Here is a 144,179-nt window from a genome sequence, read left to right as displayed (position 1 = left end):
ATCCTGTCTCGATTAACTACAGGTTCATTCACAATATTTTACATCCCTACTTCCAGAGCTTCACGTTTCAGCCACTCCTTATGTGTCCAGTGTTTTTCCTGAGCTCGGCTGTCCCACAAACATAGAAAGCAAGGATACTTCGTGAAACCCCTCTGTTGTGCTAGTAGGAAATTTACCATTTTCAGATCCACACAAATGATCCAGTTATGCTCCTCATACTTCAGAAAGTCAAGGACAATTTTTATGTCATTATAATCTTCTTGCAGATGAGTTGAATACCCAATTGGAATCGCTGCATAAACATTACCATTGTGTAAGAGAACACATTTTAGACTCCGTTTAGAGCTGTCAAGAAATAGCCCCCATTCTGTTGGACTGTAAGTGGTAACACTTAGCTGGCTGAGAAGACTACTAATATCATGACAGTAAACAGAGTGTTTGTCTTCAGAAAAAAAGTCCACAAAAATTTGTTCACACTTCCTGAAATAGGATACTTTAGCTGGCCGGTGAGGTACATTCTTTTCTTGAAGCCTGGAGGCTAATAACTCAGCTGCTTTCTTTGATAGGCCCAAATCTCTTACTAAGTCATTCAATTTGGGTTGGCAAACTGCTGAAGGGTTAATGACTGCTTGGCATCAGAAGAAGACCCTTCAGATTCTACAATCATTTTCTCATGCATCTTATCAAAATACACTTGATCACCATGTTCACTTTCTTCATCCTTAGAAGAAATAACACCACTAAATAGTGGAACCGGGAGTGTCTCAGAGTGTGGGATAGGTTGTATTGCTGAAGGAATATTAGGATATGTGATCATATGCCGTTTTTTCTTGCTGATGTCCTTTGTATGGATCAGACAGAAATAACAGTCACTGCTGTGCTCCTTAGGTTCACACCAAACCATGGGAATACCAAAAGGCATTCCTATGCGTTTTCCTTTTGTCCAGTCATGAAGCATTTCCTCACAATTATGAAACACAACATGAGGAGCCCAATTCTTGTCTTGATCGCCAAGGGGAACTTGAAAATAGGCAATATATGCTCGTGTCACAAATGATGAAATATTTTGCGCCATTGTGAAGTGTGTAACAGCCACATATATAACAGAAGGTGCCAGGACTATTCTTACATTTATGCCTACTCAAAGAAGCCATGATTCAATCTTAAAACAAAATAACAGGGTGTTTTTATCAGATAATAATTTTTTACATTTAAAAACAACTACAATTAAAAAAATTAACAACTACAATTATGTAAAAGTGATGTTTGTAAAACATTAATTGCCTTGTGGTTATGTTCAATCCAAGAGTCGTTGCCCTTTAACTCCAATTTGAAAACCAATGCATGCCATTAATTGTAACAAAAAGAAATTAAAATTGCATAAAAACTAGAGCATGCACCAAAAAACAGAATTCAGATTTTGAATCAGCAATGCATAAAAATATATAAAAAGTTCTAAAACCTCATGCAACAGAAAATGAAAAAAAAAAAGTTCCCCAGTGTTATTAACCGTCTCTGTATCTCAATTGATAACATTGGAGGAATCACTAGTAACCCACCTCTTGGTGCTGTGGAGTGGGTAAAAGGAGTTGTGGTAGATAACATGCCAAAACTGTGCCTAATGTTAGCTCTTATTGCTATTAACATCCATTAAAGTTTCAACTCTTAAGCTTCTGTATTGGGAATGAAGACAATGACAATAGCTGACCGTAACTGCAGATATTGCTTAGATAGATGAAATTGCTAATTGTCTAGACTGAAAGCCAGTATAAATTTAAAAGTGATCTTGATAAACCAAGCGTGTGGTTGAAAGAAATATTTGCTGAGAAACAAGAATTCAATAAGTTGGTTTAAAATAATAACAGTAGGCCCTGGCCGCTTGGCTCAGTGGTAGAGTGTCGGCCTGGCGTGCAGGAGTCCCGGGTTCGATTTCCGGCCAGGGCACATAGGAGAGGCGCCCATTTGCTTCTCCACCCCTCCCCCTCTCCTTCCTCTCTGTCTCTCTCTTCCCCTCCCGCAGCGAGGCTCCATTGGAGCAAAGATGGCCCGGGCGCTGGGGACGGCTCTGTGGCCTCTGCCTCAGGCGCTAGAATGGCTCTGGATGCAACAGAGCGACGCCCCAGAGGGGCAGAGCATTGCCCCCTGGTGGGCATGCTGGGTGGATCCCGGTTGGGCGCATGCGGGAGTCTGTCTGACTGCCTCCCCACTTCCAGCTTCGGAAAAAAAAAAAAAATAATAACAGTAACTACAATCCATAGGTAAACACAGACCGACTTTTGGCTTATATTCCAAACGTGGGGACTCAGAGTTCCATCCGCTGGGTGATAAGGCAGGCTTTACCACTCAGGAACAAGACCATCTCAGGCAAGTTCCCAAACCTCCCCAAGCCTGTGTCCTTCACTGTGAAATGTGGATAATGATAGACTACCACTTTGGGTGGCTGGGACCCGTTAACACAGGGCAACAAAGTTAGATGCCGCTATTACTGTTGCTGTCACGGAGATGATTACAAGGTACAAGTTTAGTGGCAAAATGACCTGGGTGGAGTGGACTTCGTTTACTGAATGCCAGTTCCTTAGAAATGTAGTGGTTCCGTGGGGAAAAGCCGGCACAACAACAAGATGCCAGAGGGAAGACAAAAATGTTTAGGAAATCTCTCCCCTTCGTGTAGGCTTTTTTTGTGGTTCCCCTTAGTCCAAACTTTGCCAGAAAACATTTTTTGGCTTGTTTATTTCTTCTGTAAAAAAAAAAAAAATGATGTGAAGAAACCAAAGGCACAAAAAGATATTGTCAAGGATGACAATTAGTTTTATGAGAAAAGATTAAGCATGCGAGATTGTTTGGTCCAAAGCAAAGCCGGCTGAGGGAGGTTTAATGACAATCTTTAGATAAATGAAAGGTTTTCACGTGGGGAATGCAGGCCATCAGTTTTGTGGAGGCACAAATTAGTGGACATGGACTGAAATTAAAGAGGAGGGATTTCACATCCATAACAAGTTCTCAAACGTCACAGCAACCCAACCGTTGCAGGGAGCTGCCAGGGGAGAATGGGAGTGGGCAACAAGAGGTCTGGAGAAAAGCTATACCAGGAGCATGTCCTTAAGAAGCTCTTTCTAGAACTCTATCCCAGGTCAGTAGGTCTGTTTTTTTTTTTTTTTTTTTTTTTTTGGATCACACTCCAGGCAAAGAATGTAAAAGATAGAGCAAGAAGTCATGCCATTTACTTATTTTTGGCTCAAACAAACTGCTATTTTCTCAATGATGTCTAGGATGTCTGTCAAAGTCTTCTGTTCCTGAAGCCACTTTTTTCTTCTGGTTTCTGTTCTCTAGCTCTGTGATAAGGTGGGACTTCCTGTGAAAGCTGCCCCAAGGATACTTGGATCTAACAGGTTTCTCTTCTCTTTACCTCTGTCTGCTCTCCTAGGACTTAAGCTCACTCATACACTCAAAGTGGCTCTTCTCCTTCCTCCATCCTCTAAATTCTCTTAAGTTGCACGCATTTGTTTCTATTATTTCTACTTTTAAGACTGGGGATCAGATGATGCCTTGATAGCATCTGTGATCACCCACTGTCACATGTCTCTCCACTTTGTAGAGGCATTCTTTTCCAAGAAGTGTTGCCAAGGTGTATTTTTTATCTGTGCAAATGTCACATTCAGTCTTTTCATAAAAATAAAATTCATTCTACATTATACTTTTAAGAACAGAATATTTGGTAAGGTATGGTTTTCACAAGGGTTTGGCAAACCACTGCCCCTGGGTCAAATCCAGTCCTCGTCTGGTTTTTATCCCTCCTGTGAGCTAAGAATGAGTGGCTGTTGCATTTCTTAAATGTTTGAAAAGAAGCAACAGTTACTGTTGGCACCTTCAGTTCTCTTGCTCCTTAAATCCATGAAATCACAAGGCAAAAGCAAGAGAAAAAGCATATTGAGAGGTTCCAGGCCTCTCAGGGGAAACGCCTCATTTCTGACAGGAAATTGATAGGTCCAGAAGTGGAAATTCACATGCAGGAGCATTAAGCCATGCTCACAATATGTTCAGTAAGTTTCACAATACTCTTTATTGAATTTAATAAAGTACTTTCCCAGGGCATACAGTCTATGTGTGTGTGTGTGTGTGTGTGTGTGTGTGTGTGTGTGTGTGTGTATGTGTGTGTGTCCATTATTTAATATAGAATTTGTAAATGTTTGATTTTTATAATATGGCTTAGGGAACTATACAATGGAATAAGAGCCAACATATGAAGAGATGTTATAGTCTCTTCCTCGTGCTATACATTAGTACATCACACGACAATCTATTTCCAGACAATAGTTCTATTGAGTTCAACAAGCATTTCTTGAGCACTCTTTGGGTGCCAGGCACTGCCCTAGGTGCTGAGGAAGTCTGGTCCCTGGTCTTAGGAGCTTGCAGTCGAATGAACTCATGGAAAATTGTATCCTCTAAAACAGTGGTTCTCAAATTTTTTGAAGTCAGGGCACATTTAAAATCCTACAAATAACTGTAGGAGTACTATATACAAATTTCTGAGAAATATGTTATAATAATTAAGTCAAATATTAAAGAAAAAAGTCCAAGCCTGCTTTTATGGTAATTAAACAAAATAAATATGACAAAATTAAATTTATTCTGACATTAAAAAACATTTTTATGTTACATTTTTTGAGTTATGCTTTTTAGAATTAAAAAAAGGGGTTAAAAATAAAACAACAACAAAAAAGTTATAAATATTTTTAAACATATAGATACATTCTTAGTAAGATTTAGTAAATTCAGGAGGTCCCAGCATGAATGTGTTAAGTTTTTTCATTCTTGTGTTTATGAAAAACATGAGTCTGATGTGTCCTAGTGATTTCTTCAATGTTTGGGCATATATTTGAAAGGCAAACTCTCATTTCCTCATAAATACATAGAAGAATTCCTCTCTTTTTACTCTTAATTGTGTTGAGGGTAGAAAATCCTAATTCACATAAATAGAATGTTGAAAATTGTAGTAAATAAAATGTTCAAAACTTTTTTAGATATTGCCACAAATTCTTCTTTTATAGAAATCCAAAAGGCTTCAAAAGACAATTCCTTATGTTTAATCATCAATCCAAAACCCTCACCATACATATCATCTTAACTTTACACCAAACAAAGGATAGAAGAAACTTGCCTCCAGTCTTTCCGGGGAACAGGGAGGGTAGTGTAAACAATCCAGCACCACAGCTTAACAGCTTTTTGCAACCTAATCAGGTAAGTGAGGTGGGAGGTTGGGCAGACTCAGCTTACAGCCAATTACCCACACCTCTGTCCCCCCAAAATCTAAACTCCAAAAACCCTGTTGGTTTTTTGGTCCCCAACAGGCACATATTTCTCTGGATTACCATAGGGTACACCTGGAAATCTAGGGTGCACACTTTGAGAACCACTGCTCTAAAACCTTGTTTTCTGCTCTATAGACTATAAGCGTATGACCCAGCAATTTCACTCCTAAGAGTATACTCTGGAGAATTGAGAACAGGTACTCAAACAAATATCTGTGCACAAGTGTTCATTACAGTATTATTCAAAATACCAAAAAGTGGCTCATCAACGATAGCCATAAGGCCCATGACTTCCAATAAACCAAATGTGGCATTTATACACTATACACTGTTCTTCAATCACAGAAAGGAATGAAGTTCTGATAGAAACTATAATATGGGTGAACCTTCAAAAATATTAGGCTAAAATAAAAATGACATAAAAGTTTGCAAATTACATGAAATATCTGAACAGAGGTGTATCATAGAGCTAGAAAGCAGATCGGTGGTTGTCAGGGGCCTGGGGAGGAGAATGGAGGGTGACCGCTTAAAGGGGTTAGTTTTCTTTGGGGCTGATGAAAATCTTTTGGAGCTAGATAAAGGTTATGTTTGTACAATATTGTGAATATGCTAAATGTCACCAAATTGGTTAATTTTATATTTTATGTCTTCTCCCTGAATTTCTTCTTTTGGCTTCTAGAACATTAACTCTCTTCAGTTTCCTCCCTACTCAGCCCCCATTGCTAGTTTCATCTTTTTCTCTTACCTGTTAGATTGGAGGCACTCAGAGCTGCAACTTTGAGCCTCTTTTTTTTCTCTACTTGTTTCACTCTCCCGGTGACGTCACCGAGGCCCATGACTTTCAGTACTGTTTATCAACTAATGATTCCCAAATTCAAACCTTCTGCCTGGACTGCTCTCCTCTACTCCACAACCACATATTCAAGGGCCTACTTGACATCTCCATGTGAACACCTAATGGATATCTCAAACGTAAGGTATTTAAACTTGAATTTGCAGAATTCTTTAGAAGCTGCTTTACCCATGGTCCTTCCCATCTCAGTTGGTGACAGTGTCAACCTTCCACACACTCGAGCTAAAGACCTTAGAGTCATCCTGTAGTCCTCTTTCTCACTCTGCCTCACAATGTGTCAGGAAGGCCTTTGTTATGTCCAGCTGAAGAAGGGACACAATTTTCTGCACACAGAGGCTCTGCCTACCTGGTTGCACTGGGTGGGATCCATTACAGGTTTGTCTTTGCAGAAGCCATGAATGATGGTTAGCAGCAGGACTACTTCTACTTAGGCAGAGAAGTTAAAGCAATAATGGGTTTCTTAACTTGCTTAAAGTCAAGTGAAAGCTAATGGTTCTAACCATAGCTTCTAAGCATTCTAAGCCCTGCTTCTTCTTGTGTTCAAACAAGCAATTTGATACTGTGGTAGAGTATAAAAGTGGCCACCGGTTCTGACCCTCCCTGTATTTGTGACTTGCTTTGATCAATGGTATACAGCAGAATCATCTCTCTTTCTATCCCCCTTCCTCTCTCTCTTTACAAGCCTGGGCTTTCAGACAACCAAGGCGCCCCAGTTGATAACCAGCCAACTGCCTGACATGTAAATGAGGCCAACAGGAATGAGCCAGCCTCCAGAGCACTCACCAACTGACTTAAGAACCAGCAGCTGGTCACAGACAAATGGGTGACTATAGCTGAGAACACAGAAGACTCATGGGACTGAGCCCAACCCAAGTCACTGACCCACACAATTATGAGCTAAATAAAGAATTGGGATTGGATGACACTATGTTTTGAGAAAATATGCTATGCAGAAAATAACAGATAACCATCTTTAATTTGTTTCTCTTTAATTTGCCTAATTAGATTAAAATTTCTTTCAGTGCAATGATGTGCATGTAAACTATCTTGTTTTATAATTTGAACTTCAAGTCTCTTAACTTTGTAACTACTGTAACTCACAAACCACACAGACGAGAGCACGTTTTGTTGTTTTACTGCATCTCTCTTAGGAACCATGTCGAGTTACAAAAAGGATTATATTTTCAAGATCCCAAAACAAAGGAACCACAAAGGTGAACCCTTGAAATTTTCAAACCCTTGAATCAGCACAGTGACAGTTAGTTTCTAGAAGTCGTTTAATCTGTAGACTCCAAATGCAGAAAAAACTCAAAGTCACCAGGAAGAAAAAATACATTTTAGCCTATGGGTCTCTCTTTCTACCTGTCTCCAAACATGTTACCTTAGAAATGGCTAAGTAGTTTAAAATTAAAGGTAATTCTCTTTCATTAATCTCAAAAAATAAATCATTCTGAACATTTTAAGTATTCGGTTGGACAATAATAAAAAGCAGTCTTTTAGGGTGTTGTTCCTTATGTCAGGATATGAAGATTAGAATTGTCTTTCTACTGGGTAGCAGTAATGATGAACATGCATGCTTCATTTATTTTATGAAATTTATAATAAATGAATAAATTGGGAAATCAGAAGTGCATTTCCCAAATGACATGGGCAAAAGCCATTATGAATGCCAGAAAATATTTTGGGGAACAGAATACTTTTAGGAAAAAACACCCCAAACAAAAAACAGCTGTTTTTAAACCTTAGACGTGCAGAAAACCAAATTCCACCCTAACCATTGTTTCAGAAAATGCAAGAACTCCCAAGGGGTTCTTTGCATTGTAAATGCTTTTGTCTCTGTTATGAAATCATAGAATCTACTTAGAAAGTCTGCTTTTAATTTTCATCAAACCTGGAGGCAAAATGAAAAATATGTCACCCTTTTCTTTTGAACTTTAAAACAACTTAAGTTAGCCAGTGTAGAAAATGTTTCCACATAGGCAGTATTCATATTCTTATCATAAAACAACATGAAATAAAATATATTTTGAAATGCCAACCAAAAAACATTTTCAGAAGAAACATATAAGATACTCATACTAATCTATTTTATTGTGATGTGTATATATACGTGTGTGTGTATTGCCTTTTAATAAATATCCTAGAGGCTTCCATTGAAAAACCATGTTTCATGCTGCCATGTACCAAGGAACAAAGTAAAATCCTACAATGAATTAGGAACAGAGTCAATGAAACCTTTAAGCATAAACTGTCAGATTAGCAAACTAATTTATGAGGTGTTTGTTTTTCTTTATTTTTGTTCTTTAGGTAAATGTTCTTCTAATCCTTAATTTGGAGTTGGCTTATTCTTTTGAATGTATGGGTTATAACTAAGGACTTATTACAAAACCTGACGCCCAGGGAATTCTATGGCATTATAAGCACCTTGTGGGAGTAAGATTACTTTGACAAACAGTAATGGAAATTGTGGGTATTACACATATGAGTGGAAATAAAATGAAAACTATTTTCAGTCTTTATGTATTTATGTCCTTTTGGCTAATGGCTGCTCGCCAAGAGCCTATGGCCAGGGTATGTAAGATACTACTTATTCAATGTAATGAGTACCCACTGTGGCCCTAAATTTTCATTTCTCACAGCTCAGACGAGTTAAAATAAGCCAATGGCGGAATACTTGCCACAGAGTCTGTGTCATGACTTAATGATCATGCAGCACACTTTTGCCAATGTTCACGTCCCCCAAATTCATCACTTGGAATGATGCCTTTTCCCTCTTTGGGAAACAGCCACTTGAGCACAGTGTCCAAGGCATCCCTGTACTATATGACCAGTGCATGTTCAAGTCTGTGTAGGAACCTGCTATGGCTGATGGGATATTTTATTTAAAGGCTTTGAAAAACAAATAAGGCTGCTGTTATAATTACTCATTTGGGGAGAGTTTTCACAGAGTTTCCTATGGGCTCCTGGAATCCCCCTCAGCTACTGAAGGATTTCCGTTTTGTTGGGCAAACAGAACACAGGATCCCCTAGTCCAACATTCCTTTTTGATCTGTCTGCATGTTCCCCTATTTAAATGTATTCTTAGTAGCTAGCTACCACTCATATAAACATCTATGAAATTCATTACAGGAAGCCCAAGAACAAAGTATGTTGATTTCAGGAAATATTTATTTCTTGTATACCAGTGGCATGAAAGTCTTTGTCCTGGGTCCTGAATGTTAAGTATAGGCCTTGCATTGTGTACATGGAGTTCCCTTTGAATCAATATATGCTGGTGTGTACACACAGAGGTCGGTGCCCAAGTACCTAAGCGGAAGCCGTGCTGGCCTGCGAGTCACAAAATCTCCACACTGAGTCAAGAAGTCCCTACTTGGGGGTGCAACTTACAATTTAGGGACACACTAGCTGCAAATGTGTTCTGACTCATTATTCTAGACCTGACAACATGAAATGAAATGCACAGGAGTGTGGGGGACTGCTGTGGAATCGATCTTGGGGCTCAGCCCGTCAAGCCATCCCCGTTTACAGTGAGACACTTTCTAAAGCTAAGCAGAGGTGTAGGGGTTATCTCTGAGCGGGTTGAGACAGAGTTATTACCTACATTAACCTTTTGCTTTTTTCTAGATATTTCAATCATCATAGCAGACAGAAGTTATCTAGGGAAATAAGGGAGGTTTCTGATTTAACATTGATTTCTGAGTCGAGCATTCTTCCTTCAAAACTGTGGGTAGGTCACAGATTTCTTAAGCTTCAGTTTTTATCTGGAGGGAAAGCAGGGATTTACATTTCATTTCAACTTATCAGTATTATACAACAGGGCTAGTGTAAGTCCACCACAACCTAGTCTAAGTTATGGACACTGGACTAAAGACTAGCCCATACACATACACTGACAGTGGAGATAGGGTCATAGGGATGGGAGTAGCAGATTTCAGCCCTTCTCTTTCTTCATGGTGGGTGTGTGGGGGGGTCAACACACTTGTTTCTCAATTCCAAGCAGCCCCGAAGATGATGACCTTCACCAATATCCTGGCTTTTTCAGACCTGTCTTAGTTTTAGTCCTAAAAGACATGCATCCTAGGAACTATCCCACAGACCTGCAAAAATCTAGATGGTTATCCTACTCTTAGCTCTAAGAGAGATATCAAGCACAAAATATTTCTGCTGTCAAAGAATTTTAGAAACTTCTCCTGAGAAAATAGGTGAGGATTCAATTCCAAGTTCATATGACTCAGCATAAGCTCTTTCCCCTCCTCCACTCAACACCTGGCAAATGGCATTATATTTCTATAAACCAATGCTGCACTGTCAGATCCGATTTTATAAAGTTTTGTTTTTCAGGAGCCGTGTCACTGGTGGCTCCTCAGAACTCTGTGATGGAAATTAAATGAAAGATGTTTATTAGGGAGTGTTTTTGAGGGAGAGGAAGGAAGCAAGATTAAGGGAGGGAAGTCTATCTGTGACGCAGTCCTGATATAAGGCCTTGGCTGACTTCACTGGGAGCTCTGAAATTGACCTCACAAGGCTCTTCAGAATTGACTGATACTGGAACAAGGGGGCTTGGCCTTTATATACACCCCCTCCTCTCGTTAGATTAAGCACTGGGTTCAGCGGACAGGGAAGGAGATGTGACTTTGAGTGGAGAAAAGTCCTTGGAGCCATGGCAGTTTCCATGGGGGGCAACACACTGAGGGTTTGGGGCCCGCAGCATTGTCAGCGCTGGGGGATAGTCTTCATTCCTGAGGGCACGCTGAGCCATGTGACGCAGGCCAGCTTTCCAGGAGTCATGCTTCCTGCTGGGCAGGAGATTATTAGATTAGCTGTTCTGCACTAACATCTGTAATGCATCAAAGAACACAGACTGAACCCAATTCAGAAGTTGCTATGTAGCAGATTCCTTTTTGGAATGAACCCCGAACAGATAATAATAATAATTCTTCTAATGTCAGTCTTCTAGATGCTAATTCTGTTTACTTTGATAGTGGCTGGTGGTAAAGACAGAAGACTGGATTAAAAAAACAAACAAACAGACAATGGTTCCAGAGTACAGGCATAGTTATTTTTAATTGATTGGTTTATTATTTTGCATATTTCCACATAATCATGTTTTTCACACCAATTTTTTAAAAAGTTTAAGTATTGCATGATATGAGTACAAATTGCTGCCCATGCCATCGAGGGAATCCTTGGCACCCTGGACCTCCGGGGCAGCCCTGAATGGTGGCTAGTGGTCTCGTGAGCCCAGTGGCCTGTTTCCATTTCCCCAGTTCCCCCACACAGAGGTTTATGACTATGGGCCTCATGTTCCTGGGATTATGCCTCAGAAGGGGGTTGAAGAATGTCACTCTAAGGCACTGATCAAAATGTACAACCTCTATTACTTCCCTAACTCATACCTTCTGTATTTCATTCACTTTGATTTATCCCCTTTTTGTTGACCTCCATCCTAAACCATCTGGAACCTCCAGTAATGACTCTGTATCTTCAGTCCATTGTGGACAAATCTGCTGTCCTTCCATAGGGGCATTGTGCTTCTTCAGTTAGGCTTTCTGCGGTAGTGGGGGCTGCTCTTTTTCTTACAGTCTGTGTAGCTTTAGTCTGGGAGAGGGAGTCAACATTGCCTTCAATCCCCTCTCTTGGACCTAGATATTACCCTACTTCCTTTGGTTAAAAATCCTCTTTGTTTGGGGTCATGTTGTCCACCTAATCTACCTTATACCCTTGGAGATCACTGTCAGTTAGCAGCCTCCTGATCTCTCTCCCATGTCATGAAAAGTATACTTTGTTCATGGTCTCCTCTATGTCACCATCTAAAACATCTCAGGTCAATTTGACATCTATGTAAATAACCCCAAACATGGTGGCCTCTGAGGCTCCTTGGTTTCAGAAGCAACAGCATTCAGCTCCTCTGCATTTGGACAGACCTCTCGCAGTAGTACATCTTCACCCTTATGTATTGTCAAACAGTGTCACCTTTGGAAACTTCAACAGCAATCGCCTACACTGTTGGTTTGAGTCTCACAAGCAGCAGACCCTGAAGAGAGAATCCAGTACCAGTTGTTTATTGGGAGCTAATTGCAGCAGGAGAGGGGGTGGAGACGAGGCAGAGAAGGAAAGAGACCATCTTTCAGAGTGCTCACCCTGGGGAGCTGGGTAGTTATCCACCGATTTCCATCAATCATTGGCTAAGGGCTGCTTCTGATGGACATTAACTGTTCAGTATTTCTGGCCTGAAAAGGCACTGAGCCAAAAGTAAGTAACAGTCTGGCTAGACTAAGGGCATAAAAATACGAATGGCCACAGAGACATGGGGGCCTTCAGCAGCTTTCTTAACCCTGCATTTCCCCTTAATATGTCTTTCGTCTTTATTGAGGTCCCTAAGCCCTTGACTTATTTATTTTCTGCTAAATGATCAGGCTCCTGGGAACCTAAATTCCTTCCATATGGAACTTGGGTTCCACAGTCAATTTGAACTTCATTCTCTCAACCCTCTCAACTTCATTGTCTCTTTGTTGTTGGTTTTTATCCCTACTCTTTTCTTTTTAACCGCAATTTGGTATTTCCTAACTAAGTTCAGACTTTGATAGCTAGAAAGAATTGCCCACCCAGGCAAACTGGTGCCACTACAAATTACTGGAAGACTGTCTTCCCAGCTCATTATACTTTTTCACTTGTTCTAGGTCAGTTCTCTCTTTAATAACTCTCAGCTGCTTGTCTAAACTGTTCTCCTCTCTCCTCAAGGCACCTTCTCAGTTTTTACCCCTTTTATTCTCAGCCGATAACTCAAGACAAATTTCTTGGTAGATTTTCTATGCTCACTGTCTTCATTGTCTTTTTCCACTCATTCCTCAACCTGCCCCAGTATGACTTCTGGCTTTATTACCCTATGAAAACACGTTTTCCTTCATGTCAACTCAATGGACATTTCTACTCTTGTCTTTCTTCTCAGAAACATTTTTGGATATTTCTTCTTCTGGAACTTTTTCATTTCTTATTTTCTGGGTCATAAAGCACTCCCCCCCCCTTACATTTCTTGCCATTTCTTCTTTCTCTTTATAGTCTCACTATCTTCTATCTAGCTGAATGTTTGAGCTCCTCAAGAGTCTATATTCTTTCTTTTTTTTGTATTTTTCTGAAGTTGGAAACGGGGAGGCAGTCAGACATACTCCTGCATGCACCCGACCGGGATCCACAAGGCACGCCCACCAGGGGGCAATGCTCTGCTCATCTGGGGTGTCGCTCTGTTGCAATCAGAGCCATTCTAGTGTCTGAGGCAGAGGCCACAGAGCCATCCTCAGCACCTAGGCCAACTTTGCTACAGTGGAGCCTTGGCTGCTGGAGGGGAAGAAAGAGACAGAGAGGAAGGAGAGGGGGAGGAGTGGAGAAGCAGATGGGTGCTTCTCCTATGTGCCCTGGCCGGGAATCAAACCTGGGACTCCTGCATGCCAGGCTGACGCTCTACCACTGAGCCAACCGGCCAGGGCCAAGAGTCTATATTCTTTCCATAAACAATCTTACTCTGGTGGTGCCTACTCTTTGTATCTACAGTTTAGACTTCTCCTTTAAGATCCAGGCTCATATGTCCAGAAATCTACTTGATACTTACTCTTAATGTCTCAAAGACACATTAAGATCAATATATTTAGAGGAAAACTCATGATCCCTCCCCAAACCCAGCCCATTTCCAGTGTATTTCATTTTAACATTCCACTCAAATGTGTGCAGACTGGGAGCCAACCTCAGTACTCTTTTCACATTATCTTATTGAATTTCACTTTATAAATATCTTTTGAAATTATCTTCTCTCTTGATTTTCACCACCACCACCTTTTTAAAGCTATAGTCATTTCTTTCCAGGACTACAGAAATGGGTAAATCTTGTCTTCTCCTGACTTCTCTAATCCCTTCCCTGATCTGCAGCTGAAATCAACTTTATGAACTACAAATGTGATAATATGACCTCTACCCTCAGTCTTTCTTGAAATTCCTCAATGGCTTTCTAGTACTTAATAGATTTAATGGATTGAAATGAGCCTTCTTAACATGTCCAGCAAGGTCCTACCTGGTCTGGTCCTACTTGTGTCTCCAACTTCACCTTTTGTACCCTCCACCTCACTCTTCCTGCTCCCTCTACACTGACTATCTTTTCATTCTGGCTTTGGCTTTTACACATGCTGATCCTCCTCCTGTCTCTTCCTCAGTTGACTCCAACTTGTAGATTGGAGTCATATTTCTCATCAAGTGACATGTCCTACTTGTGTTACCTCAGCAAGGAAGGCTTCAGTGATACATTAGTAGGTAAGTTCCTCTCACTGTAAACTCTTGTTGTACCATATGAATCTTCATAGCATCCACCATAGTTGCAATTTTGCACTGTTTATATGATTTTTTGATAAATGCCTATCACCCCACCAGATTTTAAGCTCCAACAGGACAAGAATAATATCTATTGTGATGCCAGGGTTGGTAGGTGCTCAGAAAACGGTTATTGAAAAGATGACAATTATTGAATGACTACTTTCCTATATCCTAGAGAATATAGAGTTCTTAGATGTGAAAGCCCTCAATTTCCCACCTACACCTTCATGAACCTGGAGTCCCACAAAGGCCTCTGTTCTATATGACCCCTCAGCTGTGCTCTTAATCAATGCCCTTCCTGATCCAGTTCCAGCCATTCCATCTTTCTCATGTTTCAATCTCTCTTTCACCTTATTTCTTTCTTGCATGCATTATTATTTTCAAATCCCATTAAAAAAATATCCTCCTCAACCTTAAATTTTGTCTGTTTTCCTTTACACAATCTCCCAGATAAAACTCTGTACTAACAATCTCTACTGCTTACTTTCACATGCTGTCATCTCTGTCATGACTTTAAAATGAAACTCAAATCTTTCTCTTGAACTTCAGGCTCAAATTACCAAATGGTGGTTCAATGTATTTACCCACATGTCTCAAGGGCTCATCTACTTGAACCTATCTCAACCCTTTCAAGCCTGCTCTTCCTTTTTTCCTTTAGCACTGGTCAAAAGTACTATCCTTTGCTCAGTTACCAAAGCTAGGGTTTTTATTGTTTTGGTTTGTTTTTTTGTTTGTTTTTTGTTTTGTTTTTTTTTGTGACAGAGACAGAGAGAGATAGAGGAATAGACAGACTGGAAGGGAGATGAGAAGCATCAATTCTTTGTTTCAGCACCTTAGTTGTTCATTGATTGCTTTCTCATATGTGCCTTGACCGGGGGCTACAGCAGACCTAGTGACCCCTTGCTCAAGCCAGCAACCTTGGGTTTTTAAGCTGGAGAGCCTTGCTCAAACCAGATGAGCCCAAACTGGGGACCTCGGGGTCTCAAACCTGGGTCTTCTGGGTCCCAGTCCAACACTCAATCTATTGCACCACTGCCTGGTCAGGCTCAAAGCTAGGGTTTTGATAGGTATCATAGTCTTCTTCAACTTACTCTTGGTCCCAACTTGTTAATATGTCTTAACTAATGTGTTTCTTAAGCGCTTCTGGAATCTCTGCATTAATCAGTATTGATACTCATCTTTAGTTCTCAGATTATTATGAGAGGCTCCAAGTGGTCTCCTAGGTTAGTCGGCCACACCCTAGTCTGGTGTTTTTCACAGCTCTAGTGCTCTCCCTAAAGCACGAATCTGACCATGTGTAACCCATTCCCCTAACCCTAAAATACCCCCTAACCCACACAGAATCCTGATACTCTCCATGTGTTGGCATAGCATGCAAATTCCCACATGATTGTATTTTCAGCTTTACCTCCAGGTGTTCCTTCTACGATACCCTCTGCTCTAGATATTTCCCAGTCCTTGCTAATCTTGTAATGCCAGAATGTAGCACTGTTTTATGCATTTGTGCCTTTTCACATACTGCTTCTTCTCCCTACAACAACTTCCCTGGACTTTTGGAAGAATGGAGAACCCCTACTTCTGCCTAAAGGCCCAGGGCGATGACTACTTGTTTTGTAGAGCTTTCCCCGACCTTCCCAGAGAGGCCGAATGCTGTATCTCCTGGTTTGGTTAGAACATGTGTCCGCAGAGCTGCTGCCCAGGGCTGTTCAGGTTGTGGGCTGCACAGCTCTGGGCCCTTGGTCACAAACTGGTGCACAATTAGCACAGTCATACATCATGGCTCTGCTTCTGAGCTGTTTTTCCATTCTTTGTTCTTAAGGATCATAGGGATGAAGAAGAAGGGATAAAAAGAAGATTAAGAATGTGGTGTGTGGAATATACGTGGGCTGGGTGGCTAGGTTAACTCCAGGGGAATGATGAGCAGGACATGGGTACATGCTGAGTCCAGATGCTTATCCATGTGGCCCAGGAGATTAAGGGATAAGATTTGATGCTCTTCGATGTACCATGCTTATGTGGCAAATTGTGTAAGAGGTGTGGCAAGATGAGGCTGGCTTGGGGTGGTGATGTTCGTGCACAATATCAGAACAGGAAGAGCTAGAAGAACATAAACAGCCTATTTTAAAATGATCAAAACACAACTGGCCATTGATAAAGAAGTGGGGATTCCCCATATTTTCTTGGACTTAATGACTGGTATTAATAGTAGAGATCTCTCAAATAACTACCCCCGCCCCACAGGGCCTGCGTACTCTGACATGCAAAGATGTAATGTTTTTCAACTGCCAGTTCAGGACTGATGTGGGTTCCATAGAAATTTCATGCTGGTTTGCAAAAGAGATAACCACCTTGATGTTGTCTGAAAGTTCTAGAATCTTCCAAGGACCGGCAGTCAAAACACACCAGACTGGGGCAAGAACTGCAGGAGCTTGGGTAGCTCATTTGTTGATGTGTTTGCCCTTCTCTGCCCCCAATAGACTGAGATCTTCATTAGGCCAGACATTGAATCATTTTATTTTAAATCAGCTGTAATTTAGGTAGTACTTAAACCACATGTGGTATGTCCCACACTCATTCTAGCCAGAGGGAGAAAAGAAAACGGGGGTTTATGGACTTTGACAATAACAATAACAATAATAATAGTTAATACTAATATAGTGTTTACTATGTGCCTAGCACATTTAAAAAAAAAAGACTTTATTCATTTTAGAGAGAGAAGAGAGAGAGAGAGAGAGAGAGAGAGAGAAGGGGAGGAGAAGCAGGAAACATCAATTCCTATATGAACTGCCTTGACCAGGCAAGCCCAGGGTTTGGAAGCAGCGACCTCAGCATTCCAGGTCCATGCTTTATCCACTGCGCCACCACAGATCAGGCTGTGCCCAGCACTTTTCTAAGTGCTTTATATATGTTAACTCATTATATCCTTGTATTTAGCTATTATAATAACTTTCATTTTACAGATGAAGAAACAGAAGCTAAAAGACATTAAGTAACTTGGCCAAGCTCACATAGCTAATAAGTAGGGGAGGGTCTGTTATACCGCACCTATTGCAATGGCAGTTTTAATCCGAAGAGAGGCTGAGGATTTTAAATGAGGCTTCTGTGCAGTGTCATGCTGTGAGTTCCCTCGAATCTCAGTGGTTTTGTGTTATTTATTTTCTCTTTTGTTTTCACTCTTGGAAACCCCAATTTGTGAACAGAGACAACTATTTTTGGGCCTCATGCACATTCTCTTTTCCCTGCATCATCCTGGGGGGGGGGGTGTCAGTGAGCAGAGAGGTTGAAACTTTGGTTCTGGAGAGAGATTCCACCATTTCTCTGGGCTGCCTACCTACCCCTCGGGCGGGGAGAAATTAGGGAGGCTTTCTCCCAATGTTTCTCCCACTCATCTTTTTGGTTTTGATACTGCTCCTGGGGATATGAGATTTGGAGCTAACGTCCCATCTTTGCAAACACACAGGTTTCTTTGGGTAACACTTTTCAATGATTTAATGTGGGTTTCTGCTCCACATTTTTCTAAAGAGAGGTGTGATAATTTATTTTTCTCTAGCTATGCTTTTCTTCACTGGCTTGTAAATTGAGCAATTTTATAATTTGGGTCCACTTTGTCATCTGATTCCAGAGGTCAAACGATTTTGTTTCTTCCATAAGTATTCATAATTTAATTTTCTTTTCTTTTCTTTTTTTTTACTTAGCTATATTTCTCTAACTTGTAGAAAGAATAAAACTGCAGACTTACGAGGTATGTGAAAGGCAAAAATTCACACCTGGCTTGCATTTGACGAGGATTCCATATGCTTCATTATGTTCTTGAGATTCCCAATAGGCTTTTAAACATATATAAGTGAACATTTTTTGTGTAGATCATATTAATAAATAAGAGCTTTCCCTTTTTTATTCTTGCTTTAAGGGAGAAAGCAGACATTGTGTTTCATGCACACTATATCAACAACTGTGGCCAGATTCCAATTCATTTTTTGATTTAGATCTTAAACAATATTTAGTTTAAAAATTTTCTTCTCCCTCCCTGCTACCCCCAACCCCAAGTGTTTTCTAATTATGTCATTGGCTGGCTCAAGAATCTGCCCGTGCTGGCCTGGGCTGTTTCTCTTATAGGAGTTGTCCTCTTGAAGGCATTCAGAGTTCTTCGCTTTCCTTTTTCCTAAAAATAGAATGGCGTGTGCTTACAGTAATTTAGCTGACACGTATATGTTAAGGACAAAATTTCCATGGATTTCTGCCTTAATTCGCTCTAAATTACATTTGGTTTAGTTTTTAAATGGCACTGAAATAATGCATGGTAGTAAAACTTCAGTTTTAAAATTGGGATTTGGTACATTTCCAGTAGTGGTAATAGAACCCCCTTTTCTAAGATTTTATTAAAGAATTGAATAAAATTTTTTCCTTAGGATTAAGTCAAGTCCTATTTGGAAGTAAGACTATGGATTAGGTATGGCTGGATTTCAAATACTGTATAAGCTATTTCAGTCAATTGGTTCTATAAATCACTTGGATTTGTAAGGCCCTCTGTCTTAATTTTTTTGTTTGGAAAATATGGTCTCTGCATTCGTTTTCTAGAGCTGCCAAAAGAAATGCCAGAGGCTGGGTGGCTTGAACAACAGAAATTGATTTCCTCACCGTTCCGGAGGCTGGAACCCCAAGACCAAGCCGTTGGCAGGTTTGCTTTCTCCTGTAGTCTCTGTCCTTGGCTTGTAGACGCCACCTTCTCACTGTGTCTCCACCTGGTCTTCCCTCTGTGTATGCACAAGTCTGTGTCTTAGTTTCCTTTTCTTATAAGAACACCAGTCAGATCGGATTAGGGCTTAATCATACAACCTTATTTTACCTTAACTACTTCTTTAAAGACCCAATCTCCAAAATAGTCATATTTTGAAGTATGTGGGGTTAGGACTTCAATATATGAATTGGAGGGGAGGGCATAATTCAGCCCATAACAGTTCCCACAGGGCTGGTCACCTTCTGGCTTCTGGTAGATATTTGGGACCTGAACTTCTTCAGAACATTCATTACTACACCAAAGAATGATGGTGACTCCAAGGGGCTGACACACTGCTCAACACCACCAAAGAATACAGCATGTTTTAATCCTCCTAAATTATAGTAATAGAAATACAATGATATAATATATTATTATCATATAATAAATAGAAAAACCCAAAGAACCTTTAGATAAAAAATAGCTTAGGCTAGCCATCACAGACTCTCAAGTCACCAACTATCGTAAATGACATCTCAGTACTTACTTATTAGTTAAAGTTTACAAAGCAATTCACTAATCTTTCATCACCTACTATTTAATCAGGTATGGTGCTATGCTAGGAGAAAAATGAGTACCTTATTCTCCTGTCCTGGAAGAGTTCCTAGTTTAGGATCTCAGGTACAACGGGATCACATATTTGAGTAAATCAGGCATCAGCTGGGTTACTCACCTCGCCCTTCTTAACTCTAGATCTGATCTGCTTCAAGCCCCTGTCTGCCAGAGCTATTCAATGCTGTTGCCAAAACTCCTGTACATTCCTCGTGTCATACTCCCAGTCACCTCTGCTTTCAGCTTCCAGCTTCTACTGACTTTCTGTCCTCCATGAAATGTCTTACAGCTGTTCCTTTATCTTCTCCTTGGCATCAACTCAAATATGGAAGATGAACTTTCCATTTTTTAAAAAAATTGCTCCTTTCATTAAAATACAGCGTACATGATACAGCTGCATGCAGTAGATTCCCGCTGGTAATTCGATGACGACCAAGGTCACATTGCAGAGCCAGGGAGCTGGTCACTTTAAAATTGAATACGAGGCCCCTGGTCTTCAAATGTTTCCTGGGCAGAAATTCTAATTTAATTCCTCTACTCATTTGCTGAATCCCTTTCTGCTCTCTTTCCTTTTCTTCCTTCCTTCACTCCTCTTCTGCCTTCCTTTCCTGCTCTCCCTATCTCACTCACTCCACCCTCCTCATTCTCTTTTATTAAATCAGTGGACTTGCAGAACTACCTTCTGGCATCAAGTATTTTCTCATACGTTTCCATCCCTGAAGTGAGCTGCCAGAGCTAAGAGGGAATAATGAGTTTTATTAACTGATACTCCTGCAAGCAGATTGAATCTCTTAGGCAAGCATCTAAGCCTAAGAGATTTGTACATACTCTGTGAAGATTTAAGAAAAGATGTAACTAGCCTTGTCTACAAGTGTTTGAATTTTATCACAAGAGGAGGTGACTCTTTAGTGGGGAAGGTCTCAGGGATTGAAAAGAAAGGAGGAAATTTCCCCCATCCCCGGCCCCATTCTATTCAATACCTAGAGAGAGTAACTTCAGGATGAGGTGGATATTCCCTATGGCTGAGCAAAGGGTCCTAGAGGCTGGCATGGGGAGAGGCTGGATCCAAAGTTCTAATAGCTTGTAGTAGGTCTAAAGGTCAAAGCTTTGATTAGGGTTTTTATTTGTTTCACTGAAGAATCAGCTTCTTCCAAAGTTTAAGCCCCTTCATTCCCAAACTGCAGCATCTCTATATACTCAGAGAACAGCAAGATAACTAGAGAGAAATTTCTTTTGATTCTTTGTTTGTCTATCAAGGGGTCACACTTTCTTATTATGTGACAAGTCTCCAAAGCTTTCCTGGGTTCTTGGTTTTAAATTGCGACTCTCTTGAAAATGAACACCTGTCAAAGATGTTCTTTAACCCAGTATTAAGTGAATGAACTAATAAGATGTTACAACTGGTTCAAAGGAAAACTTAAACACACATATGTAAGCAACCAAGAATGATAAAAAGAATCTAAAATAATAAACGCAAAACTGGTTAAAGTCCACAGGGAATATTATCAGTTAGTTGTATTCCACTGAACAAAATTTGTTTGCAATTCTGTAGACAAAAATCAGTTGTATTATTTTCAGTTTTCTACAACTTACAGAGTTATAAAATAACTCAAAGACAGTGAAAAGGGCAAGCCCTTCTAGAATTACATAACTTCAATAGATAAAACACTCATTGAGTTTATTTATGTTTATCCATTCAAATTCTTAAACAGTTTTTCTTGTTTGGTACATAGGCTGACTCTATCGGTTTACCCGGTGAAATGAGAAGCGAGGTTGTCCGAATTTGCTCCACCTTGGCGTAGTTTGCTTCAAGTTTCCCACCACTGAGTGATTAATATAATATGATACCTTACCTGGTATCCAGGCTGAACCCCCCTCCTTAGTCTCCTTCTATAGAGCTTCTCCCAGTCCATATTTTTTGGTGTTCTGGGTCTTTTACTTTGATAGGTCATTTTTATTAAGATTGTAGATATTTCTTTCTTTTTCTTTTTCTTTTTGAGAACAAGAGTGAGAGAGAGACAGGAAGGGAAAGAGAAAGTGAGAAGCATCAACTTGTTGCTTTCACTCTATTTGTACATTGAGCTTCTCATACATGCCTTGACCAGGGCCATGCTAGTGTCCCCTTGTTTAAGCCAGCCACCTTGGGTCTGACCAGGTGGTGGTGCAGTGGATAGAGCGTCGAACTCGGATGCAGAGGACCCAGGTTCGAAACCCTGAGGTTGCCAGCTGGAGCACAGGCTCATCTGGTTTGAACAAAGCTCACCAGCTTGAACCCAAGCTCGCTGGCTTGAGCAAGGGGTTAGTCACTTGCTCTACTGTAGCCCCCTGGTCAAAGCATATATGAGAAAGCAATCAATGAACAACTAAGAATTGATGCTTCTCATCTCTCTCCCTTTCTGTCTTTCTGTCCCTATCTGACCCTCGCTCTGTTTCTGTCAAAAAACAAAACAAAACAAAACAAAAAACCAGCAACCTTGGGTTTCTCATGGCAGGAACTTTTGGGCTCAAGCTGGTGAGATTTGGGATTGCCTGGACGATTTCCTGCTCAAGTCAGTGACCCCATGCTGATAGGCCTGCTCTCAGAGCCAGCAACCTCGGGACTTAGAATCGGAGACTTCAGTGTCCTAGGTCGTCACTTTACCCACTGTGCCACCATCAGTCAGGTAAGAGTGTAGATATTTCTTCCCTGGACAGTATCACTCAAACCAAGTGCCTTTCTCTGTCATTACTTTGGGCAGGTCACAAAGGCAAGTTTAGACCAAATATATGTTCTAGGAAAGTAACATAAATAAACTTTAAATTTACACTACGTCCTTAAACACACAATGATCCATATTCTCTGTCAATATTTCCACAATACCATGCACTGGGGGTAGAGCCATTACAAAATGAGTAGAAGAGCCCTCCAGTGACTGGAGGATTTTCCCGCAGCTTCTTCTACACTTGCAGCCCAGAGTGACAATCTAAGGAGTTTGCACTCAATGCTATGTGTACTCTGAAGACGCAAAAGAAAATCTAGTTGGGAGTGGGAAAATATAGTATTATTAAATATTATTAAAACCTAATTTTTAAATTTACATGTAGGACAATGGACTCTATTGGTGTGCTGCTCTCTGGATTTTACCACATCTATAGGTTTGTATAACCATCACTGTGGTCAGGACACAGGACAGTTCCATCACCTCAAAATATGGCACAAGGTGTTATATCATATTTTAAAATGTATTTCCATAATATGCACAATATATTAACATAACAATACATGTTCATAGTTTTAGAAAAAATATTCATATTTTAGAGGTGTGTACTCAAAAATTTTTTTTACTAATAGAAGCATATGACCAAAAATGTTTGAAGACAACCTCTATAGACAATTGCAATGAAAACTGTTAATTAGAAAAAAAATGACATAAGCTGACTTTTCAAAAAATAACTAGGCAGCTGGGCTGAAACTAGTGGGCAGAGAATCTGGAGGTTGGTGGACCAAATAGGAGACCATTGTACTTACTATTCAAGCGACAAATGCAAAAAGTCTGGGTTAATTGGGGGCAAAGGAGAAAGGCTGGATATCAGAGACTTCTCTGAGGTAGAGTGGGAGGTGTTGGCAAATGAGTGCGGGCACGAAGGGGAAGGGAAATGGAGAATAAATTCTGGGTTTGCTCGGTGGGAGGCAGGGTTGATGGTAACACCATTTCTGGAGAGCTTAACCACAGAAGTGAAGCTGGTCTATGGGGTGCGTACAATGAGTCCACATTGGTACTATTACATTTAAGAGAAACTGATTGGAATAATATGAATTATGTGGAATGGGGAAGGTCTTGGGCGCATAGTGGGATCACCTTATAGATTTCTATAGTTAGTTGTTATAGCCAGTTGGTCAGTTAGAACATACATTGGCCCACTTCCTATAATATAATGGGACTTACCTCACACTCCAGGGTTTTAAAATGCTTTAAAAACGACTCTTTGCCCTAGCTGGATAGCTCTGTTGGTTAGAGCAGTGACCCAAAACACAAAGGTTGCAGACTCAATCCCTGGTCAGGGCATATACAGGAGCAGATGGATGTTTCTGTCTCTCTCCCTTCCTCTCTCTAAAAGAATCAATCAGTATATATATTTTTTTAACAAAAGGTTTCATTTTTTGTTATTTATTACACTGGGGAACAATTTTTTTTTCATTTTCTGTTGCATGAGGTTTTAGAACTGTTTCTATATATTTCTGCATTGCTGATTCCAAATATGAAATCCATTTTTTGGTGCATGCTCTAGTTTTTATGCAATTTTAATTTCTTTAAAAAAAATTTTTTATATTCATTTTTTTTAGAGAGGAGAGAGAGAGACAGACAGAGAGAGAGAAGGGGGAAGGAGCTAGAAGCATCAACTCCCAAATGTGCCTTGATCAGGCAAGCCCAGGGTTTTGAACCGGCGACCTCAGCATTTCCAGGTCGACACTTTATCCACTGCGCCACCACAGGTCAGGCTTAATTTCTTTTTGTTACAGTTAATGGCATGCATTGGTTTTCAAATTGGAGTTAAAGGGCAACAACTCTTGGATTGAACATAATCACAAGGCAATTAATGTTTTACAAACATCACTTTTACATAATTGTAGTTGTTTTTAAATGTAAAAAATTATTATCTGATAAAAACACCCTCTTATTTTGTTTTAAGATTGAATCATGGCCTCCTTGAGTAGGCGTAAATGTAAGAATAGTCCTGACACCTTCTGTTATATATGTGGCTGTTACACACTTCACCATCAATGGTGCAATCTTTCATCATTTGTGACACGAGCATAGATTGCCTATTTTCAAGTTCCCCTTGGCAATCAAGAGAAAAATTGGGCTCCTCATATTGTGTGTCATAATTGTGAGGAAATGCTTCATGACTGGACAAAAGGAAAATGCAAAGGAATGCCTTTTGGTATTCCCATGGTTTGGCATGAACCTAAGGACCACAGCAGTGACTGTTATTTCTGTCATCCATACAAAGAGCATCGGCAAGAAAAAATGGCATATGATCACATATTCTAATATTCCTTCAGCAATACGACCTATCCCACACTCTGAGACATTCTCAGTTCCAATTTTTAATGGTTTTATTTCTTCTAAGTACAAAGAAAGTGAACATGGTGATCAAGTGTATTTTGATAAGATGCATGCGGAAATGGTTGTAGAATCTGAAGGGTCTTCTTCTGATGCCAAGCAGTCATTAACCTCTCAGCAGTTTAGCCAACCCAAATTGAATGACTAAGAATGACATAAAAGTTGTCCTTGACTTTCTGAAGTATGAGGAGCATGACAGGATCATTTGTGTGGATCTTAAAATGGTAAATTTCCTGCTAGGACAATAGAGAGGTTTCATGAAGTATCCTTGCTTTCTGTGTTTGTGGGACAGCCGAGCTCAGGAGAAACACTGGACACAGAAGGAGTGGCTGAAACGTGAAGCTCTGGAAGTAAGGATGCAAAATATTGTGAATGAACCTGTAGTTAATCGAGATAGGATCATTTTTCCCCACTTCATATCAAACTTGGCTTAATGAAGCAGTTTGTTGAGGCTTTGAATAGAGAAAGTGAATGCTTTCAACATATTATTTCTGCTTTTCCTGCCTTGTCTTTTGAGAAGATAAAAGCAGGTGTATTTGATGGACCTCAAATTCGAACCCTCACACGTGATGAAGAATTTGCCAGGAAGATGAATAAGGAGGAGGAAGCAGCATGGCAGTCTTTTGTGGCAGTTACAGAGAACTTCCTTGGCAACAAAAAAGCAGAAAACTATGAACTTCTGGTTCAAAGAATGTTGTTGGCTTTTCATGATATTAGATGTAAGCATTAAGATTCACTTCCTGAACAGTCACCTTGATAAGTTTCCTGAAAATCTTGGAGCTGTTAGTGATGAGCAGACTACTGATGGAGTATCAAACGAGATTGTCCTTAACAAGTACACAAACGCAAGAGCTATAAACGCAATTTTTTTGCCTGAATAGAATTTAAATAAGTTTTGCGCAAAATTTATGATTAAAATAAGTGTTATAATATGTCCTATTTCGAAATTGTAGACAAATTCTGATGCAATCATATCTTTTAGTATATTAGTGTATTTACTGCATTATATAAATTATTATATTTTTCACAAAGATGATTCCCAAGAAGACATTCTACTTCATTATGTTAAACTAAATGTTGAAAATTTTACAATAAGATGAAAACCTAAAATCTTGAATTGCAAAAAACCTGTAGCTTACAGAGAAAAACTAATGTCAGATTCGAGATCAGCACACTCAAATTAGGTAAGAACAAGTGTTTTTGTGGATGGGAACAAAAATTTTGTTCCCCAGTGTTAATATTTATATTTTAATATTGAGGTATAATTGATACACGGCATTGTATTGTTTTAGGTATACAATATAATGACTTGATAGACGTATACAGGGTGGAGCAAAAGTAGGTTTACAGTTGTTATAACACAAAACAGTTTATTCTTATATTATTATTTATTAATTACTGTGTTACTTTTTATATGAACAACTGTAAACTTGCTTTTATTCTACCCTGTATATTGCAAATTGATCACCACAATAAGTTTAATTAACATCCATCACTACACAATTATAAATTTTTTTCTTATGATGAGAACTTTTAAGATCTACTCTTAACAACTTTCAAATATATAATATAGCATTATTAACTGTAGTCACCCTGCTGCTCATTAGATCTCCAGGACTTACTTATCTTATAACTGGAAGCTTATACCTTTTGACCACTTTTATTAAAGGGGACACCTGTTAATGTTCTTGAAAAGTTGTAGTTCGCACTGTCCATCACTTAAACGTCAGGGGGTGTTCTCAACTAGAAAGCTATTTGGCATCTGAACAGTCAAGAACTACCAGGAGGAGCAGGCAGCACCTCTTCTATCTACCTCCTTCCACTGCCCAAGCTTCAGCAGGACTGGAGCAGGGAGCTGGAGAAAGGGGGATGAAGACAAGTGTGAAGATGGGGCATGGGGGTCTGTTGATCTGAGCAGATACCTGTTTATCCTCACAGCCAGATCTGAGACTATAATGGGCAAAAAAGGAAATCCAGAAGGGCCCTTTATTTATTAAAATAAACCCAAGTAAAAGCTACAGACCATAAATTGCAAAAGTTAAGACAGGGTCTTAATTATGATCTGATAGCATTTCAGAAAGTTTGTTCTGGTGGCTGTGTTGAGCAGTGGTCTCAAAACTTGCAAGGGAGGCTTGCACTCCAAAAAAGTATGCAAGAAAATATTAGAAGAAAATTGGATGCAGATGTGGTCTTTAGTCTGAAAAAAAAAAAGTCACTAAATTTCACTGATATTTAATACACTACTTCAGAGTAAGACATGTGTATAATTTATAAACAAATGTACACACACTGGGAACGCCTGCTCAGAAATATTTTACTGATGGGGACACAATTATGGTCTCTTGCTCTGGATTAAAATAAATGCCAGGCTTTTCCAGGTTTCCTTTTTGTCCATCGTAGGGTAGAGAGGCGGGGGAGATGGGGCCGTTGGAAAGAAAGAGGAAGAGACGGATGGCAAAGATATTTAGAATTTGGTGATTGATGGCCGGAGAGTGAATCATTGCTCAAACCCTTGCCCTTCAGTGGAGAATGTATTGCCTTTCTAGTACTTTCACAGAACCACCATCATTTCTCTCATGGCATCGGAATCTAACCGGTTACTTACCAGTCATTTGCTTCTCAATATTTTAAAGCTGTACTCCTAGCAATTTAGTGGATCCTAAATAAATGTTGCAATGGGAATATTACATTAAATGTTTTAATAGTTCAAAAATGGGAGAGAAGCATGTTTTAAAATAAGAGAGTGTCTTATATTATGGTAGGTGCTCTAAACCTTTGCTACAGGAATGAAATAAGAAACCAACCATGATACGCTATGGAATTAGGGTTGTGAAGACTGGCTTTGTGATTCTGTATTGTAGGTGGAAAATTACTGGGTTTAGTAATTTATTGATGCCTACTATTTGATATTTGTATGGTGACTAGGGACACTTTTAAATACTCACATTTTACAAACTACAAGTATAAGAATCCAAATGAATCATAAGACTTATTTTTCCTTATGAACATATGAGTCAAAATTAGCCATAAAAGTTATTTTCAAAGCATTTCCTTTTGGATACCTAAGGAATGCTGACTATTCAACAAACATTAGTTGCATAAAGAAGATTTTTGGTCTTATGATTTGGCTGAAGCTTTGCACGAACAGCTGCTTATCTCATGAATGGAATTTCCTGTTAATATTGTTGCAGGCTAATTGTTCATCAAAAGTATAACGAATGTCAACAAATATTGCCAATGTGTTACATCCTAATATTTAAGAGACAGCAGAAATAGTTCAGATGTTTAAGTTGGTTGTGTTTAAAAGGCAAGAGCACAACCTTTAGCTTTTGTCACAAACTACTCTTGACAGGATTAATGTTATTCAGAGGAACCATTTGGTTGAAATGCCCTTTCTTTTTAATTTACAGCAGCACGTGGCTTAAGATAAGACAAGCGAAGGGAAAAAACACAATTTTAACTTCAAACATTATTATTATAAAGCACTTTAAAAAAATGGGTGTCATATAGTTTTCATCCCAACTACACATGGAAATCAATTTTCCTAGGATAAAAATGCTTCAAATGGACGTGAATTTCTTGGCAGCAACCACAAAGACATTGATTTTTCCTCTAAGTTGCTTAGGGTGGAGGGCTTCGGTAGTAGGAAGTAAACTCACGTGGACACCAGGGTTTTTAGATCAGAAATGGAAATTTAGTGTCCATAGAAACCACAGATTTTAAAAAGGTATTTCCAGTACTTTCCCCCGTTCTGATAAAATTAGCATTTTGTACTATGGTGCAAATTGAGGCACTGTGTTTTGGAAGGTGCTCTGGGGGTAAGCTTTGGTACAACGCTCTGACCTCCTTCATGCTGCTAATCATGCCTGATTTTCTTCGGCTGAGCCCTAACAAACTCAGAGTGCCTACGAGCTGGAAATGAACTACAGGTCTTTCCCTTTCTCTTCCAGATGGGACCAATCTTGATCCTTCTCTCTGACATAGATGAGAATGAATGCTTCTAGAAATCAGAGTTCCCTTCTTATCTTGTTGGCATCTTCTCCAGTGGAAGAGACTGTACCTTCACAGCACTGGGAGCCACTTTTGGGTTATATGGCGTGAAGTTTAATTACTCCCACCTCTGCAATCCTATCTGTTCCTACACATCTTATAGCTGTTAACTCTCTCTCCTGGACACTCATGTTTAATCCCAAGAACATCCACATCTGTGACTGTCAGCACCCACCCATCACCACCACCCTTCTCTTACTCTTGGAAGAAGGCTTGCTGAGTGACTGAACAGAAAGAGTGGTATTATGCACAGGTCACTATCTGTAACCAATGTTCTATGTTCGTGCATAGAGTTTTTATAGTTCTATATAGCTCAATTTTCTGGATTAATAACAAATTCTTGAAAGAGTGCCATATAATAATATTGTATATTCATGAATTTAATGAACACTTAGTGAGCATCCCTTCCTGTGTGCTCTGCTGTAAGCAGGGCACATAGGAATGAGTAAGACTTTTCCGGCACCACGGTATGTACTTGAAATAGGTGATATAAAGAAAGTGTTGGCAAACTATTCCAGAGCCACATCTGTTTTTGTTGGTAGCTGAGAATCGAAGAATTATAAAAAAGAAGAAGAGTATGTGATAGAGATCTATGTGACTTGCAAAACCTAAAATAGTTACTATCTGGCCCTTTACAGCGAAAGTTTGCCAACACTTGATACAAGGACTGTAATCCAAGGTGGAACATTTAAAATTCTATAAGGCAATGGTCTCCAACCTTTTTTGGGCCATGGACCAGTTTAATGTCAGAAAATATTTTCACGGACCAGCCTTTAGGGTGGGATGAATAAATGTATCACGTGACCGAGATAAGCGTCAAGATTGAGTCTTAGATGTAACAGAGGGAATCTCATCATTTTTTAAAAATAAAACATCATTCAGACTTAAATATAAATAAAACAGAAATAATGTAAGTTATTCATTCTTTCTCTGCGGACCGGTACCAAATGGCCTACGGACCGGTATTGGTCCGTGGCCCGTGGGTTGGGAACCACTGCTATAAGGCAGTGTTTTTCAACCAGTGTGCTGCGGCACACTAGTGTGCCATGAGACATGGTCAGGTGTGCTGTGGGGAAATTAAACATGGGTCCCCAAACTATGGCCCGCGTGCTGGATACGGCCCACGGAGGCTATTTATCTGGCCCGCCGGCCAGCCACCTCCATCTGAACATAAACATTCCCCTTACAATCCCTCCAGCTATCAGTGACAGGAAGAGTGGAGGCACAGGAATGCTCACTGACCAATCACCTTCTAGGATTCATCCTGACCACTAGTGATGAACCAATAGTAGACCGCCTCTCATCCACACCCAGGAAGATCCCTGCTTGGGCTGCGGCGCACTTGTCATTGTGTGGCCACAGAGAGTAGTTGAAGCTGCTACTCCTCCCCACAGTCCTGATTTCTAATCCTGGTCAGGACTGGAGGTAAATGTTGCCACCACTAGATGAAGCCTCAGCCTCAGCCTCAGCCTCAGCTGGTTATGTCTATCCTGATGGTGTATATAGATATTTGGCCTTTTTCTTTTTAAAAGAGCCCCCCCCCCCCCCCCCCCCCCGCAGAAGGTGATATACAATGTATCACAATGCATCACAATGTTATCTATATTGTATATGGCCTCCTGAAGGGTTATCTTCTTAAAGAGCTCAAATCTCTATATATACCATCAAAACAGACAGAACCAAGGCCCCTGCACCCAGATGACCATGGGATTTGAATCCACAACCTCAGGGAGAACTCTAGTATTTATCAGAATCCTTACCTAGAAAGCAAACTTCTCAATCTGACAGTAGAGATGCTCTGAGGACTTATGATGTTACACAAGTACCCAACATTTTCTAAAATTGATTTTGTCCAGTCTCTATATAGAGAGAATATTTGCCAAATTGATTTGAACCCACAACCTTGATGAAAGCTCCAGTATCTATTAGCGGGACTGTATATGAGGGGGATATATGGGACTGTATATATGAGGTTACATGGGACTGTATTTATAAGGGGATGTTACGTGGGACTGTATATGAGGGGATGTTACGTGGGACTGTATTTATAAGGGGATGTTACGTGGGACTGTATATATGAGGGATGTTACATGGGACTGTATATATGAGGGATGTTACATGGGACTGTATATATAAGAGGGTTATCCTTTTTTATTTAAATTTTTTTTAATAAATATAATTTATTTAAAGGACCTCTGCCAGGCATATTTCACTCTTGTGACAGTTTGGGATCTCAGCAAGACGAGCAAGTGACAGTGATAGAGAAGTTTTTGAGAAGGGAAAATGCAAATGCCGAACAGGGCCCTGGACAAAATTCTGACCCAGATGAAGGCCCTAGTATGAGTTGTCGACAAAAGAAAAAAGACAAGACGGTGAGCTCGAGGCAATACAGCGAAAGCTATCTTTCATTTGGATTTACTTTCACCGGGGATGAGACAGCACTGACTCCGCTGTGCTTGGTATGTGGTGAGAAGCTATCCAATAGCACCATGGTGCCAAGCAAGCTTAAACGCCATCTCCAAATGAAACACCCTTCCATTCAAAACAAGCCGATGGACTATTTTGTATGCTTACATACAAACAATGAGAAACAGGCAACTTTTTTGAGAAAAACCACAAAGGTAAAGGAGAGAGCCCTCAAAGCTAGCTACCTTGTTGCTGAACTCATAGCTAAATCAAAAAAGTCCCACACTGTGGCAGAAACATTAATACTGCCAGCTTGTAAAGCCATTGTAAATGAGATACTTGGCCCTACCACGGCCAAAGAGATAGCTAAAGTGCCTCTCTCAGATAACACAATTGCCAGACGTATTGATGACATGTCTGTGGACGTTGAAACTGTTGTTTTGGAAAAGGTGCACATCAGTAAGAAATTTGCCTTGCAACTTGATGAGTCGATGGATATTAGTGGACATTGTCAGCTCTTGGCCAATGTGCATTTTGTGGATGGAGAAGCCATTAGAGAAAACTTCCTATTTTGCAAGGCATTGCCAGAAAAATCAACAGCAGAGGAAATATTTCGGGTCACGTCGGAATATCTTGATAAAAGCGGGCTTTCATGGGAAAACTGCACAGGTGTCTGCACTGATGGAGCCGCAGCCATGGTCAAGTGCATCAAAGGCTTCGTAAGTAGGGTCAAAGAAAGAAACCCAGATGTTATTGTTACGCACTGTTTTTTGCACCGCGAGGCCCTCGTTGCAAAGACCTTACCAGCAGATCTAGCTCCTGTGTTGTGAGCATAGTGAACTTTGTGAAGACGTGACCTTTGAGATGTCGCTTATTTGTGTCTTTGTGTACTGTAAAGAAATGGGAGCGGAACATAAAATCTTATTGCTCCACACGGAGGTCTGGTGGCTGTCGCGTGGCAAAGTGCTGGCCCATGTGTATGAGTTGTGGGAGGAACTTAAAGTATTTCTGACAAACGAGAGGTCTGATTACTCAAAGCTGCTTGCAAGTGATGAGTGGTGTGCAAAGCTGGCATACCTGGCTGATATATTTCATTATCTGAATGAACTGAACACACGGATGCAAGGCCGAAATAAAAACCTGCTCACAAGCACTGATAAAATGAATGGATTCCATTTAAAGGTGCAGCTCTGGCAACGACATGTGCAGCATGGCAACCTTGAGATGTTCCCGCTCACCGAGAAACAGCATGATGGCAACACTGCTGCAATGTGCGAGGTGACTGGCAGACATTTGAAAACTCTTGAGAAGATGTTGTCATTTTATTTCTCTTCAGCCTTCACAGAATGCCTTGACTGGGTTAGGGACCCATACAGCTCAGTATCCGTTGCTGGAAAGGACATGACTTTAAAGGAGCAAGAGGAACTCATTGAACTGAAACAAGATCGTGGTTTAAAGCTAAAGTTTGCTGATCTTTCTTTGGACAGTTTTTGGTTATCTGTTTCCAAGGAGTTCCCCATTCTGGCCAACAAAGCTATTTTGACATTGCTCCCGTTTTCAACCACATATCTATGTGAGCTGAGCTTCTCAAGCTTGACTGCGATAAAAACTAAAAACAGAGACTGAGAACTGTTGAGGAAGAGCTTCGTGTGTGTCTTTCTACCATTCCTACCAGGATATCCCTTTTATGTTCATCGAAACAGGCCCAGGTTTCACACTAAGTGAGTATAAATACATTTAGAAACTATATTATTAACTATATGTATAATATGTACTGTGTTAGAGTCTCATTTTGTGTTATTTTGGTAGGTGGTGTGCCCCAGGATTTTGTAAATGTAAAAAAATGTGCCGCGGCTCAAAAAAGGTTGAAAATCACTGCTATAAGGAATGGTCAAAAGGCTATAGGAGTCCAGATGAGGGAAATGGTACTCTTGAATAATTAGATCAAAAGAAGGACTAGGTTGGAGGAAGTTAGTCCTAAATAAAAGGCAGTATTTCAATGAAAGGAAGTGGGAGAAAAGCCATTTTAGGGGGAAGGAAAACAAAGGGAGAGAACCCAGTCATTGCTTGTCAGCCCGTGACTGCTCATTGGAATCCATCCCCAGGGGAGCTTTTTAAAATACATTGAGGTCAGACCATCAAATTGAAAATAAATGGGAACAAATACACCTGACTGTGTATCACATTGGAAGCATAACCACACAGAGAAAGAATGATTTCAAGTGACTTTTTTTAAAATTATTTTTATTTTTATTTTATTTATTCATTTTAGAGAAGAGAGAGAGAGGGAGAGAGAGAGAGAAGAGAGAGACAGGGAGGAGGAGCTGGAAGCATCAACTCCCAAATGTGCCTTGACCAGGCAAGCCCAGGGTTTCGAACCGGTGACCTCAGCATTTCCAGGTCGACGTTTTATCCACTGTGTCACCGCAAGTCAGGCCTCAAGTGACTTTTAAACTCAGTACTCTCACTAGACATTCCTAATGAGAAATAATGTGAGGATAAAAAAGAATTGCAAAGAAAAACTTCCTTCAACAGCTTTATTAGTAATAGTAACTTTGACATGGTGATTTTGATCAGTCATATGTATGATGAGATAAAGAAAATTAATGTGTGCTAATTTTATTAATAATCAAAATTTTTAGTGGACGGGAAAAGCAATATAAGTTAAAAAGTCAAAGAAGTTAAGAAGGCTAAATTTTATTTGGAAATATTGATGAGTTTATGATTTATATCAGGGGTTGGGAACCTATGGCTCGTGAGCCAGATGTGGCTCTTTTGATGGCTGCATCTGGCTCGCAGACAAATCTTTAATAAAAAAATAACGTTAAAAATATAAAACATTCTTATGTATTATAATCCATTCATTTCCTACTGCTTATGTTCATGGTTGCAGATGGCTGGAGCCAATCACAGCTGTCCTCTGGGACAACACCAAATTTTTATTGGATAATGCGTAATGTACACAGGTCATTGTATGGCTCTCATGGAATTACATTTTAAAATATATGGTATTCATGGCTCTCTCAGCCAAAAGCTTCCCGATCCCTGACTTATATGCATATATAACTCTTAGTTCTTGATATGAAGTGTGTGTCTGTTTGTCTATATTTCCATTGAAAGAAACTAAAAGTGATGATACCCCAGTGACTACACTTAGTTTTTAAACATAATTTTAAGGAATCTGTCCTTTTAAAGAAAGGGCTAAATCTAGGTCTAGTACAGAGAAGTTCAAGGTGAGAGTGGTTTTCTTAATGTGCTAGAGAGAAAAAAAGTGTCAAAGGCTAATGAAGTCATGTCAAAAGTTCATAGAACCAATTTATAGCATTCCTATTAGGCGAAGTTGGATACTTTGAGAATTAAAAAGATAAATGTTAATGAGTATACAATAGGGATAATTAAAAATTCAGAAGTCCATAAATATAGAAAAAATGGCACAAACCAGAATAAAAAAGAAAAAACCTTCTTTACCTACTAGTGGAAGTGGTCACTGTGAAAACTTTTTACTCTGAAAATTGATAATTAAGCAAGAAGAATTAGCATTAACTCGGCCTTTATAATGAGACCTATAGTTCATCTCAAGTTGATGAGAAAATATTCTTTTTCCATGGGAGATTGCCAGATCAAAAATATAAAGGATGACAGATTTTTTTAAAACAACCGATTAACTCTCATCCATTGAGAATGGGAGTGTAAAATGGTGTAGCCACTGTGGAAAAAAAAGAATTTAGCTTTTTTTTTTTTTAAAAAAAAATAAAGTAAACATATATTTACTAAACAACCCAGAAATCCCATTCTTAAGTATTTTACCCAAGTGAAATGGAAACATGTTAACGTGAAGACTTGTCTGAGAATGTTTCTATGGCTGTATTCATCATTGCCACAAAGGGTAAACAACCTAAATGTCTCTCAACTTGGGAGTGAATAAACAAACTAATACAGGCCTACAAAGGATTTCTATTCAGCAACAGAAAAGAAAGAACTACTGATATATCAACACACGGGTGGGCCTCAAATGCATTTTGCTAAGTGAAAGAAGCCAGACTCAAAAGTCTGCACAATGTATGTTTCCATGTATGTGACATTCTGGACAAGGCAAATCGAAAGGGACAGAAAATGTATTAGTGGTTCCCAAGGTTGGGGTTGGGGGACAAGTTGACGATAACAGGATGTGGAGGAATACTGGGGGAAGGGGGTGGAACTGTTCTATTTCTCAATGGCTGCGCTGGTTGCACAAATGTTTACATACACTTGTCAAGACCTGCTAAACGCACAGAAAGAAAAGTGAACTTTTACTGTATGTGAACTATGCCTTATTAAACAAGCAAATAAAAAAAATTACCATTTTGTAACTCCCCAAATGGGTCATCAGTGGGTGCTAAAACTACTGGGTAGAATTTTGTTGGTGCCAGAACACCATCTCACAGATTTCTTGCTAATTGCAAATAGATACATGCGTTTTAATGGAGAGAGGTGTGACAGTCACCCCCTTAATCAAAATCAGCATCACTAATAATGTAACAACCTGACATTGTGTGTCACCTGCTATGATGTGAAGTACACATAAATTATACTAGCCCCAAATGCTTGATGTGAGTTTAGTCTCTTTAGACTTATATATTTCAGTTTAGGACCTACTGGAAATAGATGTGTCAGTTAAATGGCACCATGAACTAATGATCAGACCAATATAGATTGTAGACTATTTTATAAGACAGCTGATCTAGTTGCTTTTAAAAGTCAGTGTAATTTAATAAATAATAAATAAAAGGAAGAACGCTAGACTAAAAAGTTTTAACTATTAAATTTTATGTCTGAAATTTTATTGAATTCTTATATTTTTAAAAAAAGAGCAAAAAAAGAGAAAATTTTGAGAAAATTGTGGAGATTTAAATAGTGACAGGTTATTAGAGAGTTCCTGTTATTTTCTTAGGCATGATAATGGTATATTTATAAGACAATGCCCTTATTTTTGTATATTTCTATGCTTTAGTCCTTAGAGATGAAATGTCATATCTGCAAATTATATTCCAATAGCTCAGCCCTATATATCTGTCTATCTATCTGCTATCTATCTATCTATTTATCTATCTATCTATCTATCTATCTATCTATCTATCTATCTATTATCTATCTATCTATTATCTATCTATTATCTATTTATTATCTATCTATCATCTATCTATCATATATCTATCTATCATCTATCTATCATGTTGCAAAATATTCATAATTGTGATGGGTCCACACACTTCCATGTATTATTCATTCAACTCTTTCCAATGTTTAAAATTTTTGTAACAAAAAGTAGGAAGAAAATTAATACCATATCCTACTCTAGACTAAATAAATCAGAATGTCTTAGGGACAGGACTTAAGCTACAACATTTTTTAAAAGCTCTCCAAATGAGTTAGAAAAAAGGAAAAACAATGACATAAAATGGACATTTTGCTGGGCTTCTGGACTCTGTCAGGAATTCAAAGTGCCAAGAGAGCATGACTTGTCTCTGTTCAACAATGTCTGAGGCCTCAGCTGGGTGTCCTGGGTTCATCTGGATGCATCTTCACACAAGGCCTGGCAGTTGAGCCTGGATGTTGGCTGGAATCTTAGCTGGGCTGTCAGCCAGCACACCTCCATGTGGTCTCTCCATTCGGCCTCTCTGCATGGCCTGCAGGTGATTTTAATGTAAAGTCAGCATTTACCCAAACTTGAACAATCATAAGAATTATTGTAAGCATTTATTAAAATCCAGATTCCCTGACTCTTTTCCTGGATCTGGGATGGGAACTATTAATATTTCCAGTTCAAAGCTACCCAAGTATGTCTATTGGAAAGGTGAGTTTGAAAAGCAGTGATATAGGGCATCAGCCCTGTTGTTCTTTTAAGGCCTCAGATCTGTTCAGACCCCACAGGTGGGGGGGGGGAATGTCGTATTCTCTTGCCTTGTTTCTGAAATTTTCTTCAAGTTTCTCCCTTTGATTTCTTGATTATCTTGCTGCTTCCAGTTCTGTCTTTCCCTTGGCTGTGATTATGGCTTTCCCATGGCTATGTCACTATTGTTGTGTTAGTTGAAGCACTTGTCTCATTTGACTAAGCTCTTGGAACTTTTTTCAAGACATGATTATGTGGGTATAGAAACTAGATAAATTTGAATACATTGAGAGGGAAAAAAGAAGCTAGATCACACTAGGTCTTAGATGCCAGGTTAAGAAGTTGGCCTCTAATCAATATGCAGGAGTATCCAGAGAGAGTTTCTTGATCATGAGTGCAAAAGGATTAGAGATACACATTAGGAATGCAAACCAGGGGCAGTGAGAACTTTGATGCAAGGAGAACAGGTTAGGGCTAGAAGAAGAGTTATGGGGCATTTACTATCTAGATCAGGGGTAGTCAACCTTTTTATACCTACTGCCCACTTTTGTATCTCTGTTAGTAGTAAAATTTTCTAACTGCCCACCAGTTCCACAGTAATGATAATTTATAAAGTAGGGAAGTAACTTTACTTTATAAAATTTATAAAGCAGTTATAGCAAGTTAAAGCATATAATAATAATTACTTACCAAGTACTTTATGTCAGATTTTCGCTAAGTTTGGCAGAATAAATCTTTATAAAACAACTTACTATAGTGAAATCTATCTTTTTATTTATACTTTGGTTGCTCTGCTACCACCCACCATGAAAGCTGGAATGCCCACTAGTGGGCCATAAGGACCAGGTTGACTACCACTGATCTAGATGGTGGCAATCTCAATGTTAAAGAGAAAATGAGACACATTTTCAAAACCTTTATAGACCATTATCACATTCTTTGGCATCACTGTTGGTTTATAAAATGAAATAAGCATTTAATCATTTTATGAAAGATGACACAACTGACTTATAAGCTACACTTTGAATTTATTTCAGTCATAATATATTTGAGGCGGTAAAAAGAGGTCATGCTCTCCTACCAGTTTTGTTCCTCTCTTGCTTGATCTAGAGAACTAAAGCTGAGTAAGCTTTAGAACTGTGGACCTTTATCTCAGGAGCATGATTATTCAGCTAACTGAGCCATTCTAATAATCTAAAACCATGGAAGACCTTCTGTAACTAAATTAGGACCAGAGATATGGCTTATCTTCTAAGAAGGTTCCCACTGGTATCTGTTAAGTGGTTACTCAGAATATTGGTGTTTCTTGTGTATTTATGCTAAAATTCTGCTTAAACTTAATGAAGGTAGAGTTCTTGCTAGTTATTTAGGAGTAAGGAGGAACTTCTATATGAATCTAGGATAGGCCGTAAAGTTATAGCCTACAACTGAATAGGGCCTAATGCCTGTTTTTGTAAGCAAAGTTTTACTGGGGCCCTGGCCAGTTGGCTCAGCGGTAGAGCATAGACCAGGTATGCAGAACTCCCAGGTTCGATTCCCAGTCAGGGCACACAGGAGAAGCAACTCTCTGCTTCTCCAACTCTCCCTTTTCTTTCTCTCTCTCTCCCCCTCCATGGCTCATTCAAGTAAGTTGACCCTGGGCGCTGAGGATGGCACCATAGCCTTGTCTCAGGCACTAAAATAGCTCAGTTACTGAGCAATGGAGCAACAACCCCAGATGGGCAGAGCATCGCCCCATAGGGGGCTTGCTGGGTAAATCTTGGTTGGGGCACATGTGGGAATCTGTTTCTCTACCTCTCTGCTTCTCACTTAATAATAACAAAATTTAAACAAAAGTTTTACCAGGACATAGCCACACTTCTTCTTACATACTCTCCATGGCTGCTTTCCAACAACGATGGTGACTTGAGTAGCTGCAACAGAGCCTGTACAACCTGCAATGCCTGAGGTATGTACTTACTATCTTGTCCTATGCAGAAAAACTTTACTAACTGATTCAGGAGAACGACTTTCTTTTTTTCTTTTCTCTCTCTCTCTTTTTTTTTTTTTTTTTTGTATTTTTCTGAAGCTGGAAACGGAGAGAGACAATCAGACAGACTCCTGCATGCACCCGACCGGGATCCACCCGGCACGCCCACCAGGGGCGACGCTCTGCCCACCAGGGGGCAATGCTCTGCCCCTCTGGGGCGTCTCTCTGCCGCGACCAGAGCCACTCTAGCGCCTGGGGCAGAGGCCAAGGAGCCATCCCCAGCGCCCAGGCCATCTTTGCTCCAATGGAGCCTTGGCTGCGGGAGGGGAAGAGAGAGACAGAGAGGAAGGGGGGGGTGGAGAAGCAAATGGGCGCCTCTCCTATGTGCCCTGGCCGGGAATCGAACCCGGGTCCCCCGCACGCCAGGCCAACGCTCTACCGCTGAGCCAACCGGCCAGGGCCAGGAGAACGACTTTCTCATCAACTGGTCCTGTTGTTCTGCACATTCAGGATGTTGGAGGGAGAACAATGAGAAGAATGAAAACTTCTTCCTCATTTTCTTTTAAGTCAGGAAAGTTGGGAGAAACAAATTCTAATTCCCTTTTCTGTGTATGTTCTTTGAAGTTTTCTTTTTTTTTGAGGGAACTTTTACTAAATTGATATTTGGCAGAACTATAGTCAGGTTTTGTCTGTGATATGTGACATAGCAGTTAAACTCACGGGCTCTGGAGCCGACTGCCATGTTTGCATCTCAGCAACATCACCTGTTCCCTGAACTACCCAGGACAAGGCACGTGACTCCTCTGTGCTTCAGCCTCAACTCTAATAATAAAACCTGCTCTCTCGGGTTGTTCGGAGGATTAAATGAGTTAATGCATGGGATGACTAGGACAGTAGCCAACAATAGTCAACACTCTGTAAACATTAGCTCTTAAAAGTATTGATTTGATACAGGGTCATCTGCAGCCAACATTCCTGGATGAGACCAGCATTTTCCTGCCAATGATGACTTATGTCCGGACTAGAATCTGCTGTCCATTTCAGAGCTCTCTGAAACTTTTTTCTAAGTGGTTCTCACCATGTGGTCCCTGGACCAGCAAACTCAGCATCATGTGGAAATTAGAAATATAAATTCTCAGACCCCATCCAAGATTTACTGAATCAGAGAATTTGAAAATAGGAGGCAAGTCAATGGTGTGTTGGTAAAGGTTTAACCGGTGATTCTCCAGAATTTGCTGATTCCTGTGGTAGAAATTCTCTCAAGGAGACTGAATTCAAGCTACCAACATGATGCTACTGAGTGTGGAGTTGTGATGAGAAGCACGTAATCAGTTTTCCCCAGCTGCTCGGCAGAACCTGCTAAGCACAATGCTGGCCCAGAGATCTGGGTTTTAACTGGCTTTCTGGATGAGTTTGATGCTTGCTGGAATATGAGAACCATTTTTTCTGACTGATCCCCAAAGAGCTTTGTCATCTAGAGTTCTGGGGAGAAAGTATGGCAGAGTGCCTGGCCTTGGCAATAAATATCCGGGCGCGAATCCCACTCTGCCATTTCCTGACCTTAGGCAAATGCCTGGCATAGAGTTCAGCATAAATGCACAATAGTTATTATTATTACTCCAGCTGCATTCCTGCAGCAGTAAACCGACACCTTTTCAAGCACTTTGAGGAGCTCAGAGGACGTTTACTGCTCCCCAGGGCCTCTGGGAAAAGCCAGTGGTAATCCTGGTGCAGGGTTTTTACAGGTAGGTTGGCAGGGCTTTCTTGAGGTCTCTGTTATATTATGTCATGCCATGACTACATGATGTGGAAAATGTGTTTTATTACCCTATTTTACATGACAATCATAAAAATAGCCAACATCAGTGTTGTGATTTGCAAAGCCTTGTTGTTAGGTTGGAGTCCAGGATGTAGGCAGGCTGGTGGTTCATTTTTGTCCTTTAGTAACTGAAACTACTTAGATGGGGGAAAGGGGTTTTTAAAAATCCTTCCTGATAATTCTAATTTTCAACACAGATACCTGGGGTCTTGTGTGTAAGGGAGTTTGGTGGGCAGAGAAGCCAGTGTGGTAAACTTGAAGTCTAAGGAGACTTTCTTAACTTTTCTGCATGCCTCCTCGGCTACCACATTCACACTGATCTCACCAGCATCCACGATGGGCCTTCTTCTTCGCTCCTCCTTCCTTGTTGATTACCAACCCAACAGCCACCGCCATGTCTTCCTTGGGAACAGAGTTCTGGTTTTGTTCAGGCGCCTGGAGGAAATGTGCTCTGGGAAGTGGGTCCCTCAGGCATGACTTCCTGTGGCAGTGCTGTCCAACAGAGCTTTCTGTGAAGGTGGAAACGGTCCCTGACTGCCCTGTCTGTATGGAGGCTACTAGCTCCAAGTGGCTATTGAGCACACAAAGTATGGCTTGTGTGACTGAGCAACTGAATTTCCCATTTTGATTAAATTCTTTTTATTTTTTTGTGGTGACAGAGAGACAGAGAGAGGGACCAGTAGGGACAAACAGACAGGAAGGGACAGATATGAGAAGCATCAATTCTTCATTGCGGCACCTTACTAGTTCACTGATTGCTTTTTCATATGGGCCTTGACCAGGGGGCTACAGTAGACTGAGTGACCCCTTGCTCAAGCCAGCAACCTTGGGCTTCAAACCAACAACTTTTGGGCTCAAGCCAGTGACCATGGGGTCATGTCTATGATCCCATGCTCAAGCCAGGGATCCTGTGCTCAAGCTGGTGAGCCCGTGCTTAAGCCAGTGACCTCGGGGTTTCAAACCTAGGTCCTCTGTGTCCCAGTCTGATGCTCTATCCACTGCGCCACCACCTGGTCAGGATCATTTTAGTTAAATTCTAAATCACTTCATGTGGCTAGTGGCTACTATGTTAGATTGCACAAAGGCTCTAAACCATGGTAATTCTAGTCCTGTTTGCCAAGTGTTACCAGACAGCACCACATGGCCATATCCTGGCCTATAGGCTCCAGTGCAAAGAGATAGTAGCGTCTGGGAAGATTTTTCTCCAGCAGAAGGAGAGATACCCAAGAGAAGGTTGTGTTATCCTCTGCTCTCTCCCTCTCCCACACTTGCCTTTCTGCCCTGCACACTGTCACGTGCAGTGTGAATTTGATGCCTTGGGGACTCTCATGACAATGAGAGGATGATATTAATAAATGAAGGTTAGAACTAACACTTATATAGCGCTTATTACATGCCAGGCCTTGGCTAAGCAGTCTGTACATCCCTGGGAGGGAGATGCTATTGTTATCTCCAATTTTAGAAAGGAGAAAACTGAGGCTCAGAGAAGCTAAGTGAGACCAGAAGTTTCACAACCGAGAATTACCAAAGCTGGAAGTTGAACCCAGGGGAACTAATGGCAGAGGATGGGTCCCTCATCACTGAACCATACTATTTTTCTAGAACCAAGGGAATTGCATGGCCCCGAAACCACCATCCTCTAGACTTTTAGTTATGTGAAATACATACACATCCTTATGTTTAAGACCACTTTAGGTTGGGTTTCCTGTGACTTGCAGTCTCAAACATCTGGACTGATGCGGTATCTTTAGTGGGTCTCTTTCATCGGGGACACCCAACCATACCAGTCCATTGAGTCACTCCTCCATCAAGGGCTGATTCACAGCAGTCTTGGGTTAGGAAACCATCCTGAGGTCAGAGGAAGAACAATTTAAGGCCTAGAAGCACTGATGTTGAAATACCAGATGGAGAAACCCATGGAGGAATCCACTCGTGCCCAGTCCTGGTGCTCACAGCAAAGCCCAGCCTTCCAGCATCTGCCCATTTTCTCTGATTCTGATAAATAAAGTTTGTCCAGAGATATTATGTAAATGAGAAGCTCAAAGAGATAGGCAGACTTGGAGAACATCTGTGAAAGGCTACAGTGCATACTCTTGAAGTTTATTCATTACATTGTCATCATGGCGTCAACGTCTGGGTTTCCTCAGTCTCCCAAGTTCTCTTTTGTGACTCAGAATTCAGGCTGACTTGGAGTTGTAGTTCACTGATAAGCACAGTGTTAAGTCTTTCCAGGCATATGGATATTTGATGATACACGAATGTTCAATACGTTCAGTCATAAGTAAACATGGACTTGGGGGATGATACTGAAAATTTCTTGTCCATGAAAGCACGCAACTTTGGGGCAGCACAGACTCCCATTTGCAGGTGTTGTGGGAAGTCCCCTTCCATCTCCTTTCCCCTTCCTTGCTGCTGGGTGGCCCTTTTACCCTGTCCCCAACCTTCTCCACTGCCCTCCCCCTCCCCAACCCAGGTATTTCTTTCCACTATATCCTAAGGTTAAGTAGAGCCAGAGCTGCAATGGCAGAATGAGTAGGGTGACCCAAGAGAGGTGCCCATGCCTCATTCCACACTTCATTTACCCTTCACTCATTCCACACAGAATTATGGAGCATCGACTACTGAAAGTTCTAGAAACAATATGGAGGAAAAAGTCTTCCCGAGAGAAAAAAACAAAAACCTTCTCATACCTTCCTGCTGGGGTTTTATTCCTTTATTTATTTTTTCTCAGTATCTGGTGTACCAAAGACCCAATATTATCTATATGTCAAACCAGTGAGATAAATAGGTGAGGTGTATCCTCCTGTTTCACATGAGAGAACATGAAGACTGAGGTCAAGAAAGGAGGTCAAGGGATGTGGGTAAAGGGCAGACCCTAGCCTTGAACCCACATCTACTGGCTCACTTATTTTCTCCTAAGACCCCTCACACCTGGTCTGGCCTGGGCAGGACCAACCACTGCAGGTGTTCGCACAGCTCTGAAGCAGGCCCTTGAAAGCTCTTTCACCGTGAGCCCCTCAGTGTAGGGGGAGGGGGGGCCTGGCAGCCTCCTGCATGATCCTGCTGGCTAGTCTTTGAAGTAAAAAATCTTGCGATCAAAGGAAATATTTTGTTGAACTCAGTTATTTGTCCTTGATCTGCTAGAAACCTTAATTTAATTAGTAATATAAACTCTGGCTTCACTTTCCCAGCTTGATTTAACATATACCATTTCTTTTATTTCTAAGTGACTTGGAATAACTAAGGGGGAAAAATGTAAACTATCTTGCGCAAGACAGGGACTGTGTGATACTTTTATCTCATGAGTATTTTCCAGTAGTACTGACCCAGATTTGTGTAATCTTTGTCCTCCAATGAGTAATAAGTTAGAGTGGGAAATTTTTGGATTGACTGATCTAGTTGTGTTCCAGAAAGGCAGACTTCCCATATTCCTTCATAGCATTTTTTGAAATCATAGCATTTTAGGAAGGAGAGTTCGAGCCTTATGACATATTCCATAAGTCATTTTATGCCTTCCATAAGGCATATTATATATGTTTAAAGAATTTGATCCTAACCTGTAACAAAGGTCTTCCTCTCTCTAGTTTGTAGAAGATAACAGGTGATGCTCCCATGGTCACACAGCTGAGATGCATGGAGCTGAGGGTTGACACGGCAGATGCTGAGCCCTCCTGCGTGTCCATAGTTCACCATATATCTAGAGCTGTCTCCAGACATTCAGAAGTCAGCTGGCCCACTTCCTCATCTTACATCAGAGCTGAAGAAATGAGGCTCTAGAACTCCAGGTACTTGCCCACCCCAATGGTGTGCAGAATAAAACCTAGGCTTCTAACTCTCCCAAGGGTGGCCTTGTCCCTTGCCCTTGTGCAGATGGTCAAGAACAAGGTAAGTCGTCCGACTAGGTGGATGTAGGTCAACCCTGGGGTTCTTTTTTTTTTTTTTTTTATGTCTCTTAATTTTTTTTTTTTTATTTATTTATTCACTTTTAGAGAGGAGAGAAAGAGGGAGAGAGAAACAGAGAGAAAGAAGGGGGGAGGAGCTGGAAGCATCAACTCCCGTATGTGCCTTGACCAGGCAAGCCCAGGGTTTCGAACCGGTGACCTCAGCATTTCCAGGTCGACGCTTTATCCACTGCGCCACCACAGGTCAGGCAACCCTGGGGTTCTTGAAGAAATTCTTCCATTCCAAGATGCTTGATGGATGGTGAGGGGCTTGCCAGGATGTTCACACCTCAAAAGACTGGGTCTCCTTATTTCTATTTGTGGATGGTGCATGTGTGTGCGTGCATGTGAAAGCCATGGAGTGCTTTGTCCTTGGTGGGTCTGCATTTATTTTAGAGAAATATCTTCCTTGAGTATTTTGTATCAGAGAGAAACACATGGGAAGGGGAGATGCCTCAGCCAAGATTTCAGGCCCCCAGCTATTTCATGCCAGACCTCATTTGCTGTGATGTCCGTGGTCAGTATTTTGGGGCAGTCCTTTGAGTTCACCAAATCCCACAATGGGAAGTTTCAAGTGACTCTGGTAGTAAAGAACATGGCTAGATCTTGAACTAGATAGACTTGGTATCTACCACTCATATGTTTTCCTCTCACTTTCACCTGCCAACAGAAAACAGAAGATATTGGCGAGTGACTGTGCAACGGCTACATATTGATGATAGAAATTCTCTCATGCTCTTTACAAAACAAAACAAAAACCAAACCACATGCACATACGCGTGCGCACACACACAAATAAATTTTTAAAAAAAGAAAAAGGAAAGGAAGAAAAAAGAAATGAGTAAAGGAAGGAAATCACAATACCTTTGAGAAGCTCCTAACAGATAGGCCAACTCCTCCTGACCAGAGAATAGTAGATAGTTCTCGGTCCTTCTAGAACAGTCTCGATTGACTCAGCCTAAAATGATCTTTCATGGGTTCTTTTTATTTAACCGGTCTGAAACATGCCCAATCCCCCTGCCCCCAATCCTGCCACCACCAGTGTTTCTTTAGCTGGGAAATTTCTTAAGCTTCTTATTGGAATTTGCAGCATGTGGTTAAAATCCCCAACACGTAAAATGTGAGCGTGGCATAAATGACCAGTTTTGTTTTAGAGTCACATACAGAATAATAAGTTACGATGAGATAAATTCCTTTTTAAGGAGGCTCCTAATTCCTGCGACCTGAAATTGGAATTTGGAATCTAGGAAGAGTTTGCAAAAATAGATTGTATGTAACTTGTATTGAGAACTAGTTCATTTTGGGTTCCAATGTAAGAAGAAATATAGAGGGGGTGGGGAACACACTCCAAATTTTGTGCAATGTTTTAATGCTTTCTTTCTTTCTCTCTTTCTCTCTCTCTTTCTTTCTTTCTTTCTTCCTTTCTTTCTTTAAAAGGAACATTGCTTATTGGATATAGTGGCCAGAATGAGTTGATAATCATTGAAGTTGGATGTGTATGTTTGAAGCTTTCCACAATGAAAAAAGGAAAAGGAAACAGAAGCTAAGACAAACGATCATGGCTCTAGTATCGGGCTATTCTCTGCTTGCAGAAGCAGGAATGACATTTAGTTCAAACTCATTTTCTATGGAGATTTTTTTTTGTGTGTGTGTGTGTGTTTTCCTGGAATCCTAAAAACACACTCAAAAACTGTTTCAACATGTTTCAGGCTGGCTGGGTCAGAGATGGCAAGAGTACAAGATTGTTGAGAAAGCCTCTGACATACAGTTAGTGGCTGGTTGAGATAGTTTCCAAATAGAAATCTGACCGGAAGATTAGAAAAATAGGCTGAAACCAGTGACCTTGAGATCAGTCATGTGTCTGCCACATATTTCGACTTTACCTGGGGCCAAGATATGGTGTTTTGGTTTGAGGTTCTTAATCATAATAATTACTACAAGTCTTGCTCTGTTGTGTAACTCCCTGCCCAACCCCTTCCAGACAAGCAGAAGGTACAGCCATACTTAGAGCAAACCGCTCTCTGTTCCAGATTTTCCAGTGGAAAAAAGGAATGTCTATTAGGCAGATTATTTACCTTCCCGCTGCCACGCCAGGGGTAAGCTTCCTAGTCCAGCTAATTCTCCTGCAAGGACTGGCAGCTCCTAGCCATCCGCTGGGCAAAGCCAAGCTCCTTCCTCCTTTACCATATCTGTGGCCCCAAAGAGTTCCCTTCCACCTGGGCAGCAACCAGATGACCACAGGCCAGTGGCTTGAAGGCTCAGAAGACAGGAAACACGCGGACAGTTGTGGGGCTCCTTGAGGCTGGTGAGTCCCATCTTGCCTGGTATTCTGTTATCTCCAGGGATCACCCAAGTTCTGGCCTCTCTGATAATGTTTCCTTCTATACTCACGCATCTGCTCCATGGGTCTTTTCTGAGGACTCCTGGCTCCTCTTCTGCTTCTGTAGTAACCCTTTAACTGGACTGTCTGGGGTCCTTGGTCCATGGTGGGTAATTCCTCTGTTCTCAGAGTCTTCGGAGAATCTAACCTGAATGAAATCTGGCTCTCTTCAGAGCATCCTGGTTTTTCACTGTTCCACATTTCACCAACTGGGTTGGGAATTCAGTATCCTACCAATGGTTCATAATCAGCTGCATTCTATTACTATTCTTTCTTTTGGAAAATATCACCTCTCTGTTGAGTCCTTGACATTTTGTGATTCTTTTCCCCATCCCTTCCTCCTTGCTGTCCCTCATGGGATCTCCTAGTGACTGCTCCATCCCACCTCTCCAAAGTAATTAAGACATGCATGTACATGTGTAAATGTGTGTGTGTGTGTGTGTGTGTGTGCATATAGTGTCAAGACCTTGGCTGAAAGGCTGAAATATTTGATGGCTTAGATTCTAATTTCTGCTTTACACTTAGTAGTTTGTGTGACTCTGGCCAAGTTACTGCATGTTTTTCGTGTTGTTAGCTCTTCTACAAAATGTGAGTAATAGTACTTCCTATAGTATAGGGCTAACGTGAGGATGTTATGAGAAGATTCGTATAAAGTGAATGACATATTTCTGGTATAACTCAATAGTTGTTAACTCTATCATGTTTGGCATGCTTTCTTTTCTTTCCAAATCCCTACATCATTTGGAGAAACTTCCACGTTCCTGGAACTTTACAACCTAACCTGTTCCTTACCAGAGATCTGCCTTCTATAACTCAGGACGTGTGACTCCACTGCCTGCCTATCCCACCTTCTAATGATGACCTCACCACCTCCATACCCCAAACCCCCTTTCCTCCTCCCTGCTATGTCCCTTCCTTCTTCTCCATCATGTCCTTGTCTTTTTGTAGCACAGCCTGGAACCCTTCAACCCTGGCCAGATGGCTGATTTTCACTGCATCTACACAGACGGTGATGTATATGTCATTCATCTTGTACGAATGTCATGTTTATTCTATCCTTATATTTTCATAATTCTTCCATTATGAGGATCAATGTGAGGCTAAACCACCCACTATTGCCCACCGTAGGCACAAATAAAGCATCTCATTATCAACCTCTCATCTGGAGAATGGGTCTTAGGCCAGTAATGAATTTGATCCTAGGGGGCAAATGGTCTAGGAAAGTGGTTTGGCATGGGAGTGAGGTGACACTTTTCACATGGCAATGACTCAGAGCTGGGACACCAGGGGGACATATGCTCTGATTAGGAACGGGACAAATTCTATGGGCTGTGGGACAAAGTCAGCTATGTTTCTGTGATTTTCTTTTTAAAAAATTTTGTTAGCACTTTTTAAAATTCCAGTCTATCTCAAACCTGCTGAGTCACAGCAAGAATAGGGATTCTTTTCCAAACATTAGCCAGACCTTTAAGATGAGACTCCTCTTTGGGGGTCAGAAAGGTGATGGTAGACAAAGTCAGGCTGAGGGTTCTATAAGGCATTTTGAATAACCATGGCACTCAGCATCAGCAAACTCAGGATCTTTTTTCCCAGGGACATTTGGAGCCAGGAAAGATGGGGAGAAGGTTTGGCTTGGCTTCAGCCTGATCTTTCCTATCATCCCAAGAGATGGAGTGACTCTTTCTCAGAATGGAGTGGGGAGGAAGAGAGGAAACATTCTTGTGGAAATTGGGAAACTAGAACATGACTATGTATTTGTACCATTTGGTTTGAGGTTTTATAAATTCCTAGAGTAACAGAGACATTTCTATCCAAAGTAAAGAAAAGGTACTCAAAAGGCAACTCTTGATTGACCATAATTTTGGAGGATTTATTTATTCTTTCTTCTCTTAGAGGTAGACAATTAGGAACAAAATATAATTGCATGATATTTGAAAGACACATTGTAAGAGGAATTGGGAGATCTGTCTCCCAAATCCTGTTCATCCCTGAAAGGGTGTGTAATTTGGGCAATATAATTAACTTGGTTCTATATTTCCTGAGGTTTAAAAGAATAGTTGTATTAAAAAGAAAAAAATCTTTTCACCCTGGCCAGGTGGCTCAGTGGAAAATGCATCAACTTGGTGCATCAGAGGTTGTGGGTTCGTTCCCTGGTCAGGACACATGTGAGAAGAAAACAACGAGTGTACAACTAAATGGAACAATGAGTTGATGCTTCTCTCACTCCCCCTTCCTCTCTCTCTAAAGTAAATAAAATAAAATAAAATAAATATATTTTCCTTTAAGATGTCTTGAAGAATAAGGGACATTTATATCTAATACTTTGAACAACTCAAGGGAGCAAACTGCTTTAAAAATGCCAACGGGACCATAAAATTTTGGGGTATTTGAGGAGACATAAAATGCGATGGGGAAAAAAATGACTGTGTTTCTAGAAATCACTAAGAGCAGTGCATTTAAAGATAAAATTAATATTTCACATTTAAAACATTAGGATAATGATATTGAGCATACAGGAAAAAGGGAGAGAAGGGGAAAAACAAAATAAATTATTTAAAACCTTGTGCTTTAGTCAGTATTTCTCCATCGCCATTCCCAGAATTCCACCCCGTTTCTGAATTTGGTCATGACGATGAATTCCCTAAGGATGCAGTAACAAAGTACCACAAACTGGGTGGCTTAAAAAAATAGAAATTGATTTGCTTAGAATTCTGGGCACTGGAAGTCTGGGATCAAGGTGTATGCAGTTTTTTCTGCAGGCTCAGAGGGAGGGTCTGGTCCCTATTGTTCCCCAGTCGTTGGTAGCTCTCGGCAATCCTTGGTGCTCCTGGCTTGTAGATTTATGACCCCAGTTTCTACCTGTGTCCTCACATCACATTCCCTGAGCATCTTGGTGTCAAGACTTCCTCTTCTTATAAGTACAACAGTCTTATTGGATTAGAGCCCACCCTAATGACCTCATCTTAATTACATCTGGGAAGACCTTTCCAAATAAGCTCATCTTCACATAGAAGGAGGTTGGGATTTCAATATATTTTGTTAAGGGCACTATTCAACCCATAACACTAACCAAGTGAAGAAAAAAAAAAACCCTCACTTTGTCCGGGAGATCCAGGCTCTGGCAGCTCCTCTGAGTGGGGAAGGCAGCGGCTGTTCACAGCGCAGGCGGGAGGCTCAGGGACTGAGCTGCAGTCTGCAGTGCGGAGTGAGTGCCTCAGCTCCTTCCTGGGTCCTCACCAGGCCCTCTCCTGCCCCTCAGCCGTTCTCCAATGCCCTGTCCAAGCAATTTGTTTTCTGTTTAACAAACAAATGCTTTTAAGAAATGGAACTACTTTAATACAAAAGTCAAATGTTTCTTTTAAAAATGGGTCAGGCCCTGGCCGGTTGGCTCAGCGGTAGAGCGTCGGCCTAGTGTGCAGAGGATCCGGGTTCAATTCCCGGCCAGGGCACACAGGAGAAGCGCCCATTTGCTTCTCCACCTCTCCGCCGCGCTTTCCTCTCTGTCTCTCTCTTCCCCTCCCGCAGCCAAGGCTCCATTGGAGCAAAGATGGCCCGGGAGCTGGGGATGGCTCTGTGGCCTCTGCCTCAGGTGCTAGAGTGGCTCTGGTCGCAACATGGCGACGCCCAGGATGGGTAGAGCATCGCCCCATGGTGGGCGTGCCGGGTGGATCCTGGTCGGGCGCATGCGGGAGTCTGTCTGACTGTCTCTCCCTGTTTCCAGCTTCAGAAAAATGAAAATAAATAAATAAATAAATAAAAATAAAAAAAATAAAAATGGGTCAGAATATGGTTTCTAGCCTCCTGCTCTCGACCCCATTTTTCCTCCCCTGCCCTCTGCATTGGCTGCTGCCACAGTGAAGGCTTCCTCTTGACCTTGTGCCATGCAGCCTGCGGCTCCCTGGAGACTCGGCCCCACTAAGCCGACTCAGCTGGTGATATCAGATGCATTATGACATCCAAGGCCCTCCCCTTCTAAATCTTCTTTTAAAATTTCCGTGAGTCACCTAAATTTTCTTGTCTATGACTATCAGCAGAGGCCGGGGGTGGGGGTGTGGGGGGGAGGTAGGAAGCGTGAAGGTGGTAGGGAGGACATATTCAGCAGTGTGACATTTACAAGACCCACATGTTATCTCTGGCCTGACCTGCTTGGTTCACCATCTCCAGTGAGTCCAGGTTTCCTGAACACATATGTATTGACCTTAGTATAGGGTCAACTCTGGATGCCAAAAGGCAACTACTTTTTAGCTTCTGCTGCCAGAAAATGGATCTTTTCCCCTTCAGCAAAAAGTGAAAATATATAATGGCCTCTCACTTTGTGAAAATAATTCACTTTTGACAATATTAAGGAAATGACCTGAGTTTACCCACAGTTAAGTAAAAATTGAGTTCCTTTTTCTATGATTTGATTGCAGTGCCCTCTGGTGGATATCTTGAGGCTATACAGAACAAAGTTTTTGTGTTCTATCCATTTTTACAGAAATCTAAGAAAGTGTTTTATTTAACAAACTCACTGTTTTCTAAAGTGGGTCCATATTTTGTTTCTTGTTTTCTTCCAACTAAAGTTTACTTCAACACATGACTAAATAGTGTGTGTATTTATCTATCAATCTATCTATATACCTCTGATGGTTCACATGAAATTTTCTGCACATCCCCTCTTTTTCATTTTAGGAAGAAAGGGAGAGAAGACAGATGTAATAAAATGAGCACAAAAGAAAGTTACCGTATGGGCTATTGAACTGTGGTGGCAACGTGCTACATGTATACAGAAAACTAGAATGCTGAAAACATGACTACAGTGAAGTTTTAGAACTAGGATTATTATGATTTAAAACATTTTGAAGCAGGATAAGGAAATGAATTCATTCAGTGAGTCTGACACCTATTTGGTGCCAGAGAGCTTGTGACAAATGGGTGGGGAGGAAATGGCAAGTCCCAGATAAAGGCCACCTTCTTGCTGCTTTGCATAAGGATGTCCTGCCTGTGACTTTTCCCCCAACTTGTTGAGCTAAGACCAGGACCTCCAGTTGCCCTGCACACTGCTTCTCATTCTGGTCCATAATCAGGGTGGAGGTGAAGGTCTGGCCGCACTTCCTCGCTCTTGGCTTTCAGGAGAATGCAGGGGGGCAAGCCCGGCAGTTCCAGTAAAGACTGTCCTTAGGGGGCACAGCTTTGGGGGGGGTCAAAGGCTTCTCTAAAGTAAATACAGAGGTATTGTAGCAACACCGGATTTTTAGATCTTACAAACAAGCAAAAAATATTTTAATGGAGGATTAAAAAATCAAAATTTAAAAAAGTTCCATATAGCCTGACCAGGTGGTGGCACAGAGGATAGAGCGTTGGACTGGGATGCGGAGGACCCAGGTTCAAGACCCGGAGGTTGCCAGCTTGAGTGCGGGCTCATCTGGTTTGAGTAAAGCTTATCAGCTTGGACCCAAGGTTGCTGGCTCGAGCAAGGGGTTACTCTGTTTGCTGAAGGCCCGCGGTCAAGGCACATATGAGAAAGCAATCAATGAACAACTAAGGTGTCACAACGTGCAACGAAAAACTAATGATTGATGCTTCTCATCTCTCTGTTCCTGTCTATCCCTCTCTCTGTCTTGAAAAAAATTAAAAATTAAAAAAGTTCCATGTAATGGCAAATGAAAGTAAATTCATTCAGGATAAAACTAAAGTCACCTAGCACCATCAGTTCATAAAAGAAAAAACAATTTAATACAAAAGATAATGAAAACACATTTCTCCCAAGGAAAATGTGTTTTATACACACATATATACATCCATAGAGAGAGACGCACACACAGACGGTTGTCCTTTCTTATCTTCCATTTCATCATTAAACAGGGAAGGTTTGTCCTTAATGGGCGCCTGTCTGTGACTGGTTCCGGGGACTGTGTGGGAGCTTTGCGGCTGAACTCTGACAGTCCCTGTGTGATTTGGAGATCACCTCCTCTGTGTTATTTCTTCACAATTGGGACTCAACCCCCCACCCCCCATTATTGTGTAAGGGGGATAAACCCTGAGAGAGAGTTTGCCCTCCAGGCTACAGAACCTGTTGTCTGCTGACCTCTGCTTGCTGTGGAGGGCATGTGAGACTGTCAGACCTCAGAGAGTCTTGGGGACACCAGGATCTAAGCACAGGGTTGTCTGGTAAACCCTCCCACTGCCTTGCAGAGCCGTCTGTGAATTGTTCCGACAGATGGGAAAGTGCTTGCTCACGTCCAGGCCGTGGAGGAAGGGTTCCCGCACCCCCTGACATTGCCTTCCAATGCCCGGGCACACTCACCCTCAAAAAGGGAGTTCACAGAACTGTGGAGCCAGAATGAGCCTAAAACCCCATAGGTGGATTTCCCCATAATACAAAGTCACTAATTCACCCGAATGAAGCAAAGGACAAGCAGAGATTCATTCAAATTGTCTTTAGAGAACCTGACACTACCCTGTGTGCTTCACACAGCCCGACACAGTGGCCTGGAACATGGCCGGGCCTCTCGGCCTGGGGTGGGCTGGTTGGCGGGTCTGGACTCATCTTTACACCTGCCTCCAACCTCTGAATTGCTCTCGGAACCCGCCAGCAACCGTATGAGCTCAAGAAAGGCAGCATCAGAAGCCTTTCTAAGCTTTTGTTTTCTAAGCTTTCTCTTAGCCATGTTCAAACTTTTAATCCTTTCTGTAAAGGCCTTATTGTATTCATATTTGTTTTATTTGTTTATTTTTTAAATTTACTTCCATTTTCACAAATGTTGTTCCCAAAGGGCCACAATATCTGAATGGTCGGCTGACCCTGACACTTGCATAGTAATTCAATGCAGCCTCTCATTCTGTGCATTTTAAGAGTCTGTATGTTGCATATTCTTTCTCGTATTTTTCAATTGCCGTGTTTCTTTCATTTTGCTTTGTTTTGTCTTCCTAACCTTTGAATTAGCTGTACATTTCAATTTTGTAACTCAGTTTGTTGGTTTTTGATGGTGTCTCTGTAGTGAGTGGACTGATGGCCCCCACAAAAGATAGGTCCACATTCTAATCCCCAGAGCAAGTGAATTTACCTTATTTGGAAAAAAGGGACTTTGCAGATATATTATGTTATAGATCTTGAAATGGGGAGCTCGTTCTGGATTATTACAGTGGGCTTTAACTCCAAAGACGTGTCCTTATAAAAGACACACATGGGAGAAACACAGAGAGAAGGTGATGTGATGATGGAGGCAGAGAGTGGACTGATGTGGCCACAGGCCAGGGAATGCTGACAGCCACCAGAAGCTGGAAGAGGGAAGGAAGAATTCTCCCCTAGAGCTTCCAGGAAAAATGGCCTTGCCAACACCTTGTTTCTGAACCTCTGGTCTCAGAACTGAGACAAAATAATGTTGTTTTAAGCTACCAAGTTTGTGGTAATTTGTTAAGATAGCCACAAAAAACTAAGATAGTCTCAATATCCTAAAATTGTATTTAAAACATTTCTCATGCAGTGCTATTCAGTCATTATTCCTACATTTAATGTTGTTTTCCAACTGTTAATATTTTACTGCATCTTTTAGGTCATTGATCTTAGACATTTTGTGTATTTCAATCATCACAATTATTTGTCAATTTATGGGCTATGTCTAGAATCAAAAGCTTCTCTTTCTCTACTAATCAACAGAAAATAAATCAGCCTTTTTCTGATGCTCAAAGTTGGAAGAAAACACCTGGAAAACTTATAGCTTTGAAGGGTTTGACATCTCAAAAGAAATATGAGTCATGTGAGTCATGTGAAGGTGTTTTAGAGCAATTACACTAATTATACTACCATCAGAGTGTGTGGTTTGGAGCTAGACTCTTTGGGTTGGAACCGAGCTTCACTAATTAATTGTGGGCAAGGTTTTTATCTTCTCTGGGCCTCAATTTTCTCATCTGTGAAATGGGTCTAATGATTTTACCAACTCAGGATTTTTTTGTGAGGATTAGGGGGGTAATGTGTGTCAAGTTCTTAGAAAAGTACCAGGAGCACATTAAGTGCTACAGAAGCGCTCACTATTGTTTATGTGTTTATTATATCTTAAACATCCACTTAGTGTGAATGCACCTTCAACACAGGGAGAGGCTAAAAAAGATTATTAATAATTGGGTAAGAGCATCAAGAAAGTGCTCCTGGAGACATAATCCTGTGTGACTCTGAAAATAGGGTTCTACGCAGAATTACAGACACACATCTTGGGGTAAACAAAGAGCAATATACTCACAAAGCCAGCGCTAATTTCTTTGCTTATGCTGTTGATAGCCATTTGTACAGATAGCGTAATGACAAATGCCCTCTATTAAACCAGCCACGCTCTGTCTCTTTTGCTTGATCCTTTGTGGAATTTCTCAAATGTATTCCATCATTTCAATTCAAAGAGTAATAGATTAATCTCATCTAGCTGAATAGAGTTTCATGCCTGTACTGTTGTAAATATTCATGGAGTCCCACCCCATAGGACTAATTATATCTTTTCCCTCCAGCCAAATTTTGAGCACAACGTTTTCTAGTTCCCAAACCTTATGAAACTTCCATCATCTACTGCAGTGGCTTCAAAGCTCTTTTGATCCTACACACAATCAAAGGGGGAAAGTTAACATATTATATAAATAATTCACAAATGCCGACACACTCATCACATGTACATGATGAAATACGTGACTAAGGAAAAAAATTTAAAAGATGAGTTTAAGTGAAAGAGAAATTATTGTTAGATGTCTTGCTAGTCACGATGCTCAATCCTGTCACTCGCTGCCATCCGAAGGCGTGTTTTACATATAGGGAGAGGTTGTCCTTTACTCACAGTGGGTACAGACCCCCATGACAATGCATCTTCCCAGGCCTTTAGAAATTTTTGTCCAGCTCATTGTCAGTGATCTGATTATGGCTGCTTCTCCCGCAGGCAGGAGTGGGTATATGTGTGCTCTGTATTTTCTTTTTGCTTGTCTGTGCTTGCTTTAGCAGTATGTTTACTACCCCATTTCTTTTCAGGGATCTTTTTAAGCCACTTGTCCATTTTTTCAGGGTTAATTAAGCTAAAACATGAGTCACCTCTGCTGCAAAACATGACAATAAATAGTGAAGAAATGGGGAGGGGAACCCCTCTCTGTCACCCATATTACCTCGGGATAAACTCACACACTCGTTGGCACCTGACAGAGAAGCTGAGTGAGGACATGCCTATCAATGTCTATATTTAATGCTTACAAAGAAAAGGCATGATATGTGGTTGTTGCCTCCTATTTTGTGCCCTTTCATGGTGGACATGCATTTCTTGGGGACCACTGTGCAGATAAAGTCTGAACTTTTTATCCAGGTTTCCTAGACCTTCAACAGCTTGGTGTTCACTGCCTTTCCTGGTCTGATGGCTGCATGTCTCCTGCAGGACTCAATCTGGACATAGGCAGTTAGGCTTCAGTCGAAATGCATCGCCCGCTATCCCACAGCTTGCCTTGTTTTTGCCCTTAAAGAGCTTCAGACTGCCCTCCCAAATTTCAAGTAGACAATTTTATTTTTCCAATACTCAGGCAGATCTCACTTCTCTACTCTTCCCTTATAATCTTTAAAAAATTTTTTTTCAATTTTTATTTACAGAGACAGAGAGAGAGTCAGAGAGAGGGATAGATAGAGACAGACAGACAGGAATGGAGAGAGACGAGAAGCATCAATCATCAGTTTTTCTTTGCGACACCTTAGTTGTTCACTGATTGCTTTCTCATATGTGCCTTGACTGTGGGGCTAGAGCAGACTGAGTAACCCCTTGCTTGAGCCAGCGACCTTGAGTCCAAGCTGGTGAGCTCTGCTCAAATCAGATGAGCCCGTGCTCAAGCTGGCGACCTCAGGGTCTTGAACCTGGGTCTTCTGCATCCCAGTCCGATGCTCTATCCACTGCATCACTGCCTGGTCAGGCTCTTCCCTTATAATCTTGAGGCTGCACTGAGCATTTCTCTCAGACTCTGGCAATAGTCCTTTGTCAATTATGTAGTCAAATTGCTTGGTGCGTTATTATCTATTATTGTCTTTAAACTACTATTGAAACCTTTATTATTATTCTATTTTTACATGCTTGTGACTCTCAAAAAATTATTTTCAATTTATAATATTATATTAATTTTAGGTTTAGAATGTAGTGATTAGACATTTCTATAACTTACAAAGTGATTACCCTGGTAAAGTCAAATACTCATCTGACACCATAAAGAGTTATTACAATATAATTGACTGCATTTCCTATTACATACTTGTATCTTAGCTCGCCAACTCGACTGGTTTTTCCTTGATGATGAGCCTGTGTTTTATCATTATTTAATTAAAAAAAAATTTTAAAGTATTTTTTATTGATTCTTCTGACAATTTCCTTCAAATCTTGGTGGTCATTTTCTAGTTGTTGAATCCTCACTTGCAGACATTATCTACTGGGTTTCTGCTAAGAGTGTTCTGTTACTCTTCCTCCCATCTTTCCCTCCCCCTTTCACACTTGCATTTTGCTAATATATCACAATTTGTTGTTCTTCAGTTATGAGTCAGTATTTACATTATTACAACTATCTAAAGATGGTTTACCAATGAGCCAACTAGAGCTCATTTTTTTTAAAAGACTTTATTTATTTATTCATTTTAGAGAGGAGAGAGAGAGAGAAAGAGAGAGAGAGAGAGAGAGAGAGAGAAGGGAGGAGCAGGAAGCATCAACTCCCTTATGTGCCTTGACCAGGCAAGCCCAGGGTCTTGAACCAGCGACCTCAGCATTCCAGGTCGATGCTTTATCCACTGCACCACCACAGGTCAGGCTAGAGCTCATTTTTTAACATAAATTTTTGTTTTTCCTGAGGTTACCATCTTCTCATTTGTTTTGTTGTCTCTGAAATTATCATTATGTTTCATTTCCATATGCTCTCACAAATGTCTGTCAATATTATTTTTCAAATTGTCTAGTGCATCATACAATCTTTTGGTTCAGGTTTTGCTGAAAGAACTTCACCCCATGGACTGTGTTCACTTGCTCTGAACTGAACCAGGTTTTGTCCAAATTGTAGCACTGTTGTTATCCTGTGATTTCTCTGCTCTACTGAGTTGGACACCCTCTTTTTGGATGCCATGTCTTGTTTCTCACTGGTTTTACCTTCATTCTGTTGGGGTCCTTAAAAGTCTGAGAAGGTCGACTCTTCCCTTACTCTTGGTGCATAGACTGGCGGGGTATAAATCCTAGTTTAAGAAACAATTTCCTTTAGCACTTTAAAAGTTTTATCCTTTTTTAGCATTTTCATTCCTATTCTTGATTCCATTTAAATGTTTCCCCTCTGAAAGGTTCTAGAATCTTTTCTTTATCTCTGTGGTTCTGATATTTTGAGGTAATGTGGACACTTGTGATTCTTAGTTTTGGATAAAATATTCTGAAATCTCTTTGAGAATTTCTGCCTTTCTGCTCTCTTTCTGGAATTCCAGAAATGTGGAATGTGATCCTCTTGTTTCAGACCTTGGTCTTTTTTCTCCTTTTCTTCCTTCCTTCCTTCCTTCCTTCCTTCCTTCCTTCCTTCCTTCCTTCCTTCCTTCCTTCCATCCATCCATCGTATTTTTCTGAAGTGAGAAGCAGGGAGTCAGAGAGACAGACTCCCGCATGTGACCAACAGGGATCCACCCAGCAAGCCCACCAGGGGGTGATGCTCCACCCATCTGGAGCATTGTTCCATTGCAAATGGAGCCATTCTAGCACCTGAGGCTGAGGCTGTGGAGCCATCCTCAGCACCTGGGCCAACTTTGCTCCAGTGGAGCTTTGGCTGCGGGAGGGGAAGAGAGAGACAGAGAGAAAGGAGAGGGGGGAGGAGGGAGAAGCAGATAGGCACTTCTCTTATGTGCCCAGGCCAGGAATCGGACCCAGAACTTCCACATGCCGGGCTGATGCTCTACCACTGAGCCAACGGACCAGGGCCTCCTGTTCTATATTTTTTGATATTTTTGTCTTACTTTCTAATCCTCTGTTGAAATTTGATCTTGGTTATGCTATTTTTAATTCCCTAGGAGTCTCTCTTTCATGTCTAACTTCCTGTTTTTATTTTATGAATAAACTCTCTTCTCTCATAGCTCTGAGGGCACACACACGCACACACATACATACACACACCCTGGTCCTGCAGCATCTTTGTTTCCTCTGAAGTCTTTCCTACCAGTCTGCTTTAGTTCATGTTGCAAATTTTCTTAAATACCTGGTAATCCTTGGTTATCCTTTTATAATTAAGACTTAATATTTGAAAGCAATTTGAAAGCTCTCTGTGTGTGGGCTGAACTGTGGACAAGTGGGTTTCACAATAAGTATGAAACTAAAATGTTGGCTAAAGGGTCAACTGACCTTTTCATTAGAGACGCATTTCTCCAGGGAAACAGCCAATCTCTTGTTAGGGAGCACCTTCCTGGCTAAGACCTCCTGGAATCAGGTTGTTGGAAATGGACTAGGTAGTCTACTACCATCATTAGGCCGACTTTCAGTTAATGCCTTTATTTTCAAGCTTGTGCCTCACCCTCTCTGGGCTTATCAGTAACAAATAGACTGATACCCCATGCAGTTAGTTTCTTTAAGACAAATTTCCAGTCAAGGGTGTGGCCAGAGAGCATGGAGGTGGTAGCCTCTACTGAATGACAGGGAGAGTACATTCATTCTACATAGAAACTTTCCACCAATCCCCTGCATGCTCTCTGCCTTTGGGTATATCCTACCTCTGAGTCCTGGATCTCTGAAAGTTCTGAGGGGCAAATTGGCTTTTAAGCCCTCCTAGGAAAGGATTACAGTTTAAAAGCATTTTCTTTTTCATTAAAGGGACCAATCAAACAAGTACTGCTGTGAATTGTTGATTGGGTAGAATTTGTGACGCTTCATCTGTGTTGAGAGAATCAGCAGAAACTGCAGGTCAGAATCTATACCACTCAGGGAATTGGCTGGTGATTGGCAAATATTTAAAACCCTTTTAAGACCACTAAATTTAATCAGTTTGAAAGGAAATTTGCCTTCTTTGGGGCATTAGAATGCATTCTTGTAGAAACATCAAGGGGTTGTAAAATTAACTCTATTTTGGTACCAAATAGGCATGGCTTTGTTACTCTGCCCCAGGACAGGAAGGAGTGTATACTCTCTTATTCTCAATGCCAAGAACTCACCATCATAAGTGGAGAGAACAAAACTATGGAATGGAATTGGAATATAAAAATTAGGATATCTTAGGTTAAGTAATTTCTTTTTATTGGTTGAACTTAGGAGTTTAAGAAATTTGTGCGTTCTGAATAACAGAGGCTGCAAAAGCCGGATAGTGGAGCCCGGGAAATTAACACTAATTGTTCAATAAATATTCTTGAATATGTGTGCCCCAATGATAGCACTTAATCATTCACACTTTCCAAAGCTTTCCATGGAGAAGATATCTTAGCTTCTTTACTGGACTCTAAATCTCATTTTAAACCTCTCAATGATGCCAACACCTTGTAATGCAAACTAGATGAAGCATAAATGTATTTTGTCATGAATATGGCAGGTAAAATAAATGACCGAATAATGATCAAGAACATTAATAATTCAACATTTTCCATTGCTTAATATATACCACCCAGAGGGCTTAGTGTTTTATAGGTATCAGTTCACTTATTTTTACAACCACCACATAAGCTATTGTGTCAGTCTACCTAGACTAAGTTATGCTGCAGTAAAAAATAGCTCTTAGATCTCAGACGCTAATAACAACACATACTTATTTCTCACCCACACGACATGTCTGACATGTGTTGTACAATCAAGGACCTAGATGGTGGAGCAGCACCTGGGTGGAAATTAGTAGTTTCAGGTGAAGGGAAATGAGAGGTGGTGGACCATGAGCTAGCTTTTAAAATTTCTGTTCAGAAGTGAGGCATGTCAGTTCTCTTTTTGACTCAATGGGCAAAGCAAGTCATATGGTCATTCCTGACCTCCATGAGCCAGGGAATTTTATTCCATTTCATGGAAGGTCGTCTCAAACTATGTAGCCAGCCTCGTACCAGAGGGTGGGGAAGTACAAACTTCTCCTAAGGAGGGCAGCAACTATTTCGAATAATATTATCTACCATGAACAGAGCAAAACGAACAAAACAAAACAAAAACAGTGTCAAGGACTTAATTATGCAGAAGTGTCAGAAGCAAACTCTATATGCCACTTTTTTAAAGGATAAAGAGTTCATTTTCATCTGCAAGTTATAATTCCAGGTGTCGTTAAAAAAGAAAAAGAAAACATTAAAATATTTTGAGAAATAACATTGCGAGTTGTCTTACAAAAATGCCATTCTAATGTTATTTATACAGATGAAATTCAGGTTCAGATGGTCTTAAAGAGGTTCTGTTTCACTTTGGGGATTATCTAGTGTTTTACATTCCTCATGTGACTCTGAAACTCACTAAATGTAAGAAATAGCTTGCAGGGGTCTCAAACTCGTGGCCCGCGCGAATATTTATTTTGAACTTCGTGGATTAGTCTGCGGGCCGCACAAAATTGTTCGGCGGGCCGCATGCGGCCCGCGGGCCGCGAGTTTGAGACCCCTGAAAGGCTGTAGGTGTGAATGTTCTAGCAGTGGTTCTCAACCTTTCTAATGCCATGACCCCGCAATACAGTTCCTCATGTTGCGGTGACCCCAAACCAAAAAATAATTTTGGTGGCTACTTCATAACTGTAATTTTGCTACAGTTATGATTCGGAATGTAAATACCTGATATGCATTATGTATTTTCCGATGGCTTTAGGCGACCCCACTGGGGTCGCGACCCACAGGTTGAGAACCGCTGTTCTAAGGGGAGGTATTTTAAGAGGAAGTAATTTCACTTCATCAGAGACATCTTTCACTCATCTAGCCAGTCTTTGCACGTTATTTCCTTTCTCATGGTTGTATCAAGTTTTGTCTGTCACAAGACAAGTAAGTACATACATATTCCAATGCTATAATTAATTTTTTTATTAGACTTTTCATTTAAAAATCACTCCTCTGGATTTAACATTTATTGCACTACAGATTTATTAGACAACCAGGTGAGTTTTCTTGATTGAGCCTGCTGCCATCTAGTGGTTATTTGGAAAATCAGACTTGGCAAAACTAGTCCTTTGTCGTCAGTACCTTGACTTCAATAAACATTTTGAGTGCCTAATGTATGACAAACACTGTTCTAGCTTACAACAGTGAATGAAATGGACAAGAATCCCCAACCTCCTGGAGCTTACATTTTATAGCATAAGGTCTTGTGTATACAAGCTAAAATTAGGAAATTCGGTCCACTTTTATAACCTGCTTACCTAAATTTGGTCCACCTGCTTACCTTCATGTGTGCCCATCTTCCCTATACGCTACATGTGAGCAAAACATCCTCGCTCTTGTAAAGGTCCACTCTCCCCTCTTTGTTCTCTGGGTTGAAAAACCTCTGGCCTTCTCAATGACTCAAGGACTTTGCATCTGTAACAATCCCCACCTCTCTTACATTCTCGAAGGCTTCCTCCCCCTTGGACAACCCCTTCAACATAAACACTTGCTCCAATGGTTTTTTTTTAATTATTTTTTTAATTTATTTATTCATTTTAGAGAGGAGATGGAGAGACAGAGGGAGAGAGAGAGAGGAGAGACAGAGAGAGAGAAGGGGGGAGGAGCTGGAAGCATCAACTCCCATATGTGCCTTGACCAGGCTAGCCCAGGGTTTCGAACCGGTGACCTCAGCATTTCCAGGTCGATGCTTTTACCCACTGTGCCACCACAGGTCAGGCACTCCAATGGTTTTTATTTAAAAATAAATAAAAACAAAAAACTTTCCTTAATCCCAAATTCTTTTTAGTTAATGCTGCATTTGTCTGCTTTCCGTCACTATAAAATTTCTCAAAAGTTTTCTTTTTAGTCTTCGTGCCTGCAAGAACCTCATTTGCCCTGCTTATTGCCGAATCCTAGGTATTCAGAAATAGTTTCTAGCATTTAACAGGTGCTCATTAAATGTTTCATTTGCATATGAATTCACATTGCAATAACTGTGACACTCACCCCCACCCTGGTTTATGGATAATCTGGTATTTGAAAAATGGAGGTAGAAAGGGCATTAAATTGATGAGAATTGTGCTCACAGTTGGGAAGACTCTTTAACCTATGGATTCTCAATTTGTAAAAGGAAGATTGGAGTAAACTGCAGATGACAGTTACATATCATGTAAGACAATGATCCCCAATCTTTTTTGGGCCACAGACCGGTTTAATGTCAGAAAATATTTTCACGGACCGGCCTTTAGGGTGGGATAGATAAATGTATCACCTGACCGAGACAAGCGTCAAGAGTGAGTCTTAGATGGATGTAACAGAGGGAATCTGGTCATTTTTAAAAAATAAAACATTGTTCAGACTTAAATGTAAATAAAACGGAAATAATGTAAGTTATTTATTCTTTCTCTGCAGACCGGTACCAAATGGCCCACAGACCGGTATTGGTCCGTGGCCCGGGGGTTGGGGACCACTGATGTAAGATACCCTGGAGTGAGATCTAATTGACAGTGGTACCTTGCATATAATATTACAGAGAATGTTTTTGGACACACACACACACACACATACACACACACACACACATGCTGTAATTGAATGATATTGACTGACTAGTGATGTCACCCTGGGTGCAGGAGGTGGCAGTTGGCTGTATATTTCTGGGTCACATGGTTGCCTCCTGCTCTAAATGTCAGCCTTTTAAAAAGAGAGCATTTCAAAACATAGCTTCAATTGCATTTTAAACTGAACTAGACTTAACCTCTGGCCAGTCCTCAACAGGTAATAACAGACTAAGAATTCAACTCAGACTCAAACTTATAAACCGCAGTCTCTAGAAATGAGTGTAAGATAAATGGAAATGGCTCTGCATCTATTTATTTATTTACTTATTTATTTACCCAGAGTTCACCTGATAGCCTATACATGAAGGAAAAATATTTTATTGTATAATATTTTAAAATGTTCCTCTCGAAAAAAATATCCTGCACTATGCTTAATGTTTTATTTCCCTCTAAGACAGGGGTTGGGAACCTATGGCTCGTGAGCCAGATGTGGCTCTTTTGATGGCTGCATCTGGCTCACAGACAAATCTTTAATAAAAAAAATAATGTTAAAAATATAAAACATTCTCATGTATTACAACCCATTCATTTCCTATTGCTCATGTTCATGGTTGTGGGTGGCTGGAGCCAATCACAGCTGTCCTCCGAGACAACACCAAATTTTTATTGGATAATGCGTAACATACACGGGTTGTTGTATGGCTCTCACAGAATTACATTTTAAAATATGTGGCGTTCATGGCTCTCTCAGCCAAAAAGGTTTCTGACCCCCGCTCTAAGATGTGTTATTGTTCCTTCTCTTCTGGTTGGCTGACACCACTTGTCTCCTTGCACCTCCCCACCCCCAAATTTTGCTTCTCCACAAGGAGATAATTCCAGACCAGACTGACAAGTATTTCAAGCTCGATTTCAATTATGGGGATAACAAGTGTGAAATTATGAGATTAAAGTAAAATAAACCTCAGAAGAAAGCCTAAACCTCTTTTAATGGAAATCAGGATTAAATGCAAATTTTCATCATGTTATGTCAGACAGTCATAAATGGTTTGAAAGGATAAAAAAATCTGAATGGATTTGAAGATTTAAAAGAAGTTCATCTCAGTAGAAAGAAAAGATAGTGATTGGTGATTTCAGCTGGAGGAAGTTGTTAATGCTCTAGACCAGAGGTGGGCAAACCGCAGTTCTGTGTCAAAGCTGACCTACCATGTGTTTTTTAAATAAAGCTTTATTGGAACACAGACATGTCCATTGGTTTTCACATTATCTGTGGCCATGTTCTTCAGATAATAGCAGAGTTCCCAGTGCCAGACAGAAATCACACGGCTAGCAAAACCTAAACTAGTCACTATTTGGCCCTAAGTTATAAGCTTTTCATTAGATTGCATATTTTTGAAAGCAGGGATTCTATATGTATTAACCTTAGTTTTTAATTTCTATTTTTAAAAAAGTATCATTACCTTGAAGATGATAGAGTAATAACAACTTTAAGAAATATAGTATGGAAATAGATTTATGCAGTGGGTGGTATTTTAAAACTTTCTACCTGTTGTTACATGTGCCTTTTAGGCCAATCCTATTTTTCTCAGCATTCGAAGAAAGATGTATGTCCTCTCTTCTCTCCCTGACCTGAGTCCTTCAGCATGCCCCCACCCCTGCCCCAGGAGGGAGCTGTATGCTGCAGGGTGTCAGGCCTGTCACCTATCCCCTCCCCGTGGTCCCCGGGAGCCACATATGGCACCTTTGAGTCCATCCTGATCGATAGCTGAACAACTGCCAGTTGGTCGATAGCTGAACTGCCCTGGAAGTCTTTTTGGCTCAGGTTGCCTCTACCATCCTCAGTGCCTCCGGCTTTCCTGGGCTTCCAGCCAGCAATCTGCAGGCCCTGGAGCCAGCTTTAAGCAGCTGCCAAGAAGATGTAGGGTGTCCATGGCCAAACATCCTTTAGGCAGAAATGGGGGAACCCTTGACTTGGGCCGAAAAACAAGGTAAATTTAAAAGAAGAACACCTTAAAATACAAATATTTCTTATTCTTCTTCTGTCAACGCAATACTCAAAAAGTCAATCCTCTGCACAGCAGGGTTTGTTTAAAGCATTTAGAAAGAGGACTCAAAGGAGAGGGTGAAGAGCTCCGTGATGGCCACTCTTAAGTCCCACAGGTGTCTGGAGCCTCCAGGTTGAAAACACCTGTTTGTGACACAAGGGGAAAGGCAGCATCAGAGCCTGGGGGTGGGGTGGCTGTATAATTTGAATACACCTTGCCCTAATGGGCATTCATTCTGCCCAGTCCAAGGAGAGGCTTCTTGTATCTTCCCCGCATCCTCCACCAAGGAGACTCTTCCACATGCCCCAGTGCCAAATTGATTCTCTGGACCACATTAGTTTTACCTTTTCATAACAATGCTTTAGGAGAATTATAATATGATGGTGTCTGCAATTTGTAGGTTGATAAAATAGATGGCCTCATGAGAAAAATTTTATTTCTCCAGTAAAAATCATTATTGAAAAATTGTCCTTTAGGAAATTTGGTATCCTTTACATAAAGGAATATAACAATACATTCTTCTTAACATTGATTGCTAGGATGATTTATCCCTCCTGATACATTGAAAATGTTTGCTTCAATTAGAGAAATTAATAGTCCATAATATTTTAATTTTTTCTATTGGCTTCCAGGAAGCTTAGTGCTAAATTCCTTGTGCAAATATATATACACACACACACACACACACACACACACTTCAGGTTTGTCATTATAGCTATCTGTGCCTTCCCACAGTTCCAGATATAGTGCTTAACTCTTATTTTATCTTTTCCTTAATGGCCCTTTTGGTGGTGCTATAAAATCAGTTCTTCAGGACATGTTTTCTGGATGTGTTTTATGAATTGACTAAGGGCTTTAAATACGTTTCTTGTAGAATTCTAAGAACAACCAGTGTGGTTGGGATTTTCCCATATTTCAGATGAAAAAAACTAAAGCTAAAATACAGGAAGAATTGCATTCAAAACCAAAAAGCTAAAAAGCAGAGGCAAAGTTAGGAATAGAAACCATTACTAGATAAAAACCAAGCTTGTCAACCCCATTACTGAGATGTACTATTGCCCCTGGTCATATTTCGTTGGAGTTCAACAGATGTCAAAGAGAACTGCAGTCAGTTTTCCCAGAGGGAACCGAACCCGTGAAACAGTATTGGAAAAAACAAAGTCAATTCTTGTCCCTAACCAAATACATGCAACCTAAAACCATTTTGCACCTATGAAGAATTGTGCTGAAGCTCTTGGGAAATGGGTTCTCTTAAATTTTTTTTGTTACACAGAATTTTAAAATTCAATTGGAGGACAAAACCCATAAAAATCAGCATAGTGATGATTGATAGATCCAATTGTTAGGCACTTAAACTGAGGAAATATTGTAAAAGATGAGAACTATGTGGTTAAAACTGTCACAGCAGCGTGATTAAAAGTAAAAAACAGAAAGGAGGAAAACTGACCTTCAATAGAGGACAAAATGCTTAAGCGATTTTGACTCAGCAATAATGCTGTGTCTTAGAAGAGAATTCAGATAGATGCAGAAAGATGTAAGAACCAATGTTATACAGAAAACAGAACTTTTGTGTTGATTATGGATCCATCGGTGCAAAAAGTAAGTTAATATGGATGGAGTAGTAGGTGCTCACCACAGGCTAAAATCTCCTTGCTCTTGCCATCACCTCAAAAGCTTGTGGTGGGGGAGGTCTTTCTCATTACAAGTGGATGAGAGTGGCTTGCCCCAGAGACAGGGGCCAGTTGCCAAAAGGGTGCCAGGGCTGGGGCCACATTCTTCATCCAAATCGAGCCACTAATTTAAAGGTGAAGAAGCAGAAAAACGCCAGGAACAAAAGTGCAGAGTTCAAGTATAGAGTGCAGGGAAAGCTTCTGAGGAGTGATGATTTCTCAGCCTAGAACAGGTCTCCTGAACAAAGCACAAGGTTATATATTATTCCCAAAATTATTCAACAGGAAACAGTATAACATGGTGTTCGAAAGCTGAGCAACCTCCACCCCACCTCTGAAATGACACTAGTTCTCAGTGGGAGTGACGTGGGAAGAGTTGGGGCTAAAACCTTGCAAACAACTTCCCATGCATTGATTTCAAGCATCATGGGACAACAATATACCTCCTGTTCAGCAACTTGCTTTAGGCACTTAAGTTGCTTTTAACACCTTTCCTTATGTTTGATTTTGATTAAATAAACATTTTAATTATAATAGAATTGCTTTTTGTTGTTGTTGTTGTTCCAAGTCCTCCAGCAACAATGACAAGAATCATGATTTTCTTGTTCTGTCAAATACTCTGGTCCACCACTGTGACATAATCATAGATGGCATTGAGTTCCCCTTAAAACTACTGATACAATAGCTGTTTTGCTTATTTCGTTTTGCTTTGTTTTTGAATATCCTCAACTGTTGATGCTAGCTTTTCCCTCAATATACTTGTAGCCTAGCTTCTCATTTCTTACTATCTTACCTTTCTGGTTTGGAGACTAGTCATTCCTTCTGACATTGTGTTGAGCTCTTCTGAGATTCTTAGGCTTTGGATGCAACTGAATTATGGCATCTGCAAGTCTCTGGGAGTCCATGCACAGTGCAGAGTACAGTAGATGCTGGAATTTGGAACAGCATTTGCACTTGGAGAAGTCGGGAAAACAGCACCCTTAATTAGTTCATAGTAGAAATGTGTATCTTCATTCTGTTTGACAACTTGCCTGTGCACTTACCAGTTTATTTTGGGCATCATTCTCTGCATTAGAGTGAAAGAAAAAGACATTCTTTACCAGTGGAGGCTGATCCTAGAGAAGTCAGGTGGTAACAAGGAATGGGGCGAGACTGCGCTGTGTGACTCTGGAACTTCTACAGTCTCATTTATTCAGGAGTTGAGGCAGGTGAATGTTCTACAACATTCTTTGTGCCATTGTAAAGTAATTTGTTTTTTGAAGGATTTAATGGATGATTACAGGGGAAGGGCAGCCAAAGTATTAAAGACTGTTTTCTCAACACTGAGGTCCCTCTGCTCTAATCCCCTGCCTAGTGTCTACAGAAACAGGTAGGCACTATCTGGAAAAAAAAGTCCTTGCTCGTTACTGAGGCAAGCACCCTATCATTGGTTTTGTGTATTTTCTTAATAGAAAGTGCAAGAGACTAGAAACAGCACCTCAGGACTGAAAGCCTAGGTGGGGAAATTGTGGTTGATGACGACCGACCGGAGAAGGGAGTTGGGAATGAGAACTATTCAGGTGGAGTATAAGGTTGCTTTTTATCCACCTTTTATCTCGGGCAAACATGTTCTTAGTGCAGTGCCAAGGCCAGGTTGCTCCTCCCATTTCCAGGCCAAGGCTTCGTAGTAAACACACATCTGCTCAGATTTCTCTGCTATCCTTTTACAGGACATAAAGAGGAAGCGAAGGGAACCGAAGCTAAGCTGTTTTCTTCCCGTTGCTCAGTGTGTAGTAATAGAGAGTGGAATTCAAAATCCCCGTTCATCTTTGGCACTGCTCTTGAAGTGACTGCCTAGGTTTGTGCTATAGCTGAGGACGGTGGTCACCGATGCTCAGGGTGCATCGCTGACCCCTGCTCGGCGGAGAATTCTGTTGAATTTTTGTACCTCCAAACCTGCTGCCTGCTACAGACATCTTGAACCACAGTGAGAGGCGGTTCCCCTCGCAGCACAGGCTCTTAAAAAAATCAGATGTCTTCCAACTTCATGAGCTTCGAGCTCATTTTGACATTTGGGCTGTTGCAGGGCTGCTCTGTGTGCACTGTATGATGTTTAGCAGCAGCCCTGACCTTTACCCATCAGGTGCTAGTAGTACTCTGTCCCCTTGCAATCTCTTCCTCCCAAATACCTCCAGATATTACCCATGTCCTATTGGGCACAAAAGAGCCTCTGCTTGAAAACCACTGGGTGAAGCTGAAGAAGTTCTTTCACTTGGCCATGTGAACGGTCAGTTTGTAATAATGGGGTGGGGGAATGAAAGAAATACTATACACATTTTAATATTTTCATTTGGTTAAAGTCCTAAATGTATTTAGGGGGGAAAGCTGTACACTTTCATGTATAATATTGGCTGTCTGGTCTTGAGCTTGCAATTTGTAGATGCAGCCTTGTGGACGAATTACAGCAATTCAGTCTTCCAGCCGACCTTTACCAGTAGAGCTAAACTGATCAAATTCTCTTCATGGGTCTCCAAGGGTTCGGGTTAATTCAGTGTCCCTAAATAGAAGCTAGCCAAAACTATGTCAAGCAAAGGCGGCTGTGGCAACACTAGAGTGACACTGCTGTCACGATGCTTTTTGCTTCATTCATGTTGGTCTGCATGTTTCATTTGGGATTTCAATCCTCTTTTTACTATTTAGGGGGAAAGGATGGCGACCTGTGGAAGATGCCAGTGGGTGATATGAGAGGTAGAGAAGGAAATCGTGGGTGACTTTTGGAAATGAGATGAGCTCTATGTAATTATTGTGGACTCTTAATGGACACAACAGATCCTATTTGAAAAGGTGAACACACAACAATGTTTTTGTAAACTGACTAATAATTTATGTGATGAGGTATCCATTATATTGCAAACAATTCTATGGCCAATACTTTAGCAGAAGTCAGTAGTCACCAAATAATGTACTCTTTTGATAAATATTTTCATAATTCAGGTTATGATTCACTGAAGCTAATTATGTAAGTAACTGAAAATGACAATAGAATTGATTTTTACAACCCAAGAAGTCCAGCTTTGTTTATTTAAAATATAGTTACTTCATTTGAAGAGTAATACAGTTTTTATTTCTATGATGTACTGTTGAAAGGTAATTAAATGTTATAAATTGAACCTTTCCCATAGGCTCCAAGTCCATTAGGTTATACTCTAAACGGCTTGTGACATCCACCATAGCTAATATTAACAATTTTCCAGTCTGCACAGCTTCAGATGCTTAGTCATTAATTCCTTAAGTGTGTGTTTCAGAAGATGTTAGATGAACAGCTAAAAATATCACCAAATTGGACTTTATATAGCAATGTACTGAAATGTAACAGTTTGGCCACTGTTTGATACATGTTTATAAATTCTGGAAAAGCTTCTGTTCTTCAAGTTAATAGCACTATCAGCCAGTTACATCATTACTTCATTTAAAAAGAATGCCTTAAAAAGTTTTTAAAAGAACAACTAAATCTTATTGAAGACAAAATTGAGGAGACCTGCAGTCTCATTGGTGTAAGCTATGGCCTCTCATTTCCATGGTGACGCATGACCTCTATTCTGATCACACCTTTCAAAAGCTTGTTTGTCTGCTTCATGATAACTTAGCTGAAAGCACTGAGGGTACCAAACATTGACTTTTATGTTGCATATTTTTCTTGAAAAATTAAGAAAGAGAAAACAGAAAATAACATCGGGAGCTTATCATGCAAACACAGTAAGATCGTATACTTATTAATTTTAAGATGATTTACATGCCTGGAAGATCATAGGGCTAAAAACTGAATGCTAAGTGAAATGATTAACTTATTCTGATACCATAACAAATACACTCAATAAATGCCTTGGGTGTAAAATTGCAAATGTCCATCTAATTTGACAGGGTGAAGATTTAGAGACTTGCCCACAATGGTTAAAAAATTATATAACCTCGTGTTTTAGACTTAGGGTGATTTTTCCCTTTCAGGGGACATTTGGTTGTCACAGCTAGTGGAATGTATGTGGTGGTGGTGATGGTGTGTATAAGTGTGTGTTACTGGTATCTAGTGGGTAGAGGCCAGCAATGGTGCTAAACATCCCACAGTGCGCAGGACCTCCTCCCACTAACAGAAAATTATCATTCCCCAAACAGGAGGCAGAGAAATCCTGCATGTAGCCTCATAGGTGGTGTGCTGGAACGAGGGGCACATATTGAACATATTAAATTATTGAATAAATATTTATATTCAAGTTAATAAAATGGTTTGGAGGCAACCTTAATTGTAGTTTACTTTCCTGCTCTTGTACCATAATTATTTGTTATTCATTTAAATGGCAAAAGGAGAAAAGAACCCTAAGAAAACTCCACCAACAAAGTCCCCACGTTTTTCTTACCACCCTTGTTTAAAATGTGGACATTTCTAGCTTGTATACATTTGTCTAATTTGATACGGCAGCCTGTGAACTGTGAATACTTGTTCATTTGGGTACACTAGTATTTCCACTGCAAAACCTCTGGCTTGGTACTGGGTTGACACGGCCACGCCACTTAATTAAATGTAGTTAATTTCGGATAAGTTGTTTTTCTGTTAAGCAAAAAAGGACTTACCTTTCCCTGGTTGAATGCAGATCCCCTTGCCACTGGCGTCTATTCCCTTAAATATGATTACATTTTATCACCCCGATTTTGGAGGATAACCCTGCCCCTGAATCGAATCGATGCCCAGGTCAGGAGGGCAGATCCACCCTGAGGGGAAACCTCTACCAGTCAGTCGTTTTCTTTGCTGGTACACCGGCGAGCATGAAAGCAATCCACACGCAGCCAGAGGGCGCCCAAATGCCGCAAATAAAAGTTCCGAAGGCTCACGGGTTTTGCTGGAAGATGAAATTGGCTTTTGTCTAATGAAAGAGCTACCGTTGTAAACGATGTCCTGCAATGTTATCTTTTGCATTTGCTTCTTGCCAACAGATAAACAAGGTGAGCGTGGTTCCTCACCTTGGTGGTTACTTTCTGTCCGGTTGTTCAACAAAGAGGCAGGCCCCAGGACTCCCCGACACTCCGCAGTTGGCTGGCCCCCGCTTTGACTTGTGCGCTTCTCTGAGGGTTGCTTCGGCTAACCCAGTCTTCTCGAGAACTGATTGTCTCCATTATATCAGAGAAACACGCATATACAAAAACCCCGACGTTTCCTTTCCTCGGAGTCCTGTCTTTCCTCTCTCGCTCAAGTCCCCAGAGCGTCCTCGCAGGGCGACGTTCCGCCCGCCCCGCCAGTTGGACCTTAAGTCCTGGTGCTTGCCCGAAGCCGCAGCCTCCCCTCCCAGTTCAACCAGGGAGCGCGCGAGCCTCCCACCCAGCGCGCTTAGACAGCGGGACACCTCCCAGAAGTGCCGGCTCTAGGGGGCCATCCTCCACCCCGCCCATCCTTACGAGCGGAGGGGAAGCCACCGGTTGACCCCCAACCTCACTGCCTGCCAGGGTATAGGCATCTCAGCCGGAGGTCGCAAGCCTACGGAACTGGGGTGCTAAGAAGGGTATCCTGTGGCAGGGGGCGTCACTCATCACCTCCAGGCAGCCCCTTAAGTCTGAGAGAGAGCAGGAGCTTTTCTAGTCTACTGTTCCAAACGGGAGAGAGAGAGAGGCTCCCCCACGGACAGCCCCGGCACAGCGGGGGAGGGGAGGCGCCAGGGCGGGGGGCCCAGAATGGAGGGTGGTGCGGAGGGAATGGGAAACCCACATAAAGGGCAAATCAAGAGAAGCAGGAGGAGTACAGGGATGGACGGGTAGGGGAAAGGGGGGGACCACCGGGTGGGAGAAGGGAGGTGACGGGGGCTATGATGGAGGGGAGGGGATTTAGGGAGCGCACGGAGATGGAGGGGAGTTTAGGGAAGGCGGGCGGGGCCCCGGGATGGAGAGGAAGGAGGGGAGGGAGGCGGGCGGGGTAGCTGGAGAGGGAGGCTGGGCGGGCGGACGCGGCGGGGGAGGGCGCTGGGCAGGAAGGGGAGGGGGAGCGCGAGCGCAAGAAATGCAGAGGCTGCAGCGGCGGCGGCAGTAGCGGCAGCGGCGACGGCGGCGGCGGCAGCGCTCCAACTCGCTCCTCGCTCCGGGCTCCGCCGTCGAGCCGGAGAGAGAGCCTCCGCCAGCGCCCAGACACCCGGCCAGACGACGCCAGGGACCCGGGCCCCTCGGAGGCACCGCGTTCACCCAGGGGCGGCGCAGGCACCCAGAGCCGGTAAGGAGGCGCGTCCCAGTGGCCCCGTCCCACCGCGAACCAGGGGCGCCGGCAACCCCGGGGGCCTCCAGTCGCCTCCTGCACGGAGCTCCGCTCCCAGGCCCTTAGTCCTCTCTCCGCGCTGCTGCTTGGGTGGAGAGGTGGTGGTGGTGCAGGGCTGGACTAGACGACTCTGGGCGTGGGGTTCCTCCACGACGAGGACTCCTTCGCACTTCGGGGATCTGGGATGGTGGGGGGCCTTCGAGGTGGGAGGCTTCAGCCACCCGCAGGGTGGAAAGGATAGGAGGGATAAAGAGTCTGATAAAACCGAGTTGGGGCGGGGAGTGGGTAGCGGGAGAGGAGCTGCTAGTTGAAGAAATTGCCGAACGCGAAACCTTTAAGCCTAAGGAGTCCCTAAGAGAACGTTTTATATCTGTCATTGGAACCTTCCACGCCGGGAAGAAAGCGCTTGGTGCTAGGGGCGCAGCAGTAAAAGATGGAGGGTGGGGATGGGGTGGGGCGTGAGTAAGGGGAGAGCGAATATGGGGAATCTGGTCTGATCAGAGGAAGGCGGTGGGATTTTTGGTTTAGTAGATGGGTTTCCCGGACCAGTGGGACTCCTGAATCTTGGCTTGGGGAGGCCAAGGAATGCGAGGTTCACAGGACAACGTGTCTCCAGAAGCACATACGAGCGGATCAAATCCCCAGCCTCGGACGTGGCTGAATTGCATTCCCACTAACCTGTGGGCCGCCGCTGAACATACCATTTTTTCGAGTCTTCGGTGCAGTGTGCACTGGGCGTCTTCACTCGCTGCCACACAGCCCGGAGGGTGTGAGCTTGAACCTGACCGCGCGCGGCCCCTAACGGCCCAGCCCCGCTGTGAGCAAAGGTTTGGGGTTTTGCAGGTTTTGCCTAAAGCATTCACTCTCAAACCCGCTGCCCGGTTCCTGTTCCTTCCCCCCCCCCCCCGAAAAATAAATTGCAGAATCCCTGGATCGGATCGTACACACAATGAGCGGCTACAAACCGCATTCTTTTCATGAATATTCATCGAACGCTTGGCTGGACTCCTTATCTGCTTCCCCAGAGATATTTCCGCCTTGAAACGAACTCCGTGGACAGCCTTTGCTTGTGTAATTTTCACCCTGCTGAAATGAGCACAACGTACATTGGGTGCATTTTTAATACCTGGAACAGGGTTGACACACCTCGGTTTCCCGTGAGGACAGTAGCACATATGTGGCGGGTTAAAATCAAACACTAGCACCGAGGTGGTCTTCCTACCAAAGGGGTGTGGACCAACACCCTTACCCACCTTCCCTCGGGATTACAGCCTAGGCTAACAGATCCACAGTGCTGCGGGCAAAATGAATGAATCGGGACTGTAATTACCTATTCCTTTGTCTTGGTGTCGCGCATGCGCGGGAGAGCAGGGTGTGGAGGGCCCGGGCAGCAGAGTCTGATCTCTCCATCACCCACCCACCCCACTCCCTTCCGAGGCTGAAGAACAAAGGCGTTTGCCTTAAATGTTGCGTGAAACCCTGGGGCGCAAATGGCAGTCTCCCTCCCGGACCGTCCCACCTCCCACCCACCCCGTGTATGTTTCTTTCTTTATCAGGCCGTCTCTCAACTTTGGCTTTCTTAGTGATTTCAATGGACTAAAACAAGATTAGCCTTTATAACGAGGGCAGACTGTGTATTAAATATATTTTTAATGGAGCATTGTTATTTTCCTTTCTAGTGCTGTCCATTGTCCTTTTCCTAGTAACATTGCACTGCAGTGATGGTGACTCTTAATTTGCATCAATTAACTGTCTGACAGATATTTTGCTGCTGGTCATTTGATTAAGGGACATTGGTTTCACTACTTGGGAAAAATTGAAACATCTTTGCGTTTGTAAGGAACAAGATGGCCTACAAAAGCCAGAGTTAAGAAAATGGTTACCTACCTGGTCAGGAACCTAACCCTTTCATTTTTCTCTTCTTACCTCATTGTTTTATTAGGAATCCGAAAAGGCAAACCCCATGGAGATGAAAATCCACTCATGGGGGAGGAAAAAGGCAATGGACTATTGCAGTGAATATGGTTACCTTCATTATGCATTTTCTTTCTTTTTTCTTTCTATATCTAATAGAAGCCATAATAGATATACCTTTGGCTGATTTTGTTTCCAATAATGTATTATCCAGGTTATGGTTTTTAGATTTCTATTTGGGCTACTTTGTTTTACCATCCAAATGGGAGACATTGTGTATATAAAATAGGAGCTAAATATATTTTTGCAGGGGTAAATATAAGAATTTTATGCTTAAGTATCCCCAGTACACTGTGGCAGGACAACACATGGCAGGAAAATGGAAATCATCTCTTTTATTCCTTCTGATAAAAACTTGAACCTATAAAGGGTCTCTTCTTGGTAGGATGGCTGTCTGACACCTGCTTCATTCCTTAGTATTGAGGGGTTTATTATGGTTTTAAGGCTTATATGTAGTTTTTCCTTTTTTTCCCCTTTTCTTGTAAATTTTTTTAAGAGACAGGTGAGTTGGAATATAGTCCGATAGCAAATATTGATATATATCAATATACCTCAAATTCAACAAACCTTAGGTTTTTGAGCAAAATAATTTTCAAATAGAATTTTTAAAAAAGATCAGTTACCTTATTATTTTAGCCAGCTCTATTTTTATAAAGCTTTAGCAGGTGGAGAAAGGAAGCTAATTGGGCCTTTTGACAAAAATGTGCTAACAGTGACAATATGGACAGTGGCATTTTTGTGCTTAACTAGTGTTTATGCTTTCATTGTGGCCTGTGGAAGAGAACCCTTTCTCCCCCAAGATCACCCTAATTAAAGCATCCAATGGAAAGAGCTCATTCAGCTCAAAGGGCTCCAGCTCCCTGTTCTCAGAGGTGTCATTATTTGTTTGTGTGTATGTGTGTTTAATTCACATTAATAACAGTTTTAAACCATTTTCATTACATGGCCAAGATAAGTAGAGTATGAAAAACTTATATTTGGGTGAGATTTGATCCCTGCAAAATAGATATCTTTGTTTTTTATTGTAGTTTTATAAAAAATTGCAAAACTCACAACCATTTTTGAAGCAATGAAGTTGCTATGTATATATACTATATATATATATGATATATATACCCTTAGCTATAAAATAAATCTTGTTAATAATATAGAATTAAACTAGTTGGTATAGAATATCATTTTATGGGGCTTCATATTGGGCTTTGGAAAATAATTTTCTTTCTAAATAAAAGGGAGAGCCTATCTAGTCTACTAAGAAGCTCATTTCTGTTTTCTACCCAAGTGTGTCCCTAAAACAAATGGGTTTCTTTGAACATCTTAAACTAAGGTGTTCATTTAGAGGCTTAAAAACTCACATTAAGCCCTGCTGAACTTTAAAAGCTTTAATAAACGATGTTTTCCAAATAAAGGATTTATAAAATTGTTTTGTCTTATTTCTACGATCTCTTGTAAATTTTTGTTTCGAAAATATTCGGTAAAGGCCCATCAGTTATTACTTGTTAAAAGCATTTGCCTTTGGTGTATGATTCTGTTGAAAGACATGCTCTGGTTTGTTTAGGCTTTTGTTTTTCTTATGCGTAGTTTCTTAACCTACTCATTTTACACCTTCTTTATCAAAAGATTAATACCTTCTTAATGCTCCTTTTAGCTGTTAAACTGGAAACCAGGTAAAAATCTTGGGTACACAGACAAGGGGAAATGATGTAGAATCCCCATTTTATCAACTTACTGATCTTTCATTTATTCCGTTTCTTTAAGACTTAAAGTAACTCATTGCAACATGAAATTTACTCTTTGGCTTAATTATGGTGAATAAATATCAAGAAATGACTTTGAGATCAGAATTTAAAAAAAAAATACACTCTTTTATTTCTTTAGAAATTAAATTTAATGGGGTGACATTGATCAATAAGAATACGTAGGTGAACATCTTATAGCATTTGCACTGTTGATTGCAATGTGTGCCCTTCACCCAAAGTCAAATCATTTGGAGTACACTCTTGAGGCATTTGGGGGAGATTTTTTTGAGGTTTCTTAGGGCATAGTGGAAAGCAACTGGGTTTGGGAAGTCTCTATGCACTGGCGGGGTCACTTTGGGCAAATTACTTCAAATCTCTCTGGATTACTGTCTTCTGTTATAAAATTGAAATAGTAATTCCTATTTTCAGGCTATATAAGGACCACACATATGTGTAAGAGAAGTGCATAAGGGCAATGGCTGGCCCTTAGGGGCCCCTGGACCTCTCAGTCTGCATTTCAATACATTCAGTGTTATTGATATCACTAACTTGTTTCTGTATATTGAGCTGTGTTTTAGTTTTATGTTGATTAATCAATACCTTAGGGTTCTGGGTGTATTCAGTCAGAAGTGAGATATCTCATTCTCAAAGATACTAATATATCATAATCCCAAACTTCTGTTCTTATGGCTATAGATATTTGAAATTCTGAGACACTGCATGAGAATTTAACCAAAAGTGGACTGAATGAATGAATGATGGCCACTCTCATTGAATTCCCCATGGCTTCATATGTAACTCAAGAGATGTTCTTTTGAGAAAATACAGGGGTAGTTTTAAAACCACAGACGTTCCCAGCCTGCCAAAGGAAGGTGTTTGTATAATGCCATTCCCATCGCAGCTATTAAGACAGACATCTAGGTAAGTGAGAAAACATGTCCAGTGAACCCTATCAAGAGTAAAAGGCAACCATAGAGCTAAATTCTTACCAGGATATAGTTAAGTTATAATTTTGAGAAGACACAAGCCCAAGAAGCACTGTGATTAAACAGCATTCTTTTTTTCCCTCTGGAGGTCAGAAATGGGAAGTGGATACCGAGAGAACCTCATAGTGTGTTTTCCTTCTCACCCTAAGGATTTAGTAAAAGGTGAAAGATTGATACGCTATGAAAATAAACCAGAGCATATGTACCCTACGGATTTAAATAATATAAAATTCAGGCTTTCCAAAAGCAGTAGGCTTTTTTGTTTTAACAAAAAATCAGAGCTATCTTGACTAGCCAAGACCATAAGTGAGGGGAGGTTGTGACTGAGCAGGTTTCGAAGTCTAGGAATAAATTCCTGAAAGCTGTAGAGACTGAGAAATAGAAACCATCTGCTAGCACCACAGGGGCACAGGGCATAAGGAAACATTTCAAGATAATATAAGAAAATGGTGTTTCAGTGGGGAAGGTAAAGCACTTCCCCCTTATCACTTAAACATTCTATGAACTTTGTTGAGTTGATTTTGTGGTGGTGGTGCTTGTTCATTTTAGACGAGAGTGGAAGAGGTGGGCTCATTGGTATGTTTTTTGGACTTTTCTCTAATATGTACACTGTGCAGGGAGTGTGATCGAAAAACATGGTTTGGAGGTTAGGTGTGGTGGATTTGGACTCTGGAGCCAGATTCACCGGGTTAAGAATCTTGGCTCAGCCATTTTCTAGCTGTGTGAATTTTGGCCAGTTGCTTAGTTTCTCTGGGCCTCAATCCCCATCTGTAAAATGGGGGTTACAATACAGAGTTATTATAAGGAATAAGTGAAATCCTTAAACACTTAGGCATTTGTGTTTTCTCTTTTTCCTTTTGTGACAATGCCTCACACACTCAGTACATCTATCTTACTTATGCACATTCATGGTAAAGTGGGTTGAAGCCCAGATTTCCTGACTTTATCTGCTACATCTGTGGCTGTTCACGTGCTTGCTCCAGAGAGGTCATATTGCCAGATAGGTTGGGGGTGGGAGATGCCTTGAAGAGAGTAGTTGGTAGGACATTACAGTTTGTGGTTTAGAATAATCCTGACACATGATACTTGAATATGTGGCCAAGACTCTTGTCCCAGTTTCAATAGTCTAATGTGATACAACCCCAGCCTCTATATGAAATTGGCATTGAAATGAAGGGAAAAAATCTGAAAGTCCTTGGACCTTCAGAGACCTTCAGGGAAAGGCTCACTCAGAATAGACTTCATTCATTTTAATTCCTGAAAGTAGTTCAATCAAGGGTCATTAATTGGCATTTGAAAAGAGTGTCTTAGTCATTAGTACTAAGATTGATATAAACCAACTTACATATTTAAAATTCCAAGGACACACATGGCACAGCCTTTCACCTTTCCACATCCCCACTACCTCCATTCTGCAGTAAAGCTTGTTATTATGCAGGAATGTAAAGGTGTTGTCACCTGTTGCCACTCTTTGGAAGTAAATATCTGCATGAAGAACTGCTCCTGGTCCTAGTGAACATGAGCAAAATCCTTAAGTCATACCTTTTCTAGTGTGATGATGATGATGGCTGCTCTTATAAGGACGGTGGGTAAATGTGGTGCATTTGGTTGGCTCCCTTCATTTTCTTCATTACACTTCACTGGTGGAGGTATTCATTCAAATACCTTACCTGTAATTCTAACTTTGAGATAATCAGATACTTGTCAGCCATCTTCTAGCTATGTAGTCGGGTTATCTGATTAGAAATAAACCAAGTCCTAAGTCTGTTAACTGGCTTTCATTCTGCCTCCATGCGTGCGGGATTCATTTGCAGAAACTTGGTGGAAACCACCCAGGTTATTTCCCAACAAAGCCTCACTCCTACTGTCCCTCCCTTCTGTCTAATTGAGTCAAACTCTTACTCACTGTCTGTAACTTAGAAAACAATTCCTACCACTTTTTTGAATCCAAATCTGATTCTGTGTGTCTCTCGCTGCCGCCCTCTCTCCTGTCTTCAGCAGAAAGAACTTCTACTTTTTGATACAAGACCTGTGTCCCTCGTCTCCAGTTCCAATCTGCTACTTCTTTACCTGCAATCCTTCCCCTCAACTTACCTCCCTTTGCTTCTTACATTATAGGCACACGATTTTCTTCTTATGCCAAAGGATTGTGCCATGTAGCAAAATAACTTTGCCTCGTAAAACTAAGTTTTAGTGCCATATGTTTTGTTTTCCTCCTAAAATGAACAGTGGTAGAAGGTTGGGGAGCTGCGGGTTGAGGGCACATGTTCAAAGAGAAGACAGTTGGTTTTATACTAATTTGGGGGCTACACAGCAAGTGGAATAGTAAAGCGTCAGGCCCGAGAAATGCTCGGGAAAGTCTTGGGAAATCCAGGCTGCTGTGTTGTGGGAGGTGATGGGTGGACCCTGATTACCAGTGTTATGGCTCATTGGTTTGAAAGCTGCATAATACATGAGATTTAATCTTTTTTTCTTTAATTATCATTTATAGTACATGGGGTGATTTAGAGGATTTAAATGGCTCTAAGTTTCTGAAATAGTCATTAAAATATGGAACTGAGGCACATGCTATTAAAACATTTTGCAAAGCTTAATATTTAGATGTTTGAAACTGATGTTCGCAATGTTAACTGTTTTCATTTGTATTTGGAACTGTGATCGTTTTAGATAAGCACATTTAAATTTCATATTTTAAGATGATCACCTTTAGACATTTCAATAAGTAGAGAATGAACTTTGATGAATTTATTTATTTTTTTTCCCAGGGAAATCAGCAAAAAAAAAAGCTTCACAGTTTTTATAATGCTTTTAATTATTACAGTTTTGCAGGTTCAGAAAAGGACATCTTCCTAAAATAAGCCCAAGTTAAAACCTCTTTTTTTAAGTCTCTGAAGAAATAGATGCTAGAAAACAGTTGTTCCTGGTTGAGCTGTCTACATTACAAGTTTCCTGAATTGCCTGGCAAAGTGATTTTGAAAAGACCCACACCATTCACCCGTTGACAGCCATTCAAAGCAACATTACCACCTAGGCTAATGAATTAGCCAAGGTAAATAGTAATAAGATCTAATTGTGGATATAGTATATTAAAAGGGGAAACAACAACCACCATCTAGTAACTGAGAACATTCTTATTTCTTCAGGATATGTAGAAGAAAGTTCTCCTTAGATTTGTTGGATCTTTGCAGAACACTGTCTTAAGCCTCTCTGAGCTTGTCTTGGAAACAGTAGGGGCTATAGGAATATTTGCTGTCTTTGACCTTTACAAATGTTCTCAGCTGTTTCAACAGAGGATAAGCAGCTTCTTTATTTGCCTTTGGCATATTTAAGATGATGGGGAAGTGGAGAAAATCTAGAGAAATCAGTGATTTGCAGCTGGGGAGATTTGAGGTAACTTTCTCCTTAATTCTGCATTTCACTAATAAGGTAAGCTAAGGTTATGTGACTAAATACATTGTTATGGTTAAACAGGTGTTCTGGAATATTCTCTGAATGACTCATTTTCTTAAAGAGAAAAGAAAGAATTTTAGCTAACAATTGATGGTGACAAATAGCCCCTGGGTCTTCTTGTGATAACCCAACCTTGGTGAATACCACTGTGTTGGCAGGAGGGTTTATTGTGGCAAAAGCATTTCCTCAGTAGCCCTGGTGATCTTTGTTGAGACCTCCAGCTTTGAAATCCCAGGACTTACCCAACTGGACTGTAGAAGCCTGGTTCCAGAAATTTCAGTGTTTGGTTTTTCAGACAAATAGCAACAAGTGTTTGTCCCGATGTTCTCAAAAAGGTTGTTAAGACAAGATTGATAATGGTTTCTCAGGTATGTGTTTCTTCATGTTACTCACATCTAAATGTTACTTAACTGTTCTCTCAAATCCGGTGCCATGGTTGACTAATGAAAAGTCTCACTAAAGATTTCATTGGTAAGAGACAAAATTAATAGCTCGCTTTATTCACCTCTACTTTTTCTATTCAAGCTGGCTTTGTTTCTACCATCTAGAGAGCTTAGCTTTGATTTCAGCTGTACTAAAGTGTTCTGGGTGGGTGGTTGTCTAAGGAGACCACAACTGGCCACAATGCAGAGCAAAGTAACTACACGATGGAATTATAACACATGATTTCACTAAGGTAAGAAATGTGGTTTTAGGTACAGTACACTCCCAATGGGAAAAGTGTTCTAGGAATAGCTCTAAGGTATTATGTGTAACTTACTACTAATCCTGAATGCAGAAGGTGTAATAAAAAAGTGAACCTAACAAAAAAAAAAAGAATTCTCAGTAGTCTTCATATCTCTCCCCTTCAGCCAAACAACCATGTTAATTAGCTCTTCCTGCTTAAAAAATGATCACTTTGTTGCACTATAAACTTTAATGCTGTCAATAGTAAAACATTTGTTTTGACTGTATTCTCGCTTCCAGCAACAAATATTAGAATGCTCAGAGAAGTGGTGGTTAGAGGGAGCAGTTGGCAAACCAGGACGAATGCACTTCTTTAGACCGAGAAACTCTACTTGCAGGTCTCATTCCTGTATTGATCCTTATTGGCTAGGCATATCACCAAAGATAGGATCCGTTGTCATTTCTGTAGTGAGAGCCAAGAATCTCACAGGAAGGGCAAGGAAGTCCAGGATGATGTCATAGTGCAAAAAAATGTTACTGCTATTTCTTAGGGGAGTGAAAAAAACTCAAGCCAGTTTTGAGTTGGGCATGATTCCTGTTGGAAGAGGGTGTGAACCGGGGGAGACATAGCTGAAAAGCAGAACAACATCCAAACTCTTAGGGTATTTAACAGTTGTTAACTTTAGCAGCACGCAGCATGGCAAACCAGCAGGCCCTGACACGTTGGCAATTGTTTGCATAGTTTACCTGGTAGAGAAAATATCTAACTGCTAGAACAAATGTTTTAGAGCACTAATATGCACCGTGGTTAGTGTGAGGTTTAATTGGCCGGGACACATTTCCATTTAAATCGGATTCTGATAACATATTTAACTACTTCCCTTCCTAATTAAATAGTTCAGCCATGAGACAGGGAGGGGCCCTGTGAACAACAGCATTCCTTATTAAAGACTGAGGTTTTTAGAAACCCTCCTGAAAAGGAGGAAATGGCCATGCTTGAGGGAAATTCAGCACGGTGATTTTGCAGCCTGCAGCCTCGTGTCTGGATGGAGAGAGGGGAACACCATTCTTTATTTTCCGAGGAGTGTCTGTATTCCCCTTGTGCAGGCAGGGTTTCTGGTAAGTACAATGCAGGAAGCGATACGACATTGTTCTAGGTCAGCCATCAGTGTTACCTCTTGTTTCCCAGCCCCACGGCTCCCTCGTCCAGTGGTTGCAGGGCTGAAAAGAAAACAGCCCATGAGTGGAGGAAGTGAAGGGGGAGGAGAGGCTGGAGATGCGTATATGGTTATGTAAGTGGTGGAAGGCTCTGGTGGTTTGTGCCCGTGGTAGTCTATTAGCACTGCCATAATGAAATATCGCAGCCTGGGTGGCCTATGCAACAGAAATGGAGTTTCTCGCAGTTATGGAGGCTGGACATCCAAAATCAGGGTTCTGACAGGTTTGATTTCTTCTGGGGCCTCTTTCTTTGGCTTGCAGAGGGCTGACTGCTTGCTCTAACATAGTCTTGTAATCTGTCTGTGTCCCTGGTGCCTCTTCCAATATGTCCTAACCTTTGTTTATTTTTTATAAGTGCTATTGGATGAAAGGTTCACCCTAATAGCCTCATTGTAACTTAATCATCTCTTTCAAGGCCGTATCTCCAAATCCATTCACCTGTTGAGATACAGGAGTTTAGGATTCAGCAAATGAGTATTGGAGGAATACCACTCAGCTCATCACAGTTTACATTCTATACCAAGGAAGGTGATTCACAGTGAAGAACAGTTTGAAGCTTCTGTGCAAAGTGCTGCTTCCCGTGTTCCTGTCGTCAAGAAGGGAGTGGGGAAAATCAGTAACACTTGAGACCTTGGCTTTATGCTCACAGGTTCATGGGGGCCTAGCATAAGTGTCTCACCTGAAACATGATGTGGAGAGGTTAATTTTGCTAAGATTCACATGGCTAGAAAAACTAGAGTCTGACCTGGGATTCACAGCCACGTTTCTTTGGCTTCATTGTCCTCCAAGGGTGACAAAGGGTGTGTGTAGGTGTCATTCCCTCTGTTGTACTCATGATGGACATGGGTACATGGAAGAGGCCACAGGATCCTTTTCAACATGGTGCTTTAGGCAGCTGTTACCAATCAATAGGCATTAACATATAGTGAAACTCATTTTTCATTCCAGCACTATATTGTACATTACCGCGCTTTCCTTCTGCCTGAAAGCTTTTTCATTAAGTTATTTATATACACAAATTTTACAAGAGAATGCACAAAAGAAAGGAGAAGGATTTACTTAGTGTATCTAGTGTAAAGAACTAGCTAGTCATGAGTAAATTAGTTATTCTGAGAAAGCCCACTTTAGAAACTCCTTCCAACAGTGGCAATGGAAAAGGGCCCTTTTTATTCTTTCTAGATGGGAGAATTGACCAGATGTGCAGCCCTGTTTAAAATTTTGTTCGAGCACTCATGCTTATTGGTAGAGATTCACCATACAGAATGCTTCTAGTGGACAAGTCTTTTTGAATGGAGACTTGAAGACATTAGAAGATCAAGGCTTTAACAAAAGCACACGTGGGAAGAATGGCTAGAGTTTTTCTAGGCTTCTATACAGTGGAACACTAAGGGGGAAGTAAGAAGTGCTAGGAATCACATGAAGTCTTTGATGACACAAAAGTCAAAGCTAATGAATTTTGGGGTCTTTCCAGGCAATAAAACAAGTAGTGATACTTAAGGGATTCTCTGAGGGGCATTCTCAAGAAATGTGGATGTTGACACTTAACCCTTTTGAGAGGCTCTTTTGAAAAAAAAAAAAAGCCATTTACAACTTTTCGGGGTGCCCTCTCAAATGATGCAATTATTGCTTTCTGTTTCAAATTTCAGGTCATGTCACATTGTATTATCTATGGCAATAAAAACATTACCTCATTAATCCACAGTCTAATTGAATATAACAATTCAATTTTACTGTACTAGACACCACTGGCCCCAGAATAATTGAAAGGTGGTACTGTTCAATATCTCCCATAAAAATTTTTACTGGTAACTTATTTTCTGCACAAAACATGTGATGTGAGTTACTGTAGAATATTTTATTTTAACTCTTTAATTTGTGCAGCCTCTATTTGCAAGCCAGTGTCCATGGTCTTCTTTTAGTGCTCTCTCTGTCTAGCTCAATAGCACTTTCTTCCATCCATTCCAGAAAGCAAGACTTTTCCTGGTAACAAATATCTACCAACTCTACTTTGCAATTATCTCGCATATATGTCTATTTCCCTTGTTGAGGAAGAAAATCTTTCCTTTACCTTCCAAGGTTCTTCTGGCTGGTCTCATAATCAAATTGAGATCGATTAGAATTAAAAGTTTAATAACAGGAATACCACCTTCAACTAAAGACAAAAAGAGATGTTGAGGATAGAGATTCAGTTATGGGAGGTTACCAGGAAAAGCATAGGTAACAAGGGCAAAATTGTTATTTAGATTTAAGTCCATGCCTTTTGCATTGATAATAATTTCTAGGGATTTAAATATCTTCCTGATATAGTGAGAGAAACATCTTTACAAATAGAGATTTCCGCAAAAGGTCCTTTTACAAAAGCTAACTTTTACTTGATTTTCAGAGCTTCTCCTATGTCTACTGTTTATTAAAATTAGCCAGCCTAAAATAATCAATAGCCCAAAGAAGCACATTTTTGGTTGCTGAACTCTGCTCCTCTTCACCCACTTCTAAGCCATAAATCTAGTTCAAAGCAGCTATTCCTGGCTTTGATTACTGCCCCAAACTCAAATCTAAGCATGACATTCCTGTGCTTAAGACATTATATCATGACCTTCTGTCATTCTTAGAATAAAATATTAAAATCCATTGGATCTTACATGTTCGCCTCCTGTTTCCATCTTAGACTCGGCTTTCATTCCCACTCTTACCCAGCCCCTGTTCTCCAGCCACACTGCCTGCCTTTCAGTTCTCCAATGCTCCAGGCTCTTGCTTACTGTTCCTTCTGCAGGGAATATTCCTCTTCCCTTCCCACTGTTCAAGTACCCTTCAGCTTAAATTCCACTTTCTTTTTTTTAAATGAGAGACAGAGAGGTAGACCAACAGGAAGTGAGAGAGATGAGAAGCATCAATTCACATTTGCATCACTTTTAGTTGTTCATTGATTGCTTCTAATATGTGCCTTGACTGGGTTGCTCCAGCTAAACCAGTGATCCCTTGTTCAACTCAGCGACCTTGGGCTTCAAGCCAGTGACCTTTTCTCACACTCAGGCCAGTTGTGCCTGTGCTCAAGCTGGCAACCTCGGGGTTTCCAGCCTGAGACCTCAGAGTCCCAGGTCTACACTCTATCTACTGAGTCACCACCAGTCAGGGGAATGCCACTTTCTTAGAAATGCTTTTCCTGACTATCTCTACACTTCTTGTAGCACTTGCTATTTTTTGTCCTGCATTTAGGAAAAGAGGATTATTCAATGTCTTTAAAGGCAAGGAGGTGTCAGTTTTTGACCCATAACAATGCTTTATAACAGTTTTGATATATACCAGGACATTTGTTCAGTGTCAAAGGTTGCCTGTAGTCCATTATATTCATGGAGTGCCCATGTCTTTTGCTTTTTTTTTTTTTAATAAATTTTTATTAATGGTAATGGGATGACATTAATAAATCAGGGTACATATATTCAAAGAAAACATGTCTAGGTTATTTTGTCATTAAATTATGTTGCATACCCCTCGCCCAAAGTCAGATTGTCCTCCGTCACCCACTATCTAGTTCTCTGTGCCCCGCCCCCTCCCCCTAACTCTCTCCCTCCCTCCCTCCCATGTCCTCCCAACCCCCACCCCTGGTAACCACCACACTCTTGTCCATGTCTCTTAGTCTCGTTTTTATGTTCCACCAATGTATGGAATCATGTAGTTCTTGTTTTTTTCTGATTTACTTATTTCACTCTGTATAATGTTATCAAGATCCCACCATTTTGCTGTAAATGATCTGATGTCATCATTTCTTATGGCTGAGTAGTATTCCATAGTGTATATGTGCCACATCTTCTTTATCCAGTCTTCTATTGAAGGGCTTTTTGGTTGTTTCCATGTCTTGGCCACTGTGAACAGTGCTGCAATGAACATGGGGCTACATGTGTCTTTACGTATCAATGTTTCTGAGGTTTTGGGGTATATACCCAGTAGAGGGATTGCTGGGTCATAAGGTAGTTCTATTTGCAGCTTTTTGAGGAACCACCATACTTTCCTCCATAATGGTTGTACTACTTTACAGTCCCACCAACAGTGAATGAGGGTTCCTTTTTCTCCACAGCCTCTCCAACATTTGCTATTACCCATCTTGTTGATAATAGCTAATCTAACAGGGGTGAGGTGGTATCTCATTGTAGTTTTGATTTGCATTTCTCTAATAACTAATGAAGCTGAGCATCTTTTCATATATCTGTTGGCCATTTGTATCTCTTCCTGGGAGAAGTGTCTGTTCATGTCCTCTTCCCATTTTTTTATTGGATTGTTTGTTTGTTTGTTGTTGAGTTTTATGAGTTCTTTGTAAATTTTGGATATTAGGCCCTTATCTGAGCTGTTGTTTGAAAATATCATTTCCCATTTAGTTGGCTGTCTGTTTATTTTGATATCAGTTTCTCTTGCTGAGCAAAAACTTTTTATTCTGATGTAGTCCCATTCATTTATCTTTGCCTTCACTTCTCTTGCCATTGGAGTCAAGTTCATAAAATGTTCTTTAAAACCCAGGTCCATGATTTTAGTACCTATGTCTTCTTCTATGTACTTTATTGTTTCAGGTCTTATATTTAGGTCTTTGATCCATTTTGAATTAATTTTAGTACACGGGGACAGGCTGTAGTCGAGTTTCATTCTTTTGCATGTGGCTTTCCAGTTTTCCCAACACCATTTGTTGAAGAGGCTTTCTTTTCTCCATTGTGTGTTGTTGACCCCTTTATCAAAGATTATTTGACCATATATATGTGGTTTTATTTCTGGGCTTTCTATTCTGTTCCATTGGTCTGAGTGTCTATTTTTCTGCCAATACCATGCTGTTTTGATTATCGTGGCCCTATAATATAGTTTAAAGTCAGGTACTGTAATGCCCCCAGCTTCATTCTTTTTCCTTAGGATTGTTTTGGCTATTTGGGGTTTTTTATAGTTCCATATAAATCTGATGATTTTTTGTTCCATTTCTTTAAAAAATCTCATAGGAATTTTGATGGGAATTGCATTAAATTTGTATATTGCTTTGGGTAATATGGCCATTTTGATTATATTTATTCTTCCTATCCAAGAACAAGGAATATTTTTCCATCTCATTGTATCTTTTTCGATTTCCCTTAACAATGCTTTGTAATTTTCATTATATAGGTCCTTTACATTCTTTGTTATGTTTATTCCTAGGTATTTTATTTTTTTTGTTGCAATCGTGAAGGGGATTATTTTTTTGAGTTCGTTTTCTAATATTTCATTGTTGGCATATAGAAAGGCTATGGACTTTTGTATGTTAATTTTGTATCTTGCGACCTTACTGTATTGGTTTATTGTTTCTAATAATCTTTTTGTGGAGTCCTTCGGGTTTTCAATGTATAGGATCATATCATCAGCAAAAAGTGATACCTTTACTTCTTTTTTTCCGATATGCATGCCTTTTATTTCTTTGTCTTGTCTGATTGCTCTGGCCAGAACTTCTAGCACCACGTTAAATAAGAGTGGAGAGAGTGGACAACCCTGTCTTGTTCCTGATTTAAGGTCGAAAGTCCTCAGTTTTATGCCGTTTAATATGATGTTGGCTGATGGTTTATCATATATGGCCTTTATCATGTTGAGATATTTTCCTTCTATACCCATTTTGTTGAGAGTCTTAAACATAAAATTGTGTTGTATTTTATCAAAAGCCTTTTCTGCATCTATTGATAAGATCATGTGGTTTTTGTTCTTTGTTTTGTTGATATGGTGTATTATGTTAACCGTTTTGCGTATGTTGAACCATCCTTGAGATTCTGGGATGAATCCCACTTGATCATGATGTATTATTTTTTTAATATGTTGTTGTATTCGGTTTGCCAGTATTTTGTTTAGTATTTTAGCATCTGTATTCATTAGAGATATTGGTCTGTAGTTTTCTTTCTTTGTGCCATCCTTGCCAGGTTTTGGTATGAGGGTTATGTTGGCCTCATAAAATGTGTTTGGAAGTATTGCTTCTTCTTCAATTTTTTGGAAGACTTTGAGTAGAATAGGAACCAAGTCTTCTTTGAATGTTTGATAGAATTCACTAGTATAACCGTCTGGAGAGTGCCCATGTCTTTTGAAAGTCATCTTTGGCAGCTGAGATGACTTCAGTTTATGGACAGTAAATTTTACCTCATCAGTTGTACTTACTATGAAGATGAATATCTGATGAATTCCAATTAGTGTAATGATTCTGTTTCCAGGCAGTAACCTTAGTAGTAATTGTTCTAAATCCCTGAGACATTACAAGCAATTAGTACTAATGGCTCATACATCTAAGTTTCCTTCCAAGGGAGAGTCTAAAGGAAGAATGAAATTATATATTGTTTGTTGGGAACAAATATATTATAACATGGACTCTTCCTGAAAGTAAACCACAAAGCGTTGAAACTGGGCTTTACATTTACATTTCTCATCCCTTCTTCCAAGTCATTGAACACAATGGGTCCTTTCCAGATCCCTCATCGTTAAGCAACTTAACCAATGTGTTTTTGTAACAGCCTTTGTGAAGTAGTATTTGAGCATGTGGTTTGAAATCTTAATTTACACTTTGGTTGATTATATGTAAATCTAACAAAATAAATAGGGATCTAGTCTTGATTCTATGCTGTGACCACTTACTCTAAACTGTGAGTTCTTCTAGGCCAGAACCTTGCTTCATTCATCTTGGATGTCAGTTTCCAGCACAAAACCTGGGGTCTGGTATTGGGTTGAAGGCCCAGAAGGGCATGTTTTATGGCGGCCTTGACCTGGCACTATACAAACAAGGCAAATGTCAGAGTGCTGTTCCTCGCTTTACTTTTATACACAGGAACCGGCTTGTAATGAGCCTTTTACAAACATCATGGTGTTTTTGAGGGGGAGGGGAGGAAGAGCACAATTAAGACAATTAAGACAACAGTTGTGATTTACTCCTCCACGCCTACCTGTGCCTGCATGTCCCCACGTTTTCATGTACTTCTTGATGGTCAGTATTCAGCTCTCCTTGTCTCACTCCTGACTGTCATTGTCCTTCGCAGGTCAGTGTCTAGTTTTTAAAGCCAATTCTTATTGATGGTATTCTCATTAAATTTTACAAATGTAGTTTTCTGCAATCATATGAAATTGATTTCTAAAGTAAGTTGTAGTTGTAGGTATGTACCACGTCTTCTTTAGCTGATGGAATACTACTTAATCATAAGAGATGATGAAATATTGCCATTTGTGACAGCATGGATGGACCTTGAGAATATTATGGTAAGCAGAATAAGTAAATCAGGAAAAACTAAGAACTATGACTTCACACCTAAGTGGAATATAAAACTGAGACTCATGGACACAGAGAAAAGTGAAGCGTTTGCCAGAGGGAGGCGGGGGGGCAGGGGAGAAAAGGGGGCCAAATATGTTGTGATGGAAATTATTTTGACTTTGGGTAATGATTATACAATGTAGTGAATAGTTCACATGCTATGGAGATGTACCTCTGAAATCTATGTGTTCTTATGGACCAATGTCACTCCATTAAATTTAATTTTGATAAAACAATAATAAAGTGACCTGTAGTTAAATAATAATGCAGAGTTCCAGTAAGGAAGTCTAATTTGACAATACAATTGACTCGATCTAAAACATTCTAGATATTGATACCATATTTGTAACATTTTTATTTTAACAGGCTTCTTTTTCACATGTTAAAACTAGTTACAGTGGAGGTGACTGCAGGATCTTTATTGTCTACACCTGTGAGCTGTGTTGGGGGTATAAGGCATCCTCATACCATTTGCACCATAAATACTTGCTACTTTTATTGCTAAATCAATACTGTGTCCCAAAATAATCTCATTTTCAAATAAACTCAACTCATGAGTTAGCCAATGGCATTCCGCAGCTGTGACTTCTTTAGCTTCCCCTTCTTCCTCTGTTGCTCCTACTCCAACATACATGTTAGCACTTCCATAAGGTCTGAAGGAGCTGTCCATCAGGACAGGGGCGGGCCTATACTCCAAAGGGTCAAGTCAATTTGATTTAAGTTGAGTGGTAGATTAGAAAGGACAGTTCTAGCTCTTTGCAATTAATTTTTTATTTTATGTACTATTTAGCGTCCCTAATTCACCATTCTGACTATTGGTCTCTCACATACCAAACTTCATGTTTTATTCTGAAGCCTTGGTCCGGGTTGTAGATTGCGTCCTTGGAATATGTAATTAGATAGAATGACATGGTATCAATGGTTGAGCAGCCATTTATGACACAAATGAATAACTGGGTGACTGATACACCATGTGATGTGTATTTCGAAGCAGTTTACTAGAGCATTATTATTATTATTATTGTTATTATTTTTAAAACCTCTGATGTGACTTGCTAGGGTGAAGGTATCATTTGGGTTTCGAAATTGGAAAATACAAACAGAAAAGTTGCTGTGGCTGCAGTACGGAAGCCGGAAGCATGATTGGTATAGATATTTAGATTCCAACATTTATTTCTGCTCTATATATTCATTATTGATTTGAACACTCATGATATGCACTTACTCATTTGAAGTCATAGGTAAAAAATTATTTTATATATTTAAAACATACAAGTATTGCTTCTATGATGAATTCATCCTTTATTAAAGATCAGTGACTTTTGTAAGTATATTTCTAAGACTAAGCTTTTTAAAAGCAGTTCAAATGAGCAAACAATGTGGGGAATGCAGTGCAATGTGGGGAAACACAAACCACATTAAAATATTGCACAATTAATGTTTGTTTATTGAATGAGTTGAGAAATGGATGCCAAGACTTATTTCCTTCCTTTTAAGGAGCTTTCTGTCAGTGAAGGCAAAGAAGTACACCAGTAATTACAGTGAGACAAGTGCTCATCTGTAGATAACATGGGATAGAAGTGTTAACCAGAAAATAGTCATTAAAATAACTATTTGGATCAGTCCTTACCTCACTCTTCTCTATTCTGCTGTCAGAACACCTCTTTGAATTGACCAAGCCATGTGAGATATTCCAAGTTCAATTGCTATCATTTAAAGAGTTTTCTGTACATATTGCTTTTGAGAATATAGAATTCAGGATTGATTTTATTTAATTCAAAGGTCTTAATCACTATGTAGAAAAGATATTTACATATCATTTTTTTAATCAAAAACAAAGTACTTTAGGTAAATGAATTAAAGAACAAGCCTTCCAAGAATAGTTAGTTCTTAAAACAAAGAATATGCTTTAGATCTTGAACAGCATCCTTACAGTAACTGAGGGACCCCTGGGGAAACGTCCCCAGCAGGCGCTGCTTCCTGCCAGCCTCACTGCATTCATTCTGGGTAACTCAGCTGGAAGAACAGGGAAGAACTGCTGTTGCTCTTCCCTTAAAGATGCAAAGAAAAGCTACAATGGTTTGCAGGATTCTTCAGCTCTTTATTTTAAGGAAGTTCTTCCTTGATCCAAGGAAGGAATGGTGCTTGCCCTTTGTTACAGAGAGATCTCTGTGTCCAAGATGAGATTACATGGACATGACCCTGAGGTTGCATGGAACATATGACAAAATAGTGTGTCTGTACAAACGAAACATTTTACCTTGATAAAACCTGCTTTGGAGAATGTTAATTCTACAGCTTCTTTGTACATTGGGTAAGTTTGCTGTGCTAAAGTTGACAGACCATTTTTCTATTAATGTTTTGTTATAGGAATTATATTTCCCTACAAATCTAGTCCTTAAATGATGGATTCTCTTGACTCTTGAATTGCAAATAGTTTACAGAGGGAGCTGCGACTCTGGAACATGATTTTTTTTAAGTCTCTCAATAAACTGGGGCAAGGTTGATAACCAATCTCTTGTCATTCTTCTAGGCTTCATTGTCTAGTCTGATTTGTACTCCTTGTTCTGTGTAATGACTGACTGACAACTGATTACTTCTCAACTCCATAGGGAAACATCCTGATTGTTGGTTCTCCTAGAACTTCAGGCAGTAGGTGGTCCAGAGTAATTGCTCAACGTGAATCAGAGATTGTTCTACCTTGGGGGAGAAAAGCAAAAATAGTCTATTATTACACGTATTTGAACTAGTGTATATATATATGTTTGTGGGGATCTTGGGCAAACCATTCAGAAAGCTAGTTTCCTGGTTGATAAATAGGAATTACAGTTTTTGCTCTCTGTGGATGTTGTCTCCTAAACAGTTAAATGGCTACTGAATAATGTCCTGAAAGCATGTCCTCAGAGTTTAGTTTTCATTCATAGTTTATAAAAAGACAATTGCTTTAGTAATGGGAATTAAAGACCGTACCATCTAGAAGTTGAGTAGTTTAAGTGTGGTGAATAATGGACAGTTTTATTTTTTATTTTTTTATTTTATTTTTTATAAATAAATTTTTATTTTAATGGGGTGACATCAATAAATCAGGGTACATATATTCAAAGAAAACATTTCCAGGTTATCTTGTCATTTAGTTCTGTTGCATACCCATCACCCAAAGAGAGATCATCCTCCGTCACCCTCTATCCAGTCTTCTCTGTACCCCTTCCCCTCCCCCTCTCCTTCATTCCCTCCCCCCACCCCCCGTAACCACCACACTCCTGTCCATGTCTCTTAGTCTTGCCTTTATGTCCCCCCAACGTATGGAATCCTGCAGTTCCTGTTTTTTTCTGATTCACCTATTTTACTCCGCACAATGCCATCAAGATTCCACCATTCTGCTGTAAGTGATCCGATGTCATCACCTCTTCTAGCTGAATAGTATACCATGGTGTATATGTGCCCCATCTTCCCTATCCAGTCTTCTATTTTTTTTACAGCGATTAAAAGCCTTTAAGCAAACTCTTGGCCAATACAGCAAGAGTCCATAAAAGAGTAGTGTCCTTAACATGTTCACCAAGTCCAAGTTGGCCCCATCACCATGCCAAATCCCTGAAAAATGCAACCCAACCACCGTTCAGTCTGTTAGGAGCTATCACAGGGAGCAGGAGTCCAGGAAAAGTCCACATCCAGGAAAAGTCTGCATGGCACTGGAATTGTTGTCACCATTCTATACTTTGCAGCTTATGTCCAAGTTCCAATGACCGCTGCTTCTAGCTGGTAATGATTCAGGTAGACTGGAAAAGCCATTTGCAGCATGCGTGGATATGGAGCTTCTGTTCTCCTCTGCCTGGAGAGATGAGAACAGGTTGCTTTTCCCTGGAGCTCTGCGACTGTGAATGCACACTTTTAATTAGATCCATATCTTAAGAAAAAAATCCAATAGACAGTCTTGATGTAAATAAATCACAACTCTGTATCAAAGGAGCTGTTTGTGCTGCTGTGTAATTCCCCTGAAATTTTCAAAAGCTGGAATTTTTCTGTATATCTTGAAAGCTTGTTAATGTAATCTTCCAGCCCAGGCTGCAGTAAACAACCAAGAATTCTCCATGGAGGTGTTGTAAGGAAGACAGATGTCAGGAAGGCTGTCTGATAGGGACACCAAGAACCCTCCTTGAACTCATCTGGAATTCTGTTGACATTTAAACACAGACTAAAAGTCTGTTAATATTAGTGATTTGGATTTTTATTTTGAAGGAGGAAAACCGCCTCAGTCTGTGGTTGAGTGAACTTGCAAGGCATTAACAGGTGTGGACCTCTGGAAATGAGGAGTGCAAATGAAGATTGTCACGGGCCCTTATGAGGTGTTCCCTGAGGTTGCTTTTTGAAGTCAGAGTACTTATATTGTCACCAAAGTACCGTAGTATGAGCCATGACATCTGTGTGGAGGCTGCTTAATTATATAAATGCTTATTGGGAGATTATTGTCTTTTCTTGCCCTCAGTCACATTCTCTTTCAGATGGATCTAAGCAATTTGACACTTTCTTTCGTTTGTGACTTGAAATATTTTTGGAAATTATACCTATCCTATTGTCGAGGTGCCTTTCTGTTTCTTCTCTATTTAACTTGATCTCTTTTTTCAGAACAACACTGGACTTTCTTCTTAAAGACATTCCAGGTTCATTTGGATCTCCTCATCATCTTAGTCTTCTTGCTCAGGAAAAGTGGTCTCTATTTTCAACCGACTCAATTTACATAGTTGGCTAGCTGAGTTTTTATTGAAACCAAAATAAAACTTCAAAGAAACCGAAGAAGCTTCAGCCTCCCCACTCTCCCTTTCAACTAACACCTACCCATGTTTATCTTGGACATAATTTAATGTTTATTTGATGAAACATGTAGTTAAGTGTTAATGGAGACTAATGCCAAGCCTTAGAACCATGTGCAGAAGCCTTTAATAATCTGTGTTGAGCATTTGATACTCTATGGTCATGGGTTTCTATAGAATCCATGGAAGCTTGGTGTCAAAATGCTTGTTTGGCCCCCAGATAGTCTCAACTGAATGTACGGAAGTGTGGCCACCACCACTTCACACTGAACCTGACCCCTCTTTCCTTCATCTGCTGCAACCTGTCCTCCCCTGCATCACACCATCTTCAGTTTGTCCTTTATTCCAGCACCATGAACTACATGTGATTCCTGATAAATATCAAAAGTGTGGAACAATAGGGCTGTTTAAACATGACTCATTATGAATTATATTTAAATATTGATATGACAATGACTTTTCAAAGAATATGCGGAAATGTCTTTTTCAGTGTAAACTGTCAATCGCCTGTTTTCTATTCAAATGTGATTATCTTTGGTGAACTTTTTTTTTTTTTTTTTTTTTTTTTTCTGAAGCGGGAAACGGGGAGGCAGTCATACAGACTCCCCGCATGCACCTGACCGGGATCCACCCGGCATGCCCACCGAGTGGTGATGCTCTGCCCATTAGGGCGTCACTCTGTCACGACCAGAGCCACTGTAGTGCCTGGGGCAGAGGCCAAGGAGCCATCCCCAGTGCCCGGGCCATCTTTTGCTCCAATGGAGCCTTGGCTGCAGGAGGGGAAGAGAGAGACAGAGAGGAAGGAGAGGGGGAGGGGTGGAGAAGCAGATGGGCGCTTCTCCTGTGTGCCCTGGCCAGGAATTGAACCCGGGACTTCCGCACGCCAGGTCGACGCTCTACCACTGAGCCAGCCGGCCAGGGCCTATTTGGTGAACTTTTAAGTATCTTTCTACTCAAATGAGGACTGCCCAGCTCTGACAGGAGCCTAGAAAAAGAGTATTGATTTAGAGTTTGCTCCGTTTAGCCCTGTAAGAAACCAATTTAGCTGATTCATTCAATAAAATATACAAATGAGTTGGTGAGTATTCCTTACCCCTCTGGAGTAATCAATCAAATTTGACTAAATAATACACACCGCCTTTAGCTGTTTCTGAAAGAAGGTATGCAGTATATGAAAGGCCCCTCACTTATTTTGTTTTTTCCTGGTAAACCATATTTGAAGTGAACAAACTCAAGGTCCAAATAAAAGAGGTCAGCGTTAGTACAGAAATCATCCCCCGCTTTCCCATGCTCAGAGGATATGTTCCAAGACCTCCAGTGGATGCCTGAAACCTCAGAGAGTACAAAACCCTGTATAATTATGTTTTATACTATACACATGCACCTTTTCACGTTTGGGAAGCACTATGACTTCTCTTTGGCATATCTGAAGTTCCAGCATCACTACTCTGTGCTTTGGGGCTGTTGTGAAGTAAAATAAAGGTGTGACTTAAACACAAGCACTGCGATACTCCAATGGTTGATCTGTTAACTGAGAGGGCTACTAAGTGACTAATGGGTGGGGGGAGATGCTGGACAAAGAGATGATTCAGGCACGTCCTGGGCAGGACTGAGCTGGTCAGTGAGAGATTTCATTATGCTACTCAGAATGGTACACAATTTCAAACTTGTGAATAGCTTATTTCTGAAATTTTCCATGTAATACCTTTGGATCGTTATTGACTATGGGTAAGTAATAAGTGAGTACTACTATTGCACGGGCAACAGAAGGCTGTATATTTGATGATAACCAGTGACCCTACATTTCCCCTAGGATCTGGGCCTCAGGGTCCTGCAGGATGTGTTGAGATAGCCCAGACCATTGATCTTTTTTTTTTTTAAGAAAGAAGCATCAACTGGTAGTTGCATCACTTTAGTTATTCATTGATTGCTTCTTATATGTGTCTTGACCAGGGAGTTCCAGATGAGCTAGTGACCCCATGCTCAATCTGGCCACCTTTGAATTGAAGAAAGAGACCATGGGATCAATGGCTGTGATTCCATACTCAAGCCGGCTACCTTGGGGCTTCCGACCGGCCATGTCAACATCCCAGGTGGACGCTCTATCCGCTGCGCACCACCGATCAGGCAGGCCACTGATCTTAATTCTTAATTACAGCTTTGGTTATCTTCTTCCCAGGGCCTTGCAAAGTCAGGTTGATCCAAGTTGGTACCCAGTTAAGAATTCAGATATATGTGGCATTTTTCTGCATCTGATAATCTCCTCTTACGCTTGAAAACAGAAACATTTTAGTGAAGCAAAAAATCTTCTGGTCTGGATATTTTCCAAGTCTGTGAATTTGTATTTATTAAAAATTCTCTTTACTGATGAGCACCATGGTAGTAGTTGGGTCTTTTTGGAAATGTCACCTCAGTGGTGTGGCGGCGTTTGCTTTTTCTTTTTCAATCTGTAGTCTCGTGTTAGGAACTGTTAAGAGGTATGCATTTTCAAGAACTCCACTAAATAAAAAAGCTTGGATTGTTGTGATTTTGATTCTAAGCTGATAACATAAAACCATCATTACAGGGAAGGTAAAACTATGCAAAGATGTACTTAAAATTTTTTAAAATGACATTTTACATTTTGTAATCTATTTAAATTATAAATTGCAAAAAACTCCACCTTGTAGTTTACTGAACATAGGTTTGCAGTGTGCTCAGCAGACAGTGTTCCTAAGCTTTACAAAGATGAACATTTTAAGAATCGGCAACCTGATGAAGCAGGTTCTGCTGTTATCTCATTGTACAAATGAGGAAGCTTTGACAAGAGAAACAAGTAACAGGTCACATAACCAGTGTGACTCGGCTCTTGGTCCACATTCCATGCTCTTCATGTGCTTGAACCGTTCCCAGTCAATAAAAAAGCTTTTGATTCCAATTTGGGTAACTTTTCTTTGACTTTAAATGAGTGCCATTCATTAGCTACATTTGTTGGAAATGTATGGGATCATGAAGCTCTCCTAGGATGTGTTCCAGAACTGAACAGCCAGTGTGCACAGTGGTCACTATTCCTGTGAGCCCCTGAGGGCCACCAGGGCCCCAGACGCTCTGGACACCCCCTTCTTCCAGCCCCTTTAACTGCATTTGGTGAGTGTCGGGCTTGTGGGTCAATTCACCAAAACAAAACAAAGGCTCCTGACCCACTGACCAAACAGGAGCTGATGGATTTGGAGACAGACAAGGCTGCAAAACTAGTGCATAGAGACAGGATACAAAGTTGGGGTTTTCTGAGACTCAAAGTTAAATTTCTTGAAAATGACTGAGCTATTGAATCATCCTGAGATTTCCACACACACCCTGCCCCCACACACGCACAGCTCCCCTCACCATCAGCATCCCCCACCAGACTGGTACAGTTGTTGCAATCCATGAATTTACATTGAAGCATTATAATCATCCCAAGTCGATAGTTTACATTCCGACTTATTTTTGGCATTGTATGTTCTATGGGTTTGGAGAAATTTATAATGACACATTCACAGATGTAGTGTGATAACTCTGTCTCAGTAAATGCTTAAGTCAGGAGTTCTCATTTAATTTAAGGAGAATTAGGGGATTGGAGGTATATCTATTATGTCTCTATGACTATCAATGGGATGTTTAAGAATCTTTAAACAGCAAGCAAAATATGATTAACATTACCTAAGTGCATTTTTGCTCAGCTTGTTTAATATCCTGTGGAAGGGAACTTTAGGGAAAACAATTCAGTTGAGAAAGAAGGCAAGCGTCTTGTTCTAAAAGAAATATTGCTGAGGGAGGAGGGCATATCTTTAAATAAGTTAATGTGCTTATAAAATGATGTTTTTATAATCCTTCTCATCCCCATAAATTTGTGCCTCCCTTAAAATCTGAATATGAGAGAGTGGATCATATGTGTAAAGAGAGAGAGAACATTCTGTAACACCTGTAGCATACTACCTCTACCATTCCTGGAAATTAGGTGGTAAAAGATCATCGTGATAGATTCATCTGGACTTAAGTCCTTGTTCCGTGCATTATTTATGTCTACATTGGCTTGAGTCACTTTCTCCAACTTGCTTAACTTCAGTTACTTTTATGTCTAATTTGACACGACTAATGTCTCCTTGTGTCATTGTAAGAATTAGCCAGGCATGGGGTCATAGTTACTCTCCTTCCCCTTCTTGCTCTAAGCTATATCTCTGTTTCCTTATAGCATTAATGGCAAATAGTAATTATTTGAGATTTTGTTTTATTTGTTCATGGACTATGCCTTACCATATGTTATTGTTGGTGAACTTATTTGTGTGTGACTGTATCTCCCTTATTCACCTGGAAGGTAAGCTCTGCTACCAGCTTGGGTCTGTCTCATGGCATCTCTAGATTTCCTGGTGACAGATGAAGCTCTTGACTCCATATAGATGGCTATGTTATGTTATTGTGATGTTTGCATTTGGTTTAGAGGATAGAGAAACATAAATGTTACCGTGTGTTCATTCAGCTATGGAAGAAATCAGTTGAATACCAGCCTACCCAATGGATATGTGTGCCCTATACTTTCAGGCTTTTGAAACTGATCCGAAGCTGTAACTCTTAACACGAATGCTGCTTCAAACAGTACCAGTGGTTGGCACTTTACTTTGATGTGGCCTATATAAAGTTCCTGAGCCAGCACTGTCTGCCTTTGATGGAATAACCCTTAAGTCAAACTTAAGAAATTGGATCTCTTAGTATAAGACAGTGGCAGGAATGAAGTATATGAGTTTGGCACTCAGATTTAACTTAAAGGAATTGGTAGGTTTTGTACTATGGGAATCGGGGATAAATGTATTGCAGAGGATTTGGAAAATATATGGTATTTTGTGGTCTCTTTAGCAGTGCTCCACTGTTTCCTGGAAAAGGGGTATTGTGAGAAGAGAAATCTGCATCTGGGCCACCATGAAGCTGTCTTAGGCATTGACTGGTTGGTAGCCCCAGGGTCATGAGGCTTTTTCCTCTGTCTCTCTCTTGGTTGCATATGATGATTTCAGTTCAAACTCTCAAATATTCTAGATGTGAGATAGATGGTTTCATGCTAGTCAATATTTTAGTAAATATGTTTTAGGCAGTTACTTGTAGTCAATATCAGAATTCTCACTTCAGCTCTAAATGCAATCATCTCTGTGGCATGCACTTAAATTTAGTTCCTGTTTGTAAACTGCTGCAACACAAGGACAAGTTCACATCCAGTGTCTATTATGTGGAGAAAGTGACCAATAAGTGTGAGTATCAGGGCAGTCTCTACTACTGTATCCTAAATCTACTGATTTGATGTGGAAACAATTATGTCATACATTAAAATACAAGATTGTTTTTTCATCATAAACTTGCTATGTGCTGGATAAGGATTTTGCAACTAAAATTTATTTCTGAACATTGGTGTATACGGACATTAACTCTGTAGTTGTCTCTGATGCGAAAAATTTCAATGGGAAGCCACTTCAGCAGAGCCATAAAGAACATCTGCTTCAGGTCGAGTTGGCATCATTCTAGGGCCTGGTGGTGTTGGGTAATTATTACCATAAGGAAGGTTTGATGTTTATTCCATGATTGAACATTGTCATTGCATAAACTTGAGGATTAATAAACCCAACTTCAGCTGCTGACCAAATTCAGACACAGAAGAGTTCTTTCAAACTTGGAATAGCGAAGCGACATGTCCATTGTAGGATGTGAAGTTTCCAGCCCATAGTATAGTGTGGTATCTTAAACCAAGCATGGGTACTGGATGACTCTTAACACCGTGATGCTGATAAATATCATTACTAAAAGTACATGTCACCTTGCAGTTGTGCCTTTTTAATAGGTTTTAAAGCACTTTTACACATTGTTGCTCCTGTTCTAGGGCTCCTTGCTTATTTTTTTCTATTCACATACCCCGTTCCATGGGCTCATGCTAAACATGAAAACACTGAAATCCCAAATTAAAGAAAATCTGCATAACTATAAATCTATTGGTGTTGAGTTGTAGAAGCATGTTGGCATAACTACTACTTTATAGTAGTAGAATTCTTAGTCACAGGTGTTAGTCCATTCAGGCTGTTCTCACAAAATACCGCAGAGTGTGTAGTTTAAACAATAAATAGTAATCCCATTGAGCTTTGGAGGCCGAGAGGTCAAGCCAAGGCACCAGTCGATTGGGTGTCTGGTGAGGCCTCTCTTTCTTTTTGCCGGAGGATTGAGCATGCTGTCTTCGCAGGTGGTGGAAGGAGCAGGAAGCTCTCTGGGACCTGTTTTATCGAGCACTAATTGTTCGTTCCCTTGTAAGCTCCACCCCAATACCATCACATTGGGGATTAGGTTGCAATATATAAATTTTGGGTTTGTGGGGGTATGAACATTTAGTCTATAGCAACACTTAAACACTTGTTCATGAAAATCTGGAGGTCTTCTGTTTTGGAGGCAGTGTTTTATCTGTTTGAGATCTGAAACTTTCAGACTTCCCAGGGTTCCTGGAGCTCAGACACCCGTGCCCAGGCCTGTAGGGCTGCCGTTGGGAGCCGCTCCTGCTGCTAGCCTGGCGTTGCTTCATGTCTGGATGGGTGAATCAGGCCTGGGTGAGGGGCAGTAAATGTTGGTCTACCCCAAGACTTGTATTTCACCCAGAAAAAAATTTGGTTCAAGTGAGAAGCCACTTGCTCCTCTTGTGCAGGCCTGTAGCAGCAGTCACAGTGACCTTCTTGTTTAGGACCTTCGTCGTGGTACTCCCCTCCTGAGCTGTGGGGCTGACCAAAGTCTACAGGGTGTGATTATCTGACTCAGAATTTGAAAAGCCAAGTTCAGTTCCTACTTCCATAGAACCATCCTTCTTACTCTATCAATGCTAAGGTAGTTTCCAATCATACATGTTTCTAACCCTATTTAAAATTACTTGTTACACACAGACTCTCACTCCCTTTTTAAACTTCAGTTTGGGCTCTATCGTGTTCTCCGCGAATGGCTCCTTCTTTATGTACTAACATTTCTATATCTTTGTTTGCTTTATGTCTTCTTACTTCATTAATTTTCCTCAGCCCATGACTTGATCAAAGTCTTCTCACTTAAATGTGTTTTTAGGGTCTCTTTTTGTTTTTAATTGCTAAGACTCTTGCTAAAGCTGTTTTGTTCACCTGTACTAAAAAATATACCTCTTTTAATTTGACTGTGTTCTACTTGACTATAAAAAAGTCACTTTATTCTTTATAAAAGTATACTTTATAGAAAGTGTGTTCTTGTCTTCTATTTTGTGTGTGTGAGATTAGGTGCATTGACTTTATAACATGCATTAAAAATCAACCTAATTCTTTGTTACTACTTATTTTTTACAGCATCAGTAATATTTTGTGTGGAAAATTCACTGAATGGAATAGGTATTTTCAAGAAGTATCATACCCTGAACACTAACAATTGAGAACTGGCCATGGGCTGGAGGATTCACAAAAACGGCTGATTGTCAAATATGTCGAGATATTCTAACCTGAATTTTTTGGTGCTTGGGGAGTGGTTTTGAGAAATTTACTCTCTGTTAAAATTAGATGTTGCTGTGTAGATAAAACAGAAATTCCAAAATTATAATGCCTTAAATAAGACAGAAGCTTAATTCTCTTTTATGTAGAATTCCAGGAATGGGCTCCAGGGCCGATGTGACATTCAGTGGTGTTGTCAAGACACCAGTTCATTCTCAGTATTGATTTCTGTCCTCTGCTTCAAGGTGGCTGCTGGAAATCCAAGCTATCTCTCTTCAGAAGCACAAACAACACATTAGATCATATTTGTTTGCCAGAACTTAGCAGTGGAGGTATGAACAGATTTAGGTGGAAGAAGGACATAACCAGTTGGATGAGAGAGTGGCGGTGGTAGTGGTGGTTGTCATCGTACAGGTTGGTCTACAGAGAGCCCCATATTTTTGCCTAAGCAATGGAGTGGATGGTGGTTCTGATCTCTTGGATGGGAATTCATGAAAAACAATAGGTTTAAATAGTAACAATGAGCGCACTTGGAAAAATCTCAAATTGGAAGTACCTAAGGGATGTCCATGTTGGGTCAGTGACATTATACCTGGTATAGAATTCTGACATTTAGGAAATGACTCAGTAAGCTGTAGACAAAAAAATTATTCCGCATACTTGGAGGCTCTTAAAACTGTGCAAGTGGGTGTATCTTCCAGGAAAAGCAAGATGACTGAACTGATGTGGACCCAAGGGTGATGATTCCCCATGGACCTTTGGAGGAAATTATGGACAGAAGAGTAAACTCAGGTTGGGGCTTGAAAATGAGAAAGACAGGGCTGAGGATAGTTAAAGGGAAGCAGCAGCTGTGTTTTCTTAGCTTCACTTTCACCATCGGGCTATTGTTGAAAATATGGACGTGTCACAAAGATCAGCATTTTAACTTCAGGGAAGGTCAGGCATGGTATAATCTGAAGGGCACCACAAGACCACATCCTTGGCTCAAGAGGAGCACTGAAGTCTTTATTGTCTTACTCAATTGTTATACATTCTTTCTCATGTAAAGTTGTTACTTTCTTCATTTTATGCTTATGAGAAAAACAGGCTCACCGAGATTAGGCAACTGTTCTCTTCCAGGCAATAGGCACAGATGGAAGCCTGACTTGGAACCCAAACAACTTTTTTGGGTTCTGGTCTGGATTTTGTGCTATGGCACCATGTCTCCTGAGAGGTTCAATGGTTTGTCCAAGGTCTTTGACGTGATAAGTGCTGTGTTGATACTACACCCGAGATCTCTTTGTTCTCAAGGAGTCAGAATACACAGAGTAATGATGAGAATTAAAAATAAAAAATAAAAAAGACTATCTTGTTCTTAATCTTAAAACATTCCCATGTGACAGTCTTTTTTACTGATGTTATCACTGCAAACCAAAAAGAGCCTGATTAATCTTTGCATCATCATTTAGATCTGAATCACACTCTTGTCTGACAGTACAAATTGAGTCACTGGTTAACTATGTTCATCTAAGATTCCAGACAGGGGTCAGCAAACTTTTTCTTGAAGGACTGGTAGTAGGTCTGTTAGCTTTGCCAGCCTGCTCCTTTCTATCACAACTACTCAACTCTGCTCTTGTGGTGTGAAAACATCGCGTTATGTTTCTGTGTTTCAGTTATACCTTGTTTTCAAAAACAGGTGTCCCAGTTTGCTGACCCCTGCTCCAGGAGAAAGCTAAATTCTAGAATTTCCTCTTTTAATCTCACAGGTAAAATCATCCTACAAAATTGTGAAAATAGTCAAATTTTCTTTTTTATTGCCAGAATTAAAAGCATCTAGCTAATTTTGTTTTTAACTTGACCTATTTGTATAATAGTCTTTATAAGTAAAATCACATATTTGGAAGAACAGTTGCAAAGTATGAAATTTAATTCCCCATTTCAGTTTTATTTTTTCCAGTGTAGTCTGGAGGGAATTCTGAGTTATCAGGATTCTAACAACTATGTCTTAAGTAATCCAAGTCTTATCTTTCACATCAACCCTGAAATCATAGAGAGCCTTGATTTCTTTCCTAACAGAACCGTGGATTTGTTGTGATCACCATGAGTGTGCACCCTGTCATTTGTGGGGTTTACAGATTGGAAACTGTGGCTGGGTGAATATTTAGATGCTTGCGTTATTAGAGTCCATGCATTTTGCCCACCAGTCATAAGACCTGGCACATGCAGGAGGCTTTATGGAACAGAACAATCTTTCAACATTAGTGGCTATCTAGTATTTATTATTTGTCATGTAGATACATATAGCAATCTTAGAAAAACATTCTCAGTGAGATTTGTATGTTGCTAGTTTCTCAGTGTGTTCAAATTGCAAATCTGAATTTGTTCCGTAGTTGAGTTTCTGGTAATATGAACTGGACTGGATTTTTAGGGGAAATGCCTTTTTTTCTCATAAAAATACAAACTAAGAGGACATTAGTATCTTGTAGGTAAATAAATGTAATGATGACAAATGAACATAATTAATCTGTAGAAGAATCATAAGCAGGCTCTGTCTTTTCTAGCTGTTAATTCTTTTTAGTATTCAACAAATTTTTGCTTAAATAATTGTATTTCCTCCTTGGTGTTCATTTAGAAGCACCCTTTCACTCCCGGAGGCTGCAGGCATTGTTGTAAGACAGGATGCACCTTTAGCAAATGGACCTCTCCCTGCTGGGGAGGAGTGTTTATCTGTTTGACCTTTAGCTCTCCTCTTGACTTACAGGAAGTAAAATAACTTCTGCTTGTGCAAAAGGTCTTTTGAAATTAGAGTAACTGGGGGAGCTGAGAAGACTTGGCTGGTTTAGGGGAATCCTTTGACTTTATTATAATCATCTATGACAGTCAAGTTTCACTAATTCCCAAGTCCAAAGAGACAGTTTTGCTTGATTGAGAGGGTGGTTTGGATTTTAGAATGGTCTGCTTTCAAAGCTACTTTATAAACGGAATAAAAAATGTGTGCAACAGGAAAGCAAGGTCATTGATAAAGTGTTCAGTTTGCCCTGGATCTTCAATATGGAAGGAAGAACTCAATGATAGTTTTGAGTAACTACAATTATTTCTTAAATTTTAATCAGATATAAACTGCAGATCCTAAGTTCATGTTATCACACACTGGGAATCATGAGATTTAGAGTTAAGAATTTTTACAGTACACTGTGCTTGGTAGTGTTTCCTAAGACATTTCTAATGAGACAACATAAAAATGGAATGACTAAATCTTACAACACTATCTTTGCTGGATGTCCTCACTTCATTAGATAACACTTTGATACCAAAGGAAGTAACAAGGTCTTGACACTGATCTTTATCTTAATAAATGTTCCCTGTCTCATGGGTGGTCTCAGGTCATTTAGTTTACTCTCTGCTTCTTTTTAAGCTTCCAATTGATTGAAGGCATAGCTTTGATTTTTCATGATATATAATTTGTTCTAACCAGAAACGTTTCTATTTACTTGAACCCATTGTTGCAAACATGTAAATAGTTTGGGACAGGCAAAATTTTCTGTATTGGTATTTATCATATTAGTGTTTTAGACACACGGAATTTTCAAGATGCAAGAGCTCAGTTACTTTGTGAAAAGCAGGCGTATAGTCATAAAAGCTAGGGGATGCTATTCTAACAAACAGGTTCCTTCCCTTTGGTTCAATTTAGTCGGTACTAGGTTTCATGGTAATGATTTAGTAAAATAATTTACCCACTCGATACAATAATATGTTCACTAGGTCTTTCCCAGTAAAAGAGATTTATGAGTCATAGCTTAGTATTGCCTTTCAAGCTTTTATGCTATTCTCTCTTATATGTGAGAGCTGTATGTAATCTATGATACCTTTGCCAGTCTGGGGCTGCTGTGTGTTATGAAATCTCTTGCCCCACACTGATGCCTAGTGTCAACCGGGAAATGTTGTAATTTGTAACAGGTTAGGAAGCTGTGGGAGTGCAGGGCTGGTGGCGGGAATGAAGAGTGGGACCCTCAGCATCTCTCTGAGCTTGAACTTTGCCAGCTTAGATAAGTCAGATGAACTTTGTTACATTACATACATCTTTCACTTCCACCTTCTGTTTTAAATGGGCAATGTATTTGCCTTCACCTTTCTTATTAAGACAGTGCACCGCCCCTCAAATGTATCTGTCAAGACTCCAGGATTACTTAAGACTCATGCCGTCACTGGTATGTTCTGTTTAGTAACCTCCTACGGATCAGGGTACACTTATAGATAGGGAACTCCAGACACCCACGTGGTTGAGTGCATAGGATAGGATCCTGGGTCTACTAAGTAGAAGGACTTTGTAACTGATCAAGTGAATCTCCAGGTGTCTGTTATTGACATTTGAGGTTCCACTTGTTCCTTGTTTGTCTGGTATCAGCATGACTCTTCACCTCTGCCATTCAGCACCCCACTTTTAGCAGCTCCACCTTGGTCCTCATCTCAGAAATTGCACAAAGCATTTGAGGAACAACTGAGGAGAGCCCAGAAAGCCTCATCAGGAAAGATTTGGGCCCCTGCCTATGTATTTTCTGCTCTAACTCTTGCAAAATAAATTGACTCTCTGTTGCAGTATACCTATTAAAATTGCTTAAGGCACACTGTCAGAATCCAGCCCACAGGCTAGCATTTGCTGTTAACTTTTGATACTTTTAAAAGGTGTAGTTTTCTTACATTCTAGACCTAAAAAGTCTGGGTAAGTAAGTCAGAGTCAGCCTTGTTTTACACTGGGCACCCTGGTCTAACAATGCCTGGATGTTTGGCCTTTCTGAAATAAATGAATTAGTGAATTTGAGTGCTCAGAACAATCTAGTTAAAAATATACATTACTGCACATTTGCATGAAAGCTAAAAATTATAGAGCAAAAACTAAAACAAAACAAAACTGTAATTCTGGTCATTTGTGTATAACCAAATAAATTAAATAAGCAAGCATAGGGGAGTTAAAAGTGGCTTGTTTAACATAAGAAACCAATAATGGCTATGGTGAGACTCAAGCCCAAGTTTAACAGATATTGTTTAAAATTCAAGTTCACAAAAGCTTGGACAATGAATGATGTTAGTTACTTCACTAAGGAAAGTGATTCCCGTGAGTTAATTGTGTGGCTTGAGCACCCCAAAGGGATGCTGTTGGGACACTGAAAAGTTCCACATGCTGGAATGGCATTTAGCACCCAGTCAGCCAGCAGAGCACCAGGGTTGTGTCGAGGTGGCTTGGAATGCAATGCCACATTCCCCTGTGGTTGGTTTCCTGATTCCAAGGAAAATGCTCAAGGCTTTGGGCAGTTGGGTTTTCTGGACTTGATTTTTTAAGCCTGTAGGAAAAAAAATAGAGAAGTGGCTGATTTCTCGCCTGAATTTTATGCTAAAATTGAGGAAGGCTATCTGGTAATTCTTTACTATCGGGAATATACTATTTAATAGCTGTAGATGAAAAATAAAATAGTCTCAGGGAAAAGGTCTATTGATATTTGCATTTTAAAACTGTTATCGAACTCCAAACTGGTGAAATGGGCAAAACAGAGCCTTGTCCATGGCCCTTTGCTACAGCCTTGCTATTTACCTAAAGCAAATAAGATGGAAATATGGTTTGTAAAAGACTGTTTCCCAAAAGGTTGCTTTAAAGGCAGGTTCTCCCTTTTGATTTTGGGTGTGTGTGTGTGTGTAATATTTTTTTCATATATGCTGGGCTCACTTAACATTTGGTGTTCTTGGTTGTCATTCATCTTTTCCCAAAATGAGGCCTCTGTTCATACCAGTATAAGAATTTGCCCATTTAGTAACATGTACTTCCCTTTCAAATCTACAGATCATATAATGGATATTACAATCTTTAGGATCTGGACATTTAGGGAAAGTGATTATTATCTTGCTTATAATGGAATAAATTTCCAATTTTTTGCCTGTTTTAAATAAAGTAGTTTGTTTCATCTATGTTTTTATTTAATCTTGAAATTCATAATTCTGAGACATGGTATTAGATTAACAAAAAGGTCAATGAAAATTTATTGAATACTGTGTCATGAGCTGAACTATATAGCCTTTCCTGCAAATGTTCCATTTAATGCTACTAACAACCTCTTCCCTCTCTTCTTCCTTTTATAGGTCAGGTGGGTTCACAGGCTAACTTCCCTCCTCAAGGTCACATAGCTGAGCTTGGCCTGCTGGCCTCATTACCTATATGCTTTCTCCCACTGAGTATATTTAGTTGATCAGGGCTCTGAACTCATTGGCAAGCCATCAATGTCCATTTGAACTAAGATAGAAAAACCTGTTCTCTGAAATATGAACTCTAATTACATAAAAATGGTTGCTTCTGAAAACAGTATTGTCTCTCCGGGCGGGTTGTAAATCATGGACAACAATGGAGGCCTCACCTTATGTAAAAAGTAAGCTTACAGAAGCTACTAACCATGTACTGTTTCCCCCACCAGTGGTGGAAGTTGCTGGTGTGACAAAGGGCCTCCTAAAGCCTGGTATAGCCAGGGCATATTCATACCTGGTTAAATAATGGCACTAGTGAGAGAGGTTGGGGGTGGGGGGCTCCAGGGGCAGTGGGGGCAGTTGGCTCCTGGGAAGTGTCTGGGAGGAAGAATAGGCCCTGATAATTCTAATGTACTTGCGATTCTGGTGGCAAAGAGAGCTCAAAGACAGAATGGCTCAGTAGTTGATGAGATGCCACTGGGGTTCTGTTCACCATCACCTCCAGGTTCCACACAGCGAAGGGCTCTTCCATGCAGGTTTTCAGCTTTGTAACCACTAGTAACCACATTGATGTTTAGGTTTTGTCACGCTTTAGTCATTACAGATGATGTGAAAACAATTAACAGGCTAAGTGTCACTACAAACCCTGTGTGTCTGCATATCTCAGAGTGGCTCCTGAGCCAGCGGCCGCAGCTTTACCCGGTCCACTTGTTAAAAAAATAGACTCTTAGGACCCTCTCCAGACTCACTCATTCATCTCTGGAAAGAGAGCCTGATCTGCACTATTAACAAGCTCCTCGGATGAGTCCAATACTGCATATACTATTTAATGTACTAGATTAAAGTATTGACAAGTAAGAGAATATGAGTGACTTTGTTCCAGATCACATCATGAGTAAGGGGCACATTGCTACTGAATTCATTAAAAAGATATGTATTGCATTTTTACCATATGGGGTTTGGAGATTAAAATATATATATGTAGTCTTTATTCTCTAGGAATTCCAAGGTTAGGAAGGAATATCCTTCAGTTGTGTTTTAACATCTCCCAGCTCTCGGGACTCAAACCTTCAATGTTTCCTCATTGCTAAATGCTTCATTAAGTGGCCAGGATGCTTAAATTTGCAGAAGATAAAAGTGTGGAGGAGAGAATGAACTTGGAAAGCTAGGGGTAGAATGCTTGGTTGGGAAATTTTAAGAGATGTATTTGGATTTGTAATGAGGGGCTGAATTGCAAAGGATGTTAAACATTACACAATGTTGTTGAAATTCAGCATTGCAGTATGTAGTCTCTTGAAGATAGACATATTAACCTGTGGATTTAATACATTCTTTCTTAATTTAGTAAATGTTTATTAAACCTTTATTTGTGCTAAGCATAACACCAAGAAAAAAATGCAAACTATATTTTTTAAATCAAGGACACGTATAAAGACTTTTAGACTGTTTCATGTATAAAGACTTTTAGAATGGTTTTCCTTGAAAATGATTAAAATATGAAATAGTTTTAGGGATTTAAATATATTACTGGTGCCCCCAAATGATATATTAAAATGTCAGTATGTGACCATTTTAGATGTCTATAAAAAGTATGAATTACCCTTTATGATCAGAGATAGAAATTGCTCAAAATAAAATTGCAGTTATTTCCGGTATAGGTGGGCTGCCTCCCTTCTTCTTGTCTTTGTTGGATGGGGTACATTTTGCAAACTTGTTATGGCTACAAGCCCATGATGATCTGTTTAGTCCATTAGTAGGCAACAAAAATATCTCAACTGCTAGAAGTTCTTACCCTGGGCTTTATTTTAATTCTGCCATGAGATTTCTAAATCAGTGTGGTAATAAGACATATTAATTTCCTGGGTCAATGGAAGAGAGGAAAGTTCAGAAGTGACCTCAGCGGTGTGCATTTCCTGAGCTGGTTGTGGTTCACTTAATAGCCATATTGACTGAAAGAGCAGGTGATTCATACAAAGTCATATGTTAGGATGCTGCAACCAGTGCCTTTGAAAGGACTGCCTGTTAAGTAAGTACAAATAAATAATGATGTAGATGCCCAACAGACTCTAAAAGCACCTTAGACTATTGATGAGAATGAATAATACATGTTTTCTGGTAGTGCTTGCTTCATGTGGCAGGATATTTATAAACAGGAAAGAAAAATAACCCTGTCTGCATAAGGTCTTCATTCAGTCTACGTTTATATTCAGAGAAGCTTAACTTGTTATCTACCATATTTAGAGCAGCATCATCAGTTCAGAGTTTTATGATTAAAACATAGAATCAATAGGAGATATACTTTGAAAATTTGGTTTCTGTGATACGCAAATAATAACTTTAAAGAATTATATCTTATCAATAAGACTCTGCCACAGAATTTGCCATCATGAAGATCCCTGGAACTTGGCCATGTCTCATTCAATGGAATGGAAATTTCAGTTATAATGTAGCTTGCTATTGTTACTGCTAAGTGAAAGCTGAGTTTATATAACTCAGTGTACAGTCCTGGTGGTAAATCTTGCAAGATTATAATTTAGAAATTGCATGTTCAGAGTCTGTAGTGTTTATCAAGAACCCATCGTGCACTAATCACCACGAAACAAAATCTTTTGTTCTGAGGTCATCAGAATAAATCTGAAGAAATACTTTTGTTCAATGATCAAGCAAGGCTAGGTTTATTTTACTGCTAAAACTTCCAATATAATACAACAGGGTAGAAAAGGGTTAAGCAATAAAGATGCAGAAAACAACCAAAAATGGATGGTTTATCTAAGACAGACACAGATCACATTATAAGGCGAGTAAAGGAGTTCTTAAAAAGTAAGATTCTTCTTTTTCTATTTACATTGAGAAGTCAATGTAAATAGATTCCCTTGTCTCTTAAACCCTTTTTAAAATGCAATGAACCTATTTGCTTTACTTTTGTACATCAAGTTGTTTCGCAATAAACTTCTCCAGGTTTAGTAGTCACTATGTTAATTTGCTAACATTTTAATTTATGAAATTTCTGTCCTTTTCCTCCCAATACTTGAGAAATTCTAAGTGTTGTAATATGAAAAGAACTGAGAAGGTAAATGACGGAACAAGTGAAGACCTAAAGTACTGAAGGATAAAGGACTATTTCAAAGACACATGATCTAACAGTTACTATAGCAAGATCTTAACTGAGTCTGTGGTCTATAATTCAGATTGGACTACAGTTACTTAGAAGAGAGTGATGCCGATGTGGAGTCTTGGAACAACCAGGGAATTTGAAATTTACTTTTCACCTGTCTCTCCCTCCCTCATCTGTATAGTGAGTGTTCCTTTTTACCACAATTAATTTTGATGTACTTTCTGAATCTTCCAGAACCCTGACTTTTGCCTACATTCTATTATGTCAACCATTGCGGGCCTCTCTTCTGGCTCTTCATATGCTCTTTGAGCCCTTCCAAAGAGAGGCACATGTCTTCCCTCCACCTGACTCACTGCACGGTCATAGTTGAACTCATCACCAGATCAAATTGCACAATTTCTGTTCTTATCTTTGTTAACCTTTCTGCAGCAGCATATAACTTCAAGCAACTTTCTAAAATGCTCTCTTGACTTCTGAGACACATTATTCCCCCTTTAACTCCTTTAAGTGCAGGTTTTCTGCTTTCTGCTAACCAAATACATTCCATTAAGCAAACTTTGTAGATGGAGTTCCATCATTTCTCCCTGCAGGTCCATGTGTTCACACCTATCTCCTAAATGTAAACAGGATTTTCTTACCATCCTGACTAGATCCTTCCTGTTGGTTCACTCTGACATAAACACTTTTCACTTCCTCATCTCCCTCTATAGATAACATTACCATCTTTTAAGGTACTCTACCGTGATGGTTAACAGACCTCATTTAAGAGCCAAAGTGTCTTGGTTCACCCCACATCTCCAGGCTACTAGTTGAATGATCTTGTAAATTATTAACCTCCAACATGTCTTAGTTTCCTCATGGTAAGGTGGAGATAGTGATAATTCCTTTCTCATAGGATTGATGAGACAATTAATGGGCTAACAATGTAAAGACTAAATAGTAAGACAGGCAGAAGAAATACTGTGTGTATAAACACTTTTGATATATTTCTCATTTCTCAAACTCCACCTTCTCTATAAAACTTTTTCCTGATCCCCTGAATCGAATTCAAGGCCATCTTTTCTTGGGAAAAAAACACCTCTATTGTCTTTCACTCTATTATGATCCTTAACTGACCTACATTTTAATTGTCTCTGTAAGTCTTATCCCTCCTGCTAGACTACAGTAGGCTTTTTGCTCACTTATGTCCCCTGTCATGGTTTACTTTAGTAGTCACTTCAAAAAAGTTCTTTTCCCACCAAGATCAAGTCTGTTTTTTCCTCGAATAATTTGTGAACATCTAAAGTTCTTGAGGCCACTCTGCATGTTGGATTTTTAATGAGAGATCCCCAAGGACACTTTTTCAGTGCTTCCATAGGTCTAACTGGGACTTTTATAAAGGATAAAAATGGAGAGGTCACTTGTGATTAATTTTCTATTATATTGGAGGGCATTTTGACTTGGAAGGTGCAAGTCATTTTCATGAAACTTTTTTGGAGAAATTGGGTTGTAGAAGTGTGAGTGTGTGTGCCCTCTTGTCCAAATATTTCTTGCACATTTTTGTAGTACAGTTTTTACAATGCTGAATGAAAAATTTTTATTGTGACAAGGGAATGAATTGTCTTGAAAATGTTTTTTCTACAGTGTTACTCATGGTATGCCTCAGAAAATTAGACATGGGCTGACAATTCTTACTATAGTTTCCTCTCCCCCAAAGACATTCTCATCTAAACAGTGGTGATGTTACAATTGTTAATAGAAGCTTTGACTGAATGAGACTCTGAGAACAGTAAATCTAACCATGGAAATTATCACCGGGCATTGATAAAACCTGACAGCAAGGCATTATGACTGAGTATATTCTGGTAGGAATACCAAAAATACACAGGCTACATTATCTTTATTTCATTTTCCTCTTTTAGAATAAAGTCTTACCATTTAAAAGAAAAAGGCCAGCCATTTGGTGAAAATAGAAATTGTTGAACATAACTAAATGTTTTAATTTTTCCTCTGTTCTTATTGGAAATATTTATATATATATTTTAATTTGTTGTGTTTGTGAAAAGAATCTGTGTAAATTCTTTCTTTAAGGTAAAAAAAAGTTTTTTCTCTATCTCTTATCTCAACATGTGCTTCATCTATGTAGATTTGACCTATAGCTTGGATTTCTTTGGCCTGAATAATTTTAAACCCAACTTGTCTGGTGATGAGTTTGTCTGCAGATGCAACTCATGAGTCAGTTCTAACTTTGCATGTTATCTTAAAAAATCAATACAGGTGGTTTTGTAGATAGTCTATAAACCTGTTTAACCTTTGCGGTCCTGTATTCGTAGTGGCAACTTCTTATTCAAAGGCCCCGTTAATATGCTGCAGCCACATATTTAATTGTCAAGAAGCATTGATTCGTTCTTAGCATCCTTGTGAGGCATATATATTTTTTCTGATTGTAAGATGGAAATGACCAAAAAGGGGCCATTTCTTGTCATGAAGCAGCAATCAAACTGGAAATGACACTCCAGTCTCTTTTACACACACTGTTGAATATTCATGTTAGATTTTGCTATAGACTTGCAGTCTTCTTCACTGTCATCTGTTTGATGCTATCCTTAAGAACTATATTCTCTTGGTTCTAGACGAAGATGAAATGGTTAATTAATCTGGGTTTGTATTTTTCAAAGTAGAAATTTGGCAATGGATGGGACTTTGGTATAATTCATACTTTCCTACATAGGAAGTATCTTATTAGTGAGAGACAGACAAAAATAGCACATAAAGCCATAAACATAGTAACTTTTAGATCATATAGCTAAATTCTGTGTCAGTCATTTTCCTATTTTGTTTTATACATTAGTTAATACATATCAATAATTTTTATTGTCACAAAATCTTACTGTTGCTTATTGACAATAACAAAAATGTTTAAAAATACATTAGTGAGAAATGGAACGGGGAAGTGTCATGGACTATGTAGTAACTATAGGAAGAATACAATGCATATAAGCCCCCATGGTTTTGGGATAGTTAATGCCTGGAAACTGTGTCATTATGCCGGGTTTCATTTTTCTGAAGAGGAATAATGCTGTAAGTAGGGTTTGCATGTTTCGTCCAAAAGACTTGGGTAAGTAACACTAATAGATATAACCAACAAAGTGTTACCAAAACGAAGATTCAACAGTTACAAGTGGTGATTATTTATACTCAAAACAGCGCAAATTCAGTATGTGAGTTGTTAGTTACCAATAATTTTGCTTGCTACCAAGATGTAGAAGGGTTTTTTAAAGCTATTTGGATGACCCAAGTTTTTGCGATGCCTGAGAGCATACTGATACTTAGCTCTGCCCCAAAGGACTGAGATCTTTAAGTTGGTGATGGGAATGCTATTGTTGTTTCTCCCACTCAAACTCCCTTTGGTCCAACGTTTCCCCTCTTCTCCCTTATGTACACCCAACTATACGATAGTATTTAATAAGTGATATATTTCAGGGACTAAAGAAAGGAGACAGTAATTGGTAGCTCCCAGAAACCTTACATTGTATTGTAAAGCCATAAAAATAACTTCCAAAATGGCTAAAATATTGATTAGATACTATCTGGGTATGTGCCTTCTTATGTCTTAAAGCTTTGGCAGTTTTCTTGACTGAAACCAAAGGCAGATGGGCTGAGCCGTATGTTTTCATTTGGTAGCAGTCGAAGGGTTTGAGAACCTCTGTCCCTGGAAGAGGCAGAACTGGCTGTCCTCTAAGGAGACCACTTAGGACCAATTGGCTCAGCTCTGCATAGCAATTGGTGTGTGTCAAATCTGGCTCTTCTCTGAGCACTGGAGAAAGGGAAACTATGCCAATGGGCTCCCTGACCCGATACAATTGCTTTAGCTTTGGTGCAGTGTGGGGTGGAGGTTTCAATCCTATACTGCTGGTTAGGTTCATTCTTGTGTACCTCTGAGGATGTAGAACAAACATATGGGATAGAATATTTGGCTTCAGTCTCCATAAGTGGAAAAAAAAAAAAAGGGAAGAGAAAGAGAGGATGGTATCTAGTGGAGAAGTAGATTTTCAGAAGAAGCAGTATAGAGAGGGTGAAAAGAGACTACTCAAAATGAGAAGTGCTCTCTCTTTTTCGTTCTCACTCTTTATTCAAGGGTAATGAATCTTTGTTCTTACTGTGTTTAAAAGTCACCATGACCTTGTTCTGATATTCCCAAAGCAAAGCCGTTGGCATTTAAAACCTACAACTGGCCTGGATCTCTTTTCCAACTTCTAAACTTCTGGAGAAATCTAAAATGCTACATTCCAATAGCTCTGTAAAAATGGTGATAGTTGTAGTTTGGTTACTGTATCAACAAAGAGTGCAGCATAGGTCTGAGTTTTCTTGCTGGGCCACCGAATGGCTAGTGAACAACCAAAATGTGGAGAAATGCAAAGGTAGTTATTTTACTGTAGCTTAGATTTAGGTTTAAGTGATTTCCAGTTGCTGTGTCTTTTTTTTTTTTTTTTTTTTTTGACTTAGAAGATCCAATTTTTACTTTTCTATATCAACTGATTGCTTTCAAAATTAGAAGTAATAAAAATGAGGGAAATAATTAAAATATATGTCTGTCACTGTCATTTAAGGATCATAATACAAAGCTCCATTGACAAATGGAGGTGATGAAAAGTTTAGGGATCAAGTGCCTGAAGTTCTGAATTTCTTTGTTATCTTGTCAACATCTTGAGTTCTGAGTTACCTCAGATCCGAACCAGGGTGGGTAACATTCCTGAGATGAGAACCTTGCCCGTTTAACTCAACTTCTTAATGGAGTTCCCTTAGACCTCCAAGGTAGTGCCTTCTGGCCTTACTTTATTTTATTGGACTCAGCCTTTTGCTTGTACTGGTTTATGAACTTTGCTAGAATATCCATATGGGTAAACTATCTTATGGTATTGTTGTGAAGATTAAATCACTTAGTACTGTCTTTAGGATTAAGATTATGCCTGATACCCAGGAAATAGTTAATAGATTTTACATTGTAATCTTAATTTACCCTCGGGTATAAGCAAGGTTTTCACCTATATTGTTTTGGGAAATAACCAACTATAAGCCTCCTTCTGATAATACCTCACTATAACTAACACAATAAAACTAGCAAAAGGTAGGTGTGTTGGTTAACTATGTATTTGAACAACAAACAGGAATGGAGACACACTTTCTTACTTACAACTGGATTATGTATGTTCATTTCCTGCCCAGAAACGAATCACAGCTGGGCTTAAAACAAAGACTAGAAAGTGGCCCTGACTGTGTTTCAGAAGACCAATTTTAGTAATGTAGATTTTAGGTTTGTAAACCAACATGACTTTCAGCCTCGGGGGATAGCTATATAGAATTTCATGCGTGTGTGTCAGAAGGCGGCACTCCTATGTTATATTCACAATGCACTCTACATTTATGTTTTGTCTTCTATTCTGTAATTTCTAAATTGGTGTACGGATTTCTATTATGGAATTGGGAGGTGATCCTAAAGGCAGATCTGTCAGGTTTTCTATTTCTTAAGTATCTTGACATGTAAGAGCTGAAATTATTTTGACATAAAACCATTTATCCATATTGGCTAATTAAAAATTTGGTGAAATATTTCTAACTACAATTTAAAATACTGATCTATTTATCTCTTTATATTTGGATTTATTGCCTTTGTGATTGCTTATGGGATAAAGTATATTTAGTTGTATTTTTAGCAGATATGATTGTTCCCTCTTCTGAGGGAGAAATAACTAGATTAAGTAAAATAAAGCCTGGTTGGTATCTATAGTGGATTATGACCAAAAATCATGCATTTTCAAAAAAAGATCTGTAAGATAAATTCTTTCTTTGATAACATAATAAAGGTCTTTCTTTTTTAGTCATCTTTTAGCTTATTGCTTTTTTTTCTCCCTCAACTATTACAGTCATTCCAGACGGCAAATTAGCATATAGAGTGAAGAGACAAGTTTTGACTTCAGTCAAAATTTTTCAGATTATCGCTCTTCTACCCAACACCCGGCTTTTAGAATAAATATAGGTTATTTCACTGTCATGAATTATAATTTTAAGAAGTATAATGAATAAAAAGCAAATTTACTCTTCTAAATGAATGATATTTTTTTAAAAAGTAGCTGGTCAAAGAGTACTTTGTAATTCTGTCCAGTGTAGACCCAGATCTGGAACCAAATAAGATGGTCCCACCTGTACTTATTAACCTTCACTGGAACCCATGTCAAGTCTCTTTCTCCTTCTCTCTCTGTTGGACTTATTGGTGGGGAGGAGTTGGACTGTTATTTCTGCCATGCTTTGTCAAGAAAAAGCAATTTTCCTCTAAAGAGCAACATTTCAGTGAATTCCCACTGATACATTGTGCCATAACAATGTGTTTGAAGGGGGGGGGGGGAATGCTATACCTGTTTAGCTCTGACAATGGTTTTAAACTGAATTTATTATTTATAAATTTAAATTATTTAACTGGGTTAATGTTTTGGCAGCAGAGGAGAAAAAAATTAGGATTTAAGTATAAAAGCATGTTATAATGCCCACTCAAAATGTCAGTCTCGCCTGACCTATGGTGGCACAGTGGATAAAGCGTTGACCTGGAACACTGAAGTCACTGGTTCGAAACCCTGGGCTTGCCTGGTCAAGGCATATATAGGAGTTGATGCTTCCTGCTCCTCCCCCTACCTCTCACTCTCCTCTCTAAAAATGAATAAATTAAAAACAAAACAAAATGTCAGCCTCTGGGAACTCGGAGACTTAACTTTGAGTGAACAAGGCTGTAAATGACTATTGAACCTGTATATCTAGTTTGAATCCTAATCAGAAAATTGGTAATGAAGGACATTTTATATTGATATGGAACTAGAGAGTTCTTAAAAGAACTAATTTTAGAAACACTTTGAAAAAGCAATGAATATAAATCTGACACAGCTAACAACCTAAATGTAACCACGGACACTATTGCTTTTTGAATTTTAAGGGATAGTTTTTTTTTTCTTTTTTTCTTTTAACTAGTCTTACTGAGATAGATCAAATCCTGCTTGATTTTGGTCTTTGAAGATGTGTGTGCTTTTACTTATATATGTATAGATGAATAATAGAGTTTACAGTTTGAGATTATTTTCTTGAAAATTGTAATTTGTGCTTTATTACATCTGTGCCATTTCTTTGGAAAACATTTTAAAACTATGAAGTTTTTTACTGGCTATACTGTGATCTAAAATGGCTGCAAGTGCCGTTTTGCACATGTGTTCAATATTGGTGTTTGAGTTGGGCATCGGAGGGCAGATGAGAAACAAAGACTGCTCTCCTACTCTACTGTTGACAAGCTTAGTCTTTAATCACTGATTCTTTTGATCTCAGTTTACTTCCTCAACTTGTGATTAGACATTATAACTGAGCTCTTTTTTTTCTCAATGATTCACTGTTTTATTTATAATGGTGGCAAAATACATGTAAAGAATTCACCCAGCTGATCATTTGAAAGTACACAGTTCAGTAGTGTTCTGAACCCTTTGTAGAGTGCAGCTGGGTTGAGTTTTCATACCTAACAAGCTTCTTCATCCGTTCTGGCTGCCATAACAAATGACCACAGACGGAATGACTTAGAAACAACAGACATTTATTTCTCTCAGTTCTGGAGGCTGGAAGTCCAATATCAGGGTGTGGGCAGACTCATTGTCTGCAGAAGACCTGCCTCCTGATTTATCGATGTCTGTCATCCTGCTCTGTCCTCACATGGGGAAGGGGGCAGTGGAGCCCTGTGGGGTGTCTTCTGTGAGGACTTCACTTCCATGTCCCAACAGGTCCCAAATACCTCACCCCCCAATACCATCACATTGGGGGATAGGGTTTCAACTTATGAATTTAGGGGGAGGGAGGGCTCAGATATTCAGCCTAGAGCCACAAATAACCCCTTTTTGTTCTGGTTTGTGTTGTTACAGAACTCCAAGATGGGAGGCAAGCTGAGCAAGAAGAAGAAGGGGTACAATGTGAACGATGAGAAGGCCAAGGACAAAGACAAGAAGGCCGAAGGAGCGGGGACGGAAGAGGAGGGGACCCCGAAGGAGAACGAGACCCAGGCGGCTGCGGAGACCACCGAGGTGAAGGAGGGCAAGGAGGAGAAGCCGGAGAAGGATGCCCAGGATGCTGCCAACAAGCCGGAAGACAAGGAAGAGGAGAAAGACACAGACGCGGCGAAGGCAGACGCTCCGAAGGCGGAGCCTGAGCAGACGGAGGGCGCGGCCGAGGCAAAGCCGGAGCCCCCGAAGGATGCGGAGCCTGCGGCCCCCGCGGGCCCGGCCGCAGGCGATGCTCCCAAGGCTTCCGAGGCCGAGCCCCCTGCCGAGCCCGCCGCAGCCACCCAGGTGGATGACAAGAGCAAGGAGGGCGGGGAACCCACAAAGACTGAGGCTCCCGCAGCTCCTGCTTCGCAGGAGACGAAAAGTGACGGGGCCCCAGCTTCAGACTCAAAACCCAGCAGCACTGAGGCTGCCCCCTCGTCCAAGGAGAGCCCCGCAGCCACGGAAGCGCCCAGTTCCACGCCCAAGGCCCAGGCGCCCGCACCCCCCGCAGACGAGGCCAAACCCGCGGAGGCCCCGGCGGCTAACTCGGATCAAACCGTAGCAGTGAAGGAGTAACAAGGACAGCCTAGGGAAAAAGAGATTACAGCTTAAAAACAACCTGTTTCTCTCTCTGTCTCTGCCTCTCTGTCTCTCTCCTATACTAACTTGTTTCAAATTGGAAGTAATGATATGTATTGCCCAAGAAAAAGAAAAAGGAAAAAAAAAAAAAAAGATGTCCCATCAAGGGAGGGAGGGGGTGGGGAGAATCCAAATAGTATTTTTGTGGGGAAATATCTAATATACCTTCAGTCAACTTTACTGGTCAGTCCTGGATTTTAAAGGTCAATGTCTGAAAGTACAGTACTCCTTTTGTACCTGAACTGCTGTTTCCTGCACTCCGCCGCTAAGATCCGATATCTTGTCTTCTGCAAGGGGGGTTGGGAGTGATGTGATTGATTCTGCCCACGGGGCGCGTTCCAAGGCAATCAGATCTTTATGAAAGCAGTATTTTCTGTGTTTTCTTTTTAATTTGCAGCCTTTCTTATTTTGATATTTTTTTAAATGTTTGTGGATGAATGCCAACTTTCAGACAGCCCACTTAGCCTGTCCACATGTACCTCCATGCCAATACTCCATTTTTCCTCCCTGGGTATTTTTGGGAGTAACAAACATTCTCTCATCTGACTTAGCCTCCCTAGATTACTCATGACGAGTTAATGCATGTCCGTGGTTGGGTGCACCTGTAGTTCTGTTTATTGGTCAGTGGAAATGAAAAAAAAAAAATGTCTGCGTTCATTGCAGTTCCAGTTTCTCCTCCATTCTGTGTCACAGACACCAACACACCACTCATTGGAAAATGGAAAAAATAACAAAAATAACAAAAAAATGTACAATGGATGCATTGAAATTATATGTAATTGTATAAATGGTGCAACAGTAATAAAGTTAAACAATTAAAAAGAAGTAAGAATGTCCTGGATTTCTTTTGCACCCTCCCCCCCTTCCTTGGTAATTATCCTCAGTGGAAACAGAGCATAACAGAGGAAAATATATCTGGCATTTTCCAGGATATATTTGGATAGAAGTATAAGGTAATATCCTAAAAATTTTTGTGGACATTATCTGTTTAAAAAATTGGTTGGATCTGTGTCAATAAATTATTGTGGAAGAGGCTAAACTGAAAACTTACTATGCCTATAGGTGTGCATTCTGTAGAAATGTGGGTGTGATTAACTTACTTCAAACCAAATATTTTGATTTAAACAAAAGACAGTAGATTTGATCTTGAAGGTTGGGGAAAAAAAGAATTATAAGTGCTTACAAAAACATTACATGTATGTAGGTTGTGAAACCACATACCCATTTTGTTTTATCCCTTTATTCATCACATTCATGATCGAACCTGGAAAGGGAGGCCCTGGGTTGTAACCAGGCAGAGAACAGCAGCAGTCTAAAAGCCAGCATGGAGCTGGATGCCTGTCCAAGACTTGCCACTCCTGTATGGGTTTTAAGTCACTTCTAACTTCCAGTCTTCCTTGCTTTGCCTTCAATAAGGCAAGGTCTCTATGATGTCTAAGGAAAGACTCCTTTCAGCTTCTGAAATATTTAGTTGTTTGTGTGTATAGCTGGTGGCAATTTTCTATTATGATAGATATGTATGTACCAATAGATGTGATGTCACTTCCATCCCTTGATTTCTTCCCCAGATCCCTCACTGTGCTCAGGTTCCATATATTCAGTAGATGGGGAAGGAGTATGAGAATTGGTGTAAACAGTTACTTATAGAGTGGCTAGGGTTGCACATCAATTCCTTAACATAAGAAAAGAAAGAATTGTCACTTGAATCTTGTTTGTAATTTTGGTCTTTTCCAATCGGATATTCAAGACCAAATATCAAATATAAAACACTTCAAATGAATTTATCCCTAGCCACTAAAATTTCCCAGAGTGATAAATACGAACGATTTATATTCTGACACAGAAAATTTTTGTACTTGTTTATAGGGAATATTTTACAGAATTTGATAAGGGCCGGTACACTGAAATTCATTCCCAAAGGGACATTAGCAATACAGTAGATGAGGATGAACCTGATTTTGTTCTCATGTGTAACGTTACACGTGGTTAAATAAAGAGGAACAAAAATCCTCCCCCATTACTTTCTGAGTGGCCTGTAGTTGGTACCGTACCTAAGACATACCAGTGCGTAATAATGGGGAAGAAGTGAAACAATATTAGGCATGAATATTAGGGTTCAATTCATGTCTATGATCACCTTTTGGCACTTTTGGTTCTTGTTTCTATAGTGAAATAAATTTGAACTCTTAATGCTTGAAAACACAGCATACAAGAAATATGTAAACAGAAAACCACCAAGCAACTGTTTTAGGTATGAAAAACAACAAAGGACTGTCCAGATTATTACCAATGTGTCCTAGCATATATAAACTAGTGCGGGGGCAGGCTTCTGATGATGGCAGGGAGAAAACAGATTCAGTGAGCCATGGAGGAGATCTATAGTCACTAACATTAAATAGCATGCACTTCTTGCAGATAGATGTGCTTGATGAAGTAATATGCTTTATGTACACTGTCTTTTCATCCCCTTTTAATTAAAATTTTCACTAGGCATTTTAACGACTAGGACAAGCAAATCAGCCTCCTGGATTAGCATTTATTACTATAAATCACTGTTTAGGGATAAATGAAGCTGAGACATTTTTCTCAGTTTATATATAGTTAGAATGGTTGAGCAGGTATAGGAGAAATTAAAATCTGAGATATTATTTCTAACTACTAGAATTGTGTTCAAGCACTTAAATTGTGCAGAAATGTGGTCACAATATTTAAATCAAAATTTTAACCTAACCGTGGCTTATGATACTTAATTTTTCCATACCTAAGAAAGACTTAACATGTAGTTTGGAATTGTATATTCAACAGAAAGTGTCATATGTGTAGGAGTGATGGGTTCAGCCAGGAAAGAAACAGTGTAGGGCAATCAAGTTAATTTAGGATTAATCTAGATTGTCCCCTTCTCATGAATGACCTATAATGACGGGAAGGCAATACATAGGCTGTGCTTAACAGGCCAATTAGCACTATTCAGTAACTCAGCACATATTTGGCCCACTGACTCACAGGTGTACAACATCTCGGGGTTCCAGGCTCTAATGATTGTTGAGTGCCTATGAGCATACTGTGAGGAGGAAATGAACAGGAAACAAAATGAACTTATTCAAGGTTGCTAGCTTTGTCTTCGCACCTTGAAAATCCTGTCCAATAGCTGATACTGGCTCTGCATGATGGAGATAGACCCAACGTCCTAAGAGCTGGGGTTCACCAGGCATCCCAGGATGGCCCCCACCTGGCTTCAGCTCTAAGAGAAGACTGTGTTCAGTTGTCCCTGGCCTTTGAGTCAGAGGTCACACATGGCCATGATCCAGGAATGCCATTCACCATTCCTGCGGAGTCTATTTCAGTGGGATCCAGACCCATGTCTAGTGCAAATAGGGAATTAATGGTCAACTCTCTAATGCTGGCAAGATCTAGACATTCTTCAGCTTCTAAGTTGGGTAAGTCATTAGGGGCTAGCAGCTACACAAAGTTTTTTTTTCATAAAGCATCTTGAAACCCTAATTTTCATTAAATAAAACATCATGGTATACTGAAACACATCACTGTCGGCTCTGGCACATCCATTTTTTTGTTATTCCTATATACAGATAGAGCATAGCACATTTCAGTCATTTCATTTGTAAGATTTGTAAAATTTATTTCAGTATTTTGGTATTATCCAACATCTCGTCTCAGGATTGATGAGGTTAGTCTCTATCCTTTTAACTTCTATTTTACTTTTTGAGAGCAACAGTGGAATTCTTTTGAGCTTTAATTTTAACTAATTTGCACAATACTAAAAACTGAATGCTAGAAGATAATTTTAAGAGTATATCAAATAGCAGTACCATTAATAATTGTGAGATTAATCAGATAAACTTTTACATGCATTGTTATAAAAGGAGGCAAAATTTGCTTGATTTGTGGTCTGCCAAATACTTAACATTTTAAATATTTATCTCAGGGATTGCTGTTCAGACAAGGCATCATTTTCCCCTCCTCTGCTAATGAAAAAGTAAAAAGAGCAATATAGAAAATTTTTGATGAAGTTATGTCAAAAAGCTATTCCTACCATGGTTGGATAGCTCAGTTGGTTAGAGTATTGTCCTGCCAGGACAAGGTTGTAGGTTTGGTCCCTGGGTCAGGGCACATAGAAGAATCAACCAATGAATGCATAAGTAAATGGAACAATAAATTGATGTTTTTCTCTTCATCCCTAAAATCAATTTAAAAAAAATTTAAAAAGCTATTCCTTATCACAAGCCTATATGGTTTATGTCTTTTTAATGATAGAAATTTTATTAGTGTACACAACAAGTGCTGGTGAGAGTGTGGAGAAAAGGGAACCCTCCTGTACTGCTGATGGGAATGCAGACTTGTGCAGCCACTGTGGAGAACTGTATAGGGTTTCTTCAAAAAATTAAAAATGGAACTGCTTTTTGACCCAGCTATCCCACTTTTAGAAATATACCCTAAGACTACCAAATCACTGATTCAAAAGAAGACATGCACCCCCATGTTTATGGCAGCATTGTTCACAATAGCCAAGATCTGGAAACAACCTAAGTGTCCATCAGTGGATGAGTGGATTAAAAAGTGGTGGTACATATATACAATGCTATACTATGGGGCCATGAAAAAGAAGGAAATTTTACCTTTTGTGGCAGCATGAATGGACCTGGAGATTATTATGCAAAGTGAAATAAACCAGGCAGAGAAAGAAAAATATCATATGATTTCACTTATATGTGGAATCTAATGAACAAAGTAAACTGAGGAACAGAATAGAGGCAGAGAGACAGCAGTCAGAGGGAAGGGGGATGAGAGGATGGGGTCAGAGATGGTAAAGGGATTAATGAAATTATATATACGTAACAGATGTAGATAACAAGACAGCAAATCTTAGAGGGAAGGAGGGAGGGAGTTAGGGGGAGGGGGCAAAGTGGGTATAAAAAAAAGACACGGGTGGAGAGTGACGGAGTTATATTCAGCGGGACACTTGAATCCGTGTAAACACAATAAGTTAAAAATAAGAAAAATTAAATAAAAAGAAATTTTATTAGTGTACAAAATCTCAAAGTCTAAAAACCATTGGTTTCATACGTTTCTCCAAGTTTTCTCAGTCTTGATTTTAAGAACAATTTGCATTCTGAAGCTGTATACTTCCTTTCACATACATATTTAATCCAATTCCCGGTGGTTATCTTTGAAAAAGATCTATAATCTTTAAAATGAATAGTCAATTTAACTGCACACATGAAAACAGAAAAATTAAATAACAATATCATATAACCCCTATCTGCTGAACACCTGACCTTCATATTTTTCCAAGGTCCAATTATGACCTTTGTTCCTCATTTTGTTTTCTTTGATGGTGGTTTTGTGTTTCCCCTGTTTCCCCCTGAGACCAGAAAAATTCACTATTAATATCACTCACTTATAAATTAATTGGCCTTATTATATAAGGTATAATTTCTTTTGTTTTAAGTTTCTCAGGTCACTATGTGAAATGTCAAATGACAAAATGATAGAGCTGTATGCACAAATTTAGAATCATTTAGAGAACATTCATACTGGCTTTCATCACATATGCTTCATGTATATAGTCCAGAATTTAGGAGAGTAAGAGTACAAGAGTCTCAATAAAAGGCTGTTAGAAAATTCTCATTTTGAATATGATTTTCCATATATTTTCCTAATTTTGAAGTGGAGTTTCATGTAATGAAAACCAAACATTATTAGACCACAGGCTTCTCTGAAGTTGTGGGTATAGAAATGTAAAGAAAGCTTGAAAAGAAATTTATTTTTTGCCTGACCAGGCAGTGGAGCAGTGCATAGAGCATCGGACTGGGACACGGAGGACCCAGGTTCGAAACCCCTGGGGTCACCGGCTTTAGTGCGGGCTTATCTGGCTTGAACGTGGGCTCACCAGCTTGAGCATGGGATCATAGACATGACCCCATGGTCACTGGCTTGACCTTAAAGGTCACTGACTTGAAGCCCAAGGTTGCTGGCTTGAGCCCAAGGTCGCTGGTTTGAGGCCAAGGTCGCTGACTTGAGCAAGGGGTCACTTGCTTTGCTGGAGCCCCCCTTTACCCCCCTCCATCCCTGTCAAGGCACATATGAGAAGGCAATCAATTAACAACTAAGATGCTGCAACAAGAATTGATGCTTCTCATCTCTCTCCCTTCCTGTCTGTCTGTCCTTATCTGTCCCTCTCTCTGTCATACACACACACACACACACACACTAAATTTTTTTTGTGTGTGTGTTTTTCCTTTTTATTCATTTATTTATTTATTTTTAATTATTAATTTTAATGGGGTGACATTGATAAATCAGGGTACATATGTTCAGAGAAAACATCTCTAGGTTATTTTGACATTTGATTATGCTGCATTCCCATCACCCAAAGTGCAATTGTCTTCTGTCACCTTCTAACTGATTTTCTTTGTACCCTTCCCCTCCCCCAACCCCACAAAAAATTTATTTTTTAAAATTTACTTAAATATTCTGATAAAAAAATTTTAAAATTACCTAAATAATAAAGTTCAAATCACTAACAGTAAAGCCTTGTATGGGCAACCTCACTGTCTTTCAGCTTTTTAAGGTAAGCATTTATTCAAGTAGAAAATGTGTTGAGAGTCAGGCCCATGATATTGTTTCTTAGAGGAAAAAGGCACTTTTTTTGCTTTTTTTTTCCTTGGGGGAAATATATTTCCTTGTAATACACTTTTGATAACATAAAGACTGAGGAAGAAAAATGAAAAAAAAAATCCTCCACCCCCTAAAAAGGAAAGAAATCCTCTTAATGGAAGGAAAAAACTGCATTTCAGTACGTTCCTGACAGAAAGAGGTCTGCTTTGAGATTTGTCATGAAAAGAATGGGTTGACATGTCTGATTAGAAGAGCCTTTTACGGAGGTTTGGGAAATTTGATCTGACAGGTGAACCCCATTAAAAAACAGAGGCGAAGGTCCTAGAGCAGCAGCGAGCAGTTTTCGTCTTACACAGGCTCAGCGCAGACGCCTAAGAATAGAGCTGCCTCTGCCGGAGCCGCCCACTGCAGCACACCAAGTCTGACTGGTATGCAAATGCCCCGGAGGGTTTTTTTCCCCTGAGGAGAATAGAGACTATATTTTGCTTGCTAACTATTCAGCTGCCTTCACTTACAGGAGCTGAACTTGCCTTGACATTCAAAGCAAAATTCTACCTCTTCAAAATAACACACACACACACACACACACACACACACACACACACACACACACACACACACACCCAATAGTAAAATTACAAGCTCCCCCCCATATAATAATAATAACAACATAATTAGAAGACAAACTAATCAAAGTACCTCAGAGAAGAGCTGCTTATATTTCTGATGCCAGTGGAAACTTTATTATAATAGTTTTGTCTTTTATTTCCTCCCTTTCTTAATGTGTTTCCTCTACATTTTGTCTTTCCTATCAAGTCTTTATGTTTTTGTCAGCTAATTAAATTATAAAGTGACATTGTCCCTTCCTTCCTTCCTTCCTTCCTTCCTTCCTTCCTTCCTTCCTTCCTTCCTTCCTTCCTTCCTTCCTCCCTCCCTCCCTCCCTCCCTTCCTTCCTTCCTTCCTTCCTTCCTTCCTTCCTTCCTTCCTTCTTTCCTTCCTTCCTTCCTTTATTCTTCCTGCCATCACCCTCATACTGAGGCAAATGTTTATATTGAATCAGGACTATGAAAATTATATGCAACTTTAATGTGTAGTCCTTAAATACACTTTAAGTATACTGTTCTTTCTCACTTTGCATAAGTCTTATTATTCATTTGTTCAGAAGGAACAAATATAATTTACCTGGAATGTACCTGTACTTTGCTTATCTTCCTCTTCACCCCTATGCCTTATTATCTGTAGTATAACAAATGAATTGGAGGGTTATCCATTCATTTTGATGAGTCAGAAACTAAGAGAAACTTTCTCACATCTCAATCATAACCAATGTTTCTCAACTTTCATTCATTATCACCACCCCCTATGGGAGAAAAAAAATCAGGACTGAGGGAGAAGTCCAAAATTTTATACTTGGCTATATTCAATTTGAGGTATTTTGGAGATGTAGACAGTCTGAGTAACCATATAGATCTCAAAGGATAGAGCTGGACCAGAGATGGGAGTCAACATGCTTTAAAAAGTAATTGGCACCATAAGCCTGATTAATATCACCTATGCAGGGGACCAAGGAGAGAACAGGAGAGAGGGGGTAAAGAGGACATGATGAAATGACTATCTATGGTCTGCCACTGTGACAATGTTCCACCATTCTGGTGCTCCTTGCTGTGGAGTAACTGGGATGGGAGAAATCAATTTAAAGACACATTTACATTAAACTGTGACCATGTGGTCATTTCCACAAGTTTTCTGGGAATGTACCTTTAGGCAGTGTAATTGGCAAATGGGAGAGCTATTTTGGGAAGTGGAAATGCTGCAATACATTGTGGAGATGGCTGTTATCTTTGCCTGATGATATTTACTAAGCTCATGTGATTATGCACCAGAGGAGGGAAGCTGGCCTGCACGTAAGATATCAAGTGTTGGACGAAGGCCAGATGTGTTTTTAGTAAGGTACCACATGCCGTATTTCAACATATCAAATTCCTTACCAAAAGTCATATCATTCGCTAAAAAGAAGAGACTGATTTCTCAATCTCTGAAAGCGGACGGTGTGTGTAAAGGTTGATAAAAGATGTTGGGGTTTCATTCACTGGGTCTGAGGTGGAGTTCTGACTCTAACCACTGATAATCTAGAATTACTTGCTTTCAATCTCATCTGTAAAATAGGGGTCCTTCTTCAGGTGAATGGGTTAATAGTGGCAGGCCCTTGGTAAGTGCTGTTCTAATTCTTGCTGTTTTTTTCTATATAGAACCCTCAATTTTAATCGCATCTGTATGCTTTATAGTGCTCTTTTCTATTATTTGTGGATTGATGCCTAGCTTTTTCATTTAAGTCTGCTGTAAAACCTTCTTTGTTTTTGATTAAATTCCCATTTTATTTGAAAGTAATTTTTTTTTCTCTTGTCTGAATTAGTGCAAGGGGCAAGCCATGAATGCTGGGTATACACCTGCTTGTGCTTGCTCAGCAAGCAGCTGGCAAATGAATACAATGTTAGCATAGTTTCTGATTTGTTAATCTGGATTTTCTACACTAATGCATAACTTACTTCTGCTTTCATATCTATATTCAAGATGGCTAAGTTTTTCAAAAGTTATTCCAGAATAAGAGAGATGCTACTCAATTATTGCCTTGAGAAATTATGCTTTGGTCATCAAAGGTTACATATCCACTGTTTTAACTGGAAAAAAATAATAATTTAAAACAAAAGGCTATTTTGTGTGTGTATGTGCGTGTTGGAAATATGGCTGGAGTTCCATGACTTGTTTGTCTAGTTAATCAGTCCTCTAACAGGGTAACATTCCCAGAGAAGTACTAATATGGTCTGGGAGGGGCTATTATTTATAGATAATGGGTTTAAATAAGGGTGCGGTTGATATACCATGTTTATTAGAGATAGAAAGAGCAAAGAAAAATTGGACTGGGACTTTGCAGATTGAGACTCAATCTTTAGATTATATTAAGTATATATATATATAGACAAACAGGTGGTAGGGGGTGGAGAGCATGTCTGTATGCATATGTTTACATGTGAATACAGGTACATATAAATGAATGGGAAACAAACATACTGAAGAAATGGCCAATAATCATGAAGCATTAGTGGTCCTATGAAAGGGTTGAATGACAGTCAGTGCTATTTCCCAAAAGGGCAGAGTGTAAGAATTATTGCTATATTCATGGTAATTTTTTAAAGAGTTTACATTTTTTCCCATATAACTAGAGTAGAACTAAGAAGAGTAATAAGCTTAGACCTTCCAAAATTGGTTTTAGTATACATTTTCTAACCATTGAGAAAAATACATTTGTTATCTTGGATTACTCATAAACTGGGAAAACATCCTTCATAAGGAGACATTTGGAGTTAAAACCATAAACAGTGAAGAACTGAAGCACTCCGGCAGCCACGCCCACGCACATTTCCAACAGTAAAACGTAGCTTTTTTGTTTTAAAGAAATGTTTTCTTTTTTTAACCAATGAAAAATATATTTTGTAAAGATCAAGCAGTACAATTTGTGGACGCATAGTTTGTCCCTCTTATCTGGGAGCTGGGGGCTAGGGATCAGGCTAAAGAGAACTCATAAGCTATAAACCCAGAAATAAACCAAACAAAGCCATGAGCAGAAATATAAGAAAATTCTGAGGCCTACTAGGCATTACTCTCCAGAAGTTTTCAGTCCCTCGCTTAAACAACAGTCTGTAAATAAGGGAGTGGATGAGAAAGATGGTGATTGCGAATTAATGGTTGTCCGTAGAGAGGGGACAGAAAAGCTATAAAAATCAGGCAGAAGTCTCATATAGCCTGAGTCCATCAAGCATGGGGCAAGGTCTCAGGCACTCCCCTCCCCCACTTAAAATGTTAAGTTTAGCTCTCATCAAAGGAGAAAAAAAGATCTATAACTATGTATGGTGAACGGTTCTCAATACAGGTCTTCCCGGCTATATGAAAGTAGAGCGTTCCTATGAAAACTTTTGCAACATGAATTGACATAAAATAAAGAAGCAATTACCATTACTTTATATAGAAATTTTTTTTGATATTTTCCATACTCTCAAAATAAGATTCCAAATCACACCAAGAAACACATGAAACCTAAAAAGAACAGTAACATAGCATGAGCTGCGCCATTCTCCCCACTCTGGGTGCGCGCTGCCTCTACGACAGCTCTCCGCAAAAGAAACGCTCAATGTCATTGCTGCTTTTTGGTTTTTTCATAAGTAAAAATCCTCTTCAAATTTCTTTCAGTTAGTGAAAACGGACTAATGTAGGTTTTTTCCCATAAAAGTGGAATAATGTGAACTTTCCAAAAGCTGGAGATACCTGGATAAACATATGGAATCATTACGTTATATACCTGAAACTGATGTAATGTTGTATGTCAATTATATGTCAATGAAAAATAAGTATACGTTTATAAGAATTACATTATATTGAAGTGATAAAGGCAGAAAGATTAAAAGTGAAGCTAAGGAAGCTCAGCAAACATGTCTAAAAAATCTTGAAAATATCCTTGAGCTATGTTGCACAAAGACCACCAAAGACAAAGAAAAGCTTCAGTAAAGCTCAACGTCATTCACAGTTTCTTTTCAACTCATCCACCAGGCGCTTGTCTTCTCCTTGGTTTGCTGCTACGAGGAGTACCTGCGTCCTCCTCCACTGAGCCCTCTTCACATCTCTAGGGACCAAAGCAAAGCCCTAAGCAGTCTATGACATTACGCGGGACATTCTGGTGTCACATCAAACTGTGAAAGTGTTGTACTTGATGCAAATAGTGTACAGAGCCTGTGACTTTCACCCGTGGCTCTCCTCCCCTCCTCGTGCTTATTCTGACCCTCACCCTCCTGGCTTCCTGGCATGGCTTCATTCACTAGCTCAGGACTTACAAACCCAGGGGCTGCCCACCCAGGGACCTATCTACAGGAGCCACGTGTGGACTGTGGCACACTGCTCTTGATTGGCCGCTGCTCAGCTCCCACGGAGGGTTGCTATAAGTGAATGTAGGCCCAGAGCTGCCAGACCTTTTCTCAAAAGAAGCCCCAGTTTAGGTTTCTATATCAGATTTCTGAAGTTTTGTATGGCAGTGAATGCAATATTTAAAAAATGTGTACAACAAATGTAATGGTATATGGGACTAATCTGGCCCTTAGATTTGAGTCTGTTACCTCAGCCTTATCTATCTTTGTAATTTACTTCCACTCTGAGTCTCCCTCATGCCTAGCCTGTGTCTAATAAGATATCTATGAAGACAAATAGTGTGTATGAAGACACCACTTCAAGTTAGATTACAATAGTAATCTTGTATAATAATATGTTATAATATATACTATAATAATAGTATATTATAATAATTTAATTATAATATATATAATAATGATAATATATAATAACTCTAGACAGTAATATAGTTCCTATAAGAAAATATATGCTCTTTAGTTATGAATGGCTTATTAGGGGAAAGAAAATTTGTACATAATTTGTTCTTAAAAACTTGATTTCATAATAAGGCAAAAGAAAGCTCTAGTTAATAATCTTCAGTGGTTTTAAACGTCTCTAAACTATAAAGATGTAGCCTAGGGCAAATTTAGGATGGTAAAAATAGAGTGCAGATAAAGTAAATATAATTACAATCCTGCACACAGTATAGCAAAAATACATTTTAATCAAATCATGAAAATAGAAAAGAGAGAATGGATTATGTCAGTTATGAGAAATACTTGATTGACATTTTTATTTGGTCTATCAACAGTTTCTGAGAGTAAATATCAATTTCTTAGTCTCTTATATGAACCCTTTATGCAGATTTGCCTTAAGGAAACACTGGAATAGTCACATAGTCATCCTGCTACTAGTAACTTCTTATATCCCCTCTGCTGCATGCCTGAAGATCTTCAGGGTTAGTCTTGGGTAACAAAATTCTCAGGCTGATAGTTTTTAGGCATTTTGATCAGCTTTGAATTGGCTTCATGGCCCAAATTTCCTATGAAATTTAGTTTAACTAGATTGGAGGGGGGATAAAAGTAAAACACCGTATTTTTTAGGTGTCAACCCTTGGGTGATTCTGCAAACTCTCATCACCTCCATGATTGTGGTCATTAAAGAGTCCCACTGCCTGGCACCTGGCCAGTGTCATCCCCAGGAAAGCCCTTGCTCACCACATACATATTGCTCACCACCCTCTCAACCTTGAATCTTCACATCTATACCGGCTTCCGATGCTGGCTGGAATCCACCATTGCTCTGTGGCAAATTTGCTGAGCTCTTAGCTGATTATCCAGTGTCAATGTCCTCATTGACACTGTCCCTTCTTAAAAACTGAGACCTGACTTCTATGTCATCCACTTCTGCTGCCCAGGGCCTCTGCTGAAATTTGTACATTTACTTTTCTCTGTACAGTTTTACAACACCAAGTTGACCTTTGTCTGTAGCTAGGTCTTTTTGCTGAGAAGTCATCTTTTTTTTTTTTTTTAATAAATTTTTATTAATATTAATGGGATGACATTAATAAATCAGGGTACATATATTCAAAGAAAACATGTCTAGGTTATCTTGTCATTAAATTATGTTGCATACCCCTCGCCCATAGTCAGATTGTCCTCCGTCACCCTCTATCTAGTTCTCTGTGCCCCTCCCCCTCCCCCTAACTCTCTCCCTCCCTCCCTCCTATGTCCTCCCTCCCCCCACCCATGGTAACCACCACACTCTTGTCCATGTCTCTTAGTCTCGTTTTTGTGTTCCACCAATGTATGGAATCATGTAGTTCTTGTTTTTTTCTGATTTACTTATTTCACTCCGTATAATGTTATCAAGATCCCACCATTTTGCTGTAAATGATCTGATGTCATCATTTCTTATGGCTGAGTAGTATTACATAGTGTGTATGTGCCACATCTTCTTTATCCAGTCTTCTATTGAAGGGCTTTTTGGTTGTTTCCATGTCTTGGCCACTGTGAACAGTGCTGCAATGAACATGGGGCTACATGTGTCTTTACGTATCAATGTTTCTGAGGTTTTGGGGTATATACCCAGTAGAGGGATTGCTGGGTCATAAGGTAGTTCTATTTGCAGCTTTTTGAGGAACCACCATACTTTCCTCCATAATGGTTGTACTACTTTACAGTCCCACCAACAGTGGATGAGAGTTCCCTTTTCTCTGCAGCCTCTCCAACACTTGCTATTACCCGTCTTGTTGATAATAGCTAATCTAACAGGGGTGAGGTGGTATCTCATTGTAGTTTTGATTTGCATTTCTCTAATAACTAATGAAGCTGAGCATCTTTTCATATATCTGTTGGCCATTTGTATTTCTTCCTGGGAGAAGTGTCTGTTCATGTCCTCTTCCCATTTTTTTTAGGATTGTTTGTTTGTTTGTTGTTGAGTTTTATGAGTTCTTTGTAAATTTTGGATATTAGGCCCTTATCTGAGCTGTTGTTTGAAAATATCATTTCCCATTTAGTTGGCTGTCTGTTTATTTTGATATCAGTTTCTCTTGCTGAGCAAAAACTTTTTAGTCTGATGTAGTCCCATTCATTTATCTTTGCCTTCACTTCTCTTGCCATTGGAGTCAAGTTCATAAAATGTTCTTTAAAACCCAGGTCCATGATTTTAGTACCTATGTCTTCTTCTATGTACTTTATTGTTTCAGGTCTTATATTTAGGTCTTTGATCCATTTTGAATTAATTTTAGTACACGGGGACAGGCTGTAGTCGAGTTTCATTCTTTTGCATGTGGCTTTCCAGTTTTCCCAACACCATTTGTTGAAGAGGCTTTCTTTTCTCCATTGTGTGTTGTTGGCCCCTTTGTCAAAGATTATTTGACCATATATATGTGGTTTTATTTCTGGGCTTTCTATTCTGTTCCATTGGTCTGAGTGTCTATTTTTCTGCCAATACCATGCTGTTTTGATTATTGTGGCCCTATAATATAGTTTAAAGTCAGGTATTGTAATGCCCCCAGCTTCATTCTTTTTCCTTAGGATTGCTTTGGCTATTCGGGGTTTTTTATAGTTCCATATAAATCTGATGATTTTTTGTTCCATTTCTTTAAAAAATCTCATAGGAATTTTGATGGGAATTGCATTAAATTTATATATTGCTTTGGGTAATATGGCCATTTTAATTATATTTATTCTTCCTATCCAAGAACAAGGAAGATTTTTCCATCTCATTGTGTCTTTTTCTATTTCTCTTAATAATGCCTTGTAGTTTTCGTTATATAGGTCCTTTACATTCTTTGTTATGTTTATTCCTAGGTATTTTATTTTTTTTGTTGCAATCGTGAAGGGGATTATTTTTTTGAGTTCATTTTCTAATATTTCATTGTTGGCATATAGAAAGGCTATGGACTTTTGTATGTTAATTTTGTATCCTGCGACCTTACTGTATTGGTTTATTGTTTCTAATAATCTTTTTGTGGAGTCCTTTGGGTTTTCGATGTATAGGATCATATCATCAGCAAAAAGTGATACCTTTACTTCTTCTTTTCCGATATGGATGCCTTTTATTTCTTTGTCTTGTCTGATTGCTCTGGCCAGAACTTCTAGCACCACGTTAAATAAGAGTGGAGAGAGTGGACAACCCTGTCTTGTTCCTGATTTAAGGTAGAAAGTCCTCAGTTTTATGCCATTTAATATGATGTTGGCTGATGGTTTATCATATATGGCCTTTATCATGTTGAGATATTTTCCTTCTATACCCATTTTGTTGAGAGTCTTAAACATAAAATTATGTTGTATTTTATCGAATGCCTTTTCTGCATCTATTGATAAGATCATGTGGTTTTTGTTTTTTGTTTTGTTGATATGGTGTAATACGTTAACCGTTTTACGTATGTTGAACCATCCTTGAGATTCTGGGATGAATCCCACTTGATCATGATGTATTATTTTTTTAATATGTTGTTGTATTTGGTTTGCCAGTATTTTGTTTAGTATTTTAGCATCTGTATTCATTAGAGATATTGGTCTGTAGTTTTCTTTCTTTGTGCCATCCTTGCCAGGTTTTGGTATGAGGGTTATGTTGGCCTCATAAAATGTGTTTGGAAGTATTGCTTCTTCTTCAATTTTTTGGAAGACTTTGTGTAGAATAGGAACCAAGTCTTCTTTGAATGTTTGATAGAATTCATTAGTATAACCGTCTGGGCCTGGACTTTTATTTTTGGGGAGGTTTTTAATAGTTTTTTCTATTTCCTCCCTGCCGATTGGTCTGTTTAGGCTTTCTGCTTCTTCATGACTCAGTCTAGGAAGGTTGTATTGTTCTAGGAATTTATCCATTTCTTCTAGATTGTTGTATTTGGTGGCATATAGTTTTTCATAGTATTCTACAATAATTCTTTGTATATCTATGATGTCTGTGGTGATCTCTCCTCTTTCATTTTGGATTTTATTTATTTGAGTCCTGTGCCTTTTTTCCTTGGTGAGTCTTGCCAAGGGTTTGTCAATTTTGTTGATCTTTTCAAAGAACCAGCTCCTTGTTTTATTGATTTTTTTTATAGTTTTTCTGTTCTCTATTTCATTTATTTCTGCTCTGATTTTTATTATCTCCTTTCTTCGGCTGGTTTTGGGTTGTCTTTGTTCTTCTTTTTCTAGTTCCTTAAGGTGTGAAGTTAAATGGTTTACTTGGGCTCTCTCTTGTTTGTTCATATAGGCCTGAAGTGATATGAACTTTCCTCTTATTACTGCTTTTGCTGCATCTCAGAGATTCTGATATGTCGTATTTTCATTTTCATTTGTCTGTATATATCTTTTGATCTCTGCGATTATTTCTTCTTTGACCCATTCCTTTTTTAGAAGTATGTTGTTTAGTTTCCACATTTTTGTGGGTTTTCCCCCCTCTTTTTTGCAGTTGAATTCTAGTTTCAAGGCTTTATGATCAGAGAATATGCTTGGTACAATTTCAATTTTTCTAAATTTGCTGATATTGTCTTTGTGGCCCAACATATGGTCAATTCTTGAGAATGTTCCATGTACACTAGAGAAAAATGTATACTCTGTTGCTTTGGGATGAAGTGTCCTATAGATGTCTATCATATCCAGGTGTTCTAGTATTTCGTTTAAGGCCACTATATCTTTATTGATTCTCTGTTTGGATGACCGATCTAGAGCCGTCAGCAATGTATTGAGGTCTCCAAGTATGATTGTATTTTTGTTAGTTTTTGTTTTAAGGTCAATAAGTAGCTGTCTTATATATTTTGGTGCTCCTTGGTTTGGTGCATATATATTAAGGATTGTTATGTCTTCTTGATTCAACTTCCCCTTAATCATTATGAAATGACCATTTTTGTCTCTGAGTACTTTTTCTGTCTTGTAGTCAGCATTATTAGATATGAGTATTGCTACACCTGCTTTTTTTTGGGTGTTGTTTGCTTGGAGTATTGTTTTCCAGCCTTTCACTTTGAATTTGTTTTTATCCTTGTTGCTTAGATGTGTTTCTTGTAGGCAGCATATAGTTGGATTTTCTTTTTTAATCCATTCTGCTACTCTGTGTCTTTTTATTGGTAAGTTTAATCCATTTACATTTAGTGTAGTTATTGACACTTGTGGGTTCCCTACTGCCATTTTATAAATTGCTTTCTGTTAGTTTTGTATCTTGTTTGATTCTTCTCTTTTGTTTTTCTATCATTTGTTTTTGTTTGTTTGTATTCCATTCTTCTTTCCTCTTTTGCTACCTTTTTTAAGTCAAGTGTTTTTGTGGTGGTTTTTTCAAGGGTGGTTACCATTAAGTAATGAAAAGGGTACCTACCATATTCATTGTAGTACCCTATCTTATGAGTATTTCTGCACTTCATCGTCCTTTGCTACTGTTAATCTCCATCCTCTCCCCCCTTTTTTTTCTTTTGTTGTCACAGTTTAAGTTTGGTTTTATTGTGTTCTTGGTGGAGCTGTTACTTGTGGTTTTGTTTTCTTTTGTTCTTTGAATCTGGTTGAAAAACCCCCTTTAGTATTTCCTGGAGTGGGGGCTTTCTGCTGATAAATTCTCTCATCTTTTCTGTATTTGTGAATGTTTTTATATCTCCTTCGTACTTGAAGGATAGCTTTGATGGGTATAGTATTCTTGGCTGAAAGTTCCTCTCTTTCAGGGCTTTAAATATTGGGGTCCACTCTCTTCTAGCTTGTCGAGTTTCTGCTGAGAAATCTGATGATAATCTAATAGGCCTTCCTTTATATGTTGTAGTCTTCTTTTCCCTGGCTGCCTTGAGAATTTTTTCTTTGTCATTGGTTTGTGTCATCTTCATTATGATGTGCCTTGGAGTGGGTTTGTTGGGGTTAAGAAAACTCGGAGTTCTGTTTGCTTCTTGAATTTGAGGCTTTAGTTCTTTCCACAGGCTTGGGAAGTTCTCGTCTATTATTTGTTTGAGTATATTCTCCATTCCATTTTCTTTCTCTTCTCCCTCTGATATACCTATTATTCTTATGTTATTCTTTCTGATGGAGTCAGACAATTCCTGTAGGGTTTTCTCATTTTTTATTATTTTTGAGTCTCTTTCTTCTTCTCTCTGTTGTGCCTCAAGTTGCTTGTCTTCTATTTCACTAATCCTATCTTCTATCTGGGCTGTTCTGTTAGCTAAGCTTGTTACCTCGTTTTTCAGCTCATGAATTGAGTTTTTCATTTCTGTTTGATTTGTTTTTATAGTTTCAATTTCCTTGGACATATATTCTTTGTGTTCATTGAGTTGTTTTCTGATCTCCCTAAATTGCCTTTCTGTGTTTTCTTGTATATCTCTGAGTATTTTTAAGATTTCTATTTTAAATTCTCTGTCATTTAGCTCCAAGGCTTCCAATATGTTAAATCTTTTCTCCATAGATTTTTCCACATCTATTTGTGTTACCTCTCTATCTTTTGTATCCATACTATTTGATTTCCTCTTTCTTATTGGCATCTGAGGGTGGTCTTGTTGATAGCACTAATTAGAATTAATAAAGATTAAAAAGTAAAAATAAAAAAAAAAGGTAAAACACCCCACAAAAAAAAACAGTAATAATTTATTATTTCCCCCTTTTTTTCTTTCTTCTCTTCCCCTCCTCTCCCCTCCTCAGGGAAATATCGTGATGACCTGTGAATTATATTATGCTAAATGGAACAGAAACTCCTATAATGGAGGGCCTGATTTGGGGTGAAGAGTTCAAGGGGCAAAAAAAGGGAGTAGGGACCTACTAAATGCAAAAAAAAAAAAAAAAAGGAGAAAATCTTAGACAAGCATAAGATGATTTGCTTGTAAGTGATGGTCGACTAAGAGATATAATGAGAGGGATAAGAGGGAACCAGAAAAAAGGGGGAAAAAAAGAATAATAAAGAAGAAAAAAAAAATAAAAAGTAAAAATCTGTTGTAATAAGTGGAGCGAAGACTAAATACAATGGAGACCTTGGGTTGGGAGGAATGCTAGTGAGTTCAAAAGCAACGTAAAAAGTACCTAAAATGCCACAAAAATAAACAAAAAAACAAAAAAACAAAAAACAAAAGCGAAAAAAAAAACCCCCAAAAAAACTTGAGTCCCAAATTAAATAATTTGTTCGTGATTGAGGATTAAATGGGAGGAAAAGTAAAAGGAGAAAAGAAGAAACGAATAGAAAGGAAAAAATAAGAAAAAGAGAAAAACAAAGGAAGAAAAAAAGGAAAAGAAAAAAACAAAATAAAGCAAAACAAAAAAAACAAAAGGGGAGAGAGTGAGAGCTAAGTGTTTTGGAGTGTAACCTTAAAGGGGAGTGAGGATGAAGAAAAGAAATAAAATGTAACACTCATGGGTAGTGTAGTTCAAGAAAAGGGAAGCATAAGATGGGCAGAGAATAAACGGACCGAGGTGGAGGAAATAGAAATAATAATAATAAAGGCAATAAGATAGAAGAAACAAACAACAACAATGAAAAATTAGTGGAACAAGTTATAAAGTCTGTGGATTTTTCTTGATTTTGAGGAGTTAACTTCTTCCTTTTTCTTTTCTCTCCCTCTTCCTGGTCAGTGACTCTGTACCCCAGGCTCTGTCTCTGTGTCACACTTAGGTAGGGATTTGCAGTTGATGGGATTCTATGGCAATGTCACATAATTGGCTTTAGTCTTGCTGGTAGTCAAGGCTTGTTGGTGTTTGCAGGGTCCAACAATGAGAGAGTTTGCTTTCCTGGAGTCTCTCTCCTAGTCTCCCCTTCCTGAATTAGCAGCCTGGTGATCCAGCTATAAGGCTGCTACTGCTTCTGCCTGGGGAGTAAGAGGCTCAAAGAGCTGGGAAATCCCCACTCTATCCCCACTCAGCGCAAGGCTTTGGGAAAGGCTCTGGCAGTCAGAGCCTCCAGCTTAATCAGGCGGGGCTGGAAGTCAATTGTTGTCAAGGTGACTGTTCAGCGCCTAGCATTCAGTTGGACCACTCAACCCAGGCTTTCCACACTTTGTAGCCTGTTTTGGCTGGGAAGAAGAGGCACTAGTCGCTGCTTGCGACTAGTGTAGTATAGATCTTATTATCTGCCAAGTCCCTCTTGTTAGCGTTTATTCCTGAGTATGGAGGCTCTGTCAATCAGAAGTTGCCCCCGCCCCTTTAGCGAGAGGCACTAAAAAATATCACACCTCTTGTCTTGGATCGCTGAACTGAGAGAGATCTTATCAATTAGAGCCCCGTGGGTGCACAGATTTCATGGGTTAAGCTAATTTCAGTGATTGGATCCGCAGCTGTGCTCCAGAAAGTATTTCAGGCTGCCCGCGCCCCTCCTCCAACGCTTGATTGTTAGCTTGAATGGCTGGGTGAGGTGCCCCGCCCACAGAGAGAATCTCCCAAATAGGAAGACAGCCCTGGCGCCTCTCCTGCTCGTCCCGCTGCTGGCGGCTGGGGCGCACCAGGCGCGCGGGATAATGGGGCACCCTGGGTGTGTGGGCCAGTGGGGTGCTCTGGGCTCGTGGGACGCCCAGGGCATGCGCGCGAATGGGGTGCTCCGGGCACCGGTGGCTGGGGACTCTCACTCGCAGTCTGTGGGCCTCTGGGGAAGCTGGCGGTGCTTGCACTGCGACCGGACCGTGGCACCGGGCACGCGCTGGCGGCTGCTCGCCGCTCCTGAGTGTGGGCTGACTTACCACTGGCGCACTCCCTCCGTGGCTTGAATGAACGTCCCTGCGGTAGTTAGCTTCCTCCACACCCTCGTCTCTCAGATTCCAGTGATAACAGTCCTTTTGCTTTCAGTTTGTGTGGAACTCTGGAATGCTCTGAGGATAAATTTTTCTGTTTCTAGTTGATAAATTTGTTGAGATTTTGGTGAGATCTGTCGGACGCGCTGCTCACGGCGCCATTTCTATGACGTCACTCACTAAGTCATCTTTTCTTGCTAATGCTTTATGGCAGTGGTCCCCAACCTTTTTTGGGCCACAGACCAGTTTAATGTCAGAAAATATTTTCATGGACCGGCCTTTAGGGTGGGACACATAAATGTATCATGTGACCGAGACAAGTGTCAAGAGTGAGTCTTAGACGGATCGAACAGAGGGAATCTGGTCATTTTTTAAAAATAAAACATTGTTCAGACTTAAATATAAGTAAAATGGAAATAATGTAAGTTATTTATTCTTTCTCTGTGGGCCGGTACCAAATGGCCCACAGACCGGTACCGTCCACAACCCGGAGGCTGGGGACCACTGCTTTATCTGCCTGAAGCAAACTGCTGTTTGGAAGAACATACTCTTTTTGAGCTCCTCCCATGTAGAAGTTCAGCAGAGAAGGCTTCTCCCACTTGAGATACAACCCAGGTTCTTGCAAAGAGCTGCTCTGAGAGGACTACTGAATGATCATCACAGCCTTGGACCCTACTTGGGATGAAGGGTGGGGCAGAAGAGCTATAGAATTGCAGCAAATCATAGCAGAGACAATATGACTTTTCCTTGATTGATTGAGATGCTCTCATCCTTGGGGACCTTGGGTTGATGTGGTGTGGGTTGATATGCATCGAAGTTATATTACTCTCAACATTATATCTCGGAGATCATGCCATACATAGAGCATGTTGAGTTGTCTTGTGCTTTTAAGGACTACTTGGTATAATTTATTTAATCTTTCCCCTCTTGAGGAACTGCCAAATTTTTGATCAGTTATTGCTACAGCAAATGTCCCTATACCCATGCCATTTCATCCATGTGTCAATAAGCCTTTCTCAAAAATTTTAAGTAGGTATAGCCTGTCTTGCCTTATTTATGAGGGTTTAGTGAGCATCAGATATAAAAACACCCCTTTCTCCATTCCTCCCTCCCTCTCAACCTTCCTTTCCTTCCTTCCTTCCTTCCTTCCTTCCTTCCTTCCTTCCTTCCTTCCTTCCTTCCTTCCTTCCTTCCTTCCTTCCTTCCTTCTTCCGATGGTGTTATTTCTACTTCCCAACAACTTTTGGAAAATTCAATCATTATCTTCCAGAAACAAAATAGCACACCCCCAAAGGAGCTCCCCCACTTCTCCCTCCCATCCTGGAATCCTTGGTGTGGATTGGGCCTATGCTTTTTCTCTGAAGCCCTCACTCATTCCTAGTAGGCTCAGAAGATCTGGACAGTCTTGAGGACAGTCAGACTGAAAATACCAACCTGAAAATAGCAGAAGAGGTGGGTTGGTATCTGAAAACATTCTGTAAGTGACATCCTCTTCCTCAGGAATCCTAGCTTCATAGTGAAAAATTCCTAGCAGATCCTCTTGCAGTTAAAGAAATGTGATTATTTTTATTTCAAGGGAAAGTACTGGAATTCCACTGAGAAACCTCAATCCTATTGAGAAACCAATGCAGGACATCAAGTCTCTGAGCTTGCACACCATGGGAACAGAACTTGGGAAAAACTTTTGACCTTTCTACATAAAAGTGGCCAAAATATCCGAGGCCCTCTCCACTTCACTTACCCTAGATGGGAAAGAGCACCTCAACACAGGATGCAGTGAGACGTGCTTACTTCAGGGCAAAACTCTGTCAGGAGGAACTTACTTTTAGTAGTGGGCTCCCTAACTTTCACTTTACTATTTCATGATTAACAGCTGCAGGATTTCGTTTAA

At 40.0% G+C, this 144,179-nt stretch overlaps 1 protein-coding gene across 2 annotated transcripts; it reads left to right on the top strand.

Annotated features, from left to right (window-relative positions):
- Positions 1 to 47,067: 47,067 nt before the first annotated feature.
- Positions 47,068 to 122,375, top strand: BASP1 (brain abundant membrane attached signal protein 1). Of its 2 annotated transcripts, none has more exons than XM_066374143.1 (2): positions 47,068 to 47,313; positions 120,792 to 122,375. In XM_066374143.1, the coding sequence occupies exon 2, from the start codon at positions 120,801 to 120,803 to the stop codon at positions 121,485 to 121,487; it is 687 nt and encodes a 228-aa protein (XP_066230240.1). In that variant the 5' UTR covers positions 47,068 to 47,313; positions 120,792 to 120,800; the 3' UTR covers positions 121,488 to 122,375. The 2 variants fall into 2 exon arrangements, with proteins under 2 accessions (XP_066230240.1, XP_066230232.1); XM_066374135.1 differs by lacking the exon at positions 47,068 to 47,313 and adding an exon at positions 73,701 to 73,898.
- The last annotated feature ends 21,804 nt before the right edge of the window (positions 122,376 to 144,179 follow it).

The sequence above is a fragment of the Saccopteryx leptura genome, chromosome 1, assembly GCF_036850995.1.
Source record: "Saccopteryx leptura isolate mSacLep1 chromosome 1, mSacLep1_pri_phased_curated, whole genome shotgun sequence".
Classification (NCBI taxonomy): domain Eukaryota; kingdom Metazoa; phylum Chordata; class Mammalia; order Chiroptera; family Emballonuridae; genus Saccopteryx; species Saccopteryx leptura.
The sequence above is the reverse complement of the archived record's forward strand: the minus strand, read 5'-3'. Positions and strand labels throughout refer to the sequence as shown.

Bases quoted from the DNA above. Each gene is read 5' to 3' on its own strand.
- BASP1 (XM_066374143.1), top strand. From the start codon at position 120,801: ATGGGAGGCAAGCTGAGCAAGAAGAAGAAGGGGTACAATGTGAACGAT.